The 142,933-nt window shown below is 36.9% G+C and overlaps 2 protein-coding genes and 1 non-coding gene across 3 annotated transcripts; all 3 read right to left on the bottom strand.

The window, feature by feature from the left end:
- Positions 1-11,908: 11,908 nt before the first annotated feature.
- Positions 11,909-29,313, bottom strand: LOC114206697 (transmembrane protease serine 11B-like). Its single transcript, XM_028100572.2, is given in 9 exon segments — positions 11,909-12,070; positions 12,712-12,854; positions 13,208-13,467; positions 15,559-15,745; positions 16,552-16,590; positions 18,230-18,390; positions 19,185-19,252; positions 19,337-19,452; positions 29,202-29,313. Coding segments are annotated over 9 exon segments (1,248 nt in total).
- Positions 29,314-55,828: 26,515 nt separating this feature from the next.
- LOC114206698 (transmembrane protease serine 11E-like) lies at positions 55,829-120,908 on the bottom strand. Its single transcript, XM_028100573.1, has 10 exons — positions 120,679-120,908; positions 85,459-85,583; positions 81,269-81,390; positions 78,802-78,869; positions 75,599-75,762; positions 72,083-72,121; positions 69,229-69,406; positions 68,038-68,297; positions 67,307-67,449; positions 55,829-55,990 (listed from the first exon to the last, which is right to left on the bottom strand). Exons 1-10 carry the CDS (start codon positions 120,906-120,908, stop codon positions 55,829-55,831), a joined length of 1,491 nt encoding a protein of 496 aa, XP_027956374.1.
- A 2,757-nt stretch (positions 120,909-123,665) lies between these two features.
- Positions 123,666-123,768, bottom strand: LOC114206887 (U6 spliceosomal RNA). The gene has a single exon (XR_015767812.1). It is a non-coding gene; the product is annotated as a U6 spliceosomal RNA (small nuclear RNA).
- Positions 123,769-142,933: the final 19,165 nt, after the last annotated feature.

Here is a 142,933-nt window from a genome sequence, read left to right as displayed (position 1 = left end):
GTGCTGATATAAAATAGGCTGTTGGTGTTAATAAGATAAAGGAAACTTCTGCACTTCTTTTGTCCTGGTGGTTCTCAGGTAAATGTGCTAACCACAATGATACTTGGGATTTTAAGGGTTGGGTGCAATAGCAGAAAGCAATTAAAAGGAAACTCGTTTAACAAGTGTTGATGACATCTGTGGATCTGTGGTTAAAAGGAAGAAATGAAAATTCCCTTTGAGCTGAATACTTAGAAAAAGAATAGACATAACTTGGATTGGTTGCCTGAGAGGTCCACCCAGGAAATATCACCACAGATTGGTGAATCAGGGTTCTGACTCAGATCCCATCCAGCCTATTCATGTAGTAGAACTCCTCCTCGCTGAAACCATCTGTATCCACCAGAGCAGTTTCTGACAAATGACTTAAATATACATTATGTTTTTATATATGAAAATTCTACTACAGCATTACTCATTTGAAATGTGCTTAGTCTAAAAATTCTCACTGGAAGTGTATACATACTTTTGTAAAAATGCGTTTACACTATATGTAATTAATTGAATTTAAATAAAATATTGAAGTGCTAAAAATGAATAATAAACAAAAAATATGAAATAAATAAAATTTTAAAATGAATAAAATAAATGAAAAATAAATAAAAATGAAGTGTTAAACCATGTTAATATATGACCTACTTAAAAATACATTTGCATTTAAAAAATAGATATGCCATCATGCCCGGAAAAAAAAAGAAATGGATTTACAGGTGGAGATAGGTTTTAGTGTAAGAAATATCAGTTCTCTTTTGGTAATTGTTTATAGGAAATGGAACTAATTAATTTAGTCAATAGTTGTTTTACTAAATGAATACGGATTAAGTTTTTGGGTGACATCAAATTCTTATAAAAACAAAAAATCAGGAGGTCACTAAGATATTTTGGATACAAATATCTAGATTCTTGGCACCATCTTTCTTATCTTTAACCTTCTATTCACTCCAAACATTCATTTAATAAATATTTGTTGTAAACTTCCTGAGATTTACATATTGTACCTAGTAGTAAAAATACAACAAGGAATATAATAAAGTCCTTGCCATCACGGAGCTTACACTTTAATGAGAAAAACAGGCAAACACTCAAGAAAATAGTAAATGCATAATTTGATATGAAATATGTCATAAAAAATGAAGCGGAGTAATTGGGTAGAGAGTGGTGTGTGTGTTGGGGGGCAGAGGGTGGCTGTCTTTAGTGTGGGCAGGAAAGGCCTCTCAGAGGAGGAGGCTGTTGAACAGAGAACTGGATTATAATATTAATTAGCATGACTCATCTTCCTAAAACACATATTCATGACATTTCTCTATTTAAAAATCTTCAAAACTTTCAATTGCTTTCAGAATAAAATATGAACTTCTCTGGTTGATATTCAAGGCTCTTTAGAATGTCATCTCTTTTTATTTATTTCACCATGGTAGTTTGGTGAAACAAAGGGCATGATATAATCTGAGCTTCAGCTTTCTTATAGGTAAAAATGCAATCTAACGGTGTCATACTTGTAAGGTGTTATATCAGCTGAGGCCATGCATACCAAGTGCTTGGCACAATAGTCAGGACATTGTATTATCATAACGATGACTTTGTCTAAAGTATGACTTTAGTTGAGCCATTTCTCACAGTTCCATTCCTTGAATGGCAAGTGCTTTCCTACATCCATGCTTTTATTCATGCTGTTTAATACTCTCAGGATTGTCATTTCTACCCATTCAATGTTTATTCATGCTTCATGGTTCAACTTAATTGCCACTGCCTTCATGAAGCTTTCCCTATAAAGCATGATTCTCTTCGATCTCTTTTTTTTCTGTTTTTTAATATTTACTGTCATTGGTACTTTTATAAATTATAAAATTAGTAATTTTAGATTTAATTATCTGCTATGTTGTATTGATTTCTATTTAATATGTCCTGTGGATGGTAAGATTTGGTAAGCAGGTGGGGAAATGGGCTCCCTTATGTTGAAGGTAGGAGTTAGAATTGAGGCAGAAACTTTAAAGGGAGCATCTGTTTAATTTTACACCGATATCTCCTGTAATCAACATTTTCACTCCTAGGTATCCACCTAGATTTCTATCCTGGCATAGGTAATCAAACAGGAATGTATGAGGATGCTTATTACAAAGTTTGCAATAGCAAAATAAATGGAAACAAATTATTAATTGGTAGAGAAATGGTTAAATAAACTATGGCATATCAATATTCTGGGATGTTATTTAGGTGTTAAGTGAGGTTGTAGCAAATATGGTGGATTGACTTACTCACGCTTCATTCTAAGGTCCCTTTTTCTGCTGAAGAGATTGGAAAACTAAAAATGACATCTCCCACACTCCTTTGCAGTTAGAATTCTGGCTGCAGTTTAGGTTCTGCCAGCTAGATGCACTCTGGAAAACAGTATGGAGGTTCCTCAAGAAGTTAAAAATAGAGCTACCCTATGACCCAGCAATTGCACTACTGGGTATTTACCCCAAAGATACGGATGTAGTGAAAAGAAGGGGAAGCTGCACCCTAATGTTCATAGCAGCAATGTCCACAATAGCCAAACTGTGGAAAGAGCCAAAATGTCCTTCAGCAGATGAATGGATAAAGAAGATGTGGTTTATATATACAATGGAACATTACTCAGCCATCAGAAAAGATGAATATCTACCATTTACATTGACATGGTTGGAACTGGAGGGTATTATGCTAGGTGAAATAAGTCAATCGGAGAAAGACAATTATATGGTTTCACTCAAGTATGGAACATAAGGAATAGTGCAGAGGACAACAGGGGAAGGGAGGGAAAATGGAAGGGGAAGAAATCAGAGAGGGAGACAAACCATATGAGACTCTTGACTCCGGAAAACAAACAGGGTTGCTGGAGGGGAGGTGGGGAGGGGGATAGGGTAACTGGGTGATGGGCATTAAGGAGGGCATGAGATGTAATGAGCACTGGGTGTGATACACAGCTAATGAATCATTGAACATTATATCAAAAACTAATGATGTAAAAGAAAAAAAGAAACAGAAGGGAGAAGCATGTCAGAAGCCTTCTAAGGCATCTTGTGGATTTATACTGGTAAAAGTTCATGGATATATGATGTTTCCTGTAGCAGCATTTCACTGTCAATTCTTCAGCTTTCTGGGAGCCAAGAAACAATTTTAGGGTCGGCAGAGACCAGACCAGCTTGTGGGTGTCAGAAGGCTGCAGCGATGTCGTCAGTATCTGTGCTTTTTTTCTTTTCCTTCCTTCCTTCCTTCCTTCCTTCCTTCCTTCCTTCCTTCCTTCCTTCCTTCCTTCCTTCCTTCCTTCCTTCCTTCTTCCTTCCTTCCTTCTTCCTTCCTTCCTTCCTTCCTTTCTTCCTTCCTTCCTTCCTTCCTTCCTTCCTTCCTTCCTTCCTTCCTTCCTTCATTTTTATATTACTTAATGAGTTTAATGAGTTGGTACAAGGCAAGCACAGATGTATCTGCCATCTCTGTTAAGAAACGGAATTTTGTCTGCCGCACCAAAAGCTCCTCCAGTACCCTATCACAGCCTTAACCTCCCACCCTCCGCCAAAAGTAACCTCTATCCTGATATTTTCTTTCTTTTTTTAAATTGAAGTATAATTAACATACAGTGTTATATTAGTTTCAGGTGTACAATACAGTGATTCACCAATTCTACACAGTACTCAGTGCTCACCAAGATAAGTGTACTCTTAATGCCCTTCACCTGTTTCACCCTTTCCCCACCTACCTCCCCTCTTCTAACTGCCAGGTTGTTCTCTGAACTTAAGAGTCTTTGTTTGTTTGTTTGCTTTGTTTCTTAAATTCCACATACGAACGAAATTGTACGGTATTTGTCTTTCTCTGACTGACTTATTTCATTTAGTATAATACTCTCTAGCTCCATCTATGTTGTTGCAAATGGCAAGATCTCATTCTTTTTTGTGGCTAATATTCCATTATATCTTTTTTATCGTATCTTCTTTATCTATTCATCTATGGATGGACACTTGGGTTGCTTCCATATCTTGGTTATTATAAATAATGCTGCAATAAACACAGGGGTTCATATATCTTTTTGAATTAGTGTTTTTGTATTCTTTGGATAAATACCCAGTAGTGGTATTACTGGATCATATGATAATTCTATTTTCAAATTTTATAGGAACTTCCATACTGTTTTCCACAATCGATGCACCAAATTGCATTCCCACCAGCAGTGCACGAGAGTGCCTTTTTCCCCACATCCTCACCAACACTTCTTATTTCTTTTTTTTTTTTTTAAGATTTTATTTAGACAGAGAAAGAGATAGAGCAAGAACACAAGCAGGGGGGTTGTGAGAAGGAGAAGCAGGATCCCCGCTGAGCAGGGAGCCCAATGTGGAGCTCAATCCCAAGACCCTGGGATCATGGCCTGAGCCGAAGGCAGACTCTTAACCATCTGAGCCACCCAGGCACCCCAGCACTTATTATTTCTTATGTTTTTGATTCTAGCCATTCTGACAGGTGTAAGGTAATATTCCATTGTGGTTTTGATTTACATTTCTCTGATGATTAATAAGTTGAACATCTTTTCATGTGTCTGTTGGCCATCTGTCTGTCCTCTCTGGAAAAATTTCTCCTCAGGTTCTTTGCCCATTTTTAAATTGGATCCTTTGTTTTTTTGGTGTTGAGTTGTTTAAGTTCTTTATATATTTTGGATATTAATCCCTTACCGGATATATCATTTACAAATTTATTCTCCCATTTAGTAGGTTGCCTTTTTGTTTTGTTGATGGTTTCCTTTGCTGGGCAGAAAAGCCTCAATAGCCAAAGCAATCTTGAGAAAAAAGAATGGGGCTGGAGGTATCACAATCCCGGATTTCAAGATATACTATAAGCTGTCATCATCAAGACAGTATGGGACTGGCACAAAAGTAGACACATAGTTCAATGGAACAGAATAGAGAGCCCAGAAATAAAACCATGATTATATGGTCAATTGATCTACAACAAAGGAGACAAAAATATACAATGGGGAAAAGACAGTCTCTTCAACAAATGGTGCTGGGAAAATTAGATGGCTACAATGCAAAAGAAAGAATGAAACTGGACCACTTTCTTACACCATAAACAAAAATAAACTCAAAATGGATATAGACCTAAATGTGAGACCTGAGACCTTAAAACTCCTGGAAGAAAACAGGCAGTAATTTTTTTTACATGAGCCATAGAAATATTTTTCTAGATATGTCCCTTCAGGCAAGGAACACAAAAGCAAAATTAAACTGAAACCACAATAAAATAAAAAAGCTTTTGCACATGAAGGATACCATCAACAAAACAAAACGTTGCTGGTGCTTTCTGATCTCTGGATCTTACTTATTAAATTCAGAAATGCCAGCTACAGTCCCCTCCCCTGGCATCAGTTCTCTAGTATTCTGTGAGTTATCCTTGAAGCTTAGCCTAGAGTCTTTATCCCCAGCTGTTCTGAAAATTTTTGAAGTTTGCAGTTTTCTGCTTCAAACTCGTTTCTGTTTAATAAGCCTTTCCTGCTCTGAACACTGACGGATACAATTGTAGATCACTACAGAAAGGCTTCAAGAAATATTGAGTGAAGGGGTGCCTTGGGTGGCTCAGATGGTTAAGCATCTGCCTTCAGTTCAGGTCATGATCTCCAGGTCCAGATCTGGCCCCGCATATGCTCCCAGCTCAGCGGGGAGTCTGCTTCTCCCTCTCCCTCTGCCTCTCCCCCTGCCTCTCCCCCTGCTTCTGCTCTCTCTCTCTCTCTCTCTCTATCTTTCTGTCTCAAATGAATAAATAAAATCTTTAAATGAAAAAGAAATATTGAGTGAAAATATGAAATGCAGAATAATTCAATATGATATCATTAATACTTAAAAGAAACAGTTAAATAATACTTCACATTTTAAGTAGGTGTTAATAGATGTACTTAAATCCATGTGTTTATTTATGAAATGTTAAATAAATATATGAAAAGATCTGGAAGAATTCACAAATAAGTGATTACTCCTGAGGAAAAGGATAGAGACCAGAATTGAAAATAGCAAAGTAATTTTAGCTTGATCTATAAAAGGTTTATTTTTTTCACAAGGATAATGTGTTAATACATTGCTTATATAATTAAATTTTTTTTCAAATGTACTTGCTGAAGTGAAATAAAAGTTTGTCCTCGATATGATCTGAGTAGAGGAAAAAGGTGGACTTGGCAATAAAATACAACTTCTCAGGGAGTCAGGGCCAAATTAATATTGGCTAAAAATAAATTGTATTTGTTGGCTTTGTAGGACTTTCCAGGATGAAATGATAGCTTGATGACAATAAGCCCCAGATCCATGAGAACATAGGGAATAAAAATCTCACAAAGGTGTGAGCTAATTTTTAAAGGATGGAAGGAGTTTTTACCAGAAAAAAAAAAAAAGAGAGAGAGAGACATTCTAGGCAAGGAGTACATCATTTGGAAAGGTCCAGGATTTGTTTCAGAAATCTCTGGTAACAGTGTGATTGGAGAACAAATGAAATTCAAGGGCACAATGGGAAATAAAACAGAGATGTCTCTAACAGCCAGATCCCAACAGTGCATTTTAGCATCATTCCTTTAGACGCAATGATTACCTCCACAGAACCAACCATAGCTCTAGGAACACAGAGATGGAAAAGAGCCTTTGAGAAGCTCACGATCTAGTAGGATATTCAGATGCATAAATAGAAGTTTTACAACTTGTGGAAAGTGTAACAACCAGGTGTATGCCTGGGGAAATCTGGAGCATCAGTGAGGGGATGCCAGGAAAAGCTTCCTGGTGTGAGGTAACACCTGAGCTGTGTCTTGACTAAGAAATAAGAAGAGTGAATCAAGCTTTTTATGGATTTGCAAGTCATAATAGAGTTTAGGTTTTATTTTCTGAGGGTGATGAGACCAGGGTGGAGTAGGATGTTAAGCAAGAGAGAGAGGTGCTCCTAGACTGATTCTCCCTGATTACTAAGACTTTGCCCCTGCTCTGATTGTGGCTTGGTTGGATTCCTCCTAATTCTCTTTCATCAAATGATTTGGGAGGAAAATGTGGGGACAATCTCTCATTACCCTGGCCTAGTAATTCCTGCCTTGCTGAATCACTTTTTTGGAGATAAATGTGACTTAAAAAGCATAAACTTAGGCTAATAAAACCAGAGATGGCTATTTAATTGAATTCTCACATAATATGTACTCCTATGTTTAGTGAAAATAAAGTTTTTTTACACAACCATGAGTGTCAACTATGACAAATTTTAAATGAAGACAATTAAATTTTTTGAAGAAACAACATAAGAAAACATGATAGGATTATTTTCTTTTCATAATTAAATATAATAATTGTAGAAGACACAACATATGATAATAATATATAATTGTCTTTTCTGGAATCCTCTAATTAGTCACTATAAACTGCAAATCTGAAATGTCCTTTACACATCACTATGAAATGTTGCAAAAATAGCTCCTTCTGGAGCTTTCTCTTACATTAAAATTATGAAATTTCATAATATATTTATTATATAAGTGTATATATACATATATACACACATTTCATATATAACTGTCGAGTCAATATGTTATACACCTGAAAGTAATATAAAATTATATGTCAACTATACGTCAATAAAAAAATTAAGAGAAAAAGAAAGTGTTTTAATAGGGCGTGATCAATAGTATTAATGCTATTGATAGGTTAAACAAGAGGAGGATTGAGAATTGAGCCTTGGACCTGGCAACATGGAATGTACTGATGACCTTGAGAACTGTGGTTTTAAAGCAGTGTCTGAGTCAACATCTTGATTGGAGTGAGTTTGAGAAAATGGAAGGAAAAGAGGTGAAACAACACTTTGAACCATATTTGCATAGAAATATGGCAGGAAGGAGATATAGGGTTAAAAAAAAAACTTTGTTTTTATCTGGGAAATATTACAGAATTACTGTGTCTATGGAAATGATCCAGTAGAGAGGGTAAGATTGATGATATAAGAGAAGTAGGTGACAGTTATAGAAACAAAGTCCTTGAGAAGATGAATGAAAGGACAGACAGATGACAATAATGGCTAACCTTATCTTGCCTTTACTGTGTGTTTTAAGTGCATTACATTTGTTAACTTCTTCAAAACTCCACAACACCATGAAGTAGATACTATTCTTATCCCCATGTCACATCTAGGAAAACACGACACGGTGATGTCAAACCATTTGCCTGAGGTCACACATCTAGTAAGTGGCAAAGCTAAAATTTGATCACAGGCCGTTTAGCTCCTGAGTTCACTTGCCTATATTGCCTTTCAAGAGACAAGGAGATTAATGGATTTTTATGGTAAGTGCTAGTAGAAACTCTCATCTGATTCCTTCTTTTTTCTTGGTGAAATAATTAGTGAAATTATCAGATGCATGTAAGGAGAAGAAACTGTTGGAGTTAGGAGAGGAGAGAGAGAGTGAAGGAGTTTTTAGGAGAATGTGAGGGCGTTTTGACTACCGAGGTGCTGAAGCATTTTCAGGGAGTGTTAAGGACCTATTTGAGATTTGGGACCATGATTTTAAAGTGGGACCAGTCAGCATGGTGTGCCTTTTTCTCCGGCTGCTGTCAGCAAACAGGATCATATACCAGAAAGTTGGAGAGTAGGGTATAACCAATCTGTGGTTTTGCCAGGCTGGCTGGTGAATAGAGAAAGGGGCAAGGGCAGTGGGGCCATATGTCATGGTTGACCATAGTATTTAAACTCAGTAAGGAGAACATAAAGATATTTGTGAGTTTGCAAGAAAAATTCCAGGCAATGGAATAGAGTTTCTAGTAGGCTTTGGACAATTAGGCCTAAATTTAAGACTAAATAAAAAACATAAATTTAATATAATTCTCTACACTTTGCATCACTTTATCTCCTCTTTTCTGGCTGTTTTCAGTGAAAGCATTCCTTAAATGCATTAGTGTGAACTGTTTTACTAAACAAAATACTGGCTTATGAATTGAAAGATCTAGTTTTCATCTGCTAATCGGTTAGAGATATTTCTATTACAAATACAATCCTCGGGGCACCTGTGTGGCTTAGTCAGTTAAGCTTCCAACTCTTGGTTTCAGCTCAGATCATGATTTCATGGTTTGTGGATCAAGCCCTAAGTCCAGGCTCCACACTCAATGGGGACTCTGCTTGAGATTCTTTCCCTCTCTCTCTGCCCCTCCCCCCACTCAGGCACACACACGCACTCTTTCTCTCTCAAATAAAGAAATAAATCTTAAATAAATAAAGAGCAAATGAATAAATACAATCCTTGATCAAGGAAGTCATTATTAATAGTTCCTTATTAAAGCCAAAGCTAGTTGGTTAATTTGAAGCTGGATAAAAGATAAAAACTCTAACACTAACCCATCAGTGCTAGGGTAATCATTCATTCAGTTCCAACTGATCTTCCCCCCAGACAGACTGAGATCTAGGTCTATGGACTGATTTGTGCCTCCTCAAAATCCATATGTTGAAACTCTAATCCCTGATATTACCGTATTTAGAGATGGAGCCCTTACCAGACACCAGATCTGTTGGCACCTTAATCTTGGACTTCCTAACCCCAGAACTGTGAGAAATAAATGTATGTTGTTTAAACCACTGAGACTATGGTAATTTTCTACCATCCTAAGCTAACTAAGACACCATGCTCATAAGACTGAGGAGGAAAGAAATAAGTTCACAGATATTTGGCTTCTGAATTAAGTATCCACAAGACAAAGAGACAGCCAGTAATACCTCTTATATCTCTTAGTAGTGGTATTATACTAAATAAGCCTATACCTTTTTTTTTCTCTACCTTGAGTTGTCTTATAAAAGGATTCCTTCTGTTATCCCAGATAAGTTCCTGACCCAAGAAAAAGGGTAAATATGCATCATTTCTTGCCAGGACAAGTGCAATAGCTTTCTAATCTGTCTTCGTGCTTTTCATTATGTACCTCCACTCCCAACTCCAGCCCATTCTCTTCATCAAAGTTAAAGCAATCTTCTCAAAAGTGTGATATTAGATCATCTCACTCACACCTCTGCTTAGAAAACTCAAGGGCCCCCCACTGCAGTTAAAATAAAATCCAAGGTCTTTACAAAGTTCTATTTGACTTGATCCCCAACCACCTCTTCATATACTCCTTTCTACCATCTCTCACTTACCTACCAGGCTCCAGTCATGTTTGCCTTGTTTCCACCCACACGTCCACCTCACTTATTTCTACCTCAAGGACTTTACACTTGCTCCTTTTGGATTTCTCTATCTCACGGTGTTTTTGTATGTTTTGCCTCTCCATTATTTAGGTACAGTTCAAATGCTACTCTCTTGGAAATGTTATTCAGACTTTCCAGTCTCAAGTACCCCTCATCTGCTCCACTGTTTTCTATCATATTACTTTTTGTTTTCTTCATTACATTTATCATAACCCAGAATTCTCTTATTTATATGTTTATTATCCATCTTTGTCCACTAAATTCAGCATCTTTGAAAGAAGATACTGTGTTTATACTTGATAGTTCCTGGAACACTCTAAATATGTGTGACCTGCCTGAGAAAGGAGTAAGGAGAGAAAACACCATCTTGTCACACCTGGCTATGGATTGGCTTGACATCATGCATATCACTTGAATTATGCTTTATAATAAAGAAAGAATGAAAGAGTAACATCACAAATGATTGAAGGAAGGAGTATTTTTTCTAGTTTATTTTACTTACTTTTGAAAATTTTAGCTATTTTTTTATTTTAGGAAATTACAAAAGGTAAATAATTTGCAGAGACTACAAAGTCAGTCCTCCATACATTTATTTGTGCATGCACTGTAAGGAGACTTATTACAAGAGCTGCCACACGGTTCCCTGCCCTTAAAGATCTCACATTATTTTTGCTACAAAGGCAAACAAATGACAAAGAGATGACATAAATAAAATGTTATATAAATAATTACAACCTAAAAATTATTTTTAATCTCCTGACTAATTTTGGATCTAAATTCTACCACGGGAGTTCATGTGAGGGTCACAGCTGAAGAGTGACTTTAAGCAAATAATTTTTCCTCTCTAGTCTTTAATTTCCTTTACTATAAATTGAGAAATGTTCTAGGGGCGCCTGGGTGGCTCAGTCGTTGATCGTCTGCCTTCGGCTCAGGTCATGATCCCAGGGTCCTGGGATCGAGCCCCGCATCGGGCTCCCTGCTCAGCAGGAAACCTGCTTCTCCCTCTCTCTCTACCCCTGCTTGTGTTCCCTCTCTCGATGTGTCTCTCTCTCTCTGTCAAATAAATAAATAAAATATTAAAAAATAAATAAATAAAATAAAATAAATTGAGAAATGTTCTAGCTCATATCCCTTCTCCACTCCAAGATCATATGATTACACAAGGTACACAAACTATCTCACATATAAATAAAAAATGAATGTATATTATTTCTTTATCTGACATATTCCAGTTTAACAAAGTACAATTATAATTTATAGAATGAAAAATAATTTATTTGGTAGACCCAGCATATATGTTCTCATACTAACAAAATGTGTATTTCTTTAAATTCTGAAAAATAAGTTAAGGTAAATTCTGAATATAATGGTAAGATAAATCAAAACTAGACTATAACTTGGCTAAGTGAATTTAAATTTAAAAAATTCCAAAAAAAAGAACTAGGCTATTAATAAAAATATTTTGGCCATCTTTTCTTTTTTTTTTCCTTCCTGTTTCCTATATTATTTGAATAGATAAATAAATTAATGGATAGTGTTTTAGATATAATAAAATATTGATAAAGACCTTTATGTATTTGAATGTAAGAAAAAGATTTGTATCAACAATCAAAAGAGAAAGACTTGAAGCAACAGATAAGAATACCCTGCAGTTGTCTTTATGTTCCATTCCAAAGTTACTTTTCTTTCAGAGTCCAGTCTTAAAAGTAATCCAATCACAATAAGCAGTCACTCGTGTATAAACACCTGGCTTATTCTTTTTAGCGCATCCATTACCCCAGCTTACTATTCCAATGAGGTGCCAGATATTTCTAGAGTCCAGGTAAGCTAGTGGTCCACCAGAATCATTCTGGAAGAAGATAAGAAAACATGTTTCTTGTTCTGTCAAAGAATTTCATTTTACTGCTTCTCTGGACTTATCAAAAGCCCCTGGGCACCGAAAACAGTCCACCCTCTTTTGGGCTCAGAACTGTGGAACTTGGGTTTATTCAAAACCCAGGGCAACCACAAACCAGAATATATTGCCTACAGCTGCCATATGTTGGATTGGGCAGAGTAGACTTTATATGAGTTCAGCCTTGACTAATGTAGAAAATGATGTGGCTGTTGCATAATGAAGCCTGAGGAATGTGGGTCTTGTGCACATGCTAGACCTCCTGCAGCACCTCTGGATAAGGAAGAGGCACCATTCTACTGTGCTGATTGCCCAAAAACAGGGCCAAATTTATTTTATTACTGGGTAATTGTTGTCTTTGGTATGTATTCCTAGACTGAAAACTCCATGAGAATAGGGATTTTGTTCACCAGTGCATCCCCAGCATCTAGCCTGGTGTCTGATACATAACTGGAATCAATAAATATCCATTATGTGGATCAAAATAAGCTACTCTATGGAAATCATTAACACACACACACAAATTTGTGTTGATAAAAATTTCCATTTAATTGGTACTTCGGGATAAGATGATTTGATAATGTGTCTACACATACCTGACAAGCATCAGCTTTTCCTGACATAAATCCAGCACATAGCATTTTATCAGTCACCTTGCCAGATAATGCATGTGGAGCATTGCAAACTTTGCTGTCAATAATCTTCACAGAGGCTCGCTGAAGTATCACTGGAAGGGGACCTAAAGACAATAAATTCTGTGTATTACGGGGATCTTAACTTTGATTGTTGAGACGAAGAACATCTATAGAATAAGGTAGATTCTTCTGGTCAGCAAGAGTCGGGTCAGTTCCAGCATAGATTGGTCCCTTTCTGGTGTTTACTGTAGCTGGCTGCCTCGCACATAATTTCAACTATTCCAATTCTTATTCCCAGAGGTATTTTAGAAATTGAAGACAATTTGGCCCCTCCACTTGGTTTTCTTTTTGGAATATTTACTGGCTAATTGCATGAGAGAGTGATTGATTGATTATTTGATTGATTGTTTGAATACTTATTCCCATGAAGCTATTACCTTTTCACAGAAAAACTTACCATTCATATAAAGTGTTCCCCATCCTGTAACTACAACACTGGCATTTTCTGAGAGCTTCATTTTGGCTTCAGGAAGACAAATCCTACGAACATACTTTGTAAAAGAGACTTCTTCAGCAAGCTGCACAAGGGCAATATCATTATAAACTCCAGCCCTACTATAATTTTCATGAAAAATAATGTTTTGGACTTTCTGTGTCATATATGGTTTATTTACTACAGTTCCAAAGTTGACAATCCAATTGTCTGAATTATTTTTCCTGAAAGACACAATTTAATTAAAATATATGCAGTTTTTGAGCAACAACAGTGCTCATAATGGTCATTACCTCATAACTGTAAGGCATGAGGCTCCCAACCAACACTAGAAAACACCAAATTTTTATTTTTAAAGGTGTTTTTGACACTGAGATGTTGCAAATAAAATAGTGCTAAGGACTATTATAGCTGTCATATTTCTGCAAAATCCTCCTAGCTAGAGCCACTGATGTCTTCTGCTATTAAAACCCCACCCAGTTTCTGAGCATTGGACTTGGGTAGGAGTCATATGAGCAGCCTCAGTGGATGGGACCCAGAATCACTCTTACTGCCGAACACCCCGGATTCGAAGAGCCTGTGGACATAGAAAATCATCACTTGTTCTTACCTAATCACCCTGTTATGTTTACCAAGTCAGTGCATTTGGGCTTCTAATTTAAATTTTCTGATCATTTCTCCAGTTCTCCACTGAAACTCTTTCTCAATTTAGGACCTACCATCCTGTTTAACTTTTCCCACCTTCCCTCAAAATGTCAGGTGCTGTTTTTGTTTTTGTTTTGTTTTGTTTTGAATTTTCAAAACTTCATGTAGTGGTAACACTCTTCGATCCTTCTCCCATTCTAAAATCTTCAGTGACTCCCCACACTCAATGTGTTTCTTAAACTCTACTCCCTTAGAATCAATTCAGGCTCCATCTCCTGAGATTTATATTTAAAAAGTCTGGTGTGAGGCTTAAGGATCCACACTTTTAACAAGTCTCCTATCTATGGACTACTTTTTGAAAATTGCTTCAAAGACAAATCCTGCAACCAGGCTTCATAAAAGAGATTTTCTCAGAAAGTAAGCGTCTTGTCAATTAGAAATGTGCCCAATCTATACATCAAATTTTCCCGAGTATATTTTCTAATGTTTCTTTTAACAAACCTTCTTCAAATTGCTCTTTTTGTTTGCTGTCTACAGAATACAACTTGTGTTGTTCCACCTCAACACATCTGAAGAAAGTGGTTTTCCAAATCCAAAATGCATGTTGTTCTTTCCCATCTACCCACCCCATCAATCAAATCTTTTATCTTTAGGGTCCAGGTGAATCTTACATCTTCATCCCTCAGCTGGATATGCTCTCCTTCTTCATCAAATGTTCACAGAACTTACTGTCTTGTTGTATATGTGGCATCTACTACACTATGCTAACACCTTTAATATATCATATTTAAATTTTTTCAGTTATGTAGTAAACACCTGGAGGACAAGTTAAATAAGCATGTAGTAACTGGAATCAGACATATTTGGTGTCACATTCAACTTCTGTTAATTTAGTAGCTGTATGAACTTTGCCAAGTTATGTCATCATTTCTGAACCCTAGTTTCCTCATCTTTAAATAGATTAAATTATACCTTCCATACAGAATTATTGTTATGATTAAATAAAATGATATAAATGAAGCCCTTAATGTCAGGCCAAAGTAGCTATTTGGAAAATGTGGATTACTTCTATTCACCTTTTCCTCTTCAACAAATTTATTTTTTTTTATTTTTATTTTTTTTAAAGATTTTATTTATTTATTTGAGAGAGAGAGAATGAGAGAGAGAGAGCACATGAGAGGGGGGAGGGTCAGAGGGAGAAGCAGACTCCCTGCTGAGCAGGGAGCCCGATGCGGGACTCGATCCCGGGACTCCAGGATCATGACCTGAGCCGAAGGCAGTGGCTTAACCAACTGAGCCACCCAGGCGCCCCCAAATTTATTTTTTTAAAGATTTATTTATTAATTTTAGAGAGAGGGAGGGAGTGAATGTGCGCAAGCATGGTGGGAGGGGGGCAGAGGGAGAGGGAGAGAGAAATTTAAGCAGACTCCGTGCTGAGTTCCATCCCACCCTGAGACCACAACCTGAGCAGAAACCACGAGTAGGATGTTCAACCAACTGTGCCACCCAGGTGCCCTTCCTCTTTGACAAATTTAAATGCTTCTGCTGCCCTTCAGTTATGCAGGTAATTATAAATTTCATTTGACCTTGGTGAATGTTCACACATTTAGGTCAATCCCCACAGATGACCCAAAATAGGCCTGCACCCAGAATCCTACAGTTAGTCAGACTTTCACACTTCCTCAGCAAAGCAGTGAGCTGCAGATAATAGCCACCAGCTGCTGATCAGAGATGCCCCACAATAGTGTTGACCCTTCCATTGCATGCTGGCTTGCCATGGCCATGCTCCCACCAGGGCATTCTTCCCATTCACAATTCGGTTGCCTGGTATGATACTGTTGGCTGATCTTCCACAACCTGAAGAAAGGATTTTTTTATATAAGAGCAGCTATCTTTGATTATGCTTTATAAGAAATACATCTTAAAACATTACTTGAAACCCTTCAGTGATTGTCCAGCAGCTACTAAGCAATGCTGTGTCTTTCCTGGAATGTACTGTGATCATGGTACCCGACTCTATCTTGGTTTGGGTGACTTACTTATCTTCTTTTTCACTCTCGATCATCTTTCAACTTTTATTTTATCTATTTGTTATAATTCCCATCTCTGCAAGTAGATTGCAAATTCCTTGAAGGTGGAGACTTTAATTCATTATGTCTGTATCTTGCACAGCATATGAAATGCACTCTAAAGCCTCTTGTGGATAATAGATACACCATAAGTGTCCATTGAGTGAATGAATGCATGGATGTGTCTTGTGTGCAACATGATACTCTAAAGAGAATTCATTTAAAAGATACAGAACTATTTTTTATCTTATAATAAATGTATTTGATATAGCCTACTTTTATATTGTCTTATTATCTTGTCTTTTTTTCGCCTTCAATCTTTTTATTTTAACCTAGTCAGTATGATATTTTTCACTCATGATTCCATTCTTTGAGATCAGTTCTCATTTCATCCTTTGGACAACTCCTTACAAATGTTAAAATTCACAGGCCAGTGTTTTTCAAAAAGAAATTCCAGATATACATCTGGTATATCTAATAATTTTGAAAGACTATTTAATGGATTTCCAAATGATATATTTCAAGACACTTTTTAGACTAATGATAGGGAAATATTTGTGAATATGTTAAATTTATCATAGTTTCTAAACTTACAGTTGTTGGTAAGCATTTCAACATTAGCCTTGCTCATTTCTGAAATTAAAAAAAACCATAAAACTAACAAAATATCATCAAGCAATTATCTTCAATCCAGGAACATACATGCTAACTTTCCTAGCCCAATTACACCCAACATTTAATTATTCAGACTGGTTCACATATCAGTTATCAGCCTCTCTCCCTCCTACTTATTATATTTTGACCATCTCTCCACATCTCTACCAGGTAAGTATAGGAAAGGGGAAAAGGCAATAAAAAACAAAGCTCTCAATTTTGTGATAGTTGCAGTAAAATATTTACTGAGGTGAGAAGCTGACATTCTCACTAAAAGAGGGACTGGGAATTAATTATCTTCGGATTTCTTTCCTTATGATAATTCTCATCTCCCTGAAATACTCAGAGTTATCTATAAAGAAAAAAATTCTAATTAAAATTTTATTTCATTGGGCCTATCCTCTTTAGAGTCATCTCATTACTATGACTGAATTATGAAATTTTGTGAATTTAACTTAAATTCAAGTCTCTTTTCTATTGGGAAGAGACTTTATTCTTTATTCTTTATTTTTATTATTATTACTATTTTTTAAAGATTCACCCATTTATTAGCGGGAAGCAGTGCGAGCAGGGGGAGGGGCAGAGGGAGAGGGAGAGGATCTCAAGAAAACTCCCCACGGAGCATGGAGCCCCATGCAGAGCTTGATTTCATGACCCTGAGACCATGACCTAAGTTGAAACCAAGAGTCAGATGCTTAACCTACTGAGCCACCCAGGTGTCCCTGGGCAGAGACTTTAGAGAGAAAGAGTAGGGAACTACAAGAAGACCCACCAACAAGTGCTGACTAAACCCCTAAGACATAGAAAGGCAGCCTTCTTTCCCTACAGCTACCCACAGAGAAACTGTATTGTTCCTTTGAGGAGTTCTTCCTCAAACTCACTTCTCATGAGTGGCCCACTGGTGACAGGTATTCTGAGGCAAAGGAGCTATAACTGACAGTTGTCAGCCTTGATAGCCTTCAAGGACATTAGGATCAACTCTCAGTCTGGAAGAACCGCAAAACTGGGCTCTGAACTACATGCTTATCACCTAACAGGTCTTTTAACAATCCAAATGAGAGTTTCAAGAGCTTTGCAGGATCTTCAAGGTTTTTACAGACTTCACCTTCTTTACTGGGTCAAAATCCTATCATTTTCTTCCCTTGTTTTCTAGGAAATGATTCCAGACAATTTTCTCCTTTGTTAGTATCATTCCCATTCTTCTACAAGAAGCAGTGAGAACTCCTTATCCCCAACTTCCTTCTTACCCAGCAGTCTCCACACTGAATGATCAACTAAGTCCTAAATCTGTTTCCTATAATGAGATCCTCACAATAGTAGAGGGAAGGGAGGAATAATGCTTCAGTTAGGGTCCTTCACCCCCCTTTTCATACATAAACATGAAGCTTTCCAAGCTCAAGTGCATGCCCACACTTTAGCCCTCCTTCCTATCACTCTTCAACGTTTTATGGCACTGCCCCTTTCATGCCAACTCATTGGTAGGAGTACCAGAAGTTGAGAAGTATATTATTCTCCCAAAGAAAATTCCTGAAACTCCTGGTTCACTTTTTTCTAGTACTTTTTTTCCGAGTAATCCAGAAATCTAAGTAATAGAAAATAATGGAAATAAGTGAAATACCTATGAGTCTCATGGAAGTAGGGACTGCATTCCAGAATGCCATGTTGTCTTTCAGTATCTGCTGTAAGATAACTTCAATTTCAGTCTTCATGTTATCCCTCTTTGCTGGAGGAAATTTGAATGTCAGCTGTAACTGTACACTTGAGCCATTGGGATCAGGACTAGAAACAACAGAAATGTTCTAGCGTTGTTTCTTGATTTTTGTAGACATTTTGTGAACACATTGAATTTCCTCTATTTTATTGTATATTAAAGAACAATACAGAGATATTGTCTCAGTACGTATGAAGTGCAAGGGTCTCTGGATTTTTTGTTTTGTTTTGGAAGTTCAGAATTCCCCAAAATGGATATTGGCAATTACCAAAATACAAGTATCTTCTCCCTTTATCACTCATCCCCTGTGCTCCTTGATACCCTCCTCCCTGCAACCCTCCTGACCACCACCATACTCAAGCATACTTCAAAGACTTATTTAGACAAATGTTATCTTAAGTGACACTAAAATTCACTTTGCTTCACAGTCATTATAGTGATAGTGATTACTAAAGACACCAAAAGAAGATTATTTTAGGAAAGGTATGGACAGTTGGGTATGGACGGGAGAAGAGGAGGCTAGTAAGTCAGTAGTAAAACAATCAGGTGGGACTCTGTTTATCACACTTACAATTATCTTTCATCATAGTAGTCAGTTAGGACTGGCTGCTACCAACAACCTTATAATTCCCCTTCAAGTGTAGAGATTATAGATTTGTACAGAACAGTTCCTGCTCTGAACAGAAATTTGTTAATTGCAATGACAATTTATGGATCTTTCTTTCTTTCTTTCCTTCTTTTTTCCCCTTCTTTCCTTCTCTCTCTCTTTCTATTTTTTCTATTGTTGTTATTTAAAACCATGGCTGATGTGACATATCACCTACCTCCCTTTCCATAAGATTCTGATTGAATTTGTACTTACAGAATTTTGATGACCTGAGAGTTGATATAGTCTTTATATATACTAGAATTTTGAAAAGCATCGGACATCTGTCAAGAGAAAAAAACAAAGCAGTTACCATATCTGTTTCAATCAAATTCATTATGAAATTATTAAATCTCTGACTTACTTACTTTAGTCTCTATATTTTTGCTCAGATCTGTGCTGGCTTGTGAATCTCCATTTTCACAACTATCATTGTATGTAACTCCAGAAATATGAAAATCACCTTGGTAATAGAAAATCTTTCCTGTGAAACAAAGAAATATTCAAAGAATTTTAAAATAACAAGTAGCCTCAAGTCCCTCCATATCTTTCTCTCAAAATTAACATTTGACCCAGATTTTTAAATAATCAGAGGGAGGGAGAAAGGAAGACAAAAGCAATGAAAGGTAGTGAATATCCACTCATTCTAGAAATGGCAACTACCCAGCATTCATGAAGTGATCCTTTCCTTTCTTCATATGATAATAGATGTCACTGCCCCACTGAAGCCAGGAATATCCTCAGCATCCATCTCAAAACAGTAATCCAGGCAGCCGCTAACAATCCACCTGAGTGTGCACTAGAGATGAAACCTGTTTTTCATATGTAATCTAAATTTTTAGCCTAGTGATTACCTAGTTACTCTTTCTAAGCACTTCTGATACAGGAAACATTACAAACATTCCCCCTCACATTCTGGATGATCTACATCCTCTTATAATTTTTCTCCTGCCTCATTGCCTATCTATCAGCCTGCTTTGTACTTCTTGTAGTAATTCCTTGAGGAATGCCCACTGCCCTTTCACTTCCCTCCAGCAGGTGGTGTCTGGTGTTTGGTGAGCATCACAATGTCTCAGATTCCCCATTTCTTCCTGTCCCCAAATGTAAACTGCTTCGTCTAATATACTAGGCCACTGTAATTTAAAACAGGACAAGCTTAGAGGTAGTTTTTCCACATCATGCATCTACTTTTAAAAACAGAAATTAGCCATTTGCAATGACGTGGATGGAACTAGAGGGTATTAGGCTAAGTGAAATAAGTCAATCAGAGAAAGACAATTATCATATGATCTCACTTTTATGTGGAATTTAAGAAACAAAACAGAGGATCATAGCGGAAGAGAGTAAAAAATAAAACAAGATGAAACCAAAGAGGGAGACAAACCATAAGAGACTCTTAATCATAGGAAACAAACTGAGGGTTGCTGGAGGGGAGCAGGGTGGAAGAATGGGGTAACTGGGTGATGGCCATTAAGGAGGGCAGGTGATGTAATGAGCACTGGGTATTATATAAGACTGATAAATTACAGTCCTGTACCTCTGAAACCAATAACACATTATATGTTAATTAAATGAATTAAAATAAAAATTTTTTTAAAATAAAATAAATAAAAATAGGAACTAATATGAAATAGTACCCTGTTTTGGTTAAGCAATTAGCCATTCATATATTTTGAGAACAATTTTGTTTGCATGTTTGCTACCTCCCTCCATTTCCTCTCCCTCTCCACGAGGCTCTCCAGCCTGTCCAAGCACTAAGTATGTATTCTCTATGGGATGAGCATTGAGCAGAGGACCCGAGGGTTATAATCTTCTTTGACACCACTGTTAGCAGCTCAGCCTAATCTTTGGAAGTTTTATGATAGCCTTGGCTTTCTACTTGCTCCAAAGGAACCTGCAGTCAGCTAACGTGCCACTCCCCAAACTCAGGCTCCTTATCACGTGAACTTCTGTTAAACCACCTTATGTTCAATCATTTGAGCCAGAGCATGGGTCTTTATATGTGCCTGGCTAAAGAATAAAAAACTGATGCTCAGGGCAAGTTGGCATGGCATCTAAGATCCCATGACTAGTAACTGAGGTCTTAGTGTGTCATTCCTTGAGAGCACACTTCAACGTCTTTTTCAATCTTGACTCTTTCATCCAAAAACCTATCCACATCACAAAACAAAGTAAAAATTAAAAAAAAAATCTTGCACCTAAAAAAACAAACAAACAAACAAAAAACTGCCTGACCCCGTGACCTACCTGCAGCGCAGATCCTCGGCCACAGCCGCCCGGCAGCTGAACAGCAATTTTTGAGGTACCTGTTGTGTGATCCTTTGGGGGATCCCTTTTTTTTTATGGTTGGGATTGATTTTAATAAGACTTTCACCATGATTTTTCACAATGAACACAGGCGAAAATACAGGGAAGAATACATTATACCAAAGCAATAAGTGGTTGTTTTTACTGTAATAAGATTGTGATATATTTTTTTTCCTTTCCTGATCTTTATTCTCCAAATTTTCAGTAATGTGAGTGTTACTTTTAGTATTTTTTAAATGATTAACTGTCACTTAGCTCCATATATTCTATTTCAGAAAATACATACTAGAAATTTGCCTTTTTTAATGCCTCAGAATTATGATTGTTCTGTCCTGTGATGACTTCAGGTTTAATGTGGCAGAGAAGGCTACTTTTCCATAAGGAAACTGCCTTGCACTGCTATATTTTTATTCTTCTTCTTTCAAATATACTTCCACAAATTTCAAGATTCAAAAAGTACAAAGGGCATGTATACATAGATAATCTCCCTCCCACCTATCATGTTCTTCTTCCCACAGGCAACCAGTTACTCTTTTCTTGTGTATCTTTCCAGAGGTATTTTATGTTCATGTGCTTATTCACACAACAGTGGCAATAGATGATCTACATGCAGCTCTTGGAGAGCCCTCCCTTCCACTTAGGTCATATCCCTCACCTGGGGCTTGCCTGCTTTCTTTTTCTGTTTTCTTTTTTTTGTCTAGCCACTCCATAGTCTGTCATGAATTTTACACATTTTTATACACACATGACAATCTAACCAGTCCTTTCTTGGATGATTTTGTTTTTTCAGTCTTTTGGTATTACAGATACTGATTCGATGAATAACTTGATACATCATTTTGACTGTAAGTTCTTTCATTCACAGGTGAGACTGAGGACACCTTCCTAGATGAAGATTTGTACATTTTTTAGCTTGCCGCATGTTCCAGATTGTCCTCAGTTGGACTTTGTGCTGCACTTTCACCTGTATCTCCTGGCAGCCACCTTTCTTCCATAGTACCAAGATTTCCGCTGTCACTTCCGCTGTGACTATGCTGCCTCGAGCTGTCCTTCCCCTTTCTACTTTCGTAACCCTAAAGATGTGGTGAACTTAGAAACAGCTAGCCGAGCTGTTAGGAGTGTGTGGTTCAGAGTCCCAGCCAGAGCATCGTAAAGCACTCATCCATTTCTTCAGCAAGTATCTGTCGAACACCCACCACGCTCACTGTTCTACGCAATGGGGACAGTCTCTGCCTTGTGAATGCTCGTATTCCAATGGAGGGAGAGATTGCTGTTTGCTCCAACTCCTGTGTGTGAGGTGTGGAGAAGCAGCTTTCGGCCTCAACTTCCTCCTCAGCTCTTGAATCACGCAGACTGCAGCGCTGTGTGAAGGGGGCACCAGTTCACAAACTGTGTCTCCGTGCCTCGCAGTGAGGTGCTAGTTATCCTGGCCAACTGTTAGTTCCCATTTGCTTAAGTAGTGGACGGTTTTGGCTAATTCCAGGTGCCTCTTTGTGAGCTGATTTGCAGAGACTGTAAGCTTCACCACCTATGTCACTGCAGGACCCCCAAAGGATCACACAACAGGTACCTCAAAAATTGCTGTTCAGCTGCCGGGCGGCTGTGGCCGAGGATCTGCGCCACAGGTAGGTCACGGGGTCAGGCAGTTTTTTTTTTTTTAGTGCCAAAACATTTATTAAAGGTTTTCAAATCTTTCAAAAATGTTACAAAAAGCAAGCAAACACAGTGATCCTTTTTTTTTTTTTTTTTAGCATTCAAGACATTTTATTAAGCAAAAGAGAAGGAGGGAGGGAGAGAAGAGGGGAGAGGGGAGAAACTGAAAACCTACGGATTCAAATGTTCTTTTGAAATCCTATAAAGACTGGAAAACATGATGGGAAGGATGACATTAGAGTTTTCTTCTATCAAACTCATGATGTATTCATTATTCCAATCATCCAGTGCCCTTTCTGCCACCTGAAAATGGGGGCTAGATACACACTTGGCAATTTGTTTAAACAAAGGTTCTTGAATTTTAACAAATTGTGAGGGTTCTATCACATCCAATATTTCTTCCAGCTCCCCAAGGAACATGACCTCTTTCTGACTACATGTTTTAGGCCAAAATTTCATTAACCCTCTAATAACTGGTTCTGTGAGTGAAGGATCTTTCTCCAGAAACTGTACTATGCAATACACCAGCTGGGCATGGAAGAGTGATAAGCTCCTGACAGTGTGTAAAGAGATCAACACTTTCACCAGAAACTGTTTGTGTTCTGCCTTAAGAGGTAAAGCAAAGCCATTGATAATACTTCCTAGTATTTCCAGCAGTTCAGCTACACCATTGAAGTGTTCTGTTTCATAAACAAACCTTAGAAAAATATTGATGCACCTTAAAAAGTACCATAGAGTCTCTAAGGAATGCTAATAATAGAATGAAAAATGTGATCTCTGAGCTAAAATAATTCATTATCCTGGAAGTCAGGAATATCATTTCAATCTAAAATAAAACTTAGTTTCCTATCTTCCAATGGTCTCCTATATTTTTCCTTATGGCAACTGGTATATACGAAAAGCAAATGCTAGGTTCTATCTAATAAGTTACCTAAGGTCATTCTGAAAGAATAATGCATATGAAGTTAGAGGAATTAGTTTAAACCCTGCCACCAATTGGCTGTGCCATGTTGGTATATCACTTTAGCCTTCTGCAATTTTTTTCAATAATCACAAAGACTAAATTGCAAAAATAAACTCCCAAGATCTTTCTTATCATTTCATGTTTTTGATCTCTGAAGTCTATCATCAAATCGAAGAGCAAACAACTAGAATCGGCTAATTTTGTGTTACATCTAGTATGCTGAACTTGGGTATATATAGGTAGGCAGATTTTTTTTTTAGGGAACTATCTTATTTTATTTTATTTTTTTTAAATTTTTTATTGTTATGTTAATCACCATATATTACATCATTAGTTTTTAGTGTCTTATTTTATTTTTTATGCAGATTTTATTTATTTATTTGAGAGAGAGAGAGAGTGTGAGAGAGAGAGAGAGAGAGAGCACAAGCAGGTGGGAGGGGCAGAGGGACAGGGAGAAGCAGGGACTCGATCCCAGAACCCTGGGATCAGGACCTGAGCTAACGGCAGACCCTTAACTGGCTGAACCACCCAGGCATCCCAGGTAGGCTGATTAATTTGTCAACAGTCATATCTGTCATGTCCATATTTAAAGAAATCATGATGTTTAGATATCTGACTCTAGTTATATTACTGGAAAATTAGATTGATTTGAGGTGCAATTTTTAAGTTTATTTTCCCTTGATTATTTTTATGAACTGAATTGTCCCCTTAGAATTCATATATTGAAGCCCAAACCCCTATATGACTACAAATAGAGATATGGCCTTTAACAAGGTGATTAAGGTTAAATCAGATCATAGGGACTATATTTAGAGATATGGCCTTTAACAAGGTAATTAAGGTTAAATCAGATCATAAATCAGGTCATAGAGTTAAATCAGAAACCAATAGAACTGGTAGCCTTATAGGAAGAGACATGAGACTGATCCTTCCTTCTCTGTCCTGCAAATTACCCCCCCAGCCCCATATGTCACAGAAAAAAAGGCCATGTGAGGCTATAGTGACCCTGCTGACATGCTGATCTTGGACTTCCAGCTTCCAAAACTATGAGAAAATAAATACTTGTTGTTTAAGACATCTAGTCTGTGGTATTCTGTTATGGCAGCTTGAGCTGAATAATACAATTATTTAGATAAATTGAATGGGAATCTATCTGTACCCTACACTGTGGTCTTTAAAATAATAATCAGTTTTACAGACATAGCAGTGATCAGTATTTACATAGTTATCTGTCCACATCTCAAAGTTTATAATAAAATCTATTTTAAGATAGAAATATATTTTATTACCTTTATAAAACATTGCTTTAGACCCAAGGATTGCAACACTATCTATGTATTAGAATAACGACAGAGCTTCTAAAAGGCATACATGGGCGGGTCCTACCCCAGTTCCACTGAAACAGAAAACCTAAGGGACGACACTTCTTTAGAAGAGCTCCACAGGTGATTCTGAGCGAAAACAAAGGTTTAGCACTCCTAGATAAACTATCTGAAGGATTTTGCAATTGTTTGTAAATGTCTGTGTAAGCTTTTGGAAATAGTTTTGTTAAATAAAATAGTTAAGAAAGAGCTGAACCAGTCATTCTAGAATAATGATCCTTGTGGAATATTAATCTCTGAGTTAATCCAAGAAGTAGAAACTCAAAAATAATGTCTTAAAAACAATAGATAGATTCAGACAGAGAAACTAATTTCATACCACTTGAATGAGAGATTACTCTAGGTGACATCCAACTCAAGTTGCCCTTAGTATTATTAACAAAGCTTGATTTCGTTCCTAAGTCAGAATCCTGGAGCAAACCTATCTTTCAGGCTGACTCCAGCCGACCTTTACAACAGAGTTTTGAGTGCATATTTTTACTTCACAAGGAGCCCAGTTCAATTAACTTAATTTCAGGTAATATAAGCCCACCTAGCCTTGTATTTGAAATTGTATGTGGCTGACCATGTAGAGAAAGTCAAGGGCAAATTCTCATCCCACACATGTCCTTCTTGAGCCAGGATGTCTGCAGTTCTCCCTTTTGTACCACTCCGGTCTATGAACGCATTGTTTATCCAGAATAAGGGACCTATTAAAATACAAATTATATTTTGGAAGGATAGCTAATTAAGCTACTAGGCTTCTTCATGATGCTTGATTTGGTAAACTTGGAGCAAATTTCCTTAAAGGGAAATTATGTAATGGATGTTATTTTTTAACGAGCAGAATCAAACAGAGGACAGAAGTACCCAGACTACAGAGAGTTCAGGGACAGACATGGCAGGCAAGAGACTGGACTGTAAGCATACATTACTTTTCTGAAGGAAAAGTTTTGAAATTTGAGACCAAGATAATTAAAGAAAACATAGGGCACTTGGGTAGCTCAGTTGGTTAAGTGCCTAACTCTTGGTTTCAGCTCAGGTCATGATCTCATGGGTGGTGAGATGAAGCCCTACCTAAGGCTCTGTGCTCAGCGGGGAGTCTTCTTGAAGATTCTCTCCCTCTGTCCCTCCCCCCATTTGCTCTCTCTCTCTCTCAAATAAATAAATCTTTAAAAAAAAAAAGATGGTTAGAGAAAACAAAGGAGAGGCCAGGTTGAAGGAAAAGCTGGAATTCTCACAGTATTAGGAAAATCATCCTACACTTCATTATTGTATAGAGTAATATATTTCTGAGGAATAAAACAGAAAAACTTATGATAAAGTACAATAATACACTTGAATGTTAAGGTCTAGGTTTATGCTCATCTATGACACTGAGCACTGTGAATTGTGTAGGACTGTTGAACCACAGACCTGTACCTCTGGAACAAATAATACATTATATGTTAAAAAAAAAAAAAGAAGATAGTAGGAAGGGAAAAATGAAGAGGGGGGAATCGGAGGGGGAGACGAACCGTGACAGACTATGGACTCTGAGAAACAAGCTGAGGGTTCTAGAGGGGAGGGGTGTGGGAGGATGGGTTAACCTGGTGATGGGTATTTTTTTTTAATGTTTTTATTGTTATGTTAATCACCATATCCTGGTGATGGGTATTAAAGAGGGTATGTAGTAAGTGGAGCACTGGGTGTTATATGCAAACAATGAATCATGGAACACTACATCAAAAACAAATGATGTAATGTACGGGGATTAACATAACATAATAAAATAAAATTTAAAAAAAGAATGAAAAAAAAGCCTATAATAATAAGCACTTGACTTTTCTCAATCTTGATTTTTTGCATGTGAAAACAAAGATAGTAGTAAAACCTACCCTCCCTAGCTCAAAGGATTATTGTGAGGATCAAGTGGAATAATGGATGTCAAATTTCTTTGAAAACACTAAATAGCTACACAAATTTAAGGTTTTATTTTCCTGAAATAAATAAATTGGAAATAAATAAATTGGAAAACCAAGCTTTCTGAAGGTAGTGTTAACAAAAATTTTAAAAATAAGGTCAAATTTATATAAACATACAGTCACTTCTACTATCTAGTATTAGATGAGACATTTGTGTGGATGAAAGACCTCAGTGTGAGACAGGAATCCATCAAAATCCTCTTTGACCTTAGTTGCAGCAACTTCTTGCTAGACATGTCTTCAAAGGCAAGGGAAACAAAAGCAAACATGAACTATTGGGACCTCATCAAGAGAAAAAGTTTTTCATAGCAAAGGAAACAGTCAACAAAACTAAAACACAACCTACGGAATGGGAGAAGATATTTGCAAATGTCTTATCAGATAAAGGGCTAATATCCAAAATCTATAAAGAATTTATCAAACTCAATACCCAAAAACCAGAAAATCCAGCCAAGAAATGGGCAGAAGGCATGAACAGACATTTCTCCAAAGAAGACATCCAAATGGCCAACAGACACATGAAAAAATGCTCAACATCATTCAGCATCAGAGAAATACAAATCAAAATTACAATAAGATACCACCTCACACTGGTCAGAATGGCTAAAATTAACAACTCAGGAAACAACAGATGTTGGCAGGGATGCAGAGAAAGGGGAACGCTCTCACACTGTTGGTGGGAATGCAAGCTGGTGCAGCCGCTCTGGAAGACAGTATGCAGATTCCTCAAAAAGTTAAAAATAGAGCTACCCTACAACCCAGCAATTGTACTATTAGGTATTTATCCAAAGGATACATAGTGATTTGTAGGGACACATGCACCCCAAAGTTTATAGCAGCAATGTGCACAATAGCCAAAATATGGAAAGAGCCCAGATGTCCATTGACCAATAAATGCATAAAGAAGAGGTGGTATATATATGAGGGAATATTACTCAGCCATCAAAAAAATGAAATCTTGCCATTTGCAATGACATGGATGGAACTAGAGGGTATTACCTTAAGAGAAATAAGTCAGTCAGAGAAAGACAAATATCATATGATATCACTCATATGTGCAATTTAAAAAATAAAACAGATGAACATAGGGGAAGGAAAGAAAAAATAAGACAAAAACAGAGAGAGAGAGACGAACCATGAGTCTCTTAACTATAGGAAACAAACTGAGGGTTACTGGAGAGGAGGTGGGTGGGGGGATGGGATAGTGGGGTGATGGGCATTAAGGAGGGCACTTGATGTAATGAGCACCGAGTGTTATATGCAGCTTATGAATCACTAAATTATCTCTGAAACTAATAATACACTGTATGTTAATTAAATTGAATTAAATTTTTAAGGAAAGATGAGACATTTGTGGATTATCTATTGCTATTTAGCAATTATATCTTAACAACCAGAATTGAGAGGCGCCTGGGTGGCTCAGTCGTTAAGCGTCTGCCTTCGGCTCAGGTCATGATCCCAGGGTCCTGGGATCGAGCCCCGTGTCAGGCTCCCTGCTCTGCGGGAAGCCTGCTTCTCCCTTTCCTGCTCCCCCGCTTGTGTTCCCTCTCTCGCTGTGTCTCTCTCTCTGTCAAATAAATAAAATCTTTAAAAAAAATAAACCAACCAGAATTGAGCCAGTAAGAGTAGGGGTTTCCAAATTTTTGTGTATATTTACTAAAAGATATAACAATTCAACTACTAACCTACTGCATAAGCTCCTTTATTGACAATGCATTTTGGCCTCAAAACACTGAACTTTTCAGTCTTGCCCATACTCTCATTGTTGGTAATATAAGTTACAGAGTGGCTCAAGGAGGCATTTGATTCAAAAAAATTTATAAACTTTGGTATTAAATAATAGAGAATTGTTATGGTGAAATAATATAGTAAATAGATGAGAAAATTTCCATGAAGAAATTTAATATTCATGTTGTTTCTTATCAATTTCTAAAAATAAGAGATTTAGTAGTAAGGATGAAAATGAAAAATAGACAATACTGACCAGCTGCCAGAAAATGAACAAGGAGACCAATAGTTACTCCCAAGATGGTTGTCACTCCAAAAAAAATAAGGATCACCATCCATACTGGCCAAGATCTTCTCTGGGAGGACATGCCATTCCCATGAAAGGAAAAAAAAATGGCTCAAATCAGATGATAGACATTCTAAACGTACCTGGCTCTCCTTCAACTCATTCAACATAATTTATGATTTATGATTAGGTCCCTATGTTAGCATGAAACATAGAAGCCTTAAACATCTCAAAGAGGATAGACCCTAATGCTCATTCATTAAACAAATCATATTTAAGTACTGTGTTAGCTTCTGGGAGTATAGCAGTGAGCAAGATTCACATGGTTTCTCTGAAGAGAAATTGATTTGCTCTTTTTATTTATCTAAAGCAGGTTACAAAACACTAGGTGTGGTCTAATTGTATTTTTGACTATAGTCATATCATGTACATGGACATATATAGATTTATAAACAAATATATAATATAACGATTTATAAGTTTTAATTAAATGTGGAAGGAAATATCATGATGCCAACGACAGTTATCCCATGTTATGAGATTATAGGTAGATTTTTTCTTTTTTGTTTACTTTTTTCTTTATATTTTCTGATGTTTCTACTATAAACATAGATTATTTGTATCACATAAATTAAGAGACAAGTAGGTTCATTGTCAAAGCCGATCAATTAGATGACAAATAATCAGAAAATATGGTGACTTGGCATCATCCAAATGGAGTGGTCTAGGGTTACAATTAGGTCTTATGGCTACCCTCAGTCTAATCTATATATATAAAATTTGGACACTAGTTATTTATCCTGCATATTTTGAAAGACATGATGTCATGAGATTGCTGATTTGGAAGAAGACCTATAACAAACACACACAAAATTCTGATTTCAGGGGCACCTGGGTGGCTCAAGTCAGTTAAGCGGCTGCCTTCGGTTCAAGTCATAATACCAGGGTCCTGGGAACAAGCCCCATATTGGGCTCTCTGCTCAGTGGGGAGCCTGCTTCTGCCTCTCCCTCTGCCCCTCCTCCCCTGCTCATGCTCATCCTCTTTCTCTCTCAAATAAATAAATAAAATCTTTAAAAAAATCTGATTTCAAATTTAAAATAGCCTTAGCTGTTTCTTCAATCTTCCATATTCTGCATCATCTTAAACAGAACTTGTAAAACAGAGGAATTTGTAACCAGGGGATATATTTGGCACATTAGATATTCCCTATGAATATGAGAATCTTTTCGTTTTGATCCCTCTAGGACCAATTTATTTTTAGGTAGAGAAGTTCCTTTAAAAAACAAATATTACCTTATGACACAACTGTGTAACTCCACCCACTCTTATTCGCTCTCTGCTCTGTTCTCTATTCTTAATCCTACCTCTTCTTTATACACCTTTGATGACTTGTTAATCAGTATTTCCCAGAACCAAAATTATTTGTCAAAGCTCTTCAAAGAAACTCCCTATTTCAGATGCATTCCATGTATGCTTCCATACGGGAATCCTGCTGTTTAATCTCATCCTCAGAGCAAAAATCTATTCAGGTATTGTGTTTCTTACACTAGATGAACCACTTTAAAAGTAGTATGCAATTAAGGTAATTAATAGCTATTTTTAGAACCTTATGACTATCTGATAATAAGTCTCTTCTAATAACCAGAAATGTTTACTGTGATATTGAGGTCTCAGATTTTTTTGGATTAGCCAGTTGTAACTTAGTCTGGTAGCTTAGTCTTTCTGAGACATGCAAATTAATTTGAGGGACTTTAACACTATGTAGCCTGAATAGTGACTCTAAAGTAGCTGAAATGGTTTCTATACAAGTAATCAACACATTACAGTTTATAAAATATATTTCATCGAAAGCTCCTTTTAGAAGCTCTGGGAAGTGCTAGAGAATACATTTTGTTGACTATAGCGCTGGTGGTTTTTTCCCCTTCATTATGGATTTCTTCCTATCATAAGCAATTAAGGAGATACTTTTATATCTAAAACATCACAGTGGTTTATATTTTATTTACCCCTTCCTCTAGTAATTGTGATGCATGGACTCAAGGAATTGATTATTATTTTTAAATAATAGCTGAAATTATTTAAATGATGTTCTAAATATTTAAAAAGTTCCATTTATGAAACAATTTACTTTCTCATTTACCAAATTAATTTTGGCCTTTTTTAAAAAAAGAAACAGAAATCTGCATTCCAAAATGAACTCATTTAACAAAGAAAACAGGTTAAAAATAAATCTTCAATGATTTTAAACAACTCCATATACTTAATTAAACTATAACTGCCTCATTTTTGTATTGAATCTAATTCAAGTAAGGTCTTATCACTATTCTGGCATAATCAAACATTCCCCTTAATCAAATCACAATAATAATGTCAATAAAAATAATGGTAACTGCATGATTCACAATTTTAAAGCATCAATCTCACTGTAATTTATCCCCACAGTCCATACCAGGTATTATTTCCTAGATTAGATTTTCTTATAACCACCTTCTGATATTGCATTAGCAGTTAACCTGCAAAGCATTACAATAATTGTAATTTTCATTTATTAAAATTTAATTTACAGACCATTTGAATTAGATGCACCTGAATTCTGTTACACAGTGAAGAGTGTTAAAGCTAGATTCCAGTGCAAAATTCTCCAAATTTTATAAAGATAAACCTTTTTTTTTTTCCATAGAAGACTTTAAGTCATTAGGGAAAGAGTTGTGAATAAGGAACAGAGAAATTAATGATCAAATGAGTTGAATGGCTTCCACTTTTAACTTTCCCCTGGAATTCTGGAAAAACAGCGAGCCTACATAGCAAATTCATTTGAACATCCATGAAGTTTTGAGGACCCTCTGCAGTCTGCCAGCTGCCAATTCAGGACCTGGATTATAAGGACATTATTCCAAAAATCTATAATGGAATTTATATTTTTATTTTCAAGAAAACATTTCATATTAGAAAATATTATTTCAATTACATTGCTAGAGAACAAAAATTGTGTTCTTATAAAAAAAAGTAAGCAAAATTTTGTTGGAATTGGATTCTTTTTTTCCAACTTCCTGAAACTTTCCCAGAGACTTTTCAGAGCCTTTGGACCTCAGATACAATAGCATGTTTTTTAGCAGTGTACAGAAATAAAAATATAAATTATAGAAAGCAAGCAGTTAACAAAAAGTTAGAAGATATTTTAAGAACTTGCTAGGTTTTGTAGACTTAATTTCCCGAATAAAATCCCATTTACCTGTACATAATATTCTGACTGTTGTGGTGTTGTCAGCAACAATGATGGTGATGATGATGATGATGGTGGTGGTGACAATGATAGTGATAATTAAAATAAGGGCCTTCTGGTGTAGCTTTTAAGAGATCAATATTTCCCAGGTTTATGGGCTACATCCAGTGTTGATTGGTTTGTTTTTATGGGCTGGGTGAAATGTAGAGAACAAATATGATGAAACTTGTCTGACTAGTATTAATGACTACCATATTTCTATGGTTTCAATATAGGAGTCATCAAGGGAATCATAAACTTCCTTGACTTGGCTATTTAAAAAAAAAAATAATAGCTTACTCCTAGATTGGCCACCTAGAAGGTATACCCAGGAAACAGTTTTGTGGTAAACTGGGATAATCCTAACTTTGTGTTTAACCAGCTCCATTATACTGGCTTCTTCTTCCTCAGTTGACATCAGCTATAGGCAGAAGTTTCTGACAAATGATTTTTCACAAGGTATCAATTTTAATACAACTAATATTGCCACAATTCTGATGTAAATGAAATTATATTTCATTGTGATTTACATTTAAATTTCCCTAATTACCAGTGAGAATAATTCTCATTCTCATTCTGGGTTTCCTCTTCTGAGAATTCTGTTCATATATCTAGCTTATTTTTTTCTATTAGGTTATTTATCTTTTTTCTTATGGATATATGTGAGTTTTCTATATATACTGGATATTGCAATTCCATCCTAACAAGAAGTATAAAGCTTAACAGACTATGAAATCAGCAACTCTTTTTTTGGATCCATAACAGAGGGGAGAACACAGAGCAAACAACTGCCCCAAATACTGGAGAGATAGACAAGAGAATACAGTTAATACAGTGAATCAAGACTCACTGTATTCTTAAGTCTTAACTGAGTCAAGACTCAAGAACAGAAACCACCAGAGCAGAACCAGTGTCAGGAAAGGAAAACCTAAAGTGTTATTGATAAACTGCTGGAGATTTGGTACGGATAACTCTGAGAGTTAAAAACTCCAGAGGGACCCAGTCATAGGGCGAAGCCCAAAGTATTGTGAGATTTACCTCCAGAAATTCAACCAGATTCCCACAGTAAATATTGAAGAAAAATCCATTTGGATTTCTGGCAGGGAGACAGAAAAGGGAACATTTTGATATATTCCAGAGCACTCTATTCTCTTAACAAGGCCTGCCCTTGGAGACAACTAGTTAATCAAAGCCTAACATACTGGGGTATTAACAACACCTAACTGACCTGGGAAAGGGAAATACCCAACCTCAGGTCATTCTTCCGTCCTGAGAATAGGGGGTAAAAAAACTGAGAAACACTTGTGAAGTTCATAGTCTAGAGGCATAGACTCACTAAAAGAGTAGACTTAATCATCAGACTATAGAACACTCCTTCTCCCTACACCTTACCACCACATGACTAAAGGCCTGTTTATAGTAGTTCTGTTTACTTGGTACATCATGCTCAGCTATCAGGGAAAATTTGCAAGACATACCAAAGGGCAAAAAACAAAAGAAAAAAAGCCCCTCAATTTGGAGAGACAGAGCAAGCATCAGAACCAGACATGGCAGGGATGTTGGAATTATTACACCAGGAATTTAAAACAACTATGATTGATATGCTGACAGCTTTAACGGATAAAGTAGAGAGCATGCCAGAATAGATGGGAAATGTAAGTAGAGAAATGGAAATCCTACAGAAGAACCAAAATGCTAGAGATTAAAAAAAAAAATCCTCAATAACACTGTAACAGAAATGAAGAATGCCTTTGAAGGGACATAACAACACTTAATGTGTACATACCTAACTATAGTGTCAAACCACATGAGGCAAAAAGCGATGGAACTGCAAGGAGAAATCGATGAATCTGTTACCATAGTTGGAGACATACATAGAGATACATCTGTATCAAAATTGGACAGATCCAGCAGGTGGAAAATCAATAAGAACACAGTTGAATTTAACACCATCAATCATCTGAATATAATTGATATCTATAGACTACTTCATCCAACAATAGAATACAAATTCTTCTCAGGATCACATGGAATATTCATCAAGAGAGACCACATTCTGGACCACAAAATACACTTTGACAAATTTAAAAGAACAGAAATCATACATCGTCAGCTTTCATGCCACAGTGAAATTAAATTAGAAATAGCAATAACAGAAAGATAACTGGAAATCCCAACTTATGTGGAGGTAAATAACATGCTTCTAAATAACATCCGTCATTCGAGAGAACTCTCAAGAGAAATTTTAAGATATTTTGAACTAAATGAAAAAAAAATACAACTTATCAAAATTTGGGGGATGCAGTGAATAGAAGGAAATTTATAGCATTGAACGCATATACAGTTGACCCTTGAACAACAAGGGGCTTAGGGGTGTTGACTCCCCTGTGGAGTCGAAAATGTGCATATAACTTGAACCCCAAAACTTAACTATTAATAGCCTAATGTTGACTGGAAGCCTTAATGAGAACATAAACAGTTAATACATATTTTGTATGTTATATATATTACATACCATGTTCTTACATGTAAGCTAGAGAAAAAAATATTATTATTAAGAAAATTTTAAGGAAGAGAATATACATTTACACTACTGTAAAAAATCTGTAAGTGGACCTGTGCAATTCAAACCTGTGGTTGTTCAAGATTCAACTGTATTTGATTTTTCTGTCCTATTGTAAATGGTATTATTCTTTAAATTTCATGTTATACATGTTGCTGGCATATGGAAATAAAATTGATTTTTGTATATTGACCTTCTTTCCAGAAAACTTTTTTGATTTATTTTTTTTAATTTGAACATTCTTTTGAATATTTATCATACACCCACATCATCAAGTCATCTGCAAATAAGAATAGAATTACTACCTCTTTTCCATTGCTTATATTTTTTATTTTGTTTTGGTTGATTGGTTGACTGATTCATTGTTTCAGCCTTGTGTCCCAGAACGCTAGTACATTGTTGAAAAAAAATGACGATAGCAGGCATCCTTCCTTTGTTCTTGATTTCAAGGAGAGGTTTTCACTGTTTCACTATTCGATAGGATGTTTGCTGTCACTTTATCAGATTAAGGGAGTTATCTTCTGTTTTTAGTTTGATGTATTTTAAAATAAAGGCACTTTGAATTTGATCAAATGCTTTTTTTGGCATAATTGAGATAAATCATACCTCTTTTCTACCTTTATTTTGACCAATGTTATAAGTCACATTCATAGATATTTAAATATTGAACAACTCTGTATTTCTGGAATAATCACAACTTGATTGTAATTTATTATACATTTTATGTATCACTGGGTTTCATATGCTGATTTGTTTAGGATTTTTGCCTCCTTGCTTTGGAGACAGGATGGCACAATTTTCCAGTCTTTTAATATCATTGTTCAATTTTTTAATCAAAGTTATGCTATCTTACTGCAAATAAATTTTAAAATTTATATGAAGTAAAGAAATTCCTAGAAAAGAAAAGAACCTTAAGTTGCCCAAACTGACATAATCACCACTATAAGAATTACTACATGCCTTTTCAAGTATACTACATTTCGGACTTTGCATAAACTTGAAATAAACCTTCCATCTTACCAACTCACTGAGATTCAGGAATCTTGAAATAGCTAATAGTAGAAATACCATTTGTAACAAATACAAATGTTATCTAATATTTACTGTCAACTTATAGTTTTAAAACAAAACTTATAGATTGAAAGTATTTATATTAGATATCAATCCTCTCATATGCATCTCTTCTTCCTTTTGATTTGCTTCTAGTATCAGAAATAGAAACTGTGGACTGGTGTGGTTCTCCAGCTTTCCATGGATGAACAGCATTGCTGCTGAAACAGGATAAACCTTTCTCCCATTTTGAACAAGTCCTAAAATTTCAATACTCATGCCATTTTTCTCTTCTCAGCCCCATAATCACAAAAGTCCTGTCTGTTCTTAAAGGAAGAGCAAGGATGTCATGTTATAGTTATTGTTTTGTTGAATCATCATTCTTTAAATGACTGAGTCATAGAATGTACATTTGTTCCAAGGACACTCCCACAAACATCATGTCCTAGCTTCAATTCATCCATGAAATCTCAATGTCAGCCTGGATAAGAATTATTCAAATGCTTTGCAGCAACTGGAATTACCCACCCATGATGGTACTTCCTCTTCCTGGGTATTTTTTGGGTATTTTCCCCAAAAGCTTTATCTTGTTATTTGCATCTATATCCATTTATTTTCAAAGTCCTTCAAAACCATCTTAAGACTTTCTACTGAATCTTCTACAAAAACTCTGGCCCACAGTAATTTTATTTTTTGTGATAAAGTTTCACATACTGAGGTAGTAACAACTAATTATTAATTACTATTCTATTATTAATTACTATTCTATTTGTGCCATATCTATTTCCCCAAGTAGATTATAAAGTCCTGAAGTATAGGGTTTATGTCTTATACTAATTTTTCATACAGTCCAGATTTTTTTTTTTTTTTGAGAAAGCAAGTGAGAGAGAGCATAGGCAGAGGGGCAGATGGAGAGGGAGAGAGAGAATCTTAAGCAGGCTCCACAAGGAGCATGGAGCCTGATGGGAAGCTCGATCTCATAACCCTGAGATCATGACCTGAGCTGAAGAGTCTGACACTGAACTGACTGAGTCACGCAGGCATCCCAATTCCAGAATCTGAATAAACACTTACAGGTTGTCTGATTCTTACAACATGGAACAGAAAGCAAGAACTTCTCCTTTCTTTCTATTGCTTGTTCCTTCCTACATAGTATTTGGTTCTTCTTAATACCACTTTCTTTTGCATTTGCAGTGATATTTTGGGTTAGCTTAGCTGGTGAACTAACAGAGATCTTTTTTAATTACTGCAAAATTAGAAGCTGTTTTACCAATAAAGCCCATATGATCAAGCTGTAAGGAATTGTTTCATATTTATCAAACTCATGAGACATACATTTCTGGCCCAAGATGTCATTTAGCTAACAGAATGGGAGCTACCCTATTCCCTGTGTATAAAATCCGTAACTAGGAAACTAGCTACATATTCTCAAGGAAACTGTGTAACCTAGTCAATAGGCCTGTTACTCAATAAGCAATGTATATGTATCAAAATTAAATATTCTAATACTTGACTGCCTCCTTCCTGTAAGTCCTCTAGAGTAAAACACCATTTCTTGTGCATTGGTAATTTTTGCTGCTGAAAATACAATTTAATTATATAATCTGTTCCTATGGAGGAAAATTGAGGGAAAATTGACATGCCTTGCCAGTTCTTGTAATATAGGGAACTGAAGCCCAACATTACTAAAAAGATAAGAGACCGAACTGCTGTTCAGTGAGTTTCAGTCTTCTTGTAAGATGAATTACTAAGAGAACTTACGAGTGAAACTGTGGCAGTGTTATAATTAGTGTCCATGGAATTTTGATATATCATAAAATGAGAGAAATATAAGAACAGAGATAATACAGTTTATTTTTTTACCTGAGCAAAATTGGTATTTAAAATCATTTATTCCTGGGGGCGCCTGGGTGGCTCAGTTGGTTAAGCGACTGCCTTCGGCTCAGGTCATGACCCCAGAGTCCCGGGATCGAGTCCCACATCAGGCTCCCTGCTCAGCAGGGAGTCTTCTTCTCCCTCTGACCCTACCATCTCATGTGCTCTCTCTCTCTCTCTCATTCTCAAAAAAAAAAAAAAAAAAAAATCATTTATTCCTGAGTCTGACATCAATTTTAGGTTAAAAAAAAATCCAGAATAAATTATTGAAATTTTGGTTTGGGCAAATCTAAAAATTGGAAACAATCATTACTTGAAGCCTATGTGTTGTCAGATTAACTTTATATCCCTCTTAGATTAGAAGATTAGGGCGATGTGACAGAGTTATGCAGAAGTACTGCTATTCTCATCATCATCTTAATAATTATTTTTATTATCATTCATATAATAAAAATAATAGCTGCCACTTACCAAAGGTATGCATACCATTTCACATTAAAATTTTCAACAATTCTAGAAGTACTGTCATTCTCATTTACAAGTGAAGAAATTGAACTTGACAGAGTTTAGGTGTGCCTGGGTGGCTCAGTTGGTTAAGCGTCGTCGGCCTTCGACTCAGGTCATGATCTCAGGGTCCTGCGATCAAGCCCTGCATCAGGCTCTGCACTCAATGAGGAGTCTGCTTTACCCTCTCTCTCTGCCCCTCCCCCCCACTCATGTGCTCTCTCTCTATCTCAAGTAAATAAATAAATCTTTAAAAAATAGTTTTGAACTTCACAGAGTTTAAATTACTTGTCAAAGATTACATAGATAGTGAGAGTAAAATCAAGACAATTTTTTTTTTAAATAAATGGGACTGGACTTTCCAGTAATGATGGACTAAGCAATTTAGACCAACATTTCTGATAATTATAGTAAGAAAGATGAATAAAATATATAGTTAAAATTATTTTGAAGAGATCATAGAGCTAACAAGACAATGAAGAATTCCAGGGCCAAGATCTAAGCGAAGATAAACCCAAAGAAGTTAGCCTCTTATTTGGAGCTGCTATATTCAACAAACAGATGCTGGGAATCTTCAAAGCTGAAGAGGGCATCTGACGGTATCAAGGAAACAAGGTCAAAAATGGAATCCAGGATCTGCTATGAGTAAGACTGGTTGGTACCTTCACCATGATTGGAATTGGACTTTTGAAAGGCAACATCCTAAGTGTAAATATATGTTTTTTGCCTAAAATTTGATATCTTTGTGAAAAAAAAGATATTCCTACTTTAGGGAGATCATAAATCTTAATGTAAAGGGTAAAATAATAATCCTCCAGAAGGTAATTTAGGAAAAGATCTTTATGATCTTGAAGAAAGCAGTCTTTACACAAGTACACAAAAAGTATTAACCATAAAAGAAAAAAAAATGGTAAATTAAACCACATTTAGAACTCCTATTTATCAAAAGAGCCATTAAGAATGTGAAAGGCAAGTCATAGAATGGAAAATACCTTTGCAGTGCATTTTTCTGACAAAAAAACTTATATGCAGAATAGATAAAGCACTGCCATAAGTCAATTTTTTAAGAAGGCAGACATCCCAATAGAAAAAAAAAAAACTTAAATAGACACCAGAAAAAAATAAGATATACAAATGTCCATAATCATATGAAAAGTTGTTCAACTTCATTAGTCATCAAGGAAATGGAAATTAAAACCACTATATATTGATCATTTTGGCTTGAGTTAAAAAAAAAAGTAATAGGGTTGGTGGGGACGAGGAGCTATTAAGTAACTGCTGGTGGAAGTGTAAATTGGTGTAGCCACTTTGGGAAATGGCTTGGCATACCAAAGCAGAATTTGTGCATGCCTTTTAACCCACCAATTTCATTCCTATTCTAAACCCACCACAAATGGCATATGCATGTGCACCAAAACCATGTACAAGAACATTCCCAGCAACAGCATTCACCATAGCTCCAAAATGTAAACAACCCAAATGTCCATCAACAATAGAATGGCTACATACCTGTGGTATTTTCATACAATAAAATATTCTACAGTACTTCAAGTAAAAGAACTTCAGATACATGCAGAAACATAGATGACTCCCACAAGTGAAAGAATCAGACACAAAATAATATGTACTATCCATTTCTGTAATATTCAAACACTTAGATCTAAATTATAAAGTTAAAAGTCCGGGATAGTGTTTGCCTTTTGGAGGAAAAGGCACATTGCTCAGGGGAAAATTTTTTGGAGGGGGTGGGTGGGATGTAGCTTCTGGACGCTGGCTGTGCACTATTTCTTCATTAGGTGGTAATTACATGAGTGTTGGCTTCGTGACAATTCATTGATCTGTACATTTGTCTTCAGTATTCTTTTCTATGCGTGTTATACTCCACAGAAAATTTCTGGAAAAAGCATAATGTGTAGGTTATTAAAAAAAAGGAATTATTTCTGTATGAAAGCAAAATAAAGAGCCTGTCAGCAATATGTACTGAAAATTCACTATGCTGCACAGCACCTTATAAGGTACTGTGGAGGTAGATATAAAAGATAGAGAAAAGAATTTATCTGCCACCTAAAAAGATTATATGTGATAAAAGAAATCAAATATGTTTTTAACACATGTAAATATTATAATAACTAAATGACTTTTTCCAAGAAAACTGACATGTCCAAGAGATAACATTTCAATACAATTAAACATTTTAAGTTTCTCCTTAGTAGTATTTCCCAAGTATTGTAGAAACAACTACTCAAATTATAGATACTATACATTTTATTATAGTTTGCAATATACTTTCAGCTTTCTGAAAATGTGAGTATCTCATACTACTTCACAAGTTTTGTTTTGTGTTTTTGAAGAGTGCATTCACAAATGGCAATTGAGTTCTCTTCTTATATAAGTTTTTTCAACATAGATACCCTAATTGTGTTCCCAGAATTATTTCACTTGAAGACGCAGATTTTCATTCCTGGTTTAAACTCTGATTTCCATCTGGAGTCCTACCTACATATTTCTCTTTGGAAGAAAGTCTGTTTTTAAATGGCACGTTGGGTGCAATTTATTTAGTCCTGTCCTCATATTTATTTTTAAATATAAGATTACTCTTTGTAGGCACTGTAGCTAATTTAAACAATAAAAATAAGACAAGACTAATAAATTCATATGGTACATGTAACAAATAACAATTACAAAAGAAATTATTCTTCCCCACATGATTCGCATAAGGATTCAACTCAGTTTTTCTGGATATTTCCCTCATTTGGTTCTTATATTCTTGGAGATCCTCCCACCTTCTTTCTCCTTAACCCAATTCTCACAGACCTTTCACCACAAATTGCCTTGGAAGCCATCCTGTTTAATCCCCTCTTGCCCTTTATCCCTGTTTTCTTCACTCGTTTCAGGAACCTCTAAACTCCCAGCTCAGGCTTGTCCCATTCTCTAAGATGAGTCCTTCCCATTCCTTTCTCCAACTCTCTAAAAAGACTGCTTGGTTGTTCTTTGGAAGTCACAGTATGATTTCTGCAAAATCTTCATGGATCTCTTCTCCAAACATCATCTTCTTGCTCTAACTGGAACCTGACTTTCCTCCAGCATAAAGATTTCTTTGCCACCATTTAAAGTGGTGGCTATTCTTTCTCTCTAACCCCTTTTACCACTGTTCATATAGGTGAAGAGGATATTTCCTTGCTCATCATTGCCAATTCCAAATCATTATCCCTCTTTGCTCCCTGAAATCAAATTGTATGCTACTATAACTCCATATGGGATGTATTGTGGATTCATATGGAAGGTGTAGTAGGCTGAATAATGGCCACCACTAGATATCAGGTCTTACTCCCTGGAACCCGGAAATGTTACCTTATAAGGAAAAAATATCTTTGCAGTTGTGAGTAAGTTAAGGATCTTGACATGAAGAGATCATCCTTGATGATTAAAGTGGGCTGTAAATCCAGCTGCAAGTGTCCTTACAAGAGAGAGGTAGAGGGAAATTGGACACGCAAAAGAGGAGAAAGGCATGTGAAGATGGAGACAGAGATTGGAGTAATGTGACCACAAGCCAATGTGTGTGGCAGCCACAAGAAACTGGAAAAGGAAGGGAGTGGATACTGCCCTAGAGCCTCTGAAGGAAGGTTAATGTGGCTTTTAGCATTAAGAGTAAGGGACAATGCCTGAGATAAAGCTAAGAGAGAGTCAGGGACTAGATCCTGTTAGACCTGGTAGGCCATGTTAGGATTTCTTCATCCTAAAGCCAAGGTACAGTTATTGGATATTTTAAGCAGGTGAACGATCTAATCAATTTTGTGTTTTAGGGAGATCACCCTGGTTAGAGAAGGGCTGTTGTGTGGAGGGCAGCAAGAGAGGATATAGAGAGCTCAGTTACAAAGTCATTGTAGAAGTCCAGGTAGATTACTTGGTCATGAGGGCAGAGCCTTCATGAATGAGATTAATGCCTTTTTATAAAAGAGACCCGGAAGACCTCCCTTGCCCCTTCTACCATGTAATTCCATAACGAGAAGATGGCAGTCTATGAACCGGGAAGCAAGTTCCCACCAAGTACCAAATCTGCTGGCACCTTGATCTTGGGCTTCCTGCCCTCCAGAGCTGTGAAAAGTAAGTATGTGTTGTTTATAGGCTATCTAAAGTTTATATGATGTTCTGTTATAGCAGCCCAAAGGGAGTACAACAATTGGCCAATGAGCAGGGAAGGAGTTGGTTTCAAAGCCCTAGATTCTTTGCTTCCACTTAGGACATGTTAGAGAGGCCAGTGTACGTCTAAGGAGATATGTCAGCTTCAGAGCTCTCTGTGACATTGATTGAAAGCCTTGTTGCAACTTGTCCTCTTTGCAGTACTGCTTACCTCACTGTCTTAGAGGTGTGATTTCAGTGAGCCCTATCCAATAAACACATATACACAAGTCTCTGTCATAAAGTCTATTTTCTGGGGACTTATGAGAGAGAATCTCTAGCTTTTAAAAGAATGTAATTCATTTATACTTATTATGATTACTCATAAATCTAAGCTTGTTTCTGCCATTTTTATGGTTTTGTTATGCTTAATTTGCTTTTATTATTTCTTTTTTATAATGGATTGAGCATATTTCTTTATTTTTCATAATTTCTTAGGTGGCTTAGAAATTACATCCTATTTCAATTTATGTAATAGTTACCTGTAAGTTTCTAGTAAAAGTTTAAACATATTTCTCTATCATTCTCTAGACTGAATAATATCTACAGAAGAGTTTTAGCACCCTTTGTTAACTATAATAATCTGAGATTTTAATTTCAGAATTCTTTTTTGTTTGCATGTTATACAAGAAAATTATTGGAAGTTAACCAGGTTTTCCTTTTAATAGTCTCTCTTTCTTTGATCCTAGGTAGTTTTTGTAGTGTTCATTAACAACAACAACAAAAAACCTATATATTTTTCTTACCACCTGAATGCCAACTTTGGAGCTCTATTCATACCACAAGTAAATTTTAGAAGCTAAATGTAAATAAAAAGTAAAATGATAAAAATAATAGAAAAGAATGTAGAAAACTTTATACATTTTTTTAATGTAAAAGACTTGCTAAGCAAGACACAAATCCTAAAAGTGATAAAGGAAAATAACTTAGTTTGACAACCTAAAAAAGGAAGCTGCAATAATCATTTATAAAGTTAAAAGAGAAATGACAGACTGGGAAAAAAAAAAAAAGCCTTACTGCATATGTAAGGAAAAAGGATGATTTGGGTGCCTGGATGGTGTAGTTGGTTAAGTGTGGGGCTCTTGGTTTTAGCTCAGGTGGTAATCTCAGGCTCATGAGATTAAACCCTGCATTGGGATCCATGTTCAGCACAGTCAGTTTGAGATTCTCTCCCTTTCCCTCAGCCCCTCCTGCCTGTGCTCTCTCTCTCTCTTTCTCAGGGAAAAGAAAGAAAGAAAGAAAGAAAAGAAAGAAAGAAAGAAAGAAAGAAAGAAAGAAAGAAAGAAAGAAAGAAAGAAAGAAAGAAAGAAAGAAAGAAAGAAAGAAAGAAAGAAAGAAAGAAAGAAAGAAAGAAAGAAAGAAAGAAAGAAAAGAAAGAAAGAAAGAAAGAAAGAAAAAGAAAGAAAGAAGGAAGGAAGGAAGGAAGGAAGGAAGGAAGGAAGGAAGAAAGAAAGAAGAAAAAGGATTACTTCCATAATATATAAAGGGATTCAGCACATCAGTATGAAAAAGGCAAATAACCCAGCTGAAAAAAACCAGTAAGCACTATAAACAGACAACTCACAGAAGTACATTGAACAGTAAAACTTTGGGAAATTATTTTGCCTTAATTGAGTTGAAAAAGCTCAATAGTTAATGAAATGCAAATTAGAACAATTAGGACGTTATTTTTATTCATCAGATGGGGGGATTGAAAATGTTGAGAATGCAAGGAAAGTAGTATTACCATGCATTTTTAGGTTGTTAAAGTCTATACAGGATTATTTTATGACATTTATCGCTATCAATCCTATTTAAATATTTTCAAATATGCATAAAAATGTATTACAAGTATTATAGCAGAGACTAATGGCTACCCCGTAAAATCCTTTTCTCTTTCTAGCTGCGTACTTTCCAGCCACTGTTGTACTTAGGTGTGAATGTGTGACTGATTTACTCTCCAGTGGTATGTGAGGAGACCTGATGTGTACTGCACCTCTAGTGCAGGGCTTTTAAGAAAAGCAAGTGTGGGGCACCTGGGTGGCTCAGTCATTAAGCGTCTGCCTTCAGCTCAGGTCATGATCCCAGGGTCCGGGGATGGAGCCCCACATTGAGCCCTGCATCGAGCCCCACACTGGGCTTCCTGCTGGGCGGGAAGCCTGCTTCTCCCTCTCCCACTCCCCTTGCTTGAGTTCCTGCTCTTACTATCTCTCTCTCTGTCAAATAAATAAATAAATATCTTTAAAAAAAAGAAAAGAAAGCAAGTGTGCCTCCCCCATGATCACTTTCTTCTTCCGCAGGCTGAATACAAAATGACAAGTGTCCCTAATGGTTGGTAGAGCTCCATGATGGAAGCATACTGGGTCCCTGAAACACTTTTTGGAGAAAACCACTTGTGATCTGGAACACCTGCCTTGGACAATCATGTGAGCAACACATAAAATTCTATTATGCTTGAGCCATTATGCATTTTTTTAATGTTATAACAGTTTTGTGTTATCTAGCAAATATAATATGTTCCCTGAAGCATTCTATTAGTTAGAGGAAACCAGAAAGAACTGAAGTATTTATCAATATAGGGGTGGTTAAATAAATTATAGTAAATCTACATAACATTTTCAGCAGATATAAGAATGAAATTGCTAAAAGTTGAAATTTTCATGTTGGATATCTAACAATTTCTTTATGGATTATTAACAAATTATTTTTAAAGTGTCATTTTTAATATGAATGAAAAGCAGATGAAGCAATTCTCAAGAAAACACACAATGAAACTCTATTTTTAAGAGTTATTTTAATTCTTGCTTACCACCTTTATTTTTGGCACTTACAAAGCAAACATCACAGACATGCCCCATTGATCTTCACTGAAGATCAATTGAAGATTAAAAAAATAGCCACACGATCTTCATCTACTCAAAAAAACAAAACAAAACAAAACAAAAACCATACCTTTGTTCAGGAAAGAGAAATAACAAAAAAGGCTTAAAGATACTGTACCATTTGTCTTATTTTTTAAATTATAGCAGTTGTTGGTTCATTTCTACACCTAAGTTACATAAGAAAACTATATATGCCTTTTTGCCGGGTTTATGATCCAGAAATGCCTTTCTCAAAGACCTGAGAGCCTTATCTCTGAGATGTAAATGTAAGAGGTGACACTGCCATCTCCCAATTTCTGTGGGAGGGTAGGAGCCTCAGTGACACCTTGCTCCTATTTGCAACAACAACATCCTGTCATGAAGATAGGAAAAGTTTCACTTTTCTCTGGATAAAGCCAATTAGCTAACACAGATTTACCCTAATTACCAGGTAAAGTTAAGATGAACCGTGTCTGACAAACAGAACTTTCCCACTTCAAACAAAATCCAAGAGAATTCTAGAATCTGCTTCTTACTGTGAAGAATTAACATCAGTAGTAAATAGTGAAGATTACCCTTCTCTCCATTTTCTGCCAATACTGTCTTCCCAATTTACAGGCAGCAGTTTTACTCTCCTCCATACTCTCTTCAGACATGTTTCATCATATATAGATGCCGCTGAAAATGTGAGATTTCAGCAAATAATATATTTCCTATTTAAATCCTGGAAACTTTTATTTCATTATTCCCATGCTTAGTATGGTTTAGAAACCTAAGAAATAGAAATTAATTAGAAAAATAATTAAATACCTAAAATATTAAGAGAAGAGGGATCTGCATCTACGGGTGTTATGTGGTCTTTTAGCATCTACCATAAAAACGCTTCCGTGTTTCTCCTCAGTCTGCTTCCTTCTTCAGGAAGAAACCTGAATATCAGTAGTGTCAGTTCATCTACACCACCACAAGCACTAGCACTAACAGAAATATTCTAGTGCTGATAAAGTCATCGTTGCTGTGTGTGTTTTCTGCTACAAGTTGTTTCTATGAAAATGTTCTGTGAATTTCTTGAATGTCACAACATTAAATTATTGTTATATAAAAAGATGCTTACATAAAAAGATATTAAGATAATAGCCCTGTTATTAATATAGTGCCTTATTGTATTCGAACATGTGATTGGCCCTACAAAGTTTTTACGTGGCCAGTAGGTATTTAAGAGGACAATGCTGCAAGCTGTAGATGTAGAATTTGTGCACCAAAAGAGGTTAGGGTCAACAACTGGTGTGTATTTGCATAGTAGACTGAGATTGAGTAAGTAAGTAATCTCATAGTAGACTGAGATTGAGATTAAGTAAGATTGAGGAAAAAATGGGAGGGTACAAACATTTTGGAGCTATACTAACTTCTTTTGCATGTGAGCTATTTTCTTCCCCACCTCTGGAGGCTGGGTTGCCAACAGGATTGATTTTATTGCCTTGAAGACACTTTACAGGGTTTGTGGCTACTGGAGTTCTACGCTGTATCTTGTTCCCATTTTCTCTTGAATCAAGTAGCTACCAGATAGGATGATAATTTATATCAGGAAAAAAAAAAAAAGTAATGTGTTCCACCAGGTAATGCATGCCTGTTTTAATAGTAAAATATAAGAATTGATATTAGAACTTCTTTTAAAAAGCATTAGTGAGTCGTTCTTTAAAAAAAATCAAGTTGAAAGATAACTAATGACAGATCTTTCAAAACCCCTCCAATATACTACATTGATTTCTGCCAAATCTGCCTGTAAGCCCATGTTCATCAAAGGGTGATCCACCAGCAAATGATTGTTTAAAATGCACATTCCTAGACACCCCAGCCCAACTGTATGTGGGTTTGGGGATGGGGTCCAAGAAAAATTGTTGACAAATATGCCTGGTAAGTTTATAGACACCAAAGTGTGAAAAATATTGTTCTAGGAGTATTCAAATGAGTTATAACAACAACAACAAGAACAACAAAAACCCAGGAGTTTTGTTACTGTATTTCCTTGAAAGAAGTTATTGTATTTCCTTAAAAATTGTAAAGGGTTTTAACCCTGAAAGGATGAGACCAGTGGTTTTTGACAGGTACTGAAAGTAGTAAAAGAAATTATTAGTATACCCTTGGGTACGCAGCTGCCAGATTTTTTACAAATCCAAATAAGGTCTGTAGTTTTACTAATAATATTGGACTAATATTATTTCCTGTTCTTGGTAGTTGTCCTATGGTTATACAAAATATTTGCTTTAGACATGGTGGGGCGGGTAATGTAAGAGAACACTTTTTACTATTTTTGCAACTTTCTATAAGTCAACAATTAATTTGAAATAAAATGTTTTTTTAAAGCTACTAAAGCCTTTGAATAATCCTCAGTAAATCTTATTGCAGAAATAATAAAATAAGCCCAGTATTTTGAAGTACTGTGGCTGTATTGTCAATCTTAAAAATAAAATGGTTGGTTATTTTACCAGCAAAAAGAGCTTATTAGGAGTAGAAGAGAAATTGCAATTCAAGATAAGCAAACTATGGCACACCTTAGGCAAGTCTGAAGAAATAAAGGGAAGGCTTTTCTAGGTTCATCCTTTTCTACCATACCTAGTTCATAGTATAATGAAGCTACGGTGATAGCTCTCTATCCATCATGGTTGTCAAGGCACCTCAGTTCATCCTTCTAAATTCTTTTTAGGCAGTTGAGGGGGGAAGTAAAGAGTTCTCCCTGAATCTGCTGGGTTTTGGTTGCTTTTTAATTCAAAATAATCTTCATGCCCAGGTGGCCCATCTTGGGACCACCTGCCCTTGGCCCTTATGAATCCAAATATATATTGATTATTATAAATCACAATATCACAGTTGGATTAAGAATACATCATTAAAATTAATTTCACATGTTTCTTTTTACTTTTTTTTACTAGAAAATTAAAATACATGTGTGGCTTACAGTATATTTCTCTTAGCACTGATCTAGAGATGACAGTCACTTTTATTATTTTGGCTTAATTTTTTTAATTGAACCTTATAGAATGTAATGAGAACTTTGAAATTTATTCTAAGTTTGGTGGAAAGCCATTATAAGGTTTTTAAACAGAAAATGATGTGATCAAACTTATATTTCAGAAGGCTCCAAATGGCAGCTGTATGAAGCAAGAAACTAAATGTCAGGGCTGAGTAGGAGCAAGAGACAGAAAGTTAAAAGGCTGTTGTGGTTTGTCCAGGTGAGAAAAATGGCTATTGGGACTGCTCAGAGGTAGTAAGAAATTGTTGAAGTCTGGTATATTTGAAAGTAGAGTTGGTAGGATCCACTGAGGGATGGAATGGGGTGGGAAGTTTGGGGTCTGAGCAACTGGGTGCATGGTGATGTCCGTGAGGTGGTAACACTCAGAAAAAATGTGGAATGGAAGTTGGAAATCAAGACCTCATTTTTAGACATGCTCCATTAGAGAGGGCTTTTAGGTCTATGGGGAGCTGTTGAATAGGCAATTGCTTATATGAGACTGGAGTTCATTGAAAAGGTTGTAGCTGGAAATATAAATTTTGGCAGTTGAGAAAACTAGAGACCGATTATTGTCACTAAATGCCCAGACAAGGTGATTATTTCAATTGCTGTCTAAAGAGAGTAAGCTGCAGATACAGGTTTCCAGTTACCAAATGAGTTAGTCACAGGGATGAAAGGTACAGCATAGGAAATATAGTCAATGGTATTGTGATAGTGTTGTGTGGTGACAGATGGTAGCTACACTCATGGTAGGCATAGCATGTCGTATAAACTTGTCAAATCACTATGTTGTACACCTGAAACTAATGTAGCATTGTGTGGCAACTATATTTCAGTAAACAAACAATGTAAGCTGCAGGCTAACTGAGGTGTTTTGACAACCATGAACAGGAAGCTAATTGTAAAGAGCAGAAGCTCAAATGGAATGAAAGATTTTAGGAAGTACTCTGCTGTTATAAATGTTTTCACGTTTGTTTTTCCAGAATGAACTCTATTCCACAGTAGTAAGAACAGTTGAAAATGATTACTGAACTAATGAAGCTAATGTCTCTGGACTTTTGGAGCTTCAGAGAATGAAAGAAGTAGGCAAATGATAGTCTTTTCAAAAGGAAGCAGATGATTAATTTACAAACAATTGACAAGTGAGGTTGAGTCTAGGCAAAATTCTAGAGAATGTTATTATACTAGAAACTTTTTAGATGTGGGATATGAGAGAAAGAGAGGAGTCAAGAGCTTTAGGGCCTGAAGAACTGGAAGAATGGCATTGACTGAGGTGAGGAAGATAGTGGGTATCACATGTTTGGAGACAAGAAACAATGTGTTTGAAGTGGTTACTAGATAACTTAATGGAGATACAATAGGCAATTGGACACAGGAATTTGGATTTGAGGTGAGACATCTAGGCTAGAGACAAAAATCTGGAAATGTCATCATGCAGATGGTATTTAAAACCATGAAACTGGGGGTGCCTGGGTGGCTCAGTTGGTTAAGCATCTGCCTTCAGCTCAGGTCATGATCTCAGAGTCCTGGGATTGAGCCTTACGTCGGGCTCCCTGCTCAGCGGGGAGTCTGCTTCTCTCTCTCCTTCTTGCCAATTCCCTTGCTTGTGCTCTCTCTCTCTCTGTCAAATAAATAAATAAAATCTTAAAAACAAACAAAAAAGCAAAACATGAAACTGAATGAGATCATCAAAGAAGAGTTACAAGGTCTTAGCCTTGGAGTCAGCCAACATTAGGAGGTCAAAGATAAGGAGGGCAACCAGAAAATGAGACTAGTCTGTGAGTACAAAGTCTGAGAGTAGTAGGAAATCAGAAATATGCAGTGCCCTGAAAAAAAAAATGGTTTAGGAAAGCGGAAGCAGAGATCAACTGTGCCAAATGCTATTGATGAGACATTTAAGATGAGAACTCTACCATTATATTTAGCAACATGGGGACTATTAATGTCCTTGCAAAGAGCAGTTTTAGTGAAATTTTGGAGTCAAAGTTTGACTGAAATGTGCTTAAGGAATAACGGAAGAAGAGGTATAGGAGATAGTAAATATAGACTGATTTCTTCAAAAAGCTTTCCTGCAAAGTCTTGGAGCAGCGACTGATGGAGAAAGTGGAGTCAAGATAATTTTTTGGGTGTATGTGTGCTTGTTTGTTTGTTTAAGATTAAGGAAGTAACAAAAAGAAAATGACAAAGTAGGAAACGGAAGGAAGAGTTGCTGGAGCAAATAACTTAAGTAGGTGAGAGAAGATGGGATCTAGTGTATAGGTGGAGGGATTGGCTTTCGATCAGAGCACCTGGGGGAACAGGTAGAAAGGCCAAATTGCAGGAGCAGCTGCTGACATGAGAATAGAGGTGGTGGAGGGTTTCTTCAGAATGCTTCAATTTTCAGCGAAGGAGGTGAGAAGCAAGATCATCTGTGGAGAATGGGGATGGAGAAGGAGGTGTTAGGGGAATTGAGAAGAAAAGATGTGAAATAGACATCTAAAAGAATGGGAGGGTGAACAATGAAGGGTCACATGATGCTGGAGAAGCCCTGAGAGTGCTGGAGGTTTGTGATCCTGAATTTGAAGTTAGACCTGTCAGTGTGGTTTTGTATTTTTCTCCAAACATGTTCAATGGTAGGTGGAGATTTGGATTTTATCAGGGTTGTGGTAAAAAGCAAGTGTCATAGGGTGGTGAAGCAAGAGAGAAGTACAGGAGTCAAAGGTATGTGCAGGGCAGTAATTATAGTGATTGACTGTGGTATTTATTTAAGCTGGCTACAGCTGTGCGGAAGAGGTATTGACTAATGGAAATGGATCAATGTAAACTAAGGAACATCTCCTAATTGCATGTCACAGCTCTGTCTTCCACTCCACCTTGAGAGTTGTACACTAAAAACTTTATTAAGACAAAAAAATGATAGTCATGGTTATTAAAATTGAGACCAACAAATATTTATGAAGTATATCCTTATACTGAAATCCATTCCACAAGCACAGCATAGAAATTGATACAGATGTGTCAGGAAACCATTAAAGACATTATGTATCAGTAGATAAGCAGGCACAAGGATAGGATCATTATATAATCCATGTCTTTTAATCTGTATTTGATTGTGTACCGCGTGGGAAAGTGTGGAGAGCAAGATTATTTATCAAGCAATATGAGATACTTGGAGGTACTGTGGTAAAGCCCAGAATTATAAAAATTATGGCATAATACATTCATGAAGGCAATACTGTTATTTTTTTTAAAGATTTTATTTATTTATTTGAGAGAGTGAGAGCCAGAGAGCAGGAGCAGGGTGAAGGACAGAGGGAGAAGTAGAATCCCCACTGAGCAGGGAGCCCAATGTGGGGCTCGATCCCAGAACTCCGGGACCATGACCTGAGCTGAAGCCAGATGCTCAATTGACTGAGCCACCCAGACACCCCAATCTGTTTTTTTTTCTACACAGAGTAATTCCTTTTTTAAAATTTCTCATGTATTGCTATGTTTGCTTAATTTTATTACTACCTTCATTCTTTATTTAATAAATCTTTATTGAGTATGCGCCATAAATAATATACTTTCCTATGAACTGTGAAGGTTATAAAAATAAATTGATCATGGTCCCTACCTCAGGGGACTAGTTGTTGAAATCAGATCTATTCACACATATCTAAAAGCCATGGGGAGAGAGTGTATGTACAGAGAGATTAAAAAAAATGGTAAGAAGCCAGTTGCAAAGAATTTGGCAGTTTCTTAAAAAACTAAACATGTGCTTACCAAATGACTATTAAGGCACTCTCAGCTATTAATCCCAGAGGAATGAATGTTCACAAAAAAAACCTACACACCAACACAAATGTTACAGTAGCTTTATTGATGATAGTCAAAAATTGTACACAACTCAAATGCCCTTCAGTGAGTGAATGGTTAAACAAACTGTGGTACGCCCCTACCATAGAATACTACTCAGCAATAAAAGAATGAACATTGAGACACATGACTTGGATTAATGTCAATGGAATATGTTGAGTGAGAAAGCTAACCTCTAAAGGTTTCATACTGTATGATTCCATTTATATACCATTCTTGAATAGACAAAATTATAAAAATACAGAACAGATTAGTGGTACCAGGAGTTAGAGACTGAGGACAAGCATAGGGAGGAAACCAGGTGGCTGAGGTAGCTTAAGGGATCCTCGAGATCAAACTATGCTGCATCTTGTCTGTGGTGGTAGTTACACAAATCCACACATGATAAAATTACATAGAATTAAATACACACATACACATATAATTGCATGTTTTTAAAATCAGTGAAATCTGAATAAAATTGATAGACTGAAGGATTATCTCAATGTCAACTTCCTGGTTGTTATATTATACTGTAGTAAGCAAGATGTTTACCATTGTGAGAAACTAGGTAAAGGATACACAGGACCTCTCTGTATTATATTTTACAACTGTATGTAAATCTATGATTTTCTGAAAAAATTTTTTTTAAGTTTTTTTTTTTAGATGGTAAGGAATTTCAGAAAAGAGGATGTTATATCCACTTGAGGGAGTCAAGGAAGCCTTCCAGGAGGAGTCATCATTAAACAAGAAACCAGCCCATTCTGTTAGTCTAATTATCTCTTCATTTCCAAAATATTTATTCAAGCTATTATGATCAAGTACCAATTGTTTAATACAAGATTATAGTTTAATTACAATAGTTATAAGAGCTACTATTTTTTGAGCACCTACTATGTTCTAAGAACTGTGCTAAGCACTTTCAAACAGTGTATCATTTTAATCCTTACAATCAATCATTCGAGGTAAATATCATTATCCCTGTCTTATAAGTGGGTATATTGAGGCTTAGAGTGTTTAATCAGCTGGCTTAAGTCACACAGTTGATATAAAATCTGGATTGCTTCTTAAAATCAACGGGTAAACAATAATAAAGCTATGTTTTCTGCATAATAAAAAATAAAACAATTCTTACTGAAAGCCAATCACACATAGAGCACTTTACTAGATACTCTGGGAAGAGGGATAAAAGATATAGAAGGAACTCCTTATCTCTTGTACAATTAATATTATTCCTGTCATGACTTCTTAGCTTTCTCCAATGAGATAGTTAAAATAGACATGTTCAAGAATGCTGAAACTCTTTACATGTTACCTTTCAAAAGAAATTATTTTAAAAGTATGATATACTGTATTATCTATTTCTCTGTGCACATGAAGTTTGAACTGTTCCCATATTTTCACTGTGATTCAACCTCTGTTTCTCAAAATTTTTGTAAAAGAAAGCATCAGAAATATTTCTCTGAGGACTATGATGCCATTGTCAAATTAAACTTCTAAAATTTCTCCTTAATTTAAGTCTCTTCAAGTTTATTTGCCGAAGAAATTACTCACATCACATGTTATAAGTTTTTAGTTTGGAAAATTACCTCCAGAAATCTGGAAAATATTAATCATGATGTCAAATTATATGTATTCATTTTTAAGTGGCTTCAGAAAGAGGAATTGTATTCTTTTGGTTTTATAAGACCCTAATACAGAATTTCTACTATGCTTTTTATTACTTGAAGATCCAGACATTGGTTTCCCTAGATCTTCCTACAGCTTGCAGGTGCCACCTAGAGGCCCAACTGCAGAATGTACTGAAACAAGGGAATCCATTTGGGATGGAACACTGAGCGTGATTTCGTTTGAAATGTACTTAAATCTTTGTTTAAAATTCACCACTTGCCTCAATTTTGTTTTTTTTCAAAATATCTATTAAATGAAACAAAAATAATTTATGCAAAATATTTCACACTGTAAATTCATGTCAGTTTCCATTTTATTTCAGCAAGCACCTAAATCTTACCAGTTCATATGCCAATTTTATTTGGGTTAGTAAAAGTCAAATTTTTCCTACTAATGTTGGTTTTCAAAGTGGTTATGGTCCAATAGAGAACTTGGATGAGGAGGCAAGGGTAATGGAAAAATTTAGTGAAATCTCACCATGTTAACAGAACATATGTAATGGCATGAGTTATAACTAACTTCATAATGGCCTAAATCACTGGCATGCTGTGTCTCTAACTGCTCAGTAGTTATTCACCAAAACTAAAATTATGAAAGTGGTTGATATTTGGCTTTTACTCTTCAGTTTCGTCTGCAAGCAGTTAGTAATTCAGTGCTACACGAGACATAGCAGGGAGGCAGCTTCCAGGATAAATTCCTCTGATATCTTCCCATCTAAGCCCAAATAAGTCTAATAGGCCAGGGGTCCAAGCATAGGCCAGAAATGCAGTAGCAGGCAAAGATGTGCCAACATCTCAAAATGGAGGTCTGGACTCCATTTGCATGACTATAACTACACACGAACACCAGGACCTTGTTCCCTTCAAGGCTTTGTATTTGAAAAGGCTTTAAACACAAATACAGAAGCACTTGGTGATAATCCTATTTCATTCACTAGTTTGGACTGATTCTCTCTTCATTCTCTTCTATCCAACAACAACAAAAAATCTTAACACATAAGGTATACTGATTGTTCTCAAATGAATTTTCATAGCCTCAGATTTTAAAAGAATTTGCAATACATTGAGTAATATTATTTTCCCATCTTCCCCTTCTTCATGAACTATCATAATAGCAAGCAAATGGATGATATTTTTATTATTATATATTGATATCTTCAACAGTACAATATTAAATAAACATTATTTGCTTTAACTTAGAACAAGTACATTATATAGAGTTTGTATAATTATTGTAGGCCACAGGAAAACAGAATCATCCCCACGTGTATCTCTGTAGTTGTTAGCTAGAAATGAAAATAAAACTATATCTTGGTTTCTGTGCATTTCCTTAATTCCCATTCTTTCTCCATCATTAAGTATTTGGTGTTCTGAAGTCAGTTTGCTTGACCTGTCATAATGAATGTGATCATTTTCCTTATTCCATTAAGGAAAAAAACCTCCTAATACTCTGTACATAAAAATGTAGCTCTTTCCTTTTTACATTTCCTTTCACTCTGTCCTGCACCTTAAAAGTGGAGATTTACTAAGATGAGAGAAACTGGGGAAATGAAAGAAGGAATCACTTCAAATTGTAGATATGCATAAGAAATTTATGTCAACAAGCCAAAATTTTCATGACAAAACTTCTAGAAAACGAATGCAAAGTGGGACAGAATCTATCTGCAGAAACAGGATGCTCAGTGTGGAGCAGAGCTAGGAAGGAAATATAAAGCAGACAGTTTAGTTAGATGGGTCAGATCCAAGGGACCTGCAAGACTTCTGTGATTCTGTATCTCTGAGAATGGCCCATACACAAAAATGTGCTCCATTCTACTAGGGTTTTCTCTCTTAGATACCAGTTTTGGAACGGATCCAGTCCCGGAAAGCAGTCACTCTAGTGTAAACACCGGGCTTATTAGGTTGTGCACATTCATCTCCCCAGCTCACTATTCCAGCAAGGTACCAGATATCTCTAGCATCTGGACTAACCAGTGGTCCTCCGGAGTCACCCTACAGGAGAAGGGAGAGATTAGTAATTAATAATTCAGTTCATTAAAGCAGTATTCTTTATTTTTCTAACGAGTTTAATGAAAGGGGTGGTATTCAAAAGTTTTCAGTGTTCTCAAATGCAGAAGAAATTCTCCATGTCAGGAATTCACATAAGGGAGAAGGTCCACTACCTGGAGTATTGGCTTACATTCATAGGTCAGTACACTGAGATTAGAGGCACCATGTCTTTGGATAACAATACTCTTATCTGGTATATCTGAGAAGATAATTCCTCATATTCCTTATCAGTGTGACATAGCTCCCAAAAGAATGGTGAGTCTGTTACTGATAAAAAGTGTGACATAGCTCCCAAAAGAATGGTGAGCCTATTACTGATAAAAAGCACAGACACTACAGTCAGATACCTGGGTTTAAATCTCCAGTCTGGCTCTTCCAGCTGGCTAAGACCTTTAATTTACATATTTAATTGTCTTAATAATACCTATCTCCAGTGATAATTTTGAAGATTATGTAAGACAGTAAGTATAAAGTGCTTAGCATGGAGCCTGGCATAAATCAGAACTTAGTAAATACATATTTAAAACCAGAAATTCCAATTGTTTAAGCCTTGTTAACTCTAAAGAGCTGTTTCTTTATACAGGTCATAAAAACAAGGTACAGGCTGATTTTTCCTCAAAATCCTGGGATCTCTAATATTGACCACCCATTAAATGTTCAGCACTCTATGGAGCTCTTAATTAATTACATATTATCTCATTAACTCATGTAATTCTGGCAACAAAATGTGAAGTTTCATTTTCTCCATTTTAGCAATAAGGAAACCAAAACTCACAGAAATTAAGTAATTTGCCTGATGGTACATGTTATTCAGGGGCAGAAATGAATTTGAATCCAGAGCAATCTAACTCAAAAGCCCAGATTTCTTCCCCTGCATTACATTAACTTCCTTGTGCAATTTCTTTTGTTCATGTAAAAATATTAAGTAATACTAATGGTAACTGAATTTGTAATAATGTGTCTGTAATTTTTAAATCAATTAACAATAAGTGTTTACCCATACCCTCAAAGTCATAGGAGATGTCAAAAGAGTGTAAATACATGGGCCTTGCCCTCAGGTAGCACACAAATAAATCATTTTGATAACTGAAGCCCAAAGCTATATGAAAGCAGAGCAGATTAGGATGAAGAAATAGAAGATTCCAGAGATCACAAAATTTAAATCTATTTAAGAGAAAGGTGCAAATGAGTCTGAGAAAAAAGTAATTAAGGAAAAAAGATAGCAGTGTACTTAACAACCTTGCAAGTTGCATCAGGTGATGTCCACCAACAAGTATCAAAAGATAGTCTGTCCTGCTAAAACTAGTTAGCTTACACATGATTGGTGAATGGGGGAGTTATATCAGTATAAGCTAGAGATTGTGATGGTTTATATGTGTTTTGTCTTCAGCAGGGAAGCCAGAATAATGAGAGTAGAATTATAATCTTCAGAAGAAGAGGAAAAAGCTCTCACCTGAGCTGTTGCACAGGCAGAGGTCTTTGGGGCTCCCCCCCTTTTTTTTTTAAGATTTTGTTTACTTAGTTGAGAGAGTGAGTGAGAGAGAGCACAAGCTGGAGGAGGGGCAGAGAGAGAGGGAGGAGCAGACCTCCCACTAAATAGGGAGCCTTGGGGTTCTACTTAAAGAAAGTATTTAAAAAGTGCCTGTGCCCTGGACTTCCCCTGCCAGAGAAGCACACCACAGCCTCATTCCATTCATGGATCCTGGCAGGTTGCACTTTCTCCTCTGCTCAGTGTTACCCTTTCATGTTCATTGTCTCAGCCCCAGCAAGCTGGTACTTCCACTCTGTCATTTCTGTGCATTTTTTAACAAACCCTAAGTCAGCCACCAGCCACCCTGGGCATTCTGCCTGCCCACACTCTCCAAGCTATTTTTCAAGATACAATTTTGCTGCTGTTGTTAATTCTCTGGGTACAAAGTTGCAGAGACTTTGAGGGATCTGTTGGTCTGTCTCTAGCCCTATTTTTCCATAAATCCTGTTCTTTTTAGTGAGTGGTTTAGTGAGAAACAGGAAGTTTAATCAAGAATGTACATATCATAACAGAAACTTTTGAAACTAGAAGCCAAACCAGGAAGCAAATTTAGTGATTAAGATATGAAGTAATGAAGGAATAGACTAGGGTGTTAAACAGAAAGAATGGGGACAGAGATACATTTGAAAGACATGGTAAAGGGGAAAAATATCTCCTAAGACTTAATTGATTATATGTGAAGAAGATCTAAAAGTAAAAGAAGACTTCAACAATAATGAAACCCAGTAACATAAAGGAGAAACTTGAAAATGGAAAAACAGATACAGACATACCTCACTTTATTATGCTTTCTTTTTTTTTTTTTAAAGATTTTATTTATTTATTTGAGAGAGAATGAGAGAGAGAGAGAGCATGAGAGGAGGGAGGGTCAGAGGGGGAAGCAGACTCCCCGCTGAGCAGGGAGCCCGATGTGGGACTCGATCCCGGGACTCCAGGATCATGACCTGAGCCGAAGGCAGTCGCTTAACCAACTGAGCCACCCAGGCGCCCCTATTATGCTTTCTTTATTGCACTTTACAGATACTGTATTTTTTACAAATAGAAAGTTTGTGGCAATCCTTTGTCGAGCAACTCTATTGGTGCCATTTTTCCATTTTGTGTCTCTGTGTCACAGTTCAGTAATTCTCACAATATTTTTAACTTTTTCATCATTATTATATTTACTGTGGTGATCTGTCATCAATGATCTTTGATATTACTATTGTAATTGTTTTGGGGTGCTATGAACTGTGCCCATAAAAGAGGGGAAACTAAATAAATGTGTGTGTTCTGACTGCTCCACCAACCAGACATTCCCCCATCTCTCTTCTTCTCTTTAGGCCTCCCTACTCCCAAAAACACAACAATATTGAAATTAAGCCAATTAATAACTCTACAACGGCCTCTAAATGTTCAAGTGAAAGGAAAGTGGTGTGTTTCTCACTCTAAACCAAAAGCTAAAAATAATTAAGCTTAATGAGGAAGCATGTCAAAAGCTGAGATAGGCTGAAAGCTAGGCCTCTTGATTCAAACATCCAAGTTACTAATGCAAATGAAAAGCTCTTGAAGGAAATTAAAATGGCCACTCCAGTGAATACATGAATGATAAGAAACCAAACAGACTTACTTTTGATACGGAGAGAGTTTTAGTGGTCTGGATAGAAGAAGAAACAAGTCACAACATTTCCTTAAGGCAAAACCTAATCCAGAACAAGGCTCTAACTCTCTTCAATTCTGTGAAGGCTGCAAAAGCTCGGAAAGCTGCAGAAGGAAAGGTCAAAGCTGGCAGAGATTGGTTCATGAGATTTAAAGAAAGGAGTTGTAACCATAACACCAAAGTGCAAGGTGACAAGGTAGCTGCTGATGTAGAATTTGCACCAAAGTTATCCAGAAGATGTAGCTAAGATAATTCATGAAGATGGCTTCACTAAACAACATATTTTCTATTTTTTTTAAGATTTTCATTTATTTATTTGACAGAGAAAAACCCCGAGAGAGCACAGGCAGGGGGAGCAGCAGAGGGAGAAGGAAAAGGAGAAGCAGGCTCCCTGCTCCCTGCTGAGCAGGGAGCCTGATGTGGGGCTCTATCTCAGGACCCTGGGATCATGACCTGAGCCAAAGGCAGACCCTTAACCAACTGAGCCACCCAGGTGCCCCACACAGATTTTCAATGTAGATGAAACAGCTTTTTTATTGGAAGAAGATCCTATCTAAGACTTTCATAGCTAAAGAGGAGAAGTCAATGCCTGGCCTCAAAGCTTCAAGAACAGGCTGACTCTCTTGTTAGGGGCTTATGCAGCTGGTGACTTTAAGTTGAAGCCAATGCTCACATACCATTCTGAAAAATCCTAGGAACCTTAAGAATTATGATAGATCTACTCTTCCTGTGTTCTAGAAATAGAACAAGAAGGCCCAGATGACAGCACGTCTGTTTACAACATGCTTTACAAAATATTTGTAAGTCTACTGTCAAGAAAAACTGCTCAGAAAAAATAATCTCTTTCAAAATATTACTGCTCATTGTCAATACAACTGGTTCTCCAAGAGCTCTGATAGAGATGTACAGAAAGATTAATGTTGTTTTCATGCCTGCTAACATATGGTTCAAGGGGTAATTTTGATTTTCAAGTCTTACTGTTTAAGAAATACATTTTGTAAAGGCTATTGCTGCATGGATAGTGATTCCTCCGATGAATCTGGAAGGTAAATTGAAAATCTTCAGGAAAGAAATCACCATTCTAGATGCCTTTAAGAACATTTATGATTCATGGGAAGAGGCCAAAATATCAACATTAAATGGAATTTGGAAGAAGGTGATTTCAACTCTTATGGATGACTTTGGTGTTTGAGACTTCAGTGGATGAAGTCACTGCAGATGTGGTGCAAATAGCAAAGGTGGAGCCTGAAGATGGGACTGAATTGCTACAATTTCATGATAAAACTTGAATGGACAAGGAATTGCCTCTTATGGATGAACAAAAAAAGTGGTTTCTTGAGATGGAATCTACTCCCAGTGAAGATGTTGTAAAGATTGTTGAAATTACAACAAAGGTTTTAGAATATTATATAAACTTAGTTGGTAAGGCAGTGGCAGAGTTTGAGATGACTGACTCCAATTTGAGATAAGTTCTACTGTGGATAAAATGCTATCAAACAGCATCTCATGCTATAGAGAAATCATTCATGAAAGGAAAATCTAAGTGGCAAACTTCATTATTGTCTTACTTTGAGAAATTAACTCAGCCACCCCAACCTTGAACAACCACCACCCTGATCAGTCAGCAGCCATCAACACTGAGGCAATATCCTCCAGAAGCAAAAAGATTACAACTCACTGAAAGCTCAGATGATGATTAGCAACTTTTAGCAATAAAGTACTTTTAAATTATGGTATGTGCATTGGTTATTTTAAACAATGTTATTGCATACTTAATAGACTATAGTCTAGTGTAAACATAACTTTTATATATACTGAGAAACCAAAAAATTCATTTGACTCATACACAGATTTTAGTCTTATACTAAACATTAAAACTTATAAATGAAAATGGTTTCGGAGTAGGTGGAAGTGTGAGACTGAATTGGGCAAGAGTTTAATTCTGATTATGTAGTTTTGGAAGTCATTAAAGGGAAAGCTGAGTTCAGAGAAAAGATCGTTTCTTTCAGGGAGTATATAGAGAAGAGAGAAAAATTTCACCTAAGACCTGAGTCTTGATGGATAGTGAGTCTTAAGGTGGGGGGCAGAGAAAAAGAAACCAAAATAAGGAACCAGAAATAAGTGATGGGAGAAAGAGGAGGGGAAATCAGCATATTTCAGGATCATAGAACCCAAAGAAGAATCATATTTTAAGAAAGAGGAAATAGCCAAATGGCACTGAGGTGAGAAAGAGTAGGAGATCCAAGGAAAGATTTTTGCATATGATGTTACTGATGATTTTTGAGATCTTTAAAATATATGGAACTGGTCAAGTGTCAAAAATTGTGGACACTATGGGGCGCCTGGGTGGCTCAGATGGTTAAGGGTCTGCCTTCGGCTCAGGTCATGATCCCAGGGTCCTGGGATCGAGTCCCGCATTGGGCTCCCTGCTAGGCTCTCTGCCTCTGGCTCTCTCTCTCTCTCTGACTCTTATGAATAAATAAATAAAACATTTTTAAAAAATTGTGGACACTAGACATATAATGGGGAAAAAAACTGGTACCAGAGAGAGGAAAAAAATGGTTTCCAGAGATAGGAAAGCATGGTTTTGTAATCATAGAGTTAAACTTAGTTCCTTCTCTTTAATTCCCCAAATGTATAAGGAACATTAACATCTAATACCATCATAGAGGTGGCATTGTACAGTAGAGGACATATTTGCAGATGAAATTATATGACATCTGGGATTTACTTCAAAAAAGATCTGAAAAAATAGGGTGGGGAAGGAAGTGTTGAGAGGATTGTGTTAAGATATATAAGGATAAAGTAAAATTGGCCATGAGCTGGTAATTGTTGAAGCTAGGTTATGAGTACATAGGGGTTCATTATACGGCTCTCTCTACTTATGCATACATTTGAAATTTTCTGTAATAAAAAATTTAGAATACTAAAGAGGCATATAGCTGTATGTTTAATGTGCACTCCTCTCAGACTTTTAGGAAGGAAGTTGCCATAAATAGAAACTGAGATATTTGAATGGAGATCATAAATGATGATCACAAATGCAAAATCACAAGTTTTAGTAAAGTTAGAGGCAAATGCGATGAAGGAGATTAAGACAACAGAAGATCTAGAATATCTAAACTATGATTCTATGACGGTCAAGAAGCCAAATAAAATACAACTGATTCTTGCTATTCACAGCAGTTGTTTTTTATGAAGTACCCATAAACCCAGAATTAGTGAATGCTGAATCATTGCCTCCTGGGGAAAATAAAGGGTTTGATTTCCATGAGTCTCTGGTCATATTTTCATCAACTGATCAACACATAACCATATTTTATGCATGTTTCTGTTTAAAGACACATTATTTAAGATATATTATTAATTCATCAATGTTGAACTCATAGCCAACAGCCCTGTAACTCATGCCTGAATGATGCTTACCTAACACACATATTTTCTCAATGAGTCACATCACTACCTTCTTGTACTTTACTTCGGCTCTATACTTGGGGACTATTTTAAACAGCAAAGCCACCAACAAAAAGCACAAAAATGAGGAAAATGTGGCATTAAATGGAACAAAAAAGGGACACAAGTTTATGGTGTGAAAGCTGAAACAAGAAGGCAGTCCATCTCCTTTTTTGACCTCAGGTGGGAACATGTGCATTGGGTGACTCAAATTTTTTGCCACTCTGCATATGTTCATGAATGATCACAAAAGTGCCTTGATGATTGATTTGGGGTTTACAAACAAATTTTAGCAAATAGGTGAATTCATAAGTACAGTATCTGCAAATAATGAAGATTATGTGTATATTTTCAAGTGACTTTTATTAAATTGGTTTTATTTTAGTATTTTATTCACAGGATCAACTTGAGTTTTCTGTAGAATTTTGTAATGGGACCAATCTATATTGTTCCATGTTTTCCTCCAGGAATAATCAAGGCTTCAGAGGAGACAAAGAAACACAATGAGTTAAGACTAATCTTGAGTGTTTGCCAGGAGTGTGGAGAAAGGTCAACTGGGTGAAAGAGTTTAATATAGCAGATTGAAAAATGCTGGATTGACTGACCCAGAGGTGAAAGTTGGGAATGGACAATGGTGAAGTCGGTCATGGATTAAGTGAAGTAAAACCAATGAAAGCAAACAACAACCACAACAAACAAACAAACAAAAAATAGGTTCAGTGTGTATATGAGAGAGAAAAAACATGAAAAACTGAAAAAAATTCTTAGAAATGAATGATATACCACTGTATGGACCTAGATTGGAAAACATACAGAATAACATGTAATTTCAAAAACCAGTTTGAAGCTCAGAGGAGTGCACATTAAACATAAGATCTGTCAAATCACGAAATTAAAATTATAGGAGTATTTACAGGTGTACCCAAGGAATCAGTATTGGCCTTGATTCTATCAGCAATGTAGATGAAGACGTAGAGGTCATAGCTGTCATAGTGGGCAAAGTCACGTTGATGATGCTAGCCTATATACTGGAAAGCAAAAGCAGGATTCAAAATGATGCCTATGCTCTGGACCAAGATAAAATAGAATTACTTATTTTTTTACCCAAACTAAATTTAAAAGATAATAACTAATTAATTTTTTAAAAACTGGACTTTAGAAATAAATATAAAAAATTCTGAAAGGTAGATAGAAGAAGCCAGGAAAGCTAGGAAACTTAGGACTCAAGGAATGACACAACAGTGAGGTCCCTGAATTTACTTTTTTGCTCCACTTATCCTGAACAGAGAGCTTAAAAAAATGTCAATCTAGCAACCTGCCAACAGATACAGATGAAAAAGAAGCCTCAAGAAAAGCTTTCTCTCTCCAGTCAAAGAAACAAAAAAGGGGCAAACTATGGAGAATAAAAAACTTTTAGATAATATCTGCTCTACTTCAGCCAAACACAGAAAAAACTGTGGCCCCATCCCAACCCCATCAGCAAAGGCAAAGTAGGGAGCCTAGACTTCTATCCATACCAGGCTGTAAGAAGGCCCACTTCCCAACCAGAGAAGGCTGAGTTGGAAACCAGACTTTCATTTCTGCCAGGTAATAATGAAACTCTTCTCTCTCTTTCTTATGGGGACCAGCTGGGGAGCATAGATTACAACCCAGGGGAAATGAGACCTACCTCTCTCACTCAGTTACGGTGATGTCAAAGGAGACCTAGTGGAAAGTCAGGCTTTACCCACTGCCAACAGTAATGAGGCCACTACCCCATGATGTCTGTAGAGGCCACAAAGGGAGCAGTAACAAGGTTCTCCCAGCCAGAGTGATATCAGAAAAGCTTAATACAGAGCCTAAAATTCTACCTCCATCCAGCAGTAACAAAGCTCTTCTCCCCTACCTGGATGTGAAAGGAGGATGAGTAGGAAATGAGATAGCATCAACTACTCCATCCAGTGTTATGTCAGAGGAAGCATGCTAAAACAGAAGAATTTAAATAAGATCCAGAGTCTTATAATACTCAAAATGTCCAAGATATACCTGGAAATCACTTATCATACAAAGAACTAGGAAAATCTCAACTTGAATGAGAAAAGACAATCAACAGATACTGACACTGAGATGACACAGATATTGGAATTTTCTGACAAAATTTTAGAGCAGCCATGACAAAAATGTCTTAATGAGCAATTACCACTATGCTTGAAACAAATTAAAAAATAAGACATTTCAGCAAAGAAATAGCAGATATACAGAAAGATCAAATGAATATATTAGACTGAAAAATGCAATAATCAAAAAACTGATTGGATGGGCTCAATGGGACAAAGATGACAGAAGAGAGAATCAGTGATCTTGAAGATAGAATAATAGAAATTATCCAGTCTGGGGGTGCCTGAGTGGCTCAGTCATTAAGCGTCTGTCTTCAGCTCAGGTCATGATCCCAGGGTCCTGGGATCGAGCCCCGCATCAGGCTCCCTGCTCCACGGGAAGACTGCTTCTCCCTTTCCTACTCCCCCTGCTTGTGTTCCCTCTCTCACTGTCTCTCTCTCTGTGTCAAAAAATTAAATAAATAAATCTTAAAAAAAAAAAAGAAATTATCCAGTCTGAGCAATAGAATCATGAATGGGGGAGAAAAATAAACAAAAGCTCAGGGACCTCTGAGCCTGTGACAAAAGAACTAACATTCTTATTATTTGACTCCCAGGAGGATACAAAAAAGAGAGTGGGGCTGGGAAAGCATTCAAAGAAATAATGGCTGAAACTTTCCCAAATTTGTCAATGGACATAAATCCGCACATCCAAAAAGCTGAGTAAAGATATTTTATTTATTGATAAAAATTTTTAAAAATTAAATAAAAAATAAGTAAAAAAGCTGAGTAAACCCCAAACAGGATAACCCAAAGAAATCCATGCCAAGACACATAATCAAACTTCTGATAACTAAAGACAAAGAAAAATCTTGAACACAACAATACAGAAATGGCAGCTCATTTACAGGGAAAAAACAATTCTAGTAATAGCACATTTCTCACCAGAAATCACAGAGGCCATGATCTAAATGCTGAAAGAGAAGAACTGCCAATCCTAAATTCTATATCTGACAAAATTATGCTTCAGGAATGAATAAGAAATAAAGAATGTGAACACAGAAAATCTGAGGGAATTTGTCATCAGCAGATCTACACTAAAAAAAAAGGCTAAAGGAAGTTTCTAAAACAGAAAAGGAATGATAAAAAATATCTTAGAAAATGGGGAAGGAATAAAGAACAAAATTATGAATAAATAAACTTGCCTTCTACTCTTGAGTTTCTAAGTTATGTTTGGAACTTGAAGCAAAAACTTTATCTAATGCGGTTCTCAATGTGATGTAGAGGAAATATTAAAATTTACATCAATATTATCATTATAAATGGGGAAAGGTAAAGAGGTTTAAGGGGAGGTAAGTTTTCTATTCTATGCTCCATTCGAACTAGTAAAATCTCAACACCAGTAGATTGTGTTAAGTTATGTATATACAACTTAAAGGAACCACAAAAATTTTTCCACAGAGATAACCTAGTCAAAAATACTAATAGATAAATCAAAATGGAATTCTTTAAAAAGCTACATAAGTATGATTCTATTTATATAACACTCCCAAAATTACAAAATTGTAGAGATGGAAAACAGATTCATGATTGGCAGGTATTAGTGATGAAAGAGTGATACAGGATTGACATCGGCCATAGCGACTGCTTTCTAGATATGTCTCTAGAGGCAAGGAAAACAAAAGCAAAAATAAACTATTAGGACTTCATCAATTATTCAACAATAAAAATCTTCTGCACAATGAAGGAAACAATCAACAAAACTACAAGGCAACCTACAGAATGGGAGAAGATTTTTGCAAATGACATATCTGATAAGGGGTTAGTATCCAAAATATATAAAGAACTTATAAAATTCAAGGCCCCAAAAATGAATAATCCGATTTAAAAATGTGCAGAGGACATGAATGGACATTTTCCCAAAGAAGACATACAGGTAGCCAATAGACATGAAAAGATGCTCAACATCACTCATCATCAGGTATATGCATGTCAAAACCACAGTGAGATATCACCTCACACCTGTCTGAATGAGTAAAATCAACAATACAAGAAACAACAGGTGCTGGCGAGGATGTGGAGGAAAGGAGAACCCTCCTACACTGTTTGTGGGAACGCAAGCTGGTGCAGCCACTCTGGAAAACAGTATGGAGGTCCCTCAAAATGTTAAAAATAGAACTACCCTATGATCCAGCAATTGCACTATGAGGTATTTAACCAAAGAATACAAAAAATACAAAACTTAAGAAAAAAAAGAAAGTGATAGAGAAGTAAGTGTTACTATAAAGGAGATCTTTGTGGTGATGGAACAGTTCTCAATTGCAGTGATGGTTACACAACTCTGCACATGTAACAAAATGCCATTGAACTAGAAGCACACATTGCACCAATGTCAATTTCCTAACTTTTATATTGTACTATAGGAATGTGAGATGTCATGTTTGGGGGAAATGAGGTGAAGAATATATGAGAACTCTCTGTAAACTTTCTATAAATCTATAATGTTTTCAAAATAAAAAGTGAACAAAAAATTCTGCAGCATACTAATAGGTCAAACCATGTACCTGGCACGCATCTCTTTTTCCTTTCAAGAAGCCAGCACATAACATTCTAGGAGTTATGGCACCATTGTAAGACTGGGGTTCGTTACAGGTTTGAGTGTCTATGAGATCCACTTGTACTTGCCAAAGATGATTTTGACTACCACCTAAAGGAAGAAAATAGTCTTTATATTTGCATATATACGTATATTCTATAAACTTAAGAAAATCATAATTATTGGATGAGATGGCAATTTAGGATATGTCTTTTTTTTCAGGTACAGTCATATTTTGGGGAAAAAAATTTCCTAACTACTTTAAATGAAAACATAGGTACCTATTAGAGAATCTCAAGTTGTTTAAGTGATTTCCATCCCATGGCAAATCTGAGAATGTAATTTCAGTAGGGAGAATGGTGACCTTATGATTCTCGCATGTTCACAATTGGGTATATTAATGATCCCCAATCTCTTATGTGGTTAATTCCCTAGTAAAACGTTCAGCCATATTTACTATTTCAGACACCTTACCAAACACCATTACTACAATAGTAGGGAGGCACTTGATAGAGTAAACTAAAGCAATGAAGGAATGTATGTGTCTTCTAAATGACCTAGTTCACAAATAGTGTCTGACTTACCCAGGTCCATATGACCAACTGACCAACATATTTTAGCATAATGACATTCCATTCTTTAAATACCTTAGAATACCAAATTGGGTTACTATGGTTTGATTTCTCTTCAGATGCTCACCATCATTTTGCAGTGCTCCAAATCCTGTCACAAACATCTCATTGCCTGGGTGGAACTCATAGGATGCATCAGGGAGACAAATCCTATGTACTGCATTTGTGTAGGGAACAGGGCTAGAAAGCTCTGCAACTGAAATATCGTAGTCATGTGATGGGTACTTATATTTTTCATGGACAAATATCCTTCGAAGGCCTTGCTTCATCTTTGGAGGCTTTATTGTTACTCCAAAGGAAACAGTCCATCTGTCTGGGTCCTTATACCTGAGGAAAAAGTACGAAGAATAAATTTCACTTTACCATACTACCACTGTAATGACTTATATTAAACGATTTAGGTTGCTGGTGTCAATATAAGTTTTCTTTTTAAAATGACAGTTTCTATATAAAGAAACAAACTCTAATCTGAGAATCAGGCTCGGGAGTAACATCAGGTAGAAAAACCACAGTGGCATGTTTTTTAGGAGACACATGCCACTCTGCATCTGAGTTGCTCACCCCAGATCCTAGGGCTTTTTGACATTTCTAGGAATCAGTGACTCCAAGAGACATATGGAAAGCATATTTTATACAGAATGAAAGAACTAAATGTATTCTACGCACCATGTTCCCTATCCACAAACATACACATTTCTCTGAAAACTGAAAAAGCTACACATAAATATAACTAAACATAACTATCCTGTGTACATAGTCATTTTGCATTGGGTTGAAAGGTCTCTATTCTTTGGAATACAACTAGTCACCTTACTCAGCTGAATTTGTTACTACCAAATTTCTTCATACTTAATTCTTTCTTGCCATGTGAAATTTCCCCACTGAGATCAAACCTTCCATCTCCCATCCCCATCTCTGATAAATATAAAGCAGAGAGATATGGCTCTTTGACATCAAGCTCAAAGTCAAAAAATGATTTTAAAACTTCTTTAAAACTCCTGCTTCCTTTGACAAATTATTATTTATTTATCAATGGATAATTTATCTCCGTGTACTTTGATGCCATTTCCATTTCCAGGCTATTAAACCTCTTATTAAGGTTTATGAGTGTCCCACTCTGTGATGTATATTTTATCTTTATATTAAACTCATCTCTTTCCAACTTCATGAGGTATTTCCTTCCTGCCACGCCCCAATGTACTTTGCTTACAAGTCATTCACAAGCCAGTCATTCACAAGCCAGTCATTCAGGACTTACATTCTAAAGCAGTGAGCAGCACTCACAAGCCATGTGCTATTAATTAAAGTTGCTCCACAGCGATGGATTCCATCCCACTGCAGACTAGCTTGCCATGGCCATTCACCTTCTTCTACCTGTGTCCCACCGACGATCCTGAGACTCTGACTTGTAGTTTTACTCCTTCGTGTCCCACAGCCTGCCAAAGAGAAATGATGCCTTACCTAACAGTTACTTTTAAGTATCAAATTGTGTCACTATCTCAAATTTCTTTTGAACTTTGTGCTCCAATAGTATCAGATATTTTCTCTTGTTCTTACTGTTTCTTCAACTATAGCGGTTCACTAATTTAACAACTATTCATCTTGTAAGATTGAAGTCAATCATTACGTCCTCTAGGATGCCTTCTCTAACAGTTGCTCTGCCCACAAACTGGATTAGTTATTTAATTTAATTTTATTATGTTATGTTAGTCACCATACAGTACATCATTAATTTTTGATGTAATGATCCACGATTCATTGTTTTGGTATAACACCCAGTGCTCCATGCAGTACATGCCCTCTTTAATACCCATCACTGGGCTAACCCATCCGCCCACTCTCCTCCCCTTTAAAACCCTGTTTGTTTCTCAGAGTCCAGAGTCTCTCATGGTTCGTCTTCCCCTCTGATTCCCCCCCTTCATTTTTCCCTTCCTTCCCCTAATGTCCTCCATGCTATTCCTTATGTTCCACAAATAAGTGAAACTGTATGATAATTGACTTTCTCTGCTTGACTTATTTCACTTAGCATAATCTCCTCCAGTCCCATCCATGTTGATGTAAAAGTTGGATATTCATCCTTTCTGATGGCTGAGTAATATTCCATTGTATATATGGACCACATCTTCTTTATCCATTCATCTGTTGAAGGGCATCTTGGCTCTTTCTACAGTTTGGCTATTCCGAACACTGCTGCTATGAACATTGGGGTGCATATGGCCCTTCTTTTCACTACATCTCCGTCTTTGTGGTAAATACCCAGTAGTGCAATTGCTGGGTCATAGGGTAGCTCTATTTTTAAATTTTCTGAGGCACCTCCACACTGTTTTCCAAAGTGGTTGTACCAACTTGCATTCCCAATTCCCACCTTCAGTGTAAGAGGGTTCCCCGTTCTCCACAACCTCTCCAACATTTGTTGTTTCTTGCCTTGTCAATTTTTGCCATTCTAACTGGTGTAAGGCAGTATCTCAATGTGGTTTTGATTTGAATTTCCCTGATGGCTAATGACGATGAACATTTTTTCATGTGTCTGTTAGCCATTTGTATGTCTTCTTTGGAGAAGTGTCTGTTCATGTCTTCTGCCCATTTTTTGACTTATTTGTTTTTTGGGTGTTGAGTTTGAGAAGTTCTTTATAGATCTTGGAAATCAGCACTTTGTAGTGTCATTTGCAAATATCTTCTCCCATTCTGTGGGTTCCCTCTTCGTCTTCATCATAATCATCATCTCTCTCTCTATATGTGTGTATATATATACATAGCTATATATGTCTGTCTCTATTTGCATGTATATATGCTAATATAGTTACCAGTACTAATTATATTTATACTAGTTATACATATTATATATACACTATTTAAATATATTATTTATATATAAACATTGTTTATAACAGGTTTATATATATATATACACACTAATATAGTGTATATACACTAATTATAATATAGCATATATATACATATATACCTTGATTTTATATATACATATATTACATATTTATATATATATATAGTTTATAACAGGATTTCTCAACCTTGACACTATTGACATTTTGAGATAGATAATTCTTTGTTGTGGATGACTGTGCTGTGCATCACAGGATATTTAGAAGAATCCCTGGCCTATACATATTAGGTGCCAGTAGCATCCCCCCTGCAATCATGATAACCAAAATGTCACAGTGGAGCATGACCCTGTGGGGGTCAAAATTACCCCTGTTTGAGAACTACTGCTTTAGAATTATGTGTTCATGCATTAGTCTCATACATCTAGTCTCAGAGTATGAGCTGCTTTAGGCAGGGATTATATCTCATCCATTTTATATCCCTTTTGCCTAACACACCACTAGCACACAACAGTTTCACAATAAATATTGGTGGCAAGAATATACACCATTGAGGTAACAATTATTCTTTGGTCTCATGTTTAATCAAGTTTGTGAATTAACCAATATTCTAAGCTGGTGAGTAGCGTAATTCCTTTCATCTTTTAAGACAAATATATTATGTACTAATTCCATAATTATCAAATGTATTCTCTAAATCACGGTCGGGTACTCTACTGTAGAGGAAGGGAAATACTAGGCCTAGAGTCAGTACTTTTAAAATATAGGTGAAGATATTATCTGGGCCTTCAGTAATTTTATTGATATACACCCCAGCACCATAATTGCCTGAAATTTCCATAGTATGGGATTAGTAACATCATGAAGATTTTATTTAGTGTAGAGTAACAGTAAGTTTCTGCCTGTAGCTAAAAAATACCAACATATAGATTATTTTTATATAATCTTTAGGAAACGTTTGTGAGAATGTATTGTAGATATCTGCAGTTAGAACATTGAGTCTTTTCTCCCTTCTTTAACACTTATACAACTCACTTCCACTGCACATCTTCTATAGGCACCTATATATCCACTCCATAGTTCTCCCAATTTTTTTTGTTCTTTAGTAATAAAATGTGCCTCAAAGATAAGATAAAGCATCCTGAGCTGTGCATAGACCAATCCAATTTTATTCTGACCCTATAATATCACACAAAGTAAGCCTAAGTGATCTAGTGTTAACTTTTTTACATTCAGGTAATGCAATTTTAATGAATATATCACACTTACAATTGTTCAGAAAGTTGTCTGTTTCTGTCTTGTTGATTTCTGAAATACACAGAAATGGTGAATAGAACAGGGCCAGCACATCAGAATTTCATAATGCCTCTGAATACTTCAAACAGGAAAGGCTGGTTAATTCCATTATAATACAGAACCTCTAGGTTGTAAATAAATAAATAAATAAATAAAGCAACACTGTTACATTATCATAGAGCATGTTCATTGCCTTGGGAAAAGGGAGATCTGAATAGTGTTTCTTTAACTTTAGCATGGATAATAGTCACATAAGGAGCATCTTTATACTGTCAATTCCTGTTTCTCTTCCCAGTAATTCTCACTAAGTAGTTTTGTAATGAAACCCAGGAATCTGAGTTTCATACCAGAAAATAAGATGCAGTATTTCCCCCTCTTGTGGAAATACTATTCTAAATCATAGTATTGATTCCCTAAATGCGATGATATTTTTACTATTATTTCAGGATTTTTCTTTTACTAAATTCATAGGAATAGTCCCATTTGTATAACAAACATGAGTGGCAGGTCCATAAATCTGTCCCTCATTTAAAAATAATGTTACCCCTTTCTAATCTTTCCTTCTGCTGAAATTTAGAAAGACAATTTGCCCTCTTTTCTACTCTAGCCCATGGCTCCTTAGCTTATTGACTTCTAAGCAGTCAGGCCCTAACCCTATGGAAACACTAAGCCAACCAACAGATACATAAAACTCTAAGTATTTGGGCACCTGGGTGGCTCAGACAGTTAAGAATCTGCCTTTGGCTCAGGTCATGATCCCGGGGTCCTGGGATCGAGCCCCGCATCGGGCTCCCTGCTCAGCGGGGAGCCTGCTTCTCCGTCTCCCTCTGCCTAACCTCTTGCTTGTGCTCTCTCTCTCTCTCTCTCTCTGTCAAATAATTAAACAAAATCTTTGGGAGAAAAAAAAAATTCTAAGCATTTAATGTCTTGATTCAGTAGATTTCCAAAGACCAAAACTGTTCTCTTTGAATATGGCATAACAGGAGTTCTAAATACAAAAATTTTATTGTTAATTTTTCTTTTAGTATTTAATAGTATTGATATGCTAGAAATCTATATTCTAGAAATGCTTCTTTTTGACCTTCTCCATTCTGGCTCTTTTTGGGGAAAATGGCTCAAATAAGGAAGTGACCATTTTTCTCAGTAAATATTAAATACCATCACCACGGATCTCTCTGTTTCAAATATCCTGTTCTTCCCTATCTCAACCTCTTCCTAGAGAAAGTTCTGGCTTTGCATGTTGATGCTACACACAGGGCCAGCTTAATGGATGTATGTTTACATTGGGTCCTGGACTCAGCATGACTTTCCACTTGGCTTAATGCTTACTGTCTTGAAGTTCCTGATATTTTTTTAATTTCATAACTTGTGCTTTAAAAATTAAGTCTATAGAATAATGGGGCATGGCATGAGCAGAGGAGATACACACAACATATGTGTCCATGGATTCTTGGCACCCCATTTGCATACATCATTTGTGATACCCTATAGATATCTTGGAACTCAAGAATTCCAGGGGACCACAATGTTCAGCAAACTCAAATGATAAGATAAGTGTGTGATGTCTACCACTAAGGAACCAGGGAGCACTGACAGTCCCAGGAAGCCATGTTTTCTGTTTGAAGCAGAGCTTGCTTAGAACACAGAAAGAAGGCAATAGCATTCTACTAGACATAATTATTGGATGACCTTATTATATCCTTTCATTCTCCCATTTCTTCTTTATAGTAGCCAATAGCTTCTGCTGAAAATAATGGCATAGAAGGACTTTTCAGTTCTTCTTCGCTTAAACTGAAGGTAGAGAGCAATGGTAAAATGTGCACATATCAACAAAGGAAATAAAAATTGTCAAGCTAGCCTTGTATGGTGTTTCCATTGATCTGGGAAGAGTCAAATTCATGCATGTGTGAGCTGGGAAATACAGTTGTAAAATTTTCATAATTCCACATACTTAAATGCTTTTATATTTACTTTTGAAATTAGTATTTTACAATACGAAGATGAATAATACAACTCTTGCTAGTAATTTAAAATTTTAATTTTTTCACTTAGGATGGCATTAATTAGCAAACAAAAATACCATGACAAGTCAAGAAAGACTGTAGAAGAAAGAAAAGTCATATTTTAATACTCTTAATCGCACATTTTTGTTGCTTTTTGAAATGAGTCCAACATTTTGCACTAGGCAACATAAATTATGTAGCTGGTTCTAATTACTCAAGCCTTTCTTCCTAAGCAAGCAGGGTAGGTGATCAACAGGTCAGGCCTTTAGTTAGGTCTATCACCTTTTATATTAGTACCCTATGTTACACTTTCTACTTGTTCCATATCCAATACTGTGTCCACGAGCCACATGTGCCTAGTGAGCTCTTGAAATGTGACTAGTCTAAACTGAAATGTGCTATAAATATAAAATATACACTAGATTTCAAAGCCTTAGTACAAAAAAGAAAGAATATAAAATATCTTAGGAATAATTTTTCTATTGACTACTTGTTGAAATAATACTTTGATATATTGGGTTAAATACCAAATTATTTAAATAATGAATTTCACATGTTTACTTTTGCTTTTTTAATGTGGCTACTAGAAAATTTAAGATCATATGATTGGCCCACATGATATTTTTATAGCATTGTTCTATAGCACACAACTTGACTCTTAACCAAACTTTTACCTCCACTGAGGATCTCCTATGTTTCTTTTTTTTTTTGCTTTAATCTCCTGTTTCTTACTTTCTAGTAATGAGGACCTATCCCTGCTTATTTAGTTCCCCTACACCCAACAACAACAAAAAACTCAGACTTTTAAAATTAGTTGTAATTTATATTACAAATAAATAAATAAAACAAGTATAAATAAATTATAAATTTTTCATTGGCAAATGGGCTAAGGGAAGAAGTTATAACAAGGTATATCAATGAAACTTGAAAGCAAATATGTGGATGGCATGAACCTTTTCACATATCATACTCTCAGAACATAAAATGGAAGCAAAAAGAAGAATATACAAAGCCACTTTCTTCATTTATAATTGGCTCCTGTAGCTGAAGTGTAAGGCCCAATAAAGGAAAAGAACTCAGGCCTGGAGGTAATGACAGACTTGCATAGGAGACCTAAGTTCAGGGTAGTATTAAAAATAAAATACTTCATTACGACCAATTTATCCCAAAGAAATCCTCCGTTGGTGGCAAGACTCCATAATTAAAGGACATCCAAAACAATTTTTAAAAATCAGTGCCTAGGGGGCACCTGGGTGGCTCAGTCATTTGAGCTTCTGACTCTTGATTTCGGCTCAGGTCATGATCTCGGGTCACGAGATCAAGCCCCACATAGGGCTCCATGCTGGGTGTGGAGCCTGCTTGAGATTCTCTCTCTCTCTCTGTCCCTCCCCACCTTGCCCCACAAAAAAATCAGTGCCCAAGACCAAAATTAACATGAAGCTGTTCTATGTAAGAGAATTAAACTAAATAAGAGAAATAAGCTTACTTTTAATTTCAACTGATTCAGGATCTAATTTAGGGGGTCCTACAGCATCTTGCAGCTTTTCAGGTAGAACACGTTGAAGAATTTTGTCAGTGGTTGCAGGATCCTCAGTAGAGCGAAATCTAAAAATCAGCAGCATATGAGCCAACACTCCATGTTCCTCTTGACTGTGGGCCAAAAAGATAAAAAGAAAAATATGGCTTTAAAAGATATAGTTTGGAATTAGATTTATGGTAATATCACAATCTATTTTTTTCTTGATCATCCATTTGAAACTCATACATAAAACAAATCCATGATGTAATTTAAAAGATCCAATTTGGGGCACCCGTGTGGCTCAGTCGGTTAAGCGTCTGCAGTCGGCTCAGGTCATGATCCCAGGGTCCTGGGATTGAGCCACACGTGGGACTTCCTGCTCAGCGGGAAGCCTGCTTCTCCCTCTCCCTCTGCCTGGTGCTCTGCCTGCTTGTGCTCTCTCTCTCTCTCTCTCTCTCTCTCTCAAATAAATAAATAAATAAATATTTTTTAAAAAGATGTAAAATTATTTTAAAAAATCAAAATAAAAGATCCAATTTATTTTCTTCTATATTCCTATTGTTTACCACATATAAAACTTCCAACTCAGCCTCCCTGCTAGTAAGCTAGTACACTCATGGTCTCCCTTAACATCAAAATATCTACTTATTAATATAAAAAGACACTCTATTGTCAACCATTTAATACTATCAAATATAACGTGTGGCCAATATGAAGTCAACTCTGGCTTTGGTTTTTCAGGCTTAATTCCCAGTGACTTAAATCCAATGATATCTCCTAAGCGACATCATGCTCTCCTAAACAACTTCTAATCCTAAGGATATTAGAAAGCTTAACCAAATCATCTTGACGTCATGTGATTATATTTTCAAGATAGAGCATTAATCAGCCTTAATGTGGTTAGAATGAATTATTTCTTGGCATCATCCTTGACTTCTCTTTCTCATTCTCAGTCAGCTACTCTATCCCCTTTTCTTCACGTACAATCAGTTCTCAGAGAATCTTACTTCTCACTATACAATGTATTGACTCCTTATATAAACTGTAAAAGGGAATATAAATTAGAGCCTTATTTTTAGAGGTCGGTTTTATCGGTTATACATTTGATGATCCATTCTCTCTGATACAGCACTCTCTTCAAATATACTCTTGCATGTGCAAAGAGATTTATACATATGTTTATCATAATTTTGTTTTTAAATCAGAAAAAATATGTAACAACTCAAGTGTCCATCAAAAGGGCATTGGCTAAAACAACCCTGACACATACTTGTAGTGAAATACTATACAACGAATTGTTGAGAAGATGTGTTATTTGTGGGAGTGGAATTGCTGGAGAGGGAGTTTTGTTTTCTATTCTATGGAATAGTATGTTATTTGAATTTTATATAATTTTGTATTACTTTTGTAATCTGAAAAAACAAACTGACTTTAATGAGATTATTGTTATATATCTCACCACCTTTCACTCACTCAGCAACCCTGTACAACAATTATTTATTTTGTCTTCTTTCTCTTAAACTATTCCTATACTGGCTGACTAATAGAAATAAAAACAAACAAAACCCTCTTTCTACCCCAGTTATTCAGTTTATCTCTCACCTTCTTATCACAGCAAACCTTCTTGAAAGGATAAATTACACTGCCTCATATTTACTTTCTTGCAGTCTGCTTCCTCCCCTGAATCTTTTCTCTACACTAAGTGACTTCCTTATTGACATAGCTAATGAATTCTTTCCAGTCATATTATTTGGTCTCTCAGGAGTATTTTTTCAATGCTAAAACTTTTTGTCTTTCATGTGAATGGTGCCTTTCTCATGATTTCTCTTTTTTCCTTTCCTTCCCTATATATTTCCTAGGCTCCTATTTTTTCCCCATCTCCTTAAGTATCATTTTCTTCAGGCTTTTTTCATCATTTTTTTCTTTGCATTATCCTTTTTCTCAGAAATTCCACTTACATCCACCTGTTCCAGTACTTTGAGTTGATAATGAACAAAAGCACATCTTCAACTCTGTTCCTTTTTCCTCCCCTGAGTAAGACCCATATTTCAGGCTCATGTAGTCCCCTAGTATCTCAGCTCAACATCTTTAAGACTGACTTCATCTTTCCTACAAACTTGCATTTCTTCCTATTGATTTCAGAAGAAATACTGTTGAGTAGGAAGATAACTAGGATGAAGACGTAAACAAACTGGAAAGTGATTTGGAAGGTAAAACTGGTAGAACTTAGTTATTCATAAAATGTGAGGGGCCCAGGAAACGGAAGAGTGTAGGATGATGTCCAAGTTTCCCATTACTGTGATTGGGTTTTACATGAGTTAGAGAATTTTCTGTGGAATTTCCATGTGGAGATGTGCATAGGCAGCTATATAGTTCTAGGAATCAGAAAGACAGTTTAGATTGGAAATAGAAATTTGGATTTCAATAACATATGAAGTCATGTAGGTGCATGAAATCCCCTTGAGAGATTGAAAATTTAAGGGTTGGAGAAGTAGATACAGATCCAAGAGAGAATAGTATTTCAAATGCCAGAGAATAGATGTCAGCTAAGTGATAGACTAAGAAGGAACTCTTGGGGTTTTTGTCATTGAAATAATACTGGAAACAGCTCTCATTCTATTTTTGAAAAATACAAATAATTTGTATTAAGACAATATATTATTTAAGATCCTCACATGGCTTAAAATGTTCTGCTCTGAACTTCTATTTATTGATGGTTGATTATTAGATCTGGAATTTTCTTAGGTAAATATTTGGAGCAGAAAGGGGTAGAGAAGAAAAAAGTAAAGAAAACTGATAAAGAGAAAAACCAAGAGGTTAAGACAAACCTCATCTACTACACTATTTTACATAGGGGACAATTGGCTATTAAACCAAGGGATATGACTTAGGTCCCTATTTATGCTAATTAGTTTCCAAAAACACAATTCGATAATATAGCCATCAATAATACCTCTGTCTCTTGAAATCAATCACCATGCAAATGCTTTCTTATAGATTTAGAGAATGAGTAAAGCAAATTATAACCCATCACTTAGAACAGTTGTCAAATGAATGTTGGTTTAATTGAGTTATATATCATTAACATTTCAAACAATATTTATTACTGACTAAGTTCACAAATTTAGTTTTAAATTATATTCAGAAGTCAGCATTTTAGATCTACATACCTGAACCTGATAATCTGAGACTTGACAAATTCTTCCCTCAATGGAGATTTACGAAAAGCATCTTTCACCTGTTCCAAAATTATTCAAAATGTCAGCAAGAATAATTTTCTGAAAGTCAATTTAAAGCTCTATGGAAAATTTAAAAACAAAACGAAGCAAAACAGAAAGCATTAACCAACATTTCACAATGCATTCAACTTGAAGAATCTAGAAGAATCTTTTCTGGTATTCTACTTAGTGATTTTAACTGAACTCTGCCTTAGGAGTTATAGTATCTGGGAGCCATGGTAGTGGAGCCAAGAATGACATCTGCTGTGTTACACTCAGAAAGATACTAAAAAGAATAAACACACTGTTTTTTTTAAAGGAAGAGTAAATATTCATACCCTGAGATACAGACTTCTACTGTAGGTAAACAAAGGAAATGAAATAATTCTGCCAACTGATGGTTGGGTCATAGATATGAGTGTGTCACAGAGTCACATCGTTCTTAAAACTGGTGAAAAAGTTGCCAAATATCCTGGCATAATCTGCACCCAGTTCAGAATTCAAAATGCTCTTAGAAAGGCCCATGTGAACTAGGCTATTTAGCTTACCTAATATGTTCTGTTAGGTTTACTTCAATAAGGTAGAAGAATGTATCTTGTGGAGATATTTCTTGCTACTATAATTAAGAATTCTAACCAACTTAAATTTTTAAGTTAGGAGCCAAGGTAAACATGTCAAGTATTTCTTGGTTTCAGTGTGTGAATATTGACCAACCACAGTTACGGCAAGCTAGTGATTGGCTGACAGAACAATGAACCTTTTTATTCTTTCACATCTTTTGGTGACTCCTCTGTCTTTGTTACCAAGGTCGGTTACTTCAATTATGAGACAGATCAGCAGAGTACAAGTGAGTACCCTACTGACCACATTCACTTGGATTTTTTTATTTAAGGGCTTATATTTATTTTTTTTAAAGATTTTATTTATTTATTTGACAGAGAGAGAGACACAGCGAGAGAGGGAACCACAAGCAGGGGGAGTGGGAGAGGGAGAAGCAGGCTTCCCGCTGAGCAGGGAGCCCGATGCGGGGCTCGATCCCAGGACCCTGGGATCATGACCTGAGCTGAAGGCAGACGCTTAATGATTGAGCCACCCAGGTGCCCCTAAGGGCTTATATTTAATCAAATAATTTCATAATTTTTATTAATTTTGAAGGTGTTAAAAAGTCCCATCTAGGGGCGCCTGGGTGGCTCAGTTGGTTAAGCGACGGCCTTCGGCTCGGGTCATGATCCCGGAGTCCCAAGATCGAGCCCCTCATCGGGCTCCCTGCTCAGCGGGGAGTCTGCTTCTCCCTCTGACCCTCCCCCCTCCCAGGCTCTCATTCTCTCTCTCAAATAAATAAATAAAATCTTAAAAAAAAAAAAGTCCCATCTATATTTCTTCATATGTAAATCGTTCTGGATGTTATAAAATTTATTTTAGTGAATGACATAAAAAACAAGGAAAGTTTTTGCATCTTTTCTTGACCATTTTAGTTCCATTTTCTTTCCTTTATTTTATTTATAGCTTTAGAAAAGAGCTTATTCAGATATTTCCCTGATTCAGTGTTTACAAGTACAAATTCAACCAGAATTTGACCTCCTCTTACCAAGGTATTAAAACCCTCAGCCTTCTAGTGTATCAGGTAGTTTCTAGGTTGGTAACTGCCATTATGTTCTTACTCAGGATATAAGAAATGGAAGACAATTTTGAAATTATCTAGTCTAATGCCTTAATTTTCACATAAGGAAATTTGTCCAGAATGAAAATTGGTAGTAGATGGTTCTAAAACTAGGCATCTCAACTTCTAGGTTAGGGTATTTTCCATCACATCATACCACTAACTACCTCACAGACTGTCAGGAAAAGTCCAAAAAGAAGTCCAGGCTATTGCTCTCTTGGCCTATACTGAAAATTTTTCCACTTTTTAAAAACATTTGATTCATCTCTGAGGATGAATGTTGAGGCCTTAAAAATAGAGATGAGTATCCATGTGTCTCCTATAGGTTTATGTACCCCAAACTAGTCCAAGGTCAGATATTTTTGAATATGAAAATACTATTCAAGTATGTGTCTGAATAGTTTTAATCTTGTAGTCTTTTGATCATGGTGTCTTCTATAGGACACAGCAGTCATATTCTGGGTCATCCTCACAGTCCCAGAATTTCTGGACTCTGCTGATCAAGACTGTAGCACTAACTATAGAAGAGTGAGTGGGAGGGACATGAAGGAAGGGCTAAAGCTCATTTGCTTCAGCCCTGCAAGGCATACCCTCCCAAGTCATGTATTGTCAGTTTTGTTTTACGTCTTTCTGACAGGGCTGCTTCCCATTTTTCAAAGATATGCAAGATCAGTTGAATGGATGTTATGGAAGCTAGGTACCAATAAATGAATATAAAGTGAAAGCAAATGTCCTAGAAATGGAGGGGAAAGTACTTACCATTGATTCAATTTTCTGGCTCATTTCTGTGAAATTTTTAGAACCCTCTCTTCCAAAGTCGCCATACAGTTTGTTACTTGTAAATGACAATGTGCTATAGTAATTGTAGGTCTTCCTTTGATCTGTGAAGAGAGAGGGGAAAAAAAACTCATCATCTTTTTGTCCGATGTATGTAAAGCATCATTATTTACATGTTTGCTGGTTGCTAGAAAGACTGAGACCAGAGAGAATGGCCCTACCCCAGGTCATCATCTCTATCATCTTGCCCTGAGCTTCATGGTTATCTCAGAATAAAAGACAACAACATTTATCATCGTTAAGATTTAGAGTATAAAAGCCATACGAAATGCTTGGTGTTCCTGTGGGCTAATTAGTTATCTGTTATCCATTCCTGAATTAGCCACGAGAGACAGCAAGTCACGCCATCTGAGCATACAAACAAGAATGGACTTGGAAGTTTCCCAAGAGTAAATGCACTTTTATATTCCAAAAGTAGATTTCTCCCAATTCAGTAAACTACGTATCAGTTTTGGCCACAAGCACTGTAGTGTAAGAAAAATTTATTTGGGGTAGAGAAGATGAAGGTAGGGATGAAAATGCTTGCGGTTTAGTTAGGGAGCTAGAGCTGCCATCTGGCATAACCTTCCAGGGACACTTATTTTCACCTGACTCCCTTGTCACTCCATTTATTTTCTCCCCCCAACCACAGGGTTTGTCTTGTCTTGCCATTCTATGCACTTTCTGCATCCAGTTTAAGCAGCCCACATTTTTGGCCCACTGAAAATTAATATAGCATTCGTCTACCCTTCTATATATGAAGCAAGCACGAACCCTAAGAAGATTCATTCATTCAACAAATATTAATGCTGCCTACCTTTTCTATGAAAGACTCTGTGTTGAGTATTAGGAATATTATGGTGATCAAGACAGTTGTGTGCGGTTATTGTAGGATAATGGAGTGTGTTTCACCCAACCTCGATTTCTCTCCTCTTCTTCTCTCCTGCTTCTCATTCTTTCCTTCTTCATTTGAACCCCAGAGGAAAAGGAAACTAACATTGGGCACCTGAGTCCCAAGCATATTCACGTATCTCATTTCATTTACCATAACTCCCACGGGAAGGCAGTATTGTCCACATTTAACAGATAAAGACTACAGTCTCAGAAATGTAAATTAAAAAAAAAAAACTACTGGTAAATTTCAGGGTGCCTGGGTGGCTCAGGTCATGATCCCAGGGTCCTGGGATTGAGCCCCGAATCGGGATCCCTCCTCCACAGGAAGCCTGCTTCTCCCTCTCCCACTCCCCCTGCTTGTGTTCCCTCTCTCACTGTGCCTCTCTCTGTCAAATAAATAAATAAAATCTTAAAAAAAAAAACTACTGGTAAATTTCAAAAGAACATCCCAGCTGTCCCAAGGATTTGGTTGGATTGACAAGGCTAAGGAACAGCCAGTGATGCAAAAAGAGATGGAGGGCAGCCTGAAAGGTTAGGACCTTCTGGGAATTAGCACCAAAGTGAGGGGCTAGGGAGGTTTTGCCTTTCTCGCATTTTCCTTACCTCCCTTTCACTGAATGGCCTTGACCTGAATGGCCAGAGTGACCTGAAATGCAGGCAGGTCCCTGGAAATATACATAATCTCAAGTAAGGTTTTTAATTTATTGAAATATTAGACATTGGGTCTAAATTGGGCCTAAGAATCTGCATTTCTATCAAACTCCCTTATGTGATACTGCAGGTGGTGGGACCTAACCTCTCATTGAAAAGTTAGTGTCTAGAGAGGAGAACTGACTCTTCTACATATTAGTCCTATTCTTTTTTAAATTATTAGATTGAGGGTGCTTCGGTGGCTCAGTCGGTTAAGCATCTGCTTTCTGCTCAGGTCATGATCCCAGGGTCCTGGAATTGAGCCCCCCATCGGGCTCCCTGCTTAGTAGGTAGTCTACTTCTGACTCTGCCCCTCCCTTCTGCTCATGCTCTCTCTCTGGCTCTCTCTCTCTCTCAAACAATTGAAATCTTTAAACAATTATTAAATTAATAAATTTGAAACTGCCATTTGTAGAAGTCAAAAACCAACAATTTTGTATGCTTCAACTAAATGAACAACTTGTCTGTAGTTAATATTTTACTTTACTCAATAGATTCAAACAGGTCACTAAGTGTCAAAACATATTTCCCAGTTGCCAGAATTATATGGCATGTGTACTTGTTGGAAAATATTATTGGGGAATATTAACAGAAAAGTAAGAAAAATAAGGATGAACATTAGTTTGCTGATAATTTTCTAAAAAGTTTGTGAATCTGTAACCTACAAGGATGTTGCTTATAATAGAGTCACCTTCTGTCATTCAATTCACAGAGGGACAGAAATGAGCCCCAAAGGTCCCTGAACACCAGCTGCACACACAATGCTGTGCCATCCTGGGCTTTATGCCAAAGTGAGTTACCTCCATCTTAATCTTTCTGTTTCTGTAACTATTTCGTTTAGTTTGGTTATTTAAGTATGCCAACTCCTAAAAGCTCATGTGCTATATCCACTCTGTCCTTTGTTTCTATATCCAAACAGAGGGCAGGTCACACATGTAAGACAGTAACCCATATCACAACAATCACTGTTTATTCAGGTGTGTTGTGTGGGCAGTGGAAGTTGGGTGTTCCATATTACTACACTGATCATTCAAACAATAGGACCCAGGAGCAGGTTACTGGAAAAATCTTGCCAGGTTTTCATTGTATGCATGGGAGCAGATGGCCTGGGAAGAGGCAAAGGGAGAAGCAGTAAGAAACATTTTCTCTCACTGAGGTAATGAGACCTCTAGCTATAGTAGGAATTCTTTATGATGCCAGACAAACCGAAGTATGCCCCCATGAAAATATCATAGGTATGATTCACTAATCTTTATCATTCAGTATTCAATAAATATTAATTATTTAATATGTGCCAAGATCCTGCTAAGTTCTGGGAATACAAAAATTAACAAAACAAAGTGCTAGGCATCTGTGGAGAAGAATAAGGATGCTTACAATATAATGAACTTGATATATTCATAACAGAACTGTAGAATTATAAAGTTATTTTAGCCATTCTTTTTTTTTCTTTTTAATTAAAAACATGCTCCAGACAAATAACCAAAATATAGATACTCCAAAACTTAAAGACTTGTGTGTGGTCAAACTCTACCAAAAAAAGTCTTTACTTTATATATTTTTTTCTTTAAACTGCCCAGGAATGATCTACCTTGCTTTAGAAATTGAGATGGGATTTGAGATTGGAATTGAGATTATGTCTGTCAGTGGAGGAAGACCACCAATTTACAGATCACCATGTCTCTTTACAGGAAAGCAACTTGTGCGAATTCCCAATTAAATTAGAATCAAGAAATTAGCTTCTTTGGTTACAGTGTCTTGAACATCAAAGCATTAGCTAGTCACTAAGGGAGATATTAAGCCAATAGGTCATAGTGGAGTCGACTGATTATAAGTTGAGGCAGAGTAGAGGGAAACTTTAGAAGGGTTGTTATACCCTGGAAGAACAGTCCTAAAGTACCCTGGGGATCTTTTTACCACTCTAAAATAACAGAGCAGACTCATGGTTCATCTGACTGCGAGATACCTGATTACCAGAGTGAACCTCTTTATAATCAACCTTCTCTGCATATCCTATCCTCTTTAATCACGTGTAATACATCCCAAGATGAGATTAAAAATAACAGAAATAGGCACTTACTAAACAATATATAACTATGAGCATTTTCCAGGTTACTAGTACAGAATAGAGTCAGCTTCTCTATGATCCTTGATTATGTAATTAATTTTTGGGCTCTCAAGATGTCAGTAAGTTGGAATAATTTTAAATCAAGGTGATTGCTCTACGTCCTCAAACAACTTAACACGTTCGACTTTAGCTCTCCTATGATCTTCCCCTGTTTAATATTTGATTATCATTTATTAATGAATATAAAAACTAGCATGCTATTCCCAGCAGGAAGCATTGCTACATCAAAGATAAAAGAAAGACTCCTCCTTGCCTTGGGAGGATTAAGTGAGAGAGACAAGGCAGGTAAAGATTTCTTTGTACCAGCTATGCAAATGAGTTGCAGTCATGAATGAATAAGCCTGAGGCAAATCAAAACCAGAGTGCACACGAGGAAATATGCTGGGCTAAGTCACATGATGCCAGGGCAGCCCATACTTACTGTATCTCACATAATGAACAGTAAGTCCAATGCACACTGCCAGGACAATCAGGGAGATAAAGGTGATGAGGCCAATAACCCAGGGCTCCAAACAAACTCTCTTCCTGTTCTTCACCACAGCAGGCCTGAGAAAGAAAGCAAATAAATGGCTTATATCACAGGGTGCACCACACCCACTCCTTAGGTAAAGCAGATATTTGTGGGGAATTCAGGACCCTCAGGTGGTAGAGTACTGTTTTGGTTTAGAACACATCCTGGCTGCTGAAGCTAATCCTGGCTCTGGTTGCCTGACCTTAGGCAAGTCATTTGACATCTCTCTGCTTGTTTCCTCATCCATAAAGTGAAGATGATAATGATAGTACCTATCTCATAGGATTGTAATAAGGATTAAATGAATTACTATATATATAAATTGCCTACAACAGTGCCTGGCATGTAGAAGGTACTTAGGAAGTGTTAGCTATGATTTACTGAGCTGGCTATGTCCAAAATACTGAGTTAGGCACAATTGGAGCTATGTAAATGTTTAAAGCCTGATTTTACCACTAAAATCTAAAATCTTAAATGCCTATGAGCTATGTTACAGCTTGATCCATACTGTTCCAGATAGAATTTCTATTTCTACTCGATTTTTCTGATTTATTTCCAAACAAATTTTGACGATACATATAAGAGATAAACAGAATTCCCTTCTAGAGAACCTGAGTGCTTGCACTCTAAACTTCAGTAACACTACAGGAAATCCCTTCTGCATAAGATTCTCTCAATGTCTCCCATTTATTCTGCCTTCAAAAACATGTTACTGAAAAATATTGGTCAGTCGGGTTTTTGTTTAATTAGTACAGTTGCTGTTTCCCTGTGTTATAATAGTTGCTAAGCAAACTCCACAACTAGAGAAAATAAAATAAGTCAGAGTTGGCTAAGGAGTTTGAAAATGAAGCTGTTATTTTAAATTTCTTGAGGTATTTATCATGCTGGTAGAATCGCTGGCAAGTATGCTGATCTCCAGAGTGCTGTCTGGTATGTGAGGACGGCAAGTGTGGCACGATGCTGGAGGAGCACAGGGAGTTCAATCACAGTAAGGAGGATTCTGAATCCAGCTCTTCCCTTAGCAACTTGGACAAATCATTTAAACTCTGGGCTAAGTTCTTCATCTGTCAATAAGGGGCAGGATAGCCATTCAGTCTAAAGCACGTGGTTGATTGTGGGATCCTGAATGAGATCATGAATGGGAAAACTTCTTGCAAAATGCAGTTATTTTTGCAACAAATAATATGTGCTTACAGGAATCAAGGGGACTCTGTTTCCAGTTATGTAGGACCAAGATGTGATATCATCTTGGGACCTATCACATCATAACCTGGCTCTGCCTCGGTGTTTTCTTCTGTTAGAACATTGTCACAGAAGTCAATACTGTCATCATTGCTACATGACTCTGCCCATCCTGAAGGCACTGAGATATAGTGAAAGCCTCTAGAGACTCTACTAGGTCTTCTCCCTTGTTCCTGTGATTTTCCTATGGGACTATAGCCAAGGACACTTCATCTTCCTCTCCCCAATCTCTTCAATGTCCCTTGAGTGATATGCCAAACACCTGATCCTACAATGGCAATTACTGCAAGATAAAAAGATTGCTCCATGAGAAGGTTGTTAATTTTTTATGTGCAAATGTGCCTAAGAAACCTAAAAATTGATCCCTGTTCCTTCATCTCTGAATGTGTGCTATTCACCTGTTGCAGAAGAAAGGACATGTGTATAGCAGACGTAAGCAAAACTTTGGGGGAAATATGGGGAGGGAAGGGCTTTCAGCTAATGTCAAAACATGCCAGATGAAGAATATGAATTTGTAATTGTAGCAAATGTGCTATAATTATCGAAAATATATGATCACTTTGTAGAGTTGTGAAATATGGCAGAAGTTCTAATTGTTCTGTAACTCTTAATCAAGACAGAAAAGTAAAACAATGCAGCCATTAAATTGAGGGGGTAAATCTAGAAGTAGTAACATGGAAATAGTCAATGATATATTTTAGGGAAAAAATGTTGCAGAAAAATATGCATTTTTTTAAAATAACTTTTAAAGATTTTATTTATTTATTTGAGAAAGAGGGAGCAAGCACGAGTGAGGGTAGGGGCAGCGGGAGAAGCAGACTCCCCACTGAGCAGGGAGCCCAACACGGGGCTCGATCTCAGAACCCTGAGACCATGACCTGAGCCGAAGGCAGATGCTTAACTGACTGAGCTGCCCGGGTACCCCCATCAAAAACACTTTGAATAAATAATTAGGAGAGTCTGATTCTGAGTCCTGCCACCAACTTATTTATTGTATAATCTTGTACCAGTAGATTCAATTCTCTCTTTTTTTCTCCATGTCAAAACCAGAGATAATAATTTCAGACCGCACCTAACATGATGAGCTATGTAGAGATAAAAAGAGTAAAGATTTTTGGTACTTTGAGTTCACAAGCAGAAAATCATCAGCAAGGACTATTATTATTATCGTCATTATTTTAATTATTAATAATAATGGTAATGACCACATTACTGAGATGTTTGTCATTTGAAACATTATTTCTTCCCTTCCTAGTCTGTATGGCATTGCTTTGCAAACTGATTCACCCTGCTTCTTAATTACTTTTTTTGTTGCTCTCTCAGCAAGAAATTAAATACTGAATTACTCCAAATTACATGTGGTAGAAGTGTGCTCAAAAAATAGGTAAAATGGAAGAATAAATCCATTTTACATATCAATAGAAAATTATGTAATTAACCTCTCCTGTACATAAATCTTTGTCATTATTGTGGCCTTTTGAACCTTATCTGAACCTTTCCAGGTAAAATCACCTTCAGACAGACTGGATAAATTCTAATAGCTTCAGTGGTGTCAAATTTCTTTCTTTCTATGATTTTTCCTTTCAATTTGAGGAGATGTCTGATTAGATGATGAATATAGCAGTTAAAATATGGGTACATTTTTATAAGCCTAAAATTGCCAGAAGACAAGTAATATGTCCAGAGTTGTATTATCATTATCACTTCTTAATGTGTCATTTTAAGAATAGTACTAAAAAGGAAAAGCAGCATCAGCAACAAAAAGGCAAGGGCAAGAAAAAGATACTAATGCAAATAAACCTCATGGCAAGCACTGGAGACTAAGTCAGGGCTCACAGTACTTCAGAGGAAAGTTTATCAGAACAAACCCCACAGTACACCACCATTGTAGACTGATTACCGGTGGATCTCAAACTCTTTGCTCATTCTCTGTAATGGTAAGCAGCAATGATATTCTTAGTCTACATGTTTCACCAGCCCAGTCCAGCTGAGATGTTTTAAATAAATATATGCACAGTATCTATAAAGCTGGGGGTTCCAAAGCATTATTATCAACTACTTAAACCAGAGGTCAGCAAACTCTTCCGTAAAGTTCCAGATAGAAACTATTTTAGGCTTTCTGGGTCACATATTCTCTGTTGCAACTACTTAGCTGGGCCCTTGTAGCCATAAAGCAGCCATAGAAAATACACAAATGCTCATGGCTGTGTTCCAATAAAACTTTATTTCTGTGCACTGAAATTTGAATTTCATATAATTTTCACATGAATAGTTTTCTTCTTTTGATTTGTTTCCAACCACAAAAGTATAAAACCATTCTTAGCTGAAGCACTGTACAAAAACAGGTGGTGGGCCATAGTTTACTGATGGTTGACTTAGGAAATAGCCTACAAGTCATTGCTATTTGTGTTGGGAACTATAAGAATCTTTTCACTTTCTAGTCTCATCTGCATGGCAAATTTAATGTAGTCTGTCTCCAATCCCATTGCCACTGACTTTATTCTGGAATTCTCACTAAAATGCATCCTGTAGCTTAATAACAGGTTTTTCTTCTGCCCTCTCAATCTCTGAATTATTCTCCATTCCAGTAAGCTGTCTTTCTAGAAGTGATGTAGCCAATGGCTGAGACTACTAGAAACCCAAGTTGGCCTTAGTTAGTCTGGCATTCCTCTTTGCCCCATGAACTTTCAGGCTCTTTGTCTTCGCTTCTGCTTGCCTCCTATGTGGAGAAACAGAATTTATGCTTTGCTTGCATCTTAAAAGCTTATCTGTATTTAAGAGCCTGTTCGAAAAGTCCTCTCCACTTCAGTTAGTTCTACCCTGAGCATCACATTGAAGTACATATTTTGAGCTCCTTAAGGATAGGGACTGCGCCTTATCTCTATATTCTCCGATTACATGCTTAAGATAGGTTCACAGAAGGAATTGAATTGAAGTTGACTAAACCAGATTAAACTGACCATTTGTCAATACTATATTATGGGTTTCTGTCTCTCTCAAAGCACTTCTGGTTTGTCTTAGTCTTAGAAAAGAACTTGGCATATTACATACAAAGAAAAACAGGTCAGACATTGTGGAGAATAACTACTATTTAAGTAAAGCCTGATTTCCATAAAACACTTTATATAATGATCAAGATTTGTGATTAATATTTCTATATCACCTGGGTTTAAAATACATGATTTTCCAACTGTAATTTGATCTATCCACTGTAAAGTCTTATTATAGGATAGAAAATGACATATGCAAATGAGGGGACATTAACTTCAGGAAACACATTATTTGGGGCTATTGAATGTCTGTATGTTACAATATCAAAACAAAAGCATAAAAAAAGATACCACAATGAAGTAAAAACCTAGTATCTTATGACATTGCTAAGCCCCTAAATCAGTGCTTAGGATTTCAAGTATCAGTTAGTAAGTATTTATTCAACTTTTATTATGTTTTTGGCACCAGCTTATTTCTTTAGCTTATTGAGTTGTGCCTGCTTGTCCTATCCACACAAATACTTCCAGTGCTTTCTTTTCTGTGGAAGATTTATACCAGCAGGCATTGGAGAGATCTTTAATCTTTCTTATACCTTGTCGAGTAAGACTATAAAAATATACAGGGTGGAACTAAAGTTTGTATATGTGTGCATGGATGGTATATTTTCATTGCTTTTTCTTAAAAAAAAAGAATTATAAACTACTTCTTCTAAAATTGCAAAGAACTTATTTCTGTCTTGTTAACTGTTGCACAAACATATCCATAAAGTACCTAATAATATCAGCCAGGCCCTTGGACTGAATTATGTGTGCATTCTCAAGAATGATAACTATGAATAGTTCTTACAGAGAAGTTACAATTACAACAAGGTGGGAGTCTAATTACCAGAAAAGAGTTTCCATTTTCTCTTTACAGCACTAAGATAAATGGTGAGAAGTTCATTGTTTTTATTATAAATGTTTTAGTTTATATTCCACCTTGTTCTAGATTAGCTTAAGGTAACTTATAAGGATATATATATAGATAGATAGATAGATGTAGATATGCAGAGTAATATACATATATAAATATATATGAATAATACTAAGACAACATTAATTCCCATCTAGACATTTCCTTAAGTCAGGCCACAAAATTTGTAGCTTTCCAGCAGCCAACTCAAAAACAAAAATAAAAAAACAAAGCAAACAAGCAAACCCTGTTCAGATACCCTTTTCATGGCAACCATAGGATAAACACTGAGCAATTATTTATTAACAATACAATTCTTTTCCTCATAAAAAATTACTATGTAATGTAATGACATATTCTCCACAATATTCCTAGCATTGAAACAAAAATTAGTTTTATAATACTCTTAGTGTTTCCTTCAATATTGGCAAATGTTATAAATTACTATTTAGTAAAAGCAGTTTGATGGTGTGGGGGAAGGGAGCAGTATGAATCATTCATACCAAGCTCTTTGATAATTTTTTTAAATGTCTGACAACACTTCCTTAACTATTACTGAAATGGCTCTGTAATGGGATTCACACATTATAAAGTATCTAAAGATTACTGAAATTGTAGGCATAAAAACATAGTATTATTTAGTACAGTAGTAAGTACTGTACTTAATACAGTAGTAAGTTTTTAATAAACATTGTGAATAAGCATTGTGACAGAAAACCCCACCACTCATTAACTGTTAACTTAAGCAAAACCATAGCTTAACCATTCCTATATTTAACCAACCATAACATTCGTGATAATATCTTTCCTCCCACCTACTTTAAAAGGAAGTTGTGAAGATAACATATGCGATCATCAGACTTTGTTAAATACATGTATTATATTACTGGCAAGTATTAGTGGCAACTCAGCAGTGAGGAATGTCTCTGATCTCCACTGTGTGGTGACCAAGGTATTTATTAAGTTCCCAGCCAGATTTGGTGCAGCACAGGAAACTACAAACCGAGATTCAGGTTGACACTTTGACCCTAGAAATGTGTAATCACAGGTAGATGTGGTACAACAAAATTTAAAGATATTATAAGTAATTAGGTATGGGTTTATAGACTTATAAATTGAGCTATTTTCATCTTTAATCTACTAATATATTTGCTTTCTTTTCCTCAAACTCTTTCTACTTCAAGATAATAAATTGCCATGATCTGAGTAAAGAACTTTAAAAGCAACAGTTTCCCACAGAAATGTTGGCAAGGGATGACATTGCAGCTAGTCATAGGGAATTGTACACACTTAAAAATGTGTAAGAAAAGTAAGAATTAACAGGGAGTATGTAAGTACGTGGTGGCAGGTGTTATCAGAAGAAAAGTAGTTGAGAGACCTAAGCTTAGAGACACTTTCAAGGCTGCTAATACATAGCATAGACTTTCAGAAACTTTTTGTAATGTTAGATGTCTTCCTACCAAATCTCTCTCATGCCTTTGTTTAGATACCTCCTAAGAGAGTTGACATGATAGAGTAGAAATAGCTCTGAACTGTAAGACCAGTGATCTGCATCTTAGTCCTAAAGTTTTGGCTTAAGGATTAAGTCCTTTCATCTAAGTCTGAAGTTTCTGAGATGAGAAATCTGAAAGCATATTCAACAACACATAAGTTCCAGTATCCCTTAATCCCAAACTTGTGTGATGTTGAGTGTGCCCTCATTTTCCTCATCTGTTAAAAAACAATGAGGACTTTAACTGATCTAGACGCTTTTTAATTTCCACCAAAGTTAGTGTTCCATGTGTCACATTACTTTAAAACGTTTAATATATTATAATTAAAATTCAGCATTTACTAAACAATTAGCTTTAACATAATTTTTCAAATGTGTCATTTTTCTGGTTGCCATATACCAGATAACTGGAACAAAGTAAGGAACAGCAAGTGATTTTAAATAATCCAAGTTTCAGATGAGGAACTCATAAATTTTATTTATGCCTCCTTTATTTTATTGCCTCCTAAGCCAGTTTTAAAATACCTAGACCCATGAAATTTCATTTTATGTAAAACAATGATGGCCCTTAAAATTGGAATGTGTCAGTTGAAGGACACCCTAAGACACTACGGTGTTCTCCAGATTGCTGTTTTCCTGGCAAACACTGTAAGCCACGCACAAAGAATCCCTCCAATAGTCTAGAAATTCCTTTCTAAAATAAAACCCTATCTGGATTAATTTATCAATGAAAGGCAGTTGGAAAATGCATGGATTCTGTTAATGTTTAAATTCTTCTTCCAGAAGTGAGATTTCTTGATTAATGAATTTCCTGCCCCAGTTGTTGACCTTTAATATATGGAAGTATTGAGTCTTAACTTTTGAGTGGAACACCGAATTAATACCATAAAATCATAAGAAAGGTATCATTTTATCCAAAAGAATAAAATTTTTTCAGTTACCAATGCCCATAGCCTTAATTCATATCTATATGCTGATGGCTACCAGATCCATAATTGCAGCTCAGTTCACTTAGCTAATCTTCAGACCTACATATCTACTGCCTACTGTTCATCACAATAGGATATACCTCTCATCATTCAAACTTAACATGTCTGTAGTAGATAGTTGCAGGTGCCTACCCCAAATATTTTTTTCCTTAATAATACAATCTCTGATATTTGGTTGAGTACATGGCCATCTTGGAAAATAGAATAGTGTCCCTTGTCCATAGGAGTCACCATGTGAATAAGTTCCCACTAATGTAGTCTCTATTCCAGGGGTTAGAATCCTGATGGGCATTTCACAGCTAGAATGCATATGTGGTAGTTGGAGTTCAGACAATCATTTTGGACCATGACTTGGAAGACATATATTCATTGCTGGTGGGACAGCACAACAGCAGAAGCCTAGATTTACATTGTGAGTCTCCCTACAGGCCTATCTGCCTGCCTCCAGACTTGTTTATATTAATTCCATTTTTTATAAGCCTCTGTTACCCTAAATTTCTTGTCCCTCATATATACCTAAATCTGATGCTATTACAATATGTGAAACAGATTAGTTGCAATCAAGGTAAGTTGCCACTTTTTTGTAATTATCTTCGGGGAAAAATTATCTTTGGGAAACTAATTTTTTATAGTTTCTGTATATATGGAAAAGATGATAAAATATTTTTACTTAATATTCTCTAGCAGCTGGTTTTAAGATACTTTTGACTATTCTCTATGACTTTAAGCAAATGATTTCCATTTCTTACTTAGTGGATCAAGGTCTGGGCTTTGACATCAAACAGTTTGGATTTAGTTCTGGCTCTGCCTCCCATTCACTAGGTGTTTCTGAAATTACTCACTCTCTCTGATTCTACATTTCCCCACCTATAAATGGGGCTAATGATAGGACCTAAGCATAGGGTTCTTCTGAGGGTTAAGTGAAATAACACCCATAAAGCAATTGGCATTGGGCCAGGCACACAGTCAATGTTCAACAAATGTTGCCTGTTGTCATTGTTTCCTCCTTCATAATGAGAAATTAATTTGTTCTCAAAGTTGGTTGAAAAATTCTTCAAATTGCCTCCTGTGTGCCTAAGGGGATAAGGAGAAGACAGAACAATGAGGCTCCCAAGCGTAGTGCCACTTCACCCATAGCAACTCTTCTCCATGCGTCAAGGGTTTGCATTAGGCCTTATGTGTAAAACGGAATTCAACTGAGAAAGATGTTATGTTCCAACTCCAGCTCTACCAATCACTTACTCAGAGATTTAGAAATCTCTGTCTTCCTAATCTTTGGTTTCCCTACCTGTAAATTCATGATAATGTTAAAATTATCTACCTTACAGTGTTGTTGCTAAGTACCAAATAAGAAAATAAATGGTGGAATCATCTCTACAGGATATACACTTGTTTTTTCCTGCCATATGTATCCTTTCTGGATTTTGCTAAATGCAACCTGACATGTCAGCTTTTAAAATGAACAATTAATTTTTAAAAGGCCACATATTTCTATATATATTCAAATGTAATAGTGATAACAATAACAATAGTATTTCCTGAGTCATGCAGACACCTGTGTTAATTTAACTCTTCTACTTGATCGTATTGAATTAGGTTTACCAGTGAACAGGAAGAACAGATTCTATCTAGTGTTGACTGACTCACCCATTCCTGTAACCACATGCAAATTACCTAATCTTTGAAGGTTGTATCCCCTACTTTATAAAGACAGATAGCAATTCTTCCTGTCTACTGGCCTTGGAGATCTATTGTGAAGACTATCCATTGAACAATAGCATCGTTCCTTGGAAATACAACTTTTATATCTTTTGGCACAATGAGATAGTTAAATCATCCTAGCAGTAAACCACCAAAGTGGATACAGGAGACAGGAGGATGGTACACCACTGTAGTCAAGAGCATAGGTTTGGAGTCAGATGGACCTAGATTAATTCCCAGTTTTGCCATGTATTGCCTCTGAGCAAATAATGTTATCAACTGAAACTCAACTTCCTCATATATAAAATGGGTATAATAATATAACCATAGGTTGTTTTAAAGACTAAACACTCATGATGTTTTAGAACAGTAGTTGGCACATAGAACATGTAAAACAAATGACGGCAATTATTATTTTGTTCTGCACTGACTCACAGTTTGACTTTAAACAAAGTGCTAAATTCTTCCATATCTGCTTTTGCAACTTTGAAAAAGAGATATCATCTGACATCTTCAGATGAAAGATTTCAGGATAGAATTTAGTCATGATACTACTTTGGATTCCCTTAAGCTTAGTCCTATTATCTGAGAATTACTATTCTAAAAATATCAAATTGCCCAACCATGCAGACCATGTATGTAAGTAGGAGAAGTTTTGGCTTGCAGATTCTGGCATGACTTGGTGTCCCTATACCCATTTTATTTTCTCAACCTCTTAAAACTTTCCTATTCTCTAATCCATTCATTTCAAACGTATGCTTGAAACTGTGAGAGCATTCTTCCTAATTCTCACCCACCATCTTCGATGAAAATATGTCTGAAGGAGTGTGTTTTGAAGAAGTTCTTTGTGCAGTTCCTGTAAAACCTAATGCTGACCAAGCCATGAAAGGCAGCCAGAGTACCCATTTCACCACCTTCCATCTTAGAAGACCTGCTCCACAGCTGCCCAACTCACCCCATTCTCAAGTACTAAAGCCACCAGGCATACTTATGAATCTCAATGCTGATATTGAAGCACATGATGTTGCCTCTTTTCTTGAATGTTTCTATTTATTCCCTCCTTGTATTGAAGCAATTTTTGGAGGAAAGCAGACAACAATGAAAAAATAACAATAAGGTCCATCAAGACAGTTACAGTTACTACAGACTGATGAATCCTTCCATGATATGCTGCACTCAGTGAACTCGATTTTCACGCAATAGCAAATGATCCTTTTTAGAAAACGGTGATGATGCAATTGAGGTGCTATACTCTCAGTCACTGATCACCTTTGAGATAGTGTAGAGAAGTTAGGTCACATTTTCACCTTGTTTAAATATAAAGACAGTTTTAAGACAATTAAAAAAGGGCAGTCCATGCATTCTTTAAAATGTTTCTAAAAACCCATCAATAAATGTAAAATTATACCACCACCCTTCCTCCCTCAGCATGTACATACATTATTTCACATCAATCTGTATATGATCTGTTTCTTTGCCTAGACACTGTATAGCCATCTATGCCTACACATACATACACAATTTCTCCAGGTCTGTATCTGTGTGTGTGTGTGTGTGTGTGTGTGTGTGTTTTCCTTTTCTCTGTCCGAATGTAAACTTTCCAAAGACTCTTCCTTTAGCTCCCCACCCATGATAGACAATGTGTTCCAGTAGCAAGACCATAGACGTTAGAGCCAGAAAGGCCAAGATCAGATTCTAAGATTCAACACTTACTAACGCTGGACAGCCTGAGCTGCACTGATTTCATCTTTTAAAGGAGCGATCACAATAAGTGTTTCTCAAGGTATTTCCAAAATTAAATGAGATCGCATTTTATAAAATGTACAATACATAATAGGTGCTCAACAAGTAGTTTTCTTCCACACAGAATTTAATATACAATGAGAACTCACTAAAAGTTGTTACATGGACCAGGACAGATCATAGCTGATGGAAGTGAGGCCTTCTCAAAACTTGGAGCAAGATCCCATAGCAGCTCTGGTCCTAAACCTCAATATGATGACCCTTTAGTATCACTACTGACTGACTTCAAGTGGGGGCGGGTAGGGGGGATATGCTTGATTGGTTTTATATTAAGGTTTCCCTGTAAATGGATTTTTAATCTAAAACAAGACCTTCCCTGTTAGACATAAACTCCCCAAATCATGTTTTATCCTCCCTTTTGTTTCCCATACCTCCTGAAGTTATCTACTCTTCCTTAATCATCACTACAATGCAAAATGAATGCTCTCCTCCCTTGGAGGGAAAGGTGACTAGGGAGAGATCACCACCCATTAAGATATAATTATACCAATTTAAATAAAACAAAGGGCTTCTCTTTTAAAAGCTGACCTATTTCTTTTCTGCTTTAATTCCTTTCTGTCTTACATGTTCCTTTCTTTTTTATGGCTTTACACTGTGTCAGTTCTTCTCAAACTTTAGTGTGACTAAGAATTACCTGTGTAACTTTTAAAAATATGATTCCCATGACTCAACCAAAGATTCATGAGAATTTCTGGGATGAGAACTAAACTTTTCCATTTTTAATAAGCACCCAGTGAATCTAATGGAGGGGGTCCATGGGCCACACACAGACTGAGATGTAGCTCTGACCCTACTGAGTAAAAATTAAAGTTGTCCATTTTTAAAAATTTGAATATTACTCATTTCATCTTTGTGTATCTAAATTTGTGTAGATATTGTCTACAAGTTCAGTCTGCTCATCCTTAATTCTTGTCAGTGGTTCCTGGTGACTACAGTCAGCATATATACCCAACACCAATAAATATTTATTTAATAAATATATTCTTCTCTTCCCAAATCTCTTTCCTATAAACTTATTCTTGATAAAGTTTTCTTTAACCTCTGCTCTGTGTGTGTGTTTTTATAAACTCCATGTGTTACTCTCTTTGTGCTGAAAGAATAGTAAAAAATAAGAGTTTGGGGGGAATGGTAGCATATGAAGAATAATATTTACCTGGTCCAAATTTCTTCTTACCTTTAAATTCTAAAATGGTGGGTTCTCATTTAGAACAGGTGAAGTGAGGGAGAGGGCTCTTGGAAATTTGGCTAAAGAGGAAGGAATGTGCCATTTGATAAACCGCCCCGCAGTGTTTCTTATATATCTTCCCAGTTATGAGCAATGTCCTTAAAAAGAAATAGTCTACATATTTCAATTATACCTCTTTCTTCAAAGCATTCCAGTTGGTGCACTTGGTCCTGCAAATGTGCATAGTAAATTTAATCCCTTTCCACTCTAGCCCATTCTCTTAACATCTCCTAGGTTGACAAACATAGATATGCTCCACTTTTTGTACAGTTTTAGATCAGGAAGGAGTTTTTGTTTGTGTATTATTTTTTTCCTTGAGAGGTATCTTCCTTCTACTCTGAAGTAGGACCAAAAAATAGGTACATCTTTTGCTTCACATTAGAGAGTACACTCAGAAAAATGCATTCCAATACCCCCACATAATAACTACTCTACACAAATTCTAGACTCACTCATATCTAGCATAGACAAAATCTGAAATCCATTTAGTATCTTGAGGTTGATAGAGATTATATGTCTAAATAAAATCATTCTTTTCTATAGTACTATTCTTAAAAGATAATGTAGTAACAAAGGATAGGACAGAAAAAGCAGCACAGACTATGGAGAAGTGCTCACAAAAGGCAAAGACCCTTGAGAAGTCTGACTAAATTTGTTATGTTGGCAGCTCTTAGTTGCTTCATTAACATGTACAGAAGAGTATTAAACTCTTCATAACAAGTATATGGAACTTTCTATCAATGACAGAGCCTGAGTGCTTTTCACTATTAAGATTCCACTGGAACTTTTACATTTTCCAAACTATTTTCTTCTCAAACTAGAAGTTTTAAAAAAATGATATGCCAGAATATGAATTAGAGAAAATAGAATTTTAATCTGAAGATAAAATTATTTTTCACAGCCCAAACTAGGACATGGAAACCTTATTACTGCTTAGTTTCTAACTTTGAATGAAAACAACCTCAAAATAATTATGACTTATCTGTTAGAGAAGTGACTGTGGCCAGGTACATCATTGGGTTTATTTTTTAAATCAACTATAATAATTTAATCATACTATCTTCTTAAATTATTTCTTACTCTTTCAAAACGTCTATAGTTTTTAAAATTTAACTATTTAAACAGAAGTGAATGTAATTTTGATCTGCATGACCTCAGACTTATTTTTTTCTCATGTATACCTCTGAAAATAAGAGTATTTTCCCAATAAAACAAAGTCCAAGCTAAAAACACATTCTATTCTTGAAACTAACTAGCTAACTAAAAGACAGCTGTCAAACCTGATGTACCTTTATCTTTTGTTGAACGCATCTGAAAGTATATAAAAAAATATTTTGGGATGAAACCTAAGATGACAGGAAACACTAATATAGAAAGAAGAGAAATGTTATTTCTTAACATAATTTCATGTTAAATATCAAAAGTATGTTTCTATATTAAACAAATAGTAAATTAAAGATCTACAGATGCCTTGGTGTGGTTCATGCCATTTTAAACTACAAGTACACTTAAGACAAAAGAAAAGGGAACTCACGGATACATTGCTGACCAGCAGGGAAGAGTCCTGTGGAGACCAATGTCTGCAGTCAAGTGTGTGCATCCAGACTATATCAGCAATTTTGTGGGCTGGATTAAGGTGAAGAAAGAAGTCTCTAATGATCTAAATAGAACCAGTCTGACAAGTCTTGACTAGTGTAGTGGGAACTGTGTGTGTGACTCTTAGGACAAAGTCAAATTTTATACAGAGCAGGAGAACATAAATAATTTATACGCACTTTCTAGGAGTGGGAACTTAAAAGCTATTGCCTTAAGATTATGCTAGCTTAAAAGGTTCATGTAAACCAGAAATTTTATAAAAGTCAGATGTTTAAATCTAGAAAGAAATCTTAAAATCATATTGCTTAACTTCCTTATGTTTTCAGTGAAGAAACATATTTAAGTTAAATGATGGTCAAAATCATATAGTTTATGACCCACCGAACCAATAGTAATACCTATATTTTTTAAATTTGTCTAACATTCCCTCTACTCTACCCTGCATATAATGAAAGTTTTCCTTTGGTATTGACTATAAGTCAGCAGCTGAAAATACAATAAAGACTAGAAAAGTATTAATATCTTAAAATTATGTGACATCATTCTTCTGGGAAAGTCAAGTAGTTTATAAATATTAACCCCCAATTGAGACAGTATATTTCTTTCATTATACTGGAGACAAGCATATCAGCCAACACTGAGTCATTACTGTCTTACTTCTGAAGAGTAAAAATGTGTGTTCATACATGCATATGCAGATATCTGTGTCTTTGTGTCAGGCACAATCCTCAAATCACCGTCCTTAATCCCCATAAATGATATTAGGTGTTTCTCCTCTGGGCTCTCATGGTATCATAACCCTTACTGCATTGAAGTAGAATTTTTTGTTTACTTGTATCTCAACTCTACTAGACTGAATTCTTAGCAGACAGTAACCCTATTCTTAGTATATATGGGATGACAAAAATATGCATGGAAAGAAAACAAGAAGGAAGGAGGAAGTGGATACATGTGACCAGTTCTAAAAATCACCATAAAGAAGACAGATTGGTACTCATTTATTTATTTATTTGTTCCTTCATTCATTCATTCATTCATTTTTTGGAACTGTTGAATATTACCGTACTGTTGAATATCCATTTAGCCAATGGCTCATCTAAACAGATGCTGAAGTTGGGACCCATGGTAAGTGTGCGGTTAGGCTACCAAGAATTAGAATCACTCTCTGGCAGTAACCAAGAAGCCTGTATGTTGGGACACACTGTTCTTGGGACTAGAGAGGGCATCAAATGTACCCTTTTTAATTTGGCCAATAGATCACTTGAGACTGAAGAATAAATAGCATGTACATTTACTTGAAGTTATCAAAACATATAGTATCAGGTTTCTTTCTACTAACTTGAAAGTACAATTTAGCCAAAAATAAAGAGGCAACAATAGTGAAGTAAAAACTTCCAGGTTATGAGAATAAATTGTTCCTATTATACAGCCTTTAAAAAGTGAAAGCCTCACTAATAAAATGTTAATACTGGCTTAATAATGCTATATTCTATTTTATCTCACATTTAATGAAAATATTGATTGTATTCTTGTTTTCAAGGAAAAACAGATCCCTCTTCAGTGTAACTTTGGGCCAAAACCTGGTCAGACTCATTTTAACAGAATCTCATGACTTTTTTCTTTACTAAAATCCAGATTCCAAACTCAAATAAATTCCTTATACAGTCCTATGGTTGTGTATACTTAAGGTTATGTACACCTAAAGTTGTAGATGCAGAAAATGAGAGGGCTTTCATGATTTTTTAAAATCCTTGTGGATATATGCTAGAATTATAGAAAACCAGAGATTAAGGATATGCTAATAGAGGATGAGTGAATGTCAACCAAAAGATAATCAATCCTAAATACATCCTTCTTATGTTAATGGCCTTCATTCAGGCTACTCAAAGAGCATTTGTGTGTGTTATCAAATTTCATGATATTACTTATACTTTAGTAGACACTTGAAGAATAGAGAAAGAAGGAAGAATCAAACATTAGACTAGGACACCTGGGTGGCTCATTTGGTTGGGCGACTGCCTTTGGCTCAGGTCATGATCCTGGAGTCCCTCGTCGGGCTCCCTGCTCAGCGGGGAGTCGGCTTCTCCCTCTGACCCTCTTCCCTCCATGCTCTCTATCTCTCATTCTCTCTCTCTCAAATAAATAAATAAAATCTTTAAAAAAAAAACATTAGACTAAATTATCCACCAAATGGAGCATTTCATGCATTTAGGTATTTCTTTAACAGTTATTCTTAGTGTTGTGGGACACAAAAACAAAGTCAATCATTTTTAAGTTTATTGATCTCTAAGAGGGAAAAGAGGATTTTAGAGCAGAAGTTTTTCTTTCATTCAAATATTTATTTTCTTGATTGCTGTTTTTTCTAAAATCATATATTTTATTTTGTAATCCTTTTGCCCTAAACTGGTGTAAAGAAAATGTATTCAAAGAGTTATCTTCCTCTTCATGACTGAGATCAGGGCAGTCTGTCTTCCCTGTGTCCTTCCGTGCGATGTGGAAGCAGAGTCAGGAGGAATATATTTGTGGACTTGAGTCTCTTGGAAACCCACAGTAGATACGTTACATTGCATAACTAGTAAAATAACAAGTTGACCACAGATATTTTTACTAGCCAACAAACTATTCCACAGTCCTTCCTATAGCAACGTCATAGCAATGAGGCATCTGATGGCCGTAAGTATGAGTGTGCTAAAGAAGGAGAGTGCCAGTGTGGCTAGTCATGGATGATTTTTATCATTGTTTAAATATCCCCTAGTTTGAATCAAGTTCCTTTATGCCTGATAATATATGGATGCCTATGCAAAATAATATAATTAATTTATGGAAGCCCTCAAAGTTATACCTAGGGTATGTAATGCTAAAACAATCCTTTTATTGGTCAGTTTATTGGGTTGTGCTTTCCAGACTGACCAAAGTTAAACCAGTGAATGAGCGAGTTATCAGAGTAGACACAGCTATTGTCATTTGTGGCTCCATTTCCTCCTATCATGTATTGTTTTGAAGGTACTCATGCACCTTAATTTTTTCAAGCTGAGAAAACAAAGAACATCCATATAATTAACCTTTGGACTCTATCCAGTAGGAAGAGATCATGTAAGAATGTTGCTGGAGAACCAGCCATCCACTGACTCTCCTTTCCTCTGTCTTACTTTCTTAGCCAAAATGTGATTTATTTTTCCCTAACCTATTGGCACCTGTCTCTGAAACCCTTCCTTTTGCCCCTGTAAGCCTTTTCTATTGAGTGTCATCATGCTGTAGTTGTTTCTCAGCCCATCTCATCCACTACATTTTCACTGGAGAAAACTACATCAGCTAGCCCAGCCTTGTCTTTTAACCCAGTATTGCACTCAGTAGGGTTCCTGGTATTGCTGCTAGGCTGCAGCCACAGGTAGAGGGAAGAGGCAAATGAGAATAGATGACTTCCTGCACTTTCAACCAGTTTGGAGAGTGCCACTCCCACTCTGAACATCGGGCCTTTCTCTGCAAAGGGTGCACTGTACTTGAAGCAAAGCAGTCAAACACAAATGCTATAGAAGGAACTGTTCACCAGAGAAATTTCTGGTCCTTCCCTTTCCCTTAACTGCATCAGGGAAGAATCCTTATCTCTAACTTGTTTTTTTGAAGTGTTTTTGAGTAAGGGGATGGGGACAAGAAATCTGTCAGGTAGTTAAGTAGGCAAGAAATCTTATTAATCCAGTTTTGTTCAAGAGTTGCTTATCCAGATGATTTTTTTAAAGTCACATTAGTTTCACAAAATCCTTTTTTTTCTTAAATTACTTGAATAGGAGAGAATTTTATATAACGATTTTTATAAGAGCATAACTTTGAAGCTAATGTTGGTGATGGATTTTTTTAGGAGATATGTTTATGTGATCAAGAATGTATACTTCCACTTGTCTAGCTTGATCCACAGCAGAACTCAAAGTACCAACAGTGTAAGAGGGTTCCCTTTCTCCACAACCTTGCCAACATTTGTTGTTCCTTGCCTTGTCAATTTTTGCCATTCTAACTGGTGTAAGGTGGTATCCAAACCCTTTTACGCTGTTGGTGGGAATGCAAGTTGGTACAACCACTTTGGAAAACAGTGTGGAGGTGCCTCAGAAAATTTAAAAATAGAGCTACCCTATGACCCAGCAATTGCACTACTGGGTATTTACCACAAAGACGGAGATGTAGTGAAAAGAAGGGCCATATGCACCCCAATGTTCATAGCAGCAGTGTTCGGAATAGCCAAACTGTAGAAAGAGCCAAGATGCCCTTCAACAGATGAATGGATAAAGAAGATGTGGTCCATATATACAATGGAATATTACTCAGCCATCAGAAAGGATGAATATCCAACTTTTACATCAACATGGATGGGACTGGAGGAGATTATGCTAAGTGAAATAAGTCAAGCAGAGAAAGTCAATTATCATACAGTTTCACTTATTTGTGGAACATAAGGAATAGCATGGAGGACATTAGGGGAAGGAAGGGAAAAATGAAGGGGGGGAAATCAGAGGGGGAGATGAACCATGAGAGACAATGGACTCCGAGAAACAAACTGAGGGTTTTAGAGGGGTGGGGAGTGGGGGGGTTAGCCCGGTGATGGGTATTAAAGAGGGCACATACTGCATGGAGCACTGGGTGTTATACAAAAACAATGAAGTGTGCTTCACTACATCAAAAATTAATGAGGTATTGTATGGTGACTAACACAACATAATAAAATAAAATTTAAAAAAAAAAGAACTAAAAGTACCTAGTTAGAGGTACCCATGTTCCCTAGATGAATTTTCTGAAATACCACTTCTCTCAGAGGACTTTTAAATGAATAGAATAGGAAATAGTCTGAGTTCATAGTCTTGACAAAGGCCTGGGGAGTTAGTATTATATGTTGCTGATTGAGGGAAGATCACATTTACTTTGTTAAACCAAAAAGGCATTTGACAGAATAAATGCTTTATCAAAACTGAGAAGCTGGGGACACATGGGTGGCTCAATGGGTTAGACAATCAACTCTTGATTTCAGCTCAGGTCATGATCTTGGGGTTGTGAGATCAAGCCCTACATCAGGCTTCACACTGGGCAAGGAGCATGCTTGAGATTCTGTCTCCCTGCCTGCCTTCCCCCCCGCCCCCCCACTCTCTTGCTCTCTCTCTCCCTAAAATCAATCAGTCAATCAATCAATCAATCAATCTTTTAAAAAACTGAGGAGCTGGATGAAATTTTATATTTAAATTTTTTTTTAATTCCATGAGATTATGCTTTTAGATTAGTGCATTTGACTCCTTAGTAGATCCAGTGTGGTTTGTATTATGTTTTATTGGTTGGCTACTTGTGTTATGTATCTCAACAGGAGCATAAATGCAAAATAGTTTTTATTTTTACTTCAATCAAAGCTTCCAACCATAATGTGTTGAATCTCCTGTTCGTAAGCCTTCATAAAATCTTGGCACATTGTAGTTTTCTACTAATTTCAGTTATTAGAATTTTTGTCTAGTTTATAACTTCAATTGTGAATCTGATGTAAATAAGATCACCTTCTTTTTCCCCCTCAACATAAGGTTAAAGTGTGATTCTGGCTGCTTGGAGTAGAGAAGTTGGAGGGTCTGGCTCCTCTCTCCTCACTACTTAATTCTAGTTTTGGGGTCAGAGAGGGAAGATAGGGGTAAGAAATCTATGTAGTCAGCCATGTTTTGGTATGCAACAGTGTCCCAGGTCCTTCTCTGGTTCAATCCAGTTTTGTCTATGGTTAATAGATTCTACTACTGAGAGCTCTGTGCTGGTGATGTGCTTGGTTTTCTTTGGATGGTGTTCAGCTTTACCCTAGCTCTCTCGGTCATTGAGGAATTCATCAGGGAGAATCAATGATGTCCACTTTGGGTTCTGACACCAGTTCTGACTCTTACTCCTTCTCTAGCTGGAGTTTTCCTTAACTTAGAAGCTATCTTGCCTCTTTCCTTTCCTTCCTGCTGCTCTGCATATAGCTATGGTAACCACTGAGATCACTTTCTGAACCTTCAAGAACCACAGAATACCAGGGTTGGGTAGAGTAAGCTATTTATTCCCTGCCAGTAACAAATTCTAGACTACAGTCCCTTCCTACTCTGTTAGTGTTAGTTACTCTGGTGAGCTCCTCTTCAAAAATCTATGACTAAAAGTGAACAGCCCTGTTTGGTTCACAATTGGCTCCCCAACTTCAGGAGGCAAGTGCTTAACTTCTCCAAGAAGACTCTTACCAAACGACTCTGCCATAGCAGCTCCAGGTACACTTGTGTGTTCAGTAGCTTATCATCCATCCAGCTGAGGAAGGAGAGGCCAGTCTTTCCTCTTACACACACACACACACGGACACGTGATCTTTACACATGATTCTCCCAATGGACTTCCATCATTTGGCTTCAGGAAGAGAAAAAATAAACTCTCTTTTTCCCTAGATAAGAGGAATATCCTTTTCCTATGAACACTGTGCTCTCTGGGAATTTGCTGTCTTTCACACTCTTCCCTAGTTTTCTCTCTATATATATTGACAGCTAGGCACTGGGTGCTATTAGGAGGACAAGTTATTTCACCTCACTGTGTGCCTACCCTTTGTGGGGGCCAGTATCTGGCCCCAATTTTTGACATCTCTTCAGAGTTTCTCATAGGGAGGGTGTTACTTAACTCTTCTTTTCTGTTATGAACAGAAAAAGTCCTTCTATTCAATATGCTAAAGACTTTCTTACAAATATATGTAATTATGGTCCGTAATTTCCATAAGATTTTATACTTCCTGGAGTATTTTTTATTTATTTTATTTTTTATAGGCACTATATTTTTTTTTAATTTAAATTTTAGGTAGTTAACATATAATGCAATATTGGTTTCTGGAGTAGAATTCAGTGATTCATCACTTACATACAACACCCAGTGCTCATCACAAGTGCCCTCCTTAATACCCATCACCCATCTAGCCCATCCCCTGCCCACCTCCCTCTATCAACCCTCAGTTTGTTCTCTATCATTAAGAGTCTCTATGACTTTTCCCTCTCCTTTTTTTCTCTTCCCCTTCCCATATGCTCATCTGCTTGCTTTCTTAAATTCCACATGTAAGTGAGATCATATGGTATTTTTCTTTCTCTGACTGCCTTATTTCACTTAGCATAATACACTCTAGCTCCATCCATGTCGTTGCAAATGGCAAGATTTCATTCTTTTCCATGGTTGAGTAATATTCTTATATATAGAGAGAGGTATGTATATATTACACACACACACACACACACACCACCTCTTCTTTACCTATCCATCAGTCCATGAACATTTGAGCTCTCCCTAGTTTGGCTATTGTTGATAATGCTGCTATAAACATCAGGGTGCATGTACCCCTTTGAATTTGTATTTTTGTATCCTTTGGGTAAATAACTAGTAGTGCAATTGCTGGATCATAAGGTAGTTCAGTTTTTAACATTTTGAGGAACCTTCATACTGTTCTCCAGAGTGGCTGCACCAGTTTGCATTCCCACCAACAGTGCAAGAGGGTTCCTTTTTCTCCACATCCTTACCAATACCTGTTGTTTCTTGTGTTGTTAATTTTAGCCATCCTGATAGGTGTGAGATGGTATCTCACTGTGGTTTTGATGTGTATTTCTCTGATGATGAGTGCTGTTGAGCATCTTTTCCTGTGTCTGTTAGTTATCTGGATGTCTTTTGCGGAAATGTGTCTATTCATGTCTTCTGCCCATTTCTTAACTGGGTTATTTGTTTTTTTGGGTGTTGAGTTTGATAAGTTCTTTGTAGATTTTGAATACCAAACCTTTATCAGATATGTCGTCTGCAAATATCTTCTCCCATTCCACAGTCTGCCTTTTAGTTTTGTTGATTGTTTCTTTTGCTATGTAGAAGATTTTTATCTTGATGAAGTCCTAACAGTTCATTTTTGCTTTTGTTTCCCTTCCCTGCGGTAATGTTTCTAGTAAGAAGTTGCTATGGCCAAGGTCAAAGAGGTTTCTGTCTGTGTTCTCTTCTAGAATTGTGATGGTTTCTTCTCATTTAGGTTTTCATTCATTTTTTTTTTTTAGTTTTCATTCATTTTGAATTTATTTTTGTATATGGTGTGAGAAAGTGGTCCAGTTTCATTCTTCTGCATGTGGCTGTCCAGTTTCCCAACACCATTTGTTGGAGACTCTTTTTTCCATTGGATATTCTTTCCTACTTTGTCAGAGATTAGTTGACCATATAGCTGTGAGTCTATTTCTGGGTTCTCTATTCTGTTCCACTGATCCACGTGTCTGTTTTTGTGCCAGTACCATACTGTCTTGATCACTACCACTTGGTAATATAGCTTGAAATCCAGAATCGTGATGTTTCCAGTTTTGTTTTTCTTTTTCAAAATTGCTTTGGCTATCCAGGGTCTTTTGTGGTTCTGTACAAATTTTAGGATTATTTGTTCTAGCTCTGTGCAAAATGCTGGTGGTATTTTGATAGGGATTGCATTAAATGTGCAGATTGCTTTGGGTAGCATAGACATTTTAACAATGTTTTTTCTTTTTTTAAATAATAGCCATCCTGACATGTGTGAAGTGATATCTCATTCTGGTTTTGATTTGCATTTCCCTGATAGTTAGTGATATAGAGTTTTGTTTTGTGGTTTTTTTTTTTTTTTTTTTGTCATCCGTATATCTTCTTTGGAGAAATGTCTATTCAAATTCTTAGCCCATTTTAAAAAATCAGGTTATTAGTGTTTTTGCTTGAGTTATAGGAGTTCTTTATATATTTTGAAGATTAACCCTATATCAGATAAGTGGTTTACAAATATTTTCTCCTATTTCATAAGTTGCTATTTGACTCTATTGATGATTTCCTTTGCTTTGTAGAAGGTTTTTAGTTTGATATAGTTCCTTTTTTTTGTTATTGTTGTTGCTGTTGTTTTGTTTTCTTTTGTTTTTAAAGATTTTATTTATTTGACAGAGAGAGACACAGCGAGAGAGGGAACACAAGCAGGGGGAGTGGGGGAGGAAGAAGCAGGCCTCCCGCAGAGCAGGGAGCCCGAAGTGGGGCTCAATCCCAGGACCCTGGGATCATGACCCGAGCCGAAGGCAGATGCCCAACAACTGAGCCACCCAGGCGCCCCTGTTTTTTTTTTTTTTTTGCCAAGAATTATGTAACTCAACCTAGGTGACATACTGGTAAGTGTCTGAGCTGGAATTTGAGCCCAATCTGTCTAGTACTAGGTTATAGGCTGGGTGGTTAACTACCATAATTTAGTAGTGCATTTTTAACTTCTAGGTTGGTGGTTTTCCAGCATTAAAATATTCTTTTTTTAAAATATTTTATGTATTTATTTGTCAGAAAGAGAGAGAGAGAACACAAGCAGGGGTAGGGGCAGGCAGAGGGAGAAGCAAGGTCCCACTGAGCAAGGAGTCCGATGTGGGACTCGATCCCAGGTCATGACCTGAGCTGAAGGCAGATGCTTAATGACTGAGCCACCCAGGCATCCCAGCATTAAAGTATTCTTGATAAATCATTAAACTAAAGACCTGAAAGACTGGCTTTCTTGAATCTATAAGGCTAACCAGAAGGAGAATATATGTAAATTATCTCAATTGTCTGAGAAAAGGCACTCACTACTCAACATCCAGTCAAAAATACAATGTCATAGTTGGTTTCTTTTTAAAACTTACCTACCTGTATTTTTATGAAATGTCTCATTCTAAAAAAAAGAGATAGGACTGAATATTTAACAATATTAATGATTTGGTGGATGATAATGTAAAAGACATCTTTTTTAACATTTTAAATTTAAATTCAATTAACTAATATATAATGTATTATTTGTTTCAGGGGTAGAAGTCTGTGATCTGTCAGTCTTATATAATACCTAGTGCTCATTACAACACATACCCTCCCCTAAAAGACATCTAATACCAGAAGTTACCAAGTTAAATGAGCTTAAGTGGTGCTAAATTAATTGAAATTGAACTGCAGAGGGACACCTGGGTGTTTCAGTCGGTTAAGCGTCTGCCTCCAGCTCAGGTCGTGATCCTAGGGTCCTGGGATCCAGTTCTGCATTAAGGCTCCTTGCTCAGTGGCGAACCAGCTTCTCCTTCTGCCTGCTACTCCCTCTGTTTGTGTGCTTTCTCTCTCTCTCTGAAAAATAAATAAATAAAATCTTAAAAAAAAAAAGAAATTGAACTGCAGAACCTAACAACGACTATTTAAATAAGTTCTACCAAGTTGTGTTTGGCGCGTATGTCTCTGTTTGGAAATTACAAAATTATTTTAATTATAATGATGGAAAAGGCTAACTTCTCTTTTAAGGAAATAACTTTGTTTTTATTCATCTTTTATTCCTCAAAACATCTAGCATAACGCCTAGAACAGCAGACTCACCCAAAAGCATTTATAGAATGACCAGAAATATTATTGTAAAATATGTTGTTCTGCTTGTTTAAAACCGGACCTAAGTGAACAACACTTTTGGTTTCCCCCTAACATCACAAACAAGGCTATTTTGATCTCTGGAAGCCACAATTTCCTGTTACCAACCCAAATCCAATATACTACAGTAATATGTTTTTCTACCTATTGGTGAATCTTTGTTTGGGCCTAATAAAGTTAAAATAAAATACACAAGTGATAATGAGATCCTGCCCTATGTGTGGAATATCTGGAAGTGTGGGATATAAATTATTAAAAATGGAACCCCCAAACAGGCTGTCAGAATGGATGTGCCATTTCTTCATGGTCTGAAAATATTTAAGGAGAATATCCAATGTCACGAGTCACCTTATAACATTTTTGTGCCCGATATATACGTGAAATGAAAGAGAAAGGAGGGCTAAGGTTGGAAAAGAAAATAGATATCAAACAGTCTTTTGTTTAAGTAACTTGAGGTACAGGACTATATATCCATAGAAGGGCACGGAAAGGGTAGGTACAGGCCTTTCTTCATCACTTTTCTTACTCAGTTCCATTATTCAGCCCTGATCAACTGTGTGTGGACGAGGCCTCTCTCTCTCCACCTTAAAGGAGTTCACCATTGATTGGGTGTGTTGGTTACTGAATTACTCAATAGGAAATGAGTCTCATATCATACTCACCTAATCAAGACAATTTCAGAACAAATGCCAATATAAAAACCACCATTACCTCATTCTTTTATTGAGAAAAAAGAAAGGGAAAATAAACCTACATTTTCTGAATACTGAAATAGTATAGACTTTTAATGATAAGGTAATCAAAATAATTAGCTATTATGAAAATAAAATTAAATTTGAATACATTTAATTCATATATTTGTTAAAATATCTACTGTATATAAGTGTTATACTGAGTTCTGAGGTTAGAAGATGGAATGATTCATTGCTTTCCACTAGCAGGAAGTCATAGCAGGAGAGGCAGGTGTAGATGCTCCTTAAGTGGTATGGAAACAAAGAGCTAAGGGAAGAGAGACAATAGGAGTAATTGATTCTGCTTGGCAGAGATTTTACAGAAGGCCAAGAACTCACAAATAATTAAGATCTCACCACAATGGGGCGCCTGGGTGGCTCAGTCGGTTAAGCGACTGCCTTTGGCTCAGGTCATGATCCTGGAGTCCCGGGATCGAGTCCCGCATCAGGCTCCCTGCTCAGCAGGGAGTCTGCTTCTCCCTCTGACCTTCTTCCCTCTCATGCTCTCTTTCTACCATTCTCTCTCTCTCAATAAATAAATAAAAATCTTTATTAAAAAAAAAGATTTCACCACGATAAAGAAATTTCATTCCAGGAAGAAGCAGCAGCATAAGCAAAAGTACTGAGACTTGAATAGAATACACAATACATTTGTAAGATGTTCACCAAAAAACCTCAGTCTGAAAGAAATACAATTTTTTTTTCTAATCCACACCCCTAAGTAATCAAACTTTTTGTGCTAGTCCCTTCTTGATGGATCAATGTAATAAGCAACCTGGAAATAAGTTCCCATACTGAGTGCTTTTGGGACAATCCCTTTACTTCTTTTTTTTTTTAAACATTTTATTTATTTATTTGACACAGAGAGAGAGCACAGCAGGGGGAGTGGCAGCCAGAGGGAGAGGGAGAAGCAGGCTCCCCACTGATCAGGGAGCCCAATGTGGGACTCCATCCCAGGTCCCTGGGATCATGACCTGAGCCGAAGGCAGACGCTTAACCGTCTCAGCCACCCAGGCTCCCCTCCCTTTACTTCTAAGAAACCATTCTGCATGGTTGAACAGGATTAAGTTTTCATTCAAATATAGAAATTACCACCAGGCCACTCCTTCCTTGTCTTTCCTGTCATTATACTGTATCACATTCTCGGAAGGCATTCCTGAGCCACTTCAAGGACCCTGCTCCGTGCTTTGTAAGACACAGTACTTCACATAATATTGCATTTCTTAGCCCATTTTTATAATTGTCTGTACATTTGTGTCCCTCATGACAGTGTAGGCTCCTTAAAGACAGGATTATGTCCTTCTTTTTAACCATAGTATTGCCAAGGCCTGCCCAACTGCCAGACCCATAGTTGGCACTCAGTAAAAATCTATTAAATAAATGAATGTGTGCATGCTTGTTGTTTTAGGGGTCTGAGATCCTCTTGTGGGGTACTGGGTCAGGCCTGGCCAAGACAAGGATCAGTAGGGCTGGCAACTGAGGATTAGTTCCTAGGGTAGGACACACTAACTGAGGAGGTCTGTGGTAGAAAAACAAGAGGACTGAATTTAAGCCAAAGTCCTTTAAAAGAATGGAGTTTCAAAGTCAAGAAAACAAAATCAAATGGCAGAATCAGAGTCTTAAATGAGAAGAAAGCCTAGGCTGTGCTTTTCAAGCAGGGGATCTTGTGTTCACAGGAGTATTTGTCAGGGTGCCTTGGAGGACAGGAAGCCATAAAACCAACGTGGACCAGCTTCCTACAATGTCAGATTTATTCAATAGTGGGTAATTTAAAACATTCTATTTCTACTAAACATGGAGTGAAATTAAAATTTTCACGTATTTTAAAAATAAAAATGAGTTTCAAAATAACTAGCTTTCAGTGAACCACTTCATTTGTATGCCCAAGTCCCTAGAGGCATGTGCTTTTCCCCCTGATATTAGGGACTCTGCAGCACAAATTTCTGAGAAGCATAGGTAGGGTAAGAAGCTGAACAAAACCAAACTTTCAAAGAAATACATTGAGCACAATTCAAGAGGAATTTTTTAAAAAGATTTTATTTACTTATCCATTTTAGAGAGAGTGTGTGTGAATGGGGGTAGAAGCAGAGGGAGAGGGAAAAAGAATCCAATGCACACTCCAGGCTGAGAAGGGAACCTGATGTAGGGCTCCTCTGCGGGCTCAACGTGGGGTTCAATCCCATGACCGCAAGACCATGACCTGAGTCAAAACTAGGAGTCAGACTCAACTGACTGAGCCACCCAGGCACCTCTCAAGAAGGATCTTAAACAACTTACAAGAACAATATTGGGCCGTCCTTAGCTTAATTTTACTGATTTGCATAAAGGTGAGTTCTATGGATTAGAGAAAATGTTAAGTAGGTGAGTAGGTCTTAACTTTTTTTTTTACAAACAATTACAAAAAATGTATAAAACAAGATTTGGCACAAATTGATCATTGTTGAAGCTAGGCAATGGATACTTGAGGCTTCATTATACTATTCCCTTTATTTATTTTTTATTTATGTGAAAGTTTTCATACTAAAAGTTTAAAGAGACAAAAACAATGTGTGCTTAATTATAAAATAATGTTACATGCGGGTAAGCAAAAGGAAGAAAATGTGCAAAAAACGTAATTCCATCACCCAGATACCACCATTTTGTAGTATTACTTTCCAAGACTACTTGTAGATAGCAATAGATAATTTTTTTAAATCTAAAAGAAGTATAATTCCATTCCCCAGACACTATAATATTGTAGGGTTAATTTTCTAGTCTACCCATAGATAGAGATTAGATAGATATTTTAAAAGTTGTGTTTGACTCTCTAAACACATTCTACCTTACTCTGTATTGAGTCAAGCACTGCACTCTGACTATACTCTAGTAAATTTGACTGCCACTTCCCTGGTTATGTGCCTTTAATTTGAGGTTGCTCTCCAAAATCTCAAACACTCATGTTATTTTTTATTTCATCATATGAAATAAATAAAGACAGGTTATAAATAAAAAAAAAGGTTAACTTATGTCCTATTTGTAATACTTTGTTCTAATAAAATAGTGCTGCTGAATTGGCAATGGTCCTAATTCAGAATACTTTATGAATAGAAAATTAATTGGCATAAAATAGAACCACAGTGGATATTCACTACAATGTACTCTCCAATTGCTTAGCACATATCCAAAGACGTACTATAGCTCCAAAAATATCCTCACCACGGATAACCCATGTGCCACCAAAAACACCCACCTCCTTCCCAGATGGGAAATTATACCAAGTCATGTCTATTAGACCTTCACAATGTCCTGTGGTAAGTGTTCTTCAAGTCCAAGCTTTCTGTACAATCTCCTTCAGTACTGTTGAGTCAGACTCTAATGTGAGAGTTTCAAAATCCCAGTCTTGGGTTAGAGGATGAGTTTCACTATTCTTCAGTCAGGGTCCCATAAAGAAATAGATGGCACAACTAAATAGGTTAACTTCAAGGAGGAACTGTTTACAAAGGGACTATTTACTAAGTAGTGGGGGTGGGAATTACAAGGTAGAATGCAGGAACGCAGGGTTTTGTAGCAGTTGAGCTATTGCCCCTAGGACAGAAGTTACCAAAGGAGGGAGAGAGTCATACAGAGTGATTTGGCTTGAGTAGATCAGTGACCTTCAGTGAAGGACACAGAGGCAAACTTGCAAGGAGGGAGCCAGGAGATAAATGTTATGACTTTATCCTCTCCCCTCCCTATGATTCTCTTTAGACGAGTTAGGCTCACTCATTAAGCTAAGCTCAATTTCCCAAACCAGAGTGCGGCTATTTAATGGAGAATAAGGTGGAATGTATTTGGAGAGTCAAACACAATTTTTAAAATGTCTACCTAATTTCTATCTATGACTAGACTAGAAAATTAATCGTACAGTATTATAGTATCTAGGCAATGGAATTAGGTTTCTTATGGATTTTATTATATATATATATATAATTTTGGATGCTTATATAAGAGATTACTTTCTTCCATTTCTTCTCTCTAAATGAGATATTTTATTATAGTTACTCTGCCTATGGTGTGCATTTATTTTCCCCTCTGAATCCACTGTCCTCCTTCTACCTTTCTCTACCCTAGTCTCTGTCCTGGGAGGCTGACCTGTATGGAACACCATTAATGGATTCTTACATTCTCTGGCTTCCAGTTGTTCTAAGCCAATGAGGAAGCACAGCAGTAATCTGTGAGGCATAAGTTGGTTTGGGGGTATGCTGAGGACAAAAGTAGGTCTGACCAATGTGTCAAAATTTTAAAAAATCTCTCTATCAGGTATGAGGATAAGGAACAAGTATGAAATTAGTTAAAAGAATGGAGAAAGGACCAATGATGCAGCAAGGCAGCATTCCTGAGAACCATGGGGGATCAGGGTAAGAGGTCTAAGTAAAAGAGAAGCATGATTAAACTCAGATTTGTATGTAAGAAAAAGGTATAAGTCCCACCAAACAAAGACATTCTATAAATGCTCACGGAGCCATAATAACAGTGAGTGGTCCCTTCTATAAACCAAGATGAGAAATGAAGACCTTTCCTTAGGCTATTTATCAAAATATTCAAGACACAAAAAATACAAGTCCCTAAGAATTTTTTTCCTGGAATTCCCTATGTGTATTCTCCATATTCCACATTGTTTGTCAGTTTTTTGATAGCAAACCTAAAAAAAGCTCATTTTTCTTGCCAGTAGTAGACATTTTGTTTAAGGCATTATATACTTAAGGATTTAAGACAGTCAGTGAGATGATAAAAGTTTTCATGTTTCATCACTTTGAGAGGTTAAAGAATTAGAGCTGTACTATAGCAAGATACGTCGGTGCAGAGTAATAGCTATGAGGGTAGGCATTGTACGAATATTGTTATTTTAAAAAAATAAGCCGCTTCCAGTCAAACACAGATTCAGTTAATAAAAACTCAAAATACATGCATATACAGAGTTTATGTCTTATTTACTTTTGATATTTAAGAATGGACAGGAACCGAGAAAAAATTTCACAAATGCAAGAGCAAATCAACAGAGCTGAACAGATCTAAACTCTCTATGCCAAATAACTACAGTTAAAAAGAAGCATTCTAATAATGAGTCCATTCTATTAGTAACTTTCAAAATACTATTTTTGGAAACAAGGAAAACTTTGCTTCTCAGGACTTCTTTTGCATGAAGAAAACTATTCCTTCCCCTAAACCCTAATATTTAGACATTAGGAAAAAAAAAAGAAATAGTATTATCAAGTTGTAAATAAGTAACTTAAAAACATAACCTTATTAGTCATGACAGTGGAATCAAGATGGGTGAAACATTCATTTTGATTTTAAGTTATGTGATTAACATAATAAAATTAAAAAAAATCAGTTGTTCTAATATATCAACCATACCTTCTTGATTTGCCTTCATTACTTCTTCATCATTACTTGATGAAGAATTATATTTTCAGGGGCGCCTGGGTGGCTCAGTTGGTTAAGCGACTGCCTTTGGCTCAGGTCATGATCCTGGAGTCCCGGGATCGAGTCCCGCATCAGGCTCCCTCTGACCCTCCCCCCCCATGTGCTCTCTCTCTCTCTCTCTCATTCTAGCTCTCTCAAATAAATAAATAAATAAAATCTTTAAGAAAAAAAGGAATTATATTTTCAAACTACAGTTAAATCTACCTGTAATATATATATGCTTATGCTAAGTGTATGATATGCATGTGTATGTTTTGGGGGAAAATGAACAGAGATGGGGAATAAGGACTGAGGTAAATTTGTAAGGAATAAAAATGAAACAATGAAATTATCTAATTTTTTAAAGGTTGTGCTTTTTCTTCAGATAATTCCATGGATAATTATTTGACCATATTATAAAACACACATATTAATGAGAAAAGGGTGGAGGGCAGACTTCCAGTTTCAAAATGGCAAACATTTGAGGTAATCTCCCCTCCTACACTAAATTCATAGAAATGCAGGAAAATGTATTTTTTATTTTTTTTTAAGATTTTATTTATTTATTTGACAGAGAGAGAGAGAGCACAAGCAACCCATGGGAGAGGGAGAAGCAGACTCCCTGCTGAGCAGGGAGCCCAACACAGGTCTTGATCCCAGGGCCTGGGGATCATGACCCAAGCCGAAGGCAGACGCTCAACCGACTGAGCCACCCAGGTGCCCCTGGAAAATGTATTTTGAAAATAAAAACAGCCATAGTAAAAAACAAACAAACATAAGTCATAAGAATAAAAGGCATAGCATAAGAAATATAATCAATGATATTGTAATAATGATATAACAGAACATGGTAGCTACACTTGTGGTGAACATAGCATAATGTATAAACTTGTCAAGTCACTAAGTCATATATATACCTGAAATTATTGTAACATTGTGTGTCAACTATAGTCAAAAATAATAAAATAAAATTTATAACCACCACCAACAGAAAAACAAGAACTTATAGAACTACAAAAAGAGTCACTGACCTTTGAAAAATACAAACAGGTATGAGAGAGGTCACAGATTCCCTTGGGAAAGTTCTGACCTAGGAGGTAAGACTGGCAACACTAATGCTCCATGCCTAGAGATGATGAAATCCCGGAGAGGAGCTAGACCCAGAAGCAATTGGCAGGATGATTAGTTAGAGTACCACAAAGGGAGAAGCCAGGCAGGACAAACCTTGCATATCTCCTTCCTCCCGCTCTTGCAAGACAAATAGCCTTATCTACCTCCAGGCAAGAAAGATGAATATGGGCACTTATTGCAGAGAAATAGGACAACAATGTCGGTGAGGGTTAGTGGCAGTAAGAGGAATGGGGAACACTCAAACCCAGACCAGTCATTAAGTTACTCTGCCAGGCACGACATCCTTCATTAGATTTAGACAGGAAGGAGTAGAAGACATATTTCAGGGGATAATTGCCTAGAATTTTCCAGAACTGCACAAAGACATGAAACCTCACAAAGGGTCAGCAAGGGCCATGCAAAATAAAAACACAGAGAAGAGATGGTGAAATCTTAGAATATCAAGTTAAAGAAGAGAATCCTGAGGCCACTTGAGAGAAAAGATGGATTCCTTACAGACAGTAAAAACTGACTTTTCACTGGCATACTGCTTACAATGAAACACGTGAACAAAATATTGAGTGAAAAGCCTTTGAACCTGAAGCTCTCTACCTAGTCAAATTATCAAATAAACGAAATCATTTTCAGAGAAAACAGTAACTGGGAATTTGATGGCCTCCTTTTCTAGTTCTGAATGAATTTAGCTTAAGGTTAAGTATCAAAATAAGCTTTAAACATATTTCAGATATAATATGCAGATGATCCTGCCCTTAGGCCCCCTGCCGATTGCCTACTATTGATGAATGCAATTGTTAGTTTCTCTTCAACGAAATCTATTCTTTGGAACTACGCTCAGTTTGTTCCTTTGTAACACACTTACTTTCTACTCATCGTCCTATACCTCGCCACTACGTCACTAAGAATGTAGGTTTTACATTTGTGTGGCGCCTTGTGTCTTTGCCCTGATTCCTCTATCTCTAAAGCCCATCCTTCTACAACCGTACATGTCTACCAGACTTGAATCATGGCCTATCCCAATCTGGCTCATCCAAATACCACTTAAGCCTCGGTTAGGGCAAATTAAGACTTTTAGTAACATACGAGATTATAGGGCGCCTGGGTGGCTCAGTTGGTTAAGCGACTGCCTTCAGCTCAGGTCATGATCCTGGAGTCCCAGGATTGAGTCCCCCATCGGGCTCCCTGCTCGGCAGGGAGTCTGCTGCTCCCTCTGACCCTCCCCCATCTTGTGCTCTCTCTCTTTCATTCTGTCTCTCAAATAAATAAATAAAATCTTAAAAAAAAAAACATACGAGATTATATGTTATGTTAGAGCTTGAGGCTACAATGAGTCCATAATGAATCAGAAGAAATAGAAGAGTCCTCTAGCCTCTTTAAATTTAAATCTTAATCCTGCAATTTACTAATTGTGTGACCCACGGTCAGTCTTACTAAACATGCTTAAACCTATTTTTATAAATGAGGAGAATACCCTTTTTACCTCAGGGTTATTGTGCAAAAAAAATGACATAATATATTTAAGAACCCCCAAACAATAAGTAGACTATCCATAGATGGGAGTTTTCTCCATTTCTTCCTCTTAACAGCAGGGCAAATTCTGCTGATAAAGAAATGTAAATTCATTTAACCCTGAAAAATAATTTGAGAAGTAAAAATAAAAATTCATTTTTCCAGTCCACGAATAAAGAAAAGTTAAAAATGAGTTGAATGCACCAGGTGATATTTTAATTTACCATGTTGCTATCTGTGAATGCCTATTTAAAGTCAAGTTACCAAATATTTGAGGATGTAAAATACACAAAGCACTCCCAATGTGTTTATAGCATGTAGTTATATATTTGTGTCACCAAAGCATACAAACCAGAAAATTTGTATGTTAATTTGCAATGAGAAATGCTGTCAGTCTAGCTAAGTGGACCATCATTTTCGGTTTGGCCTCACCAGCACATTCTTTTCTGGTAGGCAAGTCTACTGGGAAAATCAAATTATCAGAATATTCTCTAGTGAGCATACAATCAGAATAGACATTAGTTAGATAATTCCAGTGTGGCTGATGCATCTTCTCCACAATGGATATCTATCTGCTGGGTTACCCAAAAACTAGAGGTGGCCTCTTACCCTCTCCCAGTGGGATGCTGTTTCTTACTACTGATAATGGACCTTGGGACGCTGCTTGTTTCAGCTTCTGTGGCTGAATTGTTCTTCCTTTAAATTTGCTTTGCCTTCAATTGGGGTTCCTGAACCATCTAGCTAGTGGAAAGTGAACTTTAAATTTTGAAGCAGGAGAAGTTTCCAAGGAGAAAGTGACATACAGTTTTCCTGCATGGTGTGGAAATGAAGTAGGCCTTTTACACTTGTGCACAAGTAGCTCTCCATTATTCTTGAGGAGAGTCCCGAATATAGGGAAGAAGTCCCCAGGCAGAGAGGCCTGACATTGGGCTGGAGTGTTCTACTCAGTCATAGCAATTTGATTTACTAGCAAGGCTGTATCCACAGAGCTGAAGACAGGTTCTCTTAAATATGGATTTGGTCTGCTCTCTACCTAAAATTACTATTTCATTCCTGGACGCTGGGTTTATAATCTTTATTCAAGAATTTGCTCCCAGGAGGGTAAGAGATGAAATTGTATTATATGTGCAGATGGAACTTCTCCTTGCCTCATCCTGAAGGCAAGACTAAAAGCAAACTATTGAATTTGATGCAGTGGCATCTGAACTATAATGTAACTCTTTCCTATAAAGTGTTATTTGAGATGGGCTTGGGAAAAGCATGTGACTGTTTTAAGTAGTTGGTTGAGCCAGAGTCCATTAGTGGAAAGGATGTGGGTTTTCCCCTGATAAGCATGGGCTTCTCCCTCACATGCACTGTGTGTGTGTGTGCATGTGTGTGTGTGTGTTGGCTCGTGCTATGTAGAAGTCTTATGGTTGCTATGCAGGGACTTGGAAGTATAGTTGGGCTATGGGTTCTAAGAGTAGCTACTTGTAATAGTAGCTGTTAGTCAAAGATAGAAACTAGTAGCCCACAGTCCCATTGAGGCCCCCAGAAATGTTTGGTTTGGCCATGGCAATATCATTTAAAAAATGAAAGAATCAGGTGCCACACTGCTCAGAAGTAAAGTTCCGCTTAAGAATATTAACTTCAGACCTCTTGCAAAATCAGGTCTGGCAAACCTAGGTCTTTGTTCCCACAGGTCAACTTTGTTCCCAGCAGCTTCTCTCTTTCAATGGAGCATGTGCTAGCCAGTTCACCACCACTCTCACGTTGTCTCTTATTGGGTGACATTCAAGCCAAATGTCATGGCCACTTTTCTTACAGCATTTAGCCTTCACACTTCCCCATTACCAGCCAAACCTCTGTTGACATTCAAGTTTGTAATTCCTATGCCTCCCAGAGCTTGCAAAGGTCCTAGCAGGGTCTCACACATCTTATGGAGAATCACCAAAACAGTGTCACCACTCAGGAGCTGGGCAGGCAATGCCCGTGGTAGTTAGAGGCAGAATGGCAGGCTGATAAACATCAATAGCAGCAAAGGTAGCAAACATCCCGTCAGCCAGCAGGATGGGAAGGCTGCAGGGAAGAACCTGGCTGTAGCAGAGCTCCCAGCCACAGGCAAGGCGAGACCCTGCAAACTCTCCAAACAGGTTTACACTCCCATGACAGTATGTGAGAGTTCCCGTGTCCATCCATGGTTATTTCTGTCATTATATCTCAAGTACCTACACACAGTAGGAATATGAATGACGTTTGATGAATGAACAGATGAATGAGAGCCAGGATTGTTTTTAACCAGGGGGACAGTCCAAAACACAGGTCCAGCACCAGCCCTTCCTAAAGGCGCGTAAGGTCAGATCTGGCATTGCATGAGAGTCTGCTCAGAGAAGCAAAGTAGAACACACTACATGGAAAGAATAGTGACAAAGAAACAATCAAATCCCAGGTGAGAAAAATGTAACAGAAGGTGGATAGGACATGGCAGGAAGGCAGTGTTCCAGTAGGGCAATACACAGACATCCAGGCAGCATTGATTATCAGTGAATTTTCAGCTAGTGTGAACTCTAGCTCTGAGGGCAAGACCCCAGTTTCTGGAAAGGAGTGTCAGAGAAACTATTGCCTTTATGGAGAGAAAGACAGTGGTAGGTACAAAGGACCTTAAGGAGGGTGGGAATTGAGTGGAAACTAGAGAAAACTCCAGAGCTAGAAATCAGAGTAGGCCTGTCAAACTGTACCTATGTCTTTAATTTCCACTCTAGACCCCCCAGTGTTCATAGATATCGATATATTTTGGGCTGTAGTTCAGGGTCCATGGTGTCAGTTTGCAAACAGATTTCCTCCTTTCCTTAGTTCCTTTTACCCTGCCCTCCTCCTCCCCACTGGCCATCACCTGGGTTTCATTCTTCACACTGTGTGGTCTTACAGGCTCATTATTAAAGACACAGTCATTACTCCTGGTTGCCATCCTTTAATACTAAATCATGACTTCCCGAGTTTAGTTCAGTCTTCTGATGGGATTATTTCAAATTAATCTGCTAGTATTAAAAAGTTCAAGGGGTGCCTGGGTGGCTCAGTTGGTTGAGTCCAACTCTGGATTTCGGCTCAGGTCATGATCTGAGGGTTGTGAGATCAAACCCTGCGTCGGGCTCCGTGCTTCAGATTCTCTCTCTCCCTTTTCCTCTGTCCCTCCCCCACCTTTCTGTCTCTCTCAAAAAAAAAAAAAAAAAGTTCAAGGAGTGTGCAGTGAAGAACCATACCTAATAGATACATAAGTATCCAATAATGAAGGAAAAATGTTACTTATTTCTGGAAACACTGCTGGTAAGTCTGAATCTGAGAGACTTGAACTTCAACTCTCACATTGCAAAAGGATAAATATTTCAAGGCAAAAGAGAGTATCTACTTTCTATAATGCCTGTATACAGTCCTCCTAGAAAAGAAAGCTGAGACATTTGGGAGGGATCTTTCTACTAAATTATGGCCAATGGTAAATGTAAGGAAGAAATAATCAGTAAGGTTTGTAACATGTTTCTCTTTTTTTTTGCCTCCTGGTCTTGAAATTAATGAAAACTTTTCCTTTGATTAGACCCCTCAGTTCAATATTTATTGTTTGTATTTATTGCTCTACTATTGAAAAATTATATGCATAAGACTTTATGCTACAAGGTACCATAGAAAATGCAAAGATGAAAAATAAACAGAAGCCATTCCTCATAAACTAGCACTTGAAAGTTGGAGTTTCTATAAATTTTGCAAATCAGAGTGGCAGATTTTCTCTATATTAACATCCCTCATTGGGGAGAAAAAAAGCCTTAACTTATACCATTTGAGTGCTACAAGTAAGGCATGATTTTTCACTGAAGCAATACTGCATCTTCGGTGGAGACATGAGAGTACGTCATCCAGACTACAACTTGGAGAGTTCAGAAGTCAGATGTCATTTAAGAATCCAGGGCAATTAGGAGTAGAAAAATAGAATCGACAGATTCCTATAGAAAAGTTGGGATCTTGCCATGCTTGCTTTTCTTAGAAGGAAATACATTTCCTGTACTTCTGTAAATGTCACTGAGGCAAAAAGGGTTAGCATATAAGTCCCTTCAACCTCGGGGTTCATAGCTAACCTTTAGTTTTCCATTTCTGATATTGAGTTCCTCATCCTGACAACCACATATATGTTTATAGATTTTTGGTTGAATAATAGAAGATTGAAAGAAAACCCTTCCTCCTATTTTTCTTTTAAGATTTATTTATTTGAGAGAGAGAGAGAGAGAGAGAGAGAGAGAGCATGGGGGGGGCGGTCAGAGGGAGAAGCAGACTCCTTGCTGAGCAGGGAACCTGAGGCGGGACTTGATCCCGGGACTCCAGGATCATGACCTGAGCCGAAGGCAGTGGTTTAACCAACTGAGCCACCTAGGTGCCCCCTTCCTCCTATTTTTAAAACTCCTTGATTATTGTCTTTCCAAGCTCTCCTTTCTTTTCTACACCATGTCAAGGCCAAATGCTTTCCACCTGGAGACCCTTGTGAACATCCTCATAATTCCAGGGAGAGGTTCCTGCTTATCTGAATCCCAGCATGACAAGGAAGAAGACACAGCCCATAATAACCCAACCCAACTGCAGTTCAAAAGTAGAAGGATAGGTTAAGAGGAAAGACAGTGCTCTGCAGCAGATTCACCTTGCAAGGAGGCAGGAGTGTGGAGCATGCACAAAGCACCACACCCACATAAACAAAACTCCAAAGTGTTCGCTCATCAGCTAAGGAGTCTCTGCAGCCAACATCTGTCATGACACCTATGTTTATAGCCAAGTAACTGCACCATGTCAAAAGGATTATTTCACTGTCACAATTCATGAAGGGCAAGCCTTGTTATGAGAAAATTTAGGCTTGGAGTTTTTTTGTTTTTTTTTTTCCAGCTTTATTGAGGTATAAAAATCATCTCGCATAACTGAAAAGTAAGGAATGCTTCACAAATTTGTGTGTCATCCTTGGCAGGGCTCATGTTAATCTCTGCATGGATCTAATGTTTGTATATATGCTGCAGAAACAAGCAGTAGGCTTGTTTGGACTTTTATTTGGGGTGTTGTATTTTTTCAGTTATTATTTTGACATTCCTTAGATCTGAAAAATCATCAAATCCCAAATTAATAAACTAATATGTTCTTTGAGAAAAATAGATTTTCACATCATTTTAATAGTACCTTTACACTGAACAGAGTTGATTTTTTTCTTAAAACAGTGTGTGCTGTTTTAATTATTGCATAATTATTATTTTTAAATTTCTGGCAATACTAGTTCTCTGTTCTAATTCTCTTCTTCAAATATTTCTCAGCAATTACCATCTATATATTCTTTCAGATAAAACTTTGAATCATTTCATCACATCCCTCCCTTAGGAAAAAACCTCTCATTTATGTCTTTTACCAAAATATATTCCAGATAGTCTTGAGTTAAATATAAATATGCAAATCAGCACCAGAAACAATTAGAAGGAAATAATTGTCTCTTACCTCTAGGCAGAGAACTTTCTAGGCATAAAGAGCAAAGGAAGAAACACAAAATGAAAAGATTGATGGAATAGATCTCCGGATTCTTGGACTTCTCGAACCCTTTCCCTGGATTAGTTTTACTAGCTGGGTAATCTTGGACAAGATACTCACCCTTTCTGTGTCCTTTGTGTCCACATCTTTGTAGTTGAGAAATGAACTCAGTCATGGTGAGTTTATGGAACACCCACTGCAAGGAATATCAGGCAGGCATTTAAAAACATACTGAAGCATGGGGATAAAAAAACACTTACATAATCTTTAGAAGTAATGTGGTATAATCATAAGAGTAGACTTTGGCATTGGACAAACCTGGCTTGTAATTTCTGCTTTTGCCACTTTAGTAGATCTGTGACTTACAAATAGGATGACAGCAGTTTAAAGGGTTGTTTTGAGAGTTAAAAATAGTAGAGGCTAAAGTACCAAAATCATAATTTCATTGTCCAAAACAGTAAGCCAATCATCCAAATTCTAATGCAATCCAAAGACCACCATTCCTGTCCCTAACTCAATCAGTTCCTCCCAGATCAATCATGTCTTTAATTTCTCCTCATAACAAGGTTATTAGCATCACAATCTACTCCTAAAAACACGTAAACCAGATACGAAAGCAACGTACAAAGGAGAATATTTGCAATGCGTATGACCAAGTGTTAACACCTTTTATATTAAAAAAGTCTTCTAAAAATCAAAATAAAAGATGAGCATGTTCAATAGAAAAAAATGAGTAAGGAACTAGCAATTCATAGAAGATATACAAAGGATGGAGAGAAAGATGTTAGTTTCATTTGTAATTTAAAAATGCAAATTTGGGACACCTGGGTGGCTCAGTCCTTTAAGCGGCTGCCTTCAGGTCAGGTCAGGATCTCAGGGTCCTGGGATTGAGCTCCAGATCAGGCTCTCTGCTCAGCGGGGAGTCTGCTTCACCCTCTCCCTCTGCCCTTCCCTCCACCTGGTGCTCTCGTGCTTGCTCTCTCTCAAATAAATTAATAAAATCTTTAGAAAAAGATGCAAATTAAATTAAGAATGTACTATTGTTTACCAATCAGCACCAGGTATTAAAAAGACTGATAGTACTCAGTGTTGCAGACAGGAGGGTATATCAGTGAATGTTGGTGAGTTTCTAAATTGGTACATTTTTAGAAGGCAATTTGATGATATATTCAAAAATCTAAAAAACTTAAATTGTCTTTAGCCATACCACTTATAGGAATTTGACCTAAAAATATCAGAGAGAAACATAAATATTTATGTATATGAATGTTCATCAAAGCATTATTTTGTAATAAAACAAAAAATAAACTAAATTTCTGTCACTTGGGTGAATGGCTAGATAAATATGTAATTTCCATCTGTTTGACTCTAATACCACTACTAAAAATCATGACCTTGAGAGCCATTTAAAGAACGAAGAAATTCTTGTAACTAAGCCTTCGATGGAATAGAAAGGATATAAACTGTATTTCTTATGCTATTCCAATCCTGAAAACAAACCACTCACTACATACACACACACACACACAGAAAAGCAAAAAACAAACACAATAAAGTAATGTACATGAACTTCAGATTTTTCTCACTTCTTTTTGATTATCAATATTGTCTAAAGTTTCTGCAATGAGAATTTATTTACAATTTATAGGTTAAGAACGAAGTTTCTTCTTCTTCCAAAAAAATGATTATTTCATATACAAATGATTTTTTCTTCTTTCTATTTTAAGTCATTTTAATTTATTGTTTCCACATGTTTACAATCAATCAATTGATAAATAAATGATAATTCTTTTATTTCTAAAAAGACCTGGTGATGAAACTGTCCATTTTTATAGTCTGAGTGCTGGAGTGTATATAAAGACAGAATTTAGGACATGAGCACAATAAAAGGGCTTAATAACGAATCAATAAATGCCAAAATATTATACCAACAATACAGATTAGTGATCTGGTTCCAGCTGGGTAAGCTTTTGTTTAGACTCAGGCTCAGGCAAATTCAACACTCTTACTAAAGTAGGCTGATGTACCAAGTCCTATCCTCCACCTGTCCAGAAAAACAGACAGATAAAAAAGGGTATGGAATGGAAAGAACAAGCCCAATTTATTCATAGTACCAAGTACTATTCAGTGAACTGTCTGATCATTTAAATAATGCTAATTTGAGTTAGAAATTGAGACCCCCCCCCCCCCCCGCAGAGGGCCTAGGAATAACTGAAGGAAATGTACAGGCCCTACAAAACCAGGATGTGCAAGCATTTCACCTCCCGGACCAAATAGTGAAATCACTAGTAAAATCAATATATCTATGGTTTTTCTCAATTCTAATAGTCTATGATGTTATATGTTATTTCATAATAAATGAATTTGCATATACCCAGGAAATTCCTGTCTTCTCATTTCATTCTGAAAAATATTTGACCAAAGTGAAATTAATAGAGAAAAAGATTGTGGATGACTAATTATCATATAAAGAGAGCAAAAGAGCTACCAGATTGTAATTTTAGCTGTGGTTCTTACAGGAAAAATTTACTGTTACCCCAAAATACTGCATGATGTTCTTTATGAGGGAAAACCCCAAAGCGGGCAGCATTCAGCTCAGGCAACAACACTCTCAAATCCCTTTATTTTAGTTCTCAAGTGCTGAATCGGCAGCCTCCTGTTGGTAAAATCTTCAAATTTGGTCTATTGGTCCCAGCGTAACAGCATGCAAACATTTTTAACAATGTTCACATTAATAACTGTGGTCACCTGCATAATTTCTCTAGGAGTTTGCATACTAATCCTACCCTCTCTGAAGCAGTTGTGAAACTGTTGGTGTGTGTAGTTATTTTTTCAAAGCCACAAGAGAGTAATTATAATATAAGGAGGGGTGGGTGCATATAATTTGGGAATTTTAACTCAGAGATACCTATCTAGAAATTCCCTGATGATGAAACTTCGTCAGAGAGACAAGTGCTCGCACATAATACAGGAGAGATTCCAATAGCTGGGGAAGAGAGGTTGTAGTCACCTCAAAAAGAAGCAGGGTGGTGCTTAGGCTGCAAAGCCCTGAGGCAGATGCTGAAAACTGATATTCCTCTTTGGCTTTCCTTCCTTTGTTTTTAGCCTTCTAAATGTTGTACACACTCATTCATAGTAAAGCCCGAAAATTTGAAATTCCCTGGGAATGAAATTGAAAAATTAATAGTTACTATTAAGTTGAGCAAGTTTTAGAACTAGTAATGATGTGGTTTGAAGTGGTGGGGCTCGGAGCCAATGGCCAAGAAAGAATTCTTGAGACATCTTCGGTGCAATAAGGTGGTTTTATTAAAGCACGGGGAGAGGACCCATAGACCGAAAGAGCTGCATTGTAAGTGTGAGGGGTGACTGAGTATATCTCTCAGAGTTGGGGGAAGTAAAGACAAGGCAAATTTCCAAAAGGACTTTCATATGGTAAAGAAGACTCACAGGATCCTGGAGGCCTAGCTATTATCAAGCTAAGGTTGTTTTTTCCACTAGCAAAGCGTTAAACTTAAGACAGTTGGGCGTTTCCTGGAGAACTATTATACTCTGCCTGCCTGTATTTGTCATTGGGCTGCAGGTTACAAGGACATTTAATTTCATCTACATTTCCTTCTGCCTTTGTTTCCCATATCAGTAACATGGAGAGAAAATTTCTAAAGTGTGAGTCAATCCTCTTTTTTGCTCGGAATGGGATTTAAACTGTGTAACTAACATAAGTGCAATCTAACACAAGGGAGAGTGAAACAAACTGGCTTTACAGACAAGTAGTAAGCATTTAACTGGATAGAATAGAGCTTCTTCTAGTCAGATGTAACTATATAATACCCTAACAGGTAGAAAACTCATTTGGAATGGAGCCATCCTTTGAATGATGAGATTATGCTAAAGGATTCATCCAGACCAGGATTTATCCAGACTTCACCCTTTAAAAACTGATACAGTCCGTAAAGTTCCTCAAATACAATTTGATACTAATCTCTTCTCCTTGGTCTGCAGAGCCCAGCTCTTTGGAGGTTCTACTCCACCCTGCTGACTAAATTAGAGTTTTCCTTCTCCTTGCTCCCAGAGTACATCATAGATTCTTCTATTATAATCATAGTTAATACATACAGTGCTTACTATGTGCTAAGCATTATCCTAGGTTCTTTAGATATATTAATTCATTTAAACTTCAAAGTAACTTTATGAGGAAGGCTCTACTATTATCCCTGTTGAGCACACAAATGTTAGGTAACATTTCTGTTACTTCAAATGTCATTCACCTTGTAAATTAAATAGCTGGGGTTTAAAAATTTTTTTTTTTTAAAGATTTTGTTTATTTATTTGACTGAGAGAGACACGGCGAGAGAGGGAACACAAGCAGGGGCAGTGGGAGAGGGAGAAGCAGGCTTCCCGCAGAGTAGGGAGCCCGATGCAGGGCCCGATCCCAGGACCCTGGGATCATGACCTGAGCCGAAGGCAGACGCTTAACGACTGAGCCACCCAGGCGCCCCGAAATAGCTGGTTTTGAACCCAGGCAAATCTGGCTTAAATATCCAAGCTCTTAACCATCACTGGATTATAACAGTATTTTTACATACTTAGGTCATTGTGATGTGATTTATAATAAGAAGTGTATATTTGGTCTTCTTCCTGTTCCGGGCACAGAGCTCCTAAAACACTTGGAATTTCCTAAGTGACTGAGAGCCATAAAGGTGTCTTCTATTACGTTAACGAAGTGACTTTTGGAAAGCCCTCAGGTCACCTAAGGGTGGAGCTGGTTGTCAGGGGAACCAACCCTGTGATTAGAGGTTTAGACCTTCAGTCCTTCATGGCCTTCACGGAGGGGAGAGGGGCTGAAGATTGAGTCTAGCCACTAATGGCTAGGGATTTAATCAGTCATGCTAAGTAATGAAACCTTTATTAAAACCCAAAAGAGTTGAGAGAGTTTCCAAGTTGCTGAACCAGTATATTTCCATGTCGACTGTGCCTGGCTCCAAACTCCCCAAGGACAGAAGCTACTTTGTTCGGGACCTTGCCCTATGTATCTCTTCTTCTGGCTATTATCCTTTGTAATAAACCACTAATCTAGTGACTAAATTGGTTTCCTGAGTTCTGAGAGCAGCTCTAGCAAATTAATCAAACCCGAGGAGAGGATCATGGGAATCTCTGATCTACAGCCAGTCGGTCAGAAGCACAGGTAACAACTTAGACTTGTGATTAGCATCTGAAGTGAAAGGCAGTCTTGTGGGACTGAGCCCTTAACCTGGAGAATCTGATGCTATCTCTGAGTAGATAGTGTCAGAATTAAGTTGAATTGTAGGACACCCAGCTGGTGTCTGAGAACTGCTCGGTGGTATGTGGACTCAGGGAAGTTCCACTCTCAGATTCTTTTCTTACAGCCACGGGACAATGGAGAATATATGAAAGATAGTGAAGGACTTTTAAGAAGCCAGGTCTGGGAAGTGACACAAATGGCTTCTGTCCATGTTCTATTTACCACCTCATACGGCTGCAATCTAGCTGATCTAATTCCAAGAGACACTCTGAACTGTAGCCTTCCCATATGCCCAAAAGAAGGAAACAAGATTAATGAGCATCTAGCCAGTCCTCCTTTCTGGCTACTTATTATCCCTTCATTCATCGTCCCACACATGAAACACAGTCACTTCCGTCACTAACTCAAAACCTTTAATCACTAACTGTATCAACGCAAAATCCAGGCTCTCCACTCGCCGTGCAGTCCTGCCCATCTGATCAAGATGTGATGCCCCAGGCTCTGGAGACCTATGAACTAAAAAGACAAGGAAGTGACCTTCACCCAAACGCATATCTAATTACAATGGTGGAGTCGGGACAAGATAACCACAATCAACACTTCCATTTAGGAGAAGAAGAAACACAGCAGTTACTGGTTTGAACCAATTTTGAAATCCCACTGAGCAGGGGAAAAATCTTGATTAGGTTCAGTTATGTTTTCTGGGGAGAATTCCCATTATCCAATGTTCTCAACCTCTGGAAGGCTCTTCCTTGTCCATTATTTCCTTGACTACATCTGGTGTGGGTATTGGGCAGTAAGCCCTTTTTAGGGGATGTATAGATTGAACAGCCTGCCTACTGCTGCAAGGTTGAGGATCTGCAAGTTGTTTTAAATCCTAACATCACAAACGTTTTTTATTGTACTTTCTTAGGTTCATTGGGAAAAACAGTTCTTCAAAAATTTACTAGTTTTCGATCTGTGTCTAATCAATAACATATGCCAGTAGTCACAACAATAGTCTTTTTCTAAACATGATTCTGCAGTCTGATTTGTGCTGTGGCTTCACCCTATGATTTCCTTTTTACTTAACGGCAGCTACCTTGAATCATCTATCTTGAGCAAATTGAGGACATACTCATAATCGGATCCTTTCCATGCGTCCCTTTATCCAACCATCAAGTTGTACTTAACTTCTTCATTCACAGCTTTTAGTAAGTCTATCTCTGATTGTTTAAGATTTAGACATTATGACTTTTAAGCTGGCAAGGCGCTGAATTTCTGTTCTCTCTCTCTCTGTCTTTATCATTTCTACTTTTCAGTTGGCCAGTTTTCTCCTGGAATCATCTCTTTTTTAAACTATACGTTGCCAAATGAGCAAATAGTCCTAAAAAACACTGCTAATATTTGGTTTTCCAACTCTTCCTATAGAGTTTACAAGCCCAATTGGCACATGGTCTGCATTGTAAGGAAAAGCAGGTAACAAATTTACTAAAAATGTTGCTACCATATAACATAGCTATCCAGTAACCATTTCTTCACTCTCCAGAGCCAATAGCTGAGTTAATCCCACATATTTCAGGTTTTTGTTATGGCAGTACCTCACTTCTGTTACCAATTACTGTGTGAAAAGGAGTATAGATCACTAGCAGCTTTAGCAACAAACCCTCAAATCAGAGGAGCATAATACAACAGAAGTTTGTCTCCAGTTCATAATGTAGCCCAGGTAGCTTTTTCAGGTGACATCCCTCACACTTTAACCACTTGAACAGAAAAAGAATTTGAGATAATAGAAAATACACATATTGGACTCCGCCCCCTGTTCTTGGCAAAGAGCTCCGAAAACCCATGTAATTTCCTAAGTGATAAGAATACTAGGAGCATTTTTTGTTCTAATGAGGCAACTCTGAGTGGACTCCTAGATGGCTTCCGGATGGTGGCTGATCACGGGGAAGACCATGCCATGATTAGAAGCTTAGAATTTTCAGTTCCATCTCCTCCTGCACCCTCTTGCCATCTTCAGAGAGGGGAGAGGGGCTGGAAATGGAGTTAATGATTGGCCACGCCTATGTGAGGAAGCCTCCATAAAACTCTAATAGTGTGGGGTTCAGAAAGCTTCCATGCTGGCAAAAAACCACATGGGGGAGTGATACACCCCAACTCCATGGGGATAGAAGCTCCTGTGCTCAGACATTCTCATACCTCACCCTATGTATCTCTTCATCTGACTATTTATCCCTTTATCATATCCTTTAATAAATTGGTAAACATAAGGAAGTGTTTCTCTGAGTTCTGTGAACCGTGCTAGCAAATTAATCAAACCCAAGGAGAAGGTTGTTGGGATCTCTGATCCATAGTGGGTTGGTCAGAAGCACAGGTTATAACCTGGGCTTACAACTGGTATCTGAAAGGGTGGGCCGGGGGTGGGGGGCAGTCTTATGGGACTGAGCCCTTAGCTTGTGGAATCTAATGCTGTCTTCATATAGATAGAGTCAGAATTGAGTTAAATTGTAAGACACTTAGCTGGTGTCTCAGAAAATTTGCTTGGTATTGGGAACTCTGCCCATTTGGTGACCAGAAGTGTCACAAGTGAATTGTTCTATGTGAATAATAAAGGAGACTCATAAAAAAGAAACACACAATAGGGAAGAAATGGATTTTTCCTTACATATGGGTAAAAAAAAAAAAAATCCCTGAGATTTCCCCTTTAGAGAGTATGTACAAGATTGAGGAGATATTTTAGTGGTTAGCACTGGAAGTGGTAAACATCACACTCACTCATTGTCCATAAACCAGTCACTTGGCCCCAGACTAATGACAAGAGAGGCTGTGAAATGTAAGCTTCCTGCGTGCTTAGTAAAATGAAAAAGTATTGTTCAGCATGTAGCTGATAGATCTTCGCCACACTATGATAGGTAGAAAAAGCCCCAGACTTAGAGCAGTTATATTTGAATCCTGACTCCTAGTTCTTACTAAATGTTTGATCTCAGCCAAGTTAATTAATGTCTCATAATCTGTGTTTCCTAATATGTAAACACTATTCATAAAACCTAGTTTTATAAGGTTATAGAGATATGCAATTCAATTCTATATTTTATTGGTCAGGGTTATTAATACAAGGAACAGAAGCCAACTGCAATTTAGGCAAAAAAGTAATTTATTGAAAGGATTTTATGTAACTAAGAGAATTGCCAGGGAAGCTGAAGAACCACGTTCTGAAACGGGGAAAGCACAAAATGATTCTACGCAACAGACCACAACTGAGACCATGGACCTTGGGCTGTGAGGGTCCTGTTCCCACCATTGGTGAATGTTGGATGCCACCATTTGCACAGCCACCCACCTCTGGCACTGGATACCATCTGCCACACTAGTTCTATTTCCACCAGTGCCACGGAACACGTCATTGCTCGTGTACTTATTGCCACAATCACAGTAGATTCTTCACCACTCCTGCTCTTTTGTATCACTAGCTTCCGATGCGAAGTCAAGTGGGTGCAGCTAATCAGTCGAGCCCAGATCATCATGTTCCTGTGCCCTAGCTGAAAAGGAAGATGGGATATAGAGTACATGGGCTTTACGGCTTCTGTCAAAGAGGCATATGGTGAAGAATTCCATAAGTATAAAAAGGGAATTTGCACTTGGGGCAAAGAGAACAGCAAAAGATAAATATTTACTTCAGACACTTATTGAGCTATATCTTGCGATTTCTGGGTTCAAGAGATAAAAGTCAATGAAATAGTTCCTGCCTCTAAAAAGCTGTATATGAAAGTATTTTATGAATTGGAAAGCTCTCAGAAATTGAAGATCCTGATGTTATTGTAATAATTTTAATATCCAGATTATACTAATAGATTCTGGACATATTTTTATAGAGTTATGTTGAAGTGTCCATCTAATTTCAACATTACCTTAATCTATTCAATGATACAAGAGCCTCAAAATTTGACTTCATATGTACAATGCTATTTTTAACTAATAGATTTTGATGATTAGCTGATAACAACTCCAAAGTTAAAAAATACAGTATATGTGAATGAGTTCTATGATTTCTCTTTATCCAATGAAGCTGCAGTTCCTGATCTAGCAGAAGAATTGCCTTTATTTATATGGAGTCATGTCAACCAACTTAGGGGAAAAAAGGCAAACAAAATAAAAACTAATGTTGCTTGTCTTCTATTGTAAATAGAGATTTGGGAATTTCAGATGTTTCATTAAAGAACATTTTACCTTTTCTACATTGCGATATAAAAGAACTGTGGATCTCTGGAGTATTTCTCCCTACAGAGAACAAAGGAAATGTCCCTCTCCCAGAGCTAAATTAGTAATTAGCATTCAGTGAGTTGAATGAACTTCTAAAAGAAAGGGCTGCAGGTCATTCTTCGTTACCTTGCTTATTGTGGCAACGAACTAGGGGGTTTGTGATTTAGCCTGACCCAGAGGGATGGATCAAAATGGGGGGGTGAACCAAATCTCACAAATCCTACTTCTTTGGGAAACAAATCATAAGGAGGAGGTAACAACAATCAGCAACCAGCAGGCAAACGCTAAGCAAAATAAGCAGGAGCTTATAGGTCCAACATTATCAGGTCTGAAAGGATTAGCTAGTTCATCTGTCTTTGGATTTCAAAATAATCATTTTTGCAAATGTAAAATCATTTCAAAATACAATATGGATTAAAATTCCCATGAAATAACCAGAAAAAATAAACACCAATAATGATGAAAATAGAGAGGAAAACAGCGGCAGTATCACCCTTTACAGAGCGATGACAAACCAATTTACAATAATAATCCGTTTCATTAGGTCATGTTTCCGAATATATTCCTGCTCAATCCACCTAGTCAAAGAAATAACTAACCGAACCTTGTTCACTAGTCAGAAGATGAAAGAAACAGATGACAGCGGAATTGTGATCATCACCGAGTCATACGATAAGCTTTTTCAGTCTCAAATAGTAATGTCTGTATTTCCTCATACCCCAAAACAAGCACACACACACCCTTTTTTCTTTTTTTAACTTCTTGAAGCGCTTTAATTGGCAGCCAAAGACATTCTTTAGATTCCCTTAGGTGCAAATTTGGCATTTTCCCCCAGTAAGGAAACAGAGGATAGGGTGAGTTCAAGATAAATAATTGTGAGAGGCACAGAGCTCCACACATCACCTTCCGGGTTATTGGAATGGTTCGAGAAAGATAAAATGATAGCTTTGACTGCAATAACTCCCAATGACAACACATGAAAATCCATGAATGCAATATTAAGCCTCACTTCTACCAATTAACAAGATAACTGCAAAGGAAATTCCACTGGACCAAAAAAATCACCCTGTTTGTAATGGTAAAAGATGAGGATAACGATGAATATGGTACATCATTTCTTTTTCTTTTTTGTTTTTAGATTTTATTTATTTGAGAGAGAGAGAGAGCGTGTGAGCAGGGGGAGGGGCAGAGGGAGAGGCCTAAGAATTAAAGGTGTTCATTCTCAGCACTGGTTTTCATATTCTCTCTCAAAATACTCTAGTCCTCATACCCCACGTTCTACTGTATCATTATTTTTAGACTCTCGGGTTGACAGAATGGAATTAATCACACTCTCCATTTCATTGCACATCATCAGCATCTGTATAATGCCTTTTTTTTTTTTTTTACTATTCTTTTCCTTTCATCTACCATCTTCATCTCTCTGCCACCTTGTGTATTTAATACATGCCTTTCCAGTCGGTCGCTTCTGTTTAGACACATGCATATCCTTAAAAATAAATGCAATGTTGTTTTCTGGGTGTGTGTTTTTGCTCTCCTTAAAGATATCCCCTTATAAATCTCATATTGTTTTTTTTTTTCCCACTTGCCATGATATTTGAAGATTCACCTAGCTGTATGTTAATATAGAACACTAATTCTGAGTACTGTATATAACTTAATTATATGTCTATTTCTCATTTTACTTCCCATTCCTTTCCTGATAGACATCCAGGCTTCCTCTGTTCTTATTACCACAAACAGTGCTGTAAAAAGTATTCTTAGTGACAGGTGCAAGAGACCTGGGATATAACTGCTACATCATATAGAGTGTGTAAGTGTGGTTAATTTACCAAGTACTTCCACGTTGCTCTCTGGCATGACTGCACCACTTTACTCTCCCTAAAGCTGTAGGGGAGGTTTCTTATTTCCCAACATCCTCACCATGACTTAATATTATCAGACTTTCTAATTAGTGTTCTAATTTGCATTTTTGTAATTCGTAGTAAGGGCAAATAACTCTTCAGTTGCTTATTAGCCATTTGGGTTTTCCTGTTTATTTTTGTATATTGTGTTTTGACAGTAGAATGCAAACTTTATGGGTGCTGTTATTTATTTGCATCTTCTTTCCTTTCCTGATTAGTTTGATCAGAAACTTATCTAATTAATCTTTTAAAAGAAAATCCAGCTCTGGATTTTTATAGCAATGCCTAGCTCATAGATGCTTAATATACATCGAATGAATGATGAATGAAGGAATACATGACAAACGAATGTCTTTTGCTGGAGAGTAAACACCTGCATGGCTCAGTGACACAACATGGGTGTGCAGACTAGTCGGCTGAAGTCGTGGCTCTGCTGAGATCTACTGGGCTCAGCTCCAGCCTGCAGTTCGGTTAGAGGGCTGTGATGAGAGGCAACTATCCTTTTGATTTTAAAAATACTTTGTTTTGGGGCACCTGGGTGGATCAGCCATTAAGAGTCTGCCTTCTGCTCAGGTCATGATCCCAGGGTCCTGGGATGGAGCCCCACATCGGGCTCCCTGCTCGGCGGGAAGCCTGCTTCTCCCTCTCCCACTCCCCCTGCTTGTGTTCCTACTCTCGCTAACTTTTTCTCTGTCAAATAAATAAAAATAAAATCTTTAAAAATACTTTGTTTAATAAGTTCCATGTTTTAAATTACCTTTCTTTAAAATATAGGAGAGAAATGGTACAGAACATTTACAACCCAGGAAGCCTAACAAAACACCTTGCAAGCTGACTTGTCAGGAAAACATCTTGAATAAGATCATATTTGATTATTTTCTCTTCTTTATTATAACTTAATATCCTCTACTTATAGAGTCTGACTTCCAATGTGAAGAAGACACTCCAATATGCCAAATTGTTTTACTACAGACTGTCTTAATCTCTCAGGAATATAACAGCTACCCAAGGTGGGTCACAAAAAAAGGAAACAAACAAAGCAGGTTTCAGAAATTTGTGTGAAATTCATCATATGTGAAGGCATATTGCCACTCTGCCACCATCCATGACCATACCAATTGTTAACATTTTGATGCAACTCTGTATCCATTGGTAAATCGTCTCTACCTGGAGCCCCTCCCCGCTGCCTCTCCACTGCCCCACTCTGTCCCAAATATATTCACAATCCCCATAGGGAAAACGCAGTGAGAACCTCCCAGAACCTGCTCCAGCACTTTAGCTGGTGTCTGCTCTGATTGGTCAGTGCCCCATGCTCTGCTAGATATATTTTAAATATCACCTCCAATGGTAGGAAATAGTGCATATTCACACGTACAACTTGAATTGTAAATAAAGTCATGGTAGGGCTTTTTTGGCCTTTGTTCCTCCAGTAAATACACAGATATACATACGACACATATGACACACATGCTTACTCTATAAAATCTCTGGGGCAAAGAAAGCGGTCCAGTCTTGTTTTACCCTAAAGCTATTTGTATTAAAGATGCCTCCAGCAGTTTCTGTTCCAAACACAATGCAAAGCTTTGCTTCTTCCCTACTTTCCACTCCCAGTTACCTCCTGAATTCATTCCTTTTCTTGATCGAACACTTCCTCCCAGTGTTTTCAAATATCTTTGTGCGTCCGCCTTCTGAGGCCTTGTATGTCTTAAAATAACTTATTCAGCCTTACATATAATTAATTAGATAACAAATTCTAGCTTCTAAGTTCTCTTATATTAACACTTTCTCTGTGCTCTTTCCATCTAGATCCTAATAGTATTCTTTAATCTTTCCAAATTCATGTCACTATGTCTTAACTTTTCTGCTCTTTTAGTACAACTTTGTAACTTCCTAACTCCTTCTGGAGATGTTCACTGACCCGGTATTACAGTTTACTAATTTGTTTTCCAAGTGTCTTCACTCTGATAAACAGCATCCACAAAACAGTAATAAGGTGTAGCTGATACTGTACTTACCGTGTTATTTCATCTAGTAGGTTTTTCATATTCAGTATTTCCAATTAGTGCTTCATAACTGGTTTTCCTGAGGCATGTTTCCAATTTTTTTCCTTTAGTTCCCTAATATTATTTTTTTTAAAGATTTTATTTATCTATTTGAGAGAGCGAGAATGAGAGATAGAGAGCACGAGAGGGAGGAGGGTCAGAGGGAGAAGCAGACTCCCCGCTGAGCAGGGAGCCCGATGCCTCGGGACCCGATCCCGGGACTCCAGGATCATGACCCGAGCCGAAGGCAGTCGCCCAACCAATGAGCCACCCAGGCGCCCCCTAGTATTATTTCTTATTCTTTTTAAAAATCCTTGTTGGGTCTGGTCCATTCATTTGGTTTCCTCTTTTAAAGATTTTTCAGTTTGCTTACTTTCTTTTCATAGTACTTTCATTCCTTCTTTGTTATTTTTTTTCCTGTGTCTCTTAGGATCTGGAGTAATATCTAAATGATTTAATAACCAGATAGCATGGACACCAACTAATCCTAATAGAATGTTGAGCATACTGGATTGGATAGATGCCCATGTAACTACCTGATAGTAGTTTGCTGAATGACAGCCCAGTTTGGGACTATCAGCTATCTTTGCTAGTTATACGTGCCATCATATCCTGATTAATACCTCTAAAATGCAAACTTCTTATACCAAAAATCTCTGCCCAGTGACCCAGTTCTGATGTTGATCTGTTATAAACTGGTTGGCAACGTATTTTTGAAATCTTCTCTCTGCAACAATTGAAATATAATTCACATTTTATTATGAACAATATGATTTTTAAAATTATAAAATGTTTAAGATGTTAAAAGTTAAAATAAAACAATTTCAAGAAAAGCCTGTAGTTACGAATATTCTGTTTATCATCCAGGGTATTCTTTTTATTTCCAAATTAGATGACCTGACACAATATCAAATTATAATCATGGATTATTTTACATAGAGTTTTTTTTTTTTAAAGATTTTATTTATTTATTTGACAGAGAGAGAGAGAGAGAGAGCACAAGCAGACAGAGTGGCAGGCACAGGGAGAGGGAGAAGCCGGCTCTCTGCTGAGCAGGGAGCCGGTCTTGCAGCTCAATCCCAAGACCCCAGGATCATGACCCGAGCCAAAGGCAGCCGCCTAACCGACCGAGCCACCAAGGCGCCCCTACATAGAGTTTTTATATCAAAATTTATCAAAACAGTTGTGAGCTTTTTTTGATACTACAGTACTTCCTGTTCTCTTTTGGCTCTAGCATTCAAGTATCAGAGTATCTCTTCCTAGGAACTTGCTTTGTATTATCCTATCTTGCCACTAGATGGAGACTGATGACTGTGTACAGTCTTGTAACCAATCAGTCTTTAAAGATAGCTGTTTAAGGGTAATGCTTATGTTTGGGGCCTTGTCTTCATCTAGCAAAAGATTAATATTCTTCTTTCAAAGGTGAATTTAGACAAGTTTTTTCCCCTCTAACTCACTAAATATGAATAAAACAAGGCTTCTTTTTAATTCCTCCTCTAAATCTCCCCATATTTATTTGAGAAAAGTAAGGGAGAATTGTTAGCTCCAGGAACAGTAAGTAAGTGATCAATTGGTCCATGCATCAGTGAATCTCTTAACATTTCAGTCTAGGTGCTGAACATGCTGCCTGCCAGAAGAAACAGATGTACAAACTGTTGTACTGACAGGCTGAGGGTTCCCCAGAATTCATCCAGCCACATTAATCAGGAAAGGATAGAGATTCCATCAGCAGATTGCAGCCAATGGAATGACAGCTGTCTGTTTGGACCTTTCAAACCTCCCTGAACCAAAGAGCTCTTTCGTACAGAGCTTCTCTCCTTCCAGGGTTCTTACTGTGAGTGGCAAGACATTCAGAGGCTGGACCCATGCACAAGTAACCCACAGACCTCATAAAACTATACTGATAGATATTCAGACATTTACAATTCACGCCTAGTATTTGCACCCCAATTGAAGTGGCAGCCTCATAATCAAGTTACATAATCTTACTTTTAACTTAAAGCCTACAGGCTTGACTAAATTTAATTTTAGAGACAGTAAAAGAAGAAAGTTTCCTTAATACTTATTTGAAAGACATACTATTTATCTACCAATACAGGGCTATAGTAAGAGGCCACTAGATCTTAAAGGTACTTATTTAACTAGCAATGAATACATGTGGATGAACAAAACAATTGTTATATTTCTCATCATTTGAGATAACGAATAAATGCATTGTTGAGAAAGACTGGGGGAATAGGTAAAGACTTGACTGTAATTCACCTATGGTAAGAATTAAAATATTCAAACTCACTAGCAAAAAAAAAATTCTTAGGGTTTTCTTGTGTGTGTGTGTGTGTGTGTGTGTTTTAAGTAAATTCTACTCCCAGTGTGGGCCTCCAATTCATGACCTCAAGATCAAGAGTCATATGCTCCATCTACTGAGCCAGCCACATGCTGCTGAAATTCTTAGTTTTTTTTTTATAAAATATTTTACTTATTTATTTGTCAGAGAGAGAGAGCACGCACACAAGTTGGGGGGGGGAGTGGCAGGCAGAGGAAGAAGCAGGCTCCCCGCTGAGCAGGGAGCCTGACATGGGGCTTGATCCCAGGACCCTGGGATCATGACCTGAGCTGAAGGCAAACGCTTAATGGACTGAACCACCCAGGTGTCCTGGAAATTCTTAGTTTTGTTTTGTTTTTTTTTAAGATTTTTTAATTTATTCATTTGAAACACAGAGATACAGAGAGAGAGTGAATACAAGCAGGGGGAAAGGCAGAGGGAGAGGGAGAAGCAGGCTCCCCACTGAGCTAGGAGCCCGATGTGGGGCTCGATCCCAGGACCCTGGGATCATGACCTGAGCCAAAGGCAGATGCTTAACCATCTGAGCCACCTAGAAGCCCCAGAAATTCTTAGTTTTATAAATGATGTGTCATTTTCCTTTTTCTTTTTTTTTTTTTTGGAAAGAGAGAGAGTGTGGGGGGAGAAGGAGATGCAGAAGGAGAGAGAGGAAGAGAGTCTCAAGCAGGCTCCGTGCTCAATGCAGAGCCCTACATGGGGCTCAATCTCATAACCCTGAGATCATGACCTGAGCTGAAATCAAGAGTCAGACGCTGAACCAACTGAGCCATCCAGGTGTCCCGTGTCATTTTCCTTTTTAAAAGTACAAATGAGGGACACCTGTTTGGCTCATATAGTTAGGCCCTCAGGCTCCCTGCTCAGCAGGGAGTCTGCTTGAGATTCTCTCCCTCTCCCTCTCCCTCTGCCCCTCCCGGCGCGCGTGCTCTCTCTCTCTCTCTCTCTCTCTCTCTCTCTGTCTCTGTCTCTGTCTCTCTGTCTCAAATAAATAAATCTTAAAATAAAAGAAAAATACAAATGCATGAATCATGATTGACAATATGGAACATCAACTTATAAGTTTCCGAAGGGCAATTTTGCAATGATTATAAAAAATTTGAACAGAATTCATATTGTTTGACTCAGAGATTTCACTTATAGGAATTATAGGAATTCAATTTATAGGAATTTCACTTATAGGAATATAGGATTTCACTTATAGGAATTTATTTATCAAAGGGAAAAATACGTATCAATCTAAAATCAAAATTCAAAGAATGGTTAAATAAGTTATGATTCAATGCTCGACTTCCGTATCAGTCTATTTCTAATATTCTTCCTGTGCCTTTGAGGTTGGAAGGTAAAAACTACATATCCCAGATGCCTTCACCGTTAGGGTGTTGGATGGGTTTGTGTTCCCCCAGTCAGGGACACTGGGTCCATGGAGGCAGGACTCACAGCAGGGGCTGTTTGTGGTACTGCAAACCCAGTGGAGCCGGCATTGTTCTGTTGGTCACCACTCTGTGGTTTGATGACTTCCCAGAGGCAGTCCTGCCTCCAGAAAGCAGAATTAGCAGGCCAAGTGGAAGCTACCAGAAGTTCACTTAGTTCCTGCCATTCCAAAGAGTTTAAGCCATCAAATACCCAGTAATAAATTTTTGCTTAAACTCAGTAGGACAGTCTACAAGTGCACCCCATATCCAATAACTCATCTCATATGATGGAATATGACACATTAATTTAAAAATCACATTGTTGCAGGATCCTTGAGCTCAAGGTGGTCAAGAAAGAACTCTTGAGACATTTTACAGCGCAACTTAGTATCTTTAAGCAACACCAGACTGGACCGGATCCATGGGTAGAAAGGGCTGCACTTTTGCTATATGAAGCCGGTGATTATATGCTTAGTGTTCAAGGGGGAGGGGACACGCTAGGAATATTAGACCATAAGTGTTTGCTTCAAATTTCTATTTGTAAAACTACTTTCGAGAGATTTTTCTGGTGCTTGTCATTCAGCTCCGTATTAGCTCTCAGTGAGATGTACAGACAGTCATGAGACCCTTTAAGAATGTAGCAACCGGCACGTATTTGATCCTTATCGGAATTATGCAGGCTATAGGTCAGCCTTCTGGGCTAAAGGTGACATTTTTCTGCTTCTATTCTTCACCAACATTGTCAAAATTAAGATTTGATGATATACAAGTAAATTGCTAACTTTTTTTTTACTGGGTCAATTTATTTTCCACTGGTTTATAATTTATCCATCATTACTTATGCCAAAAACTGTTTTCTTAAAGGGCCTTTATGTCTTTAAGAGCAAACACTTAAATACATGTAATAAGTTCAGTCTGGTTGTAGGGAAAATTACAAATGATTTTTTTTTAACGCAGAGCACTAAAAAGATTTCCTTTCTGCTGTTCACCTTAAGCCAAGATTGCTGTTCTTCCCAGTTTCCCTCAAAAGCATTTGTTTTTAGGAGTAATGTAGTTAATTATTATCCTGTTCTTCAATATTCAAACAAATTTGGCTCAAACTCACATAAATGGTATAAGTCCTGCATATCTCCTGCTTCCAACTGTTCAGCTAATTCTTGAGAAGAGATAGAGGGTGGGAGGGTTGCTTCATTTTGCTTTTGTTTTTTTTTCCAAACAGTTAATCTAGTGGTCTTCTGCTTGTTGTCCCCAGAGGGTAAGGGAAGAGTACAGAAATGTCTTTCCCTCTGATGTGAATTACACTACTTCCCTTACCTGTGTCAAATTAGTTCAAGAGGCGGTTAGCCTGAGGTGGCTCTAAATGCCCTGTCGGCCCAGGTAAGAAAAACCAAACCTTAAGCTTGTAAATGCTTCAATGTTACTACATCAAAAGCTAACAACAACCAACCACAAACAGCTAAGTAGGATTTAAACTATAGCCA

Source organism: Eumetopias jubatus, unplaced genomic scaffold (assembly GCF_037043125.1).
Source record: "Eumetopias jubatus isolate StellerSeaLion01/CBP00866 unplaced genomic scaffold, mEumJub1_p1.0 scaffold_2, whole genome shotgun sequence".
Lineage (NCBI taxonomy): Eukaryota > Metazoa > Chordata > Mammalia > Carnivora > Otariidae > Eumetopias > Eumetopias jubatus.
Note: the sequence above shows the minus strand (reverse complement) of the source record. Positions and strands in the feature narration are given on the sequence as shown.

Bases quoted from the DNA above. Each gene is read 5' to 3' on its own strand.
- LOC114206698 (XM_028100573.1), bottom strand. From the start codon at position 120,908: ATGGACACGGGAACTCTCACATACTGTCATGGGAGTGTAAACCTGTTT. The intron at 72,122-75,598 runs GTAAGCTTATTT...TGTGTATTTCAG, and splicing joins TGAATCAGTTGAAATTAAAA to AAATCAACAAGACAGAAACA. The intron at 69,407-72,082 runs GTAAGTGTGATA...TCTCTTTGGCAG, and splicing joins AGACAACTTTCTGAACAATT to GCTGTGGGACACGAAGGAGT.